Source organism: Oryzias latipes, chromosome 21, assembly GCF_053564925.1.
Source record: "Oryzias latipes strain Hd-rR chromosome 21, Olatipes_Hd-rR_3.1".
Taxonomy (NCBI): Eukaryota; Metazoa; Chordata; class Actinopteri; order Beloniformes; family Adrianichthyidae; genus Oryzias; species Oryzias latipes.
The window spans coordinates 27,515,704-27,626,736 of NC_136257.1; the positions used below are offsets into that span (position 1 = coordinate 27,515,704).

The 111,033-nt window shown below is 40.9% G+C and overlaps 4 protein-coding genes across 9 annotated transcripts; 2 read left to right on the plus strand and 2 right to left on the minus strand.

Moving 5' to 3' along the window:
* The first annotated feature begins 12,367 nt into the window (after positions 1 to 12,367).
* On the plus strand, positions 12,368 to 49,656 carry bcl9 (BCL9 transcription coactivator). Of its 5 annotated transcripts, none has more exons than XM_020713262.3 (11): positions 12,402 to 12,816; positions 15,133 to 15,310; positions 39,362 to 39,832; positions 41,952 to 42,043; positions 42,131 to 42,265; positions 42,469 to 42,576; positions 42,703 to 42,889; positions 44,006 to 44,102; positions 44,207 to 46,373; positions 46,831 to 47,103; positions 47,231 to 49,656. In XM_020713262.3, exons 3-11 carry the CDS (start codon positions 39,546 to 39,548, stop codon positions 48,265 to 48,267), a joined length of 4,383 nt encoding a protein of 1,460 aa, XP_020568921.1. In that variant the 5' UTR covers positions 12,402 to 12,816; positions 15,133 to 15,310; positions 39,362 to 39,545; the 3' UTR covers positions 48,268 to 49,656. The 5 variants fall into 5 exon arrangements, with proteins under 5 accessions (XP_011488173.1, XP_020568921.1, XP_078796121.1 ...); XM_078939996.1 differs by lacking the exon at positions 12,402 to 12,816 and adding an exon at positions 12,837 to 13,198; XM_011489871.4 differs by having other exon boundaries at positions 12,368 to 12,816; positions 41,952 to 42,265.
* Positions 49,657 to 51,102: 1,446 nt separating this feature from the next.
* acp6 (acid phosphatase 6, lysophosphatidic) lies at positions 51,103 to 56,613 on the minus strand. The gene is made up of 11 exons (XM_004081800.3): positions 56,367 to 56,613; positions 55,322 to 55,529; positions 55,102 to 55,230; positions 54,126 to 54,256; positions 53,969 to 54,048; positions 53,788 to 53,875; positions 53,573 to 53,705; positions 53,365 to 53,465; positions 52,722 to 52,814; positions 52,474 to 52,639; positions 51,103 to 52,401 (listed from the first exon to the last, which is right to left on the minus strand). Exons 2-11 carry the CDS (start codon positions 55,520 to 55,522, stop codon positions 52,273 to 52,275), a joined length of 1,251 nt encoding a protein of 416 aa, XP_004081848.1. The 5' UTR covers positions 55,523 to 55,529; positions 56,367 to 56,613; the 3' UTR covers positions 51,103 to 52,272.
* Positions 56,614 to 59,496: 2,883 nt separating this feature from the next.
* gja5a (gap junction protein, alpha 5a) lies at positions 59,497 to 72,055 on the minus strand. Of its 2 annotated transcripts, none has more exons than XM_011489875.4 (2): positions 71,583 to 72,055; positions 59,497 to 62,969 (listed from the first exon to the last, which is right to left on the minus strand). In XM_011489875.4, the coding sequence occupies exon 2, from the start codon at positions 62,942 to 62,944 to the stop codon at positions 61,829 to 61,831; it is 1,116 nt and encodes a 371-aa protein (XP_011488177.1). In that variant the 5' UTR covers positions 62,945 to 62,969; positions 71,583 to 72,055; the 3' UTR covers positions 59,497 to 61,828. The 2 variants fall into 2 exon arrangements, with proteins under 2 accessions (XP_011488177.1, XP_078795909.1); XM_078939783.1 differs by lacking the exon at positions 71,583 to 72,055 and adding an exon at positions 63,275 to 63,381.
* A 27,107-nt stretch (positions 72,056 to 99,162) lies between these two features.
* Positions 99,163 to 103,123, plus strand: LOC101172452 (gap junction alpha-8 protein). The gene is made up of 2 exons (XM_011489876.4): positions 99,163 to 99,524; positions 99,991 to 103,123. The coding sequence occupies exon 2, from the start codon at positions 100,006 to 100,008 to the stop codon at positions 101,290 to 101,292; it is 1,287 nt and encodes a 428-aa protein (XP_011488178.1). The 5' UTR covers positions 99,163 to 99,524; positions 99,991 to 100,005; the 3' UTR covers positions 101,293 to 103,123.
* The last annotated feature ends 7,910 nt before the right edge of the window (positions 103,124 to 111,033 follow it).

Sequence of the window (111,033 nt, forward strand, 5' to 3'; positions counted from 1 at the left end):
TGTTGGGTGAAGGTGGTGTACACCCTAAACAGGTCACCAGTGTATTGGGGCCACACAACCACACACACACACACACACACACACACGTACCTATAGAGGCAATTTAGAATGACCAAATAACCTACGATACTCCATCCATCCATTTTCCCAACCCACTCAATCTGCTTAATTAATGGGGTTGCTGGAGCCTATCTCAGCTACTGTTGGGCGAAGGCGGGTACACCCAGGACGGGTCTCCAGCCCATTGCAGCAACTGCACACCTTCACTTACTTTTCTTGTTTTTTTACTCTAAACAAGCTTTAAAAAAATGGCGTCGTTTTTGACATATGTTGATTCAATCGGGACAGAAAAAATTCCCAACAGTTAAGTTGAGGGACATTTAAACTCAGCAAACTTTAACTTTTTTTAGTTTAGTGACAGTCTCTAACAACAAGGATACTCTCGACTGCTAAAAATAAAAAGTTCCCACCAAAGTGTCCAATCTACTGAGAGTTAACATTAAAAAAAATCCCAGCACTGAAACATTTATCTTTAGGCATTTTCCACCCGTTTTCGCCTTGTTCCCGCTCACAATAAAGACTGTGGTGTACCCTGTCACAATTCCAAACTATTAGGTTTAGATTGCTAAATTGTCTCTCTAATTATATAATTAAATTTGTGCTGACAAACCTAATTGCTGCCTGAATTCTTCTCACGGGCAAAATTCTTTACATAAATGAAGTAGTGCCTTTTCTTTTCCTGCTGCTCCATCTGTGGTCAGGTTTGGGCAACAATGACTGCAGTTTTTAAATTCCCCCTCCAATGAAAATCATGTTTTTTAAGTTTTTGAGAACTTGACATGTACTTGTGGCTTTTTTCTTATGAAAGAGAAGAAATGTAATAAAAAAATCATTTTATTTTTGTATTTCTGAATATTTTTCCTTTTATATCGCTGTCAATCAAAATGTTGCAAAGACGCTCGGTTTGAATTAATGACCTGTTGTGATGTCACAACAGCCCAGCAGCGCATGCGCAGTGCACAAGCTCCCTGATCTGCCTCGTCCAGTTTGCACAAGCTCATGTGCGGGAGAAGAGAAGATGGCACATTGCATAAATTTAAAATTAGTCCCAAATGTGGTCTCTGCATTTGTGTTCTCTCTCTAACCGAGGTTGAAGGCTTGCTGTCCTGCATTAACCAGAGAGGGTAGAAATAAAAACAAGAATAAAATCAGGTGACCTTTTTTATTATTGCCTTGATGAAAATAAGAAAAATGTCATGAGGTTTAGGAGGCCCGAGCAGGCTGGCTCCCCTACCGACAGTGTCTGGCCGCCAGCTCGCCTCCCTGGAGCCGATATAGTGATTGCGTTCGCTCCATCTGCCCTGCGACAGACTGTCCAGGGTGTAACCGCCTTTGCCCAACGGGTACTGTCTCAATCGGGTACCAATCACTGGGTGATTTGGCTCAATCGGGTACCAAATCCTGCCTCGCCACTGAAATTGCACTGCTGCCAGACCTTTGCACCGCACCCGTTGCTCAAATTGCGTTCCAAAACCCATTGACTGTAAAAAAAACAACAGACGAATCGAGGTGTGACGTCACCCATAGAAAATGGGCTCTTACCTCCAGCTCTCGCGAAAGGAGCTAAAATTTCTCACCATTGCTTCCTGATACGGGCGCCGCTACTTTAACAAGTAGCTCAATATTTTAGTCACTCTGGGCTCTGTAGACTAAGTATACACTTTTTTTTTACTTCAGCAATCTTAGGTTTTCCTACGTGAATGCTGTGCTAAGCTATATTTTATAAGATTTAGTCTGGTTCTTCTATTTACGTTCTTCTTTTATAGCTGTACATCTGTTTACTTTTTTTTTAAAAATGCCTCTAACATTTAGTTATAAACTGTTCCGCAGTGATGATGAAAACTTGAAAGACGTGGGTCGTGAACTTTGACTCTTTCAGATTTGTCCCGTTGTTTGCATTTAGAGTATGTTTGCGTTTCTTTTTCCAGTTTTTTGCAGACTCTGCATGTGAACTACTAAGGGAGCTTTGGTAAATGTTCTTGACCTGCAGGGAAATGCATTTACTGTTATAAAAAGATTGCATACGACTCAGTTCCCTGTGGTTATGTCATAACATGTATAATACAAGGCGAGATTCTGTTTGATTATTCAGCAGCTGCTTCATTTAGCAGGAATTCTGTTGATCTGGCTCACTTTGTGCTTTTTATGTTTATTAGCAACGACAAATACGTGAGCATGCGTGCTGTTCGCCGAAGCTTCCTTGCAGCTTGTCTAGTTTCGTAGACAAGCTGCAAGGAAGCTTCGTTCTTTTGGAGAACATTAACTTTAAAAACAGCTGATTGTCTGCATGTGATGCATTTGTGGGACTTCTGTAAATTGCAGCAACTCTTTCTTGACGTGATTTTTGGGTATCTACAACATTGCATCTCCTAAAAATATTCTGATTTAAACTTTATGGCATTTTATTCTTACAGTTGCATTTCAAACTTCTTTGATTTTGGATGCCAAATACAAGCAGTATCTAACTTTTTTCCAGACTAACTCGATAGTATTTGTTGGTTTATGCATAAGATGTCTTGACTAAAAACCCACATTTAAGGAAGCTCTGCTAATTGTATTTTTCTCAGCTACAGAAAAGTAATGCAAAGAAACACTGATTTGTGTGCAAAAAAAGGGACGTTGCCAAAGGTAGCAGTCATACATTTCCAAGGTAATAAGTCGCTTTAATACATCTTAGTTTTTCTTGTTTCCTGGAAACCCAACTGGCTTTTTTCATCTTTTGGTCTGGAGTGATTAAGTGCTCCCATTTGAAACTAAGCTGTTAAATCTCTAAAAGGATTTAATGTTCTTCAACAACTATGCTTTGCACCTCTAAATAGGGCGAGTATCTGCATTTTATGCAGTCGGGAAACATCTGCAAACACCGGTCAAAGAACTTTTCACAATTTTCCCCATTTTCACATGTAGGGTCATCATGTGCTGCCAGTAGTTGTCCCTAATTATACTGAAACTGGATACTTGGTACATAAAAGGAACTACTGTGCCTGTTACTCGCCTATATCTTAAAGACACACTCTGATTGTCTTTTGAGCTCCTTCAAAAGTGTCCCCAGTTGATTTTAGCCTGTGATATAAAAATGTCTAGGACATAGTTTCTGCAGGGCATTTGCCTCTGAGTTGTGGCCAGGACCACTGGGGCTGAGAAACCCCCCCCCCCCCCTCCCTGTTGCAGAGCAGAGTGGACTGTATAAGAGAACTGGACCAAGTGAGTATGACGTCACACATAAAAAAATGGCTTCTGGCTCCAAAGAGATGAAGTCAGTTCAGTCGCCAGGCAGTGATTGGTCCGAGTCGTTCTGAATCTACATTTCCATGGCAACCACTCTTGCCAGTGAAGAGTGAGCTTGTTGGACTTCCACTTGAAACGGGCCTCACAAAATCCGTCAATCAAAGGTGTCGAATGTTGGACGTGAGAACATATACGTTTATTGAGGAATCTGATTGACCAGTTCATAACTTGAATACTTTGCAATAAAAAAAATGTAATAAAAACAATAGGATTAGCAAAAAGGTATCAGAATGGGTTTTTCTGGCAAATATAAAAACTGAATAATGGCTGTTTATTATTCTGTGGAAGTCTGGAGGTTTTGTTTTCTTGGAGTCAGCAGGTACTTCCTGTTTGAAACGCCAGAGGTGAAAGGTCACTCAGTCCAGTTCCTATACAGTTAATAGACCGGAGCAGAGAGTTTTTGGCCTGCCATCATATATTTTCTACATCAAAAATAAGATTTTCTTCAAAATTTCATACTTAAATGGAATTTTGGGCCTACATTTCTTTAAATATGACATCCAGCATCAGAAAGATGACAAAAAAAACACGTTAAAAACACCAAAAACATTCATTTCATTTGAGTGAGTCTTCAACCACATTTCCTCTAAAACCAGGTAACTGAGCTTTTCTTTTCCACTGGATGTTTTGTTGGTTTTCTGCAGCAACGCCATGTCCCAATAGGCTGAAAAATGTCGTTTGAGCTCAAAAGAACTTTTAAAATAAAACCTACACCTGGGGAAAGCTTGTTACAGTCTTCTAAAGTTGTGTGTACATACATGTACAGATGTGTATGATGGTGAAGCATTAAAAAATGTTTTTGTTTTTTTCTGGGGGGAAAAAGGCAAAAATCTAAATTGAATTTCAGATGACTTAAAAACAAGACTTCTCTCATTGTCTTAGGAGGAAAGAAAAGTTGATTTTACAGTTTTTACAGAGGCTCCAAAACTCTCCCCTGCAATGTGGAAAAATCTGAAAAGAACTTGCATCAATTTACCTTTATTTTTACTTTTTTCTTTAAATAAAATATATAATGTTTGATCAATTTCTGTCAAAACATGCAACAATATAAAACAATTTGACTATTAGCTAGGTAAAATTTGCATAAAACATAAAATTCCAGAGGAGAAAGGGACGTTAGGACTCCAAAGTAGTTAATTTTTTCATCAGATTCGGTCAGGACCTGAAGGTTGTGAACTCCCCATCAAAAATGCAATCCTCCAAACAAGCTGCAACTCGGGATTTCCGATTTGACACTCTACCTTAATAAATTTCTTTCAACATTAAAACGCAATTTTCTGCAGATGTTCCAGCCAATACAAACACAATGGCGTGCAATCATAAATCTTTCTTTTTAGGAGGAGACATAATCATTCCCGCTTCTGATTAGTCATTAACAGTCCAGTTAGTGAAATGGTGAGACGCAGGTGGGTGGGCGACTGCTTACATCTCCGGGGTCTGCCTTGACTCTTTAATGATCGGTTAATTAACATTGCTTCAGTCCTCCAGCTTGTTTGCACACACACCTGCCACGGGGAAGAATCCGAAAACACTGCTGCAGGGGACTGTAAACACGGCCGACGGGAACCCTGGAAGCTGGGCGGGAGGACGGAAATGGGAGATGTTGAATATATAATTAAAACCGCCATGTGGAGAAAAGATGGCTTCAGAATGAAAAGCGCAAATAGAAGTGCAAGAATGTCTGAAGAAGAGGTGGACAGAACCGGCAGAGTGGAAGCATCTCAGCCATCATTAGGGGGCCTGGGTGGCAGCGCTCGTCTCTGTTACTCATGGCAACGCTGCATACCATGATAATAGGCTGACTGATGATTGGTCAGGCTGCCACTCTCTGGTTAGTGAACTCACTGCTGTGTGAGTGAGCTCACTGTCTCAGTGGTTAGATAAACCGGCCAGAGCCGCGTTTCTTCTCATCAACGCCATTAAACCTGTTGATGAGGAGAGCCGAGGCTGCTGCAGTCCCCTCCCCACGTCTTCAGTGTTTCTCCCACTCTCAGACTGTTTATCAAAGCAATAAATAATGCAGACGGTAACACGATCACCAGGACTGTTTTGCTGCTTAAACTCACACTGTTAATATTTCCCCGCTGTCGTTTTATTGCACAGGATCCGGATTCTGCTGTCCTGCCTCCAGAGCTCGCTCAGTCACGCCAGACAGTTGCAGTGCCTGAGAGCCAGAGCATCGACCTGAGGAGCCTCGCTCGTGTGAATGTCTAATGCAACCCAGTCTGGGAATACTGCCAGTCTACTGTTACTCCACCAGTGGGGTTTATCATGCACACATGCACACACCCACATGCCTGTACGCGTGCACACAAAGAAAAAGGGTGTGTTTGTGTGTGCTGTGTACGTGTGATACACAGAGAGACAGAGGCACAGCTTTGTGGTGTGTCACTGATCTCTCCAAGCCTGCACAAACATGTCGTAACGCTGCCACGGCCTGCTTGTCAAAAGTCACAAATACGGAGCTTTCATCCCGAGATTTTTGTTTCCTAGCCTCTGAAATGTCACTGCAGAGTGTTCGTAGTCATAAACCGCTTCAGTCTGTCTGCTCTCTACAGTACAAAGAAAAATAGCTTCAAACCAAAGTGCTGTCTTTACCCCCAAACGCATAAAAAAGATACAGGTTAGCAAAGCAAATGTATGAAACATCATTAATGATACATCAAAATATGAGTATTTGTTGGCTTACTGTTTGGATGAACTAAAGATCTTTAAAGACTCACTCCGATAAATTCGGTGGTTTTGATGTTTTTTAACATCTTCTGGTATTTTTCTGATGATGGAGAAAGAAAATTACACTTAAAATTGCATTTCTAAGTATTTCTTTATTAAAATCCTTATGAATCAGGAGCAGACAATATGCAGTTTGAAAAAGATGGTATTTCTGACGTAAAAACACGCAGGCCTGGCCACAAGCTCCCTGCTCTGCTCCATTCTGATGCATCCACATGCAGACAAATGGATCCGTGTACGTCTTCGTTTTCCTCGTCTGAGCTGTAATCTGGATCAAAACTGTATGGCTGGATAGGAACAAAATAGCTCGCCATTTTTGTTGCACCAGTATACTGTTAGGTTGGAAGTATGAGGAGCTGTAAGCTAGTGGGAGAGTGTGTAAACAGAGAACTCTCAGCAATCGGGAGAGGGGTTTGCTCCATGCCAGAGATCCCGCCAACAATTCAGAGGTGAATTACTAATGAGCTACTTCCGCTCTGCAGAAATTAGGTCCTAGAAAACGACATAAGTTTTTACATTTTGGCTCAAAAACGTCATAATCATAATTAAAAGATCACAGGAAACACTTTGAAAATAGCTCGAAAGATGATTAGATTGGGACCTTAAGATCAGAAGGGTGCGCCGTCAAGCTTGAATGTCAAGAAATTTCCAAGAAAAAATCAAATAAGAAACAAGTGTAAAAAGCAAAAAAATATGTGATAGAAACCTAGAAAATTGCAGCTAAGTATATTCTGCTTTTCTGCACAGGAAGTTCCTTTATACCAAAGTACTGTTTATGTTTCTCCAGAGTCAATATTCATAGATCTGGGTAGAAATCATTGCAACCAATGATAGTTTGTGCAAAAAGGCCAAACATTTGTTCATTTCAAGGCTGGAGCGGGCAAAGAAAACAACATTTATATTTCAGAGTTATTTTGCTTTAACACTTCCTTTAGGGGTCAAATCTAAAGTGAGTTAATGTAATTAAAACAAGGAAAACCAATTACAATCAGTTTGATGTGTGGGCACACGGGTCTGGCTGTCCATCTTGGGTCCAAACACATTGCAGTGCTTCTTGTTGTCGCCACTGGCTGTAAACCAGAGTAATAAAAATATTAATGATGCTGGCAGCCATACAGTGTGACTTATTATTTGGGTAAGAATGACCATTCAGTTTTCAGATTTTTACGTTTGTCTCTAAAATCAACAATTTTCTATTTGCTTTTTGGTCCTATTTTGCTTCTTATGTTTTCCCTTTCGTTCAATTGCGATTCTGGGCTGACAGAAATTAGATTCTCACAGTCTGGAAAAAAAAACTGTGCCTCTTAATCGTCTTTCCTATAATAGTTTTTATCACCTTGAGCATAGAATACATTATCCATCTTGACAGATGTGATCAGGAACTACTTGCAGGCAAAGCTATTTATTTGTTGGGTTCCGCCCCCAATTTGCAGCTGGCATAGGGTAGGAGAAATTATAGAGTAGTTGGGCGGCAGAGAGGGGATGAAATGTGTTTGAATGCAGGAGTAAACTTGCTTGGGGGCTTGAATCATAGCAGAGATAAAAACTTACAAACCTACAAACACATACTGCTGCAGAAAAAGTATATACTCCCCTCCTGGTTTTGTTTTTTTTAAGGTGGGGTAAATCTTTCACTAATTATATATCATGAACAAATATCTCAGCAAATAGAAATGTGCAAGTTTTAAGATTAAAGTCGATTGTTTTGTTTTTTTACTTGGATTTAAAAAAAAATATGCACCCACTCCACTCCTTGTTAAATCCCAATCAAACTGTAAATAATAAAATTGCCCTACAAAACCTTTTGATCAAATACTTTGTGGTATACAAATCTAAATGTTGAACTTCCTGAAAGGTGTGTGCCCTGTTTGATTTCGACTAAACCCAACAGACAGAAAAGAAAAAAATAACAAAAAAAAGAGCCCACATTCGAGCATGGTGGTGGTAGGGCAAGTATTTGGAGCTTCTTTGCAGCCTTGACCCTTTAACTCCCTGGATGTCACCGGCGAGACCTAAATAACACGCTCTTTGACGTACCGTACACCTAACACATTACTAACGTAAAGGGTTGCATATCAGCAGCTTTTCTACACAACAGAACCAGTGGATTTAAGTGGACGGCGTGAGCATATTATTGCGGTAAAGTGTTGTATATCAGTGTAAAGCTGCTACTCCACTTCAGAATCTGCTGGAATTGCATTTATTGCATAAACGCTTGAAGAGTTGTGGTAGTGAAAAAATGTAAACACTGAAGGTTGAGCTCTGGTGTTAATGGCCCACTCTGACGAAAATTTAGTTTTTCATGTTTTTAACATGTTCTTGCAGCATTTTTCTGATGACGATGGTCTTATTAGGTAAACTAAGTTCAAAATCTGATTATTTCTTTATTCAAATTGTTGAGAATCAGGAGCAGAAAAAAAAATTGCCAATTGAAAAAAAGCTTATTCGTGATGTCAAAACCACGCTGGGCGGGCCACAACTCCACTCGGAAACGGGGAAGGGAAGGGGGGTGGAGTTGCTCAGCGCCAACAGTCCCGCCTACAACTAAGATAACTTTTTATTTCATTTTAAACTTGTCCTGTCAAGCAACTGAGCAAACAGATGAGAGCTAAAGATTTTACTGTTACAAAGGGCAGTTATGAATCTTCTGAGGAGACTTTCTAACAACCTACTGGCACTCTGCAGAAACTATGTCATAGAAAACAACACTGTTTTTTTTATTTTGGCAAAAATGGTGGAAATGCTTTTAAAATAAATCAAAAGATGATTGGAATGGTTTTTTAAAGGGTTAAGACCAAAGGTTTTGTTGTAACTGATTACACAATAATCCTGTTTTATTTTGAAAAAAAAAAAACTAAAAGGGAAACTTTTGATTTGTAACATTAGGATAACAAATAGGAAATAGATTTGTTATCCTAATAAATAATAAAATAAATTTTGGCTTAGGTTATGTTGAAATTGTGTGACATGTTCTAAAAAGTGTTCCTGTTGGAAATCGTCCAATGTTCCTGAATCAAAACAGCTCTGAAGAAAACAAAGGGGAGTGGGGGGGGGGGTGACTCATTGACACTAAACACAAAACCTTGAAAACAGTTTAGTTTTCTCACGGGGCTTGGCAGGTTAACGTCCCCCCCCCCCCCATTTTATGAAATCATACCTTTAGATGGGTAGATTTTCAGTCATCGTTGTTTATTGTTTTACTGGAAGGGAGTAAATACTTTTTCCACATCACTGAACATGAATGCACACCAACAATAGCCACATTTTTAAGTAAGAAGAATCGGTACAGTGTCTGCACCTTCACACACATTACTTGAATCCGGTGGACCTGAAAAGCACATACAATGTGGAAAAAATACATGTATTTCAGTCTAAGACTCTGCAGGTTGTCCCACTTTGAAATATAAGAAATGTCTGTGATGTTTGTCATAGAAACACTTCAGCTGTGGAAACAGAAGAAAAGAAAAGAATAAAAAAAATGAACATTCTTTGATTTTTTTTTAAAGAATTTATTTGTATAAAGTGCAGAAAATAATTATTTGTTCAATAGCAACATTTCTTCTCAATACTACTCTGGTTGTCAGTGGCAACGGCCAAACTTTTCCTGTACGTCTTCAGCAGGTTTGCACACCATAGTTGCATTTTTGGTCCGTTCTTCCATGCAGATTGTCTCAAGCGCTGTGATGGTTTGGTTCTGTCGCTGGGCAACTCGGACTTTCAACTCCCTCCACAGGTTCTCCATTGGATTGACGTCCAGAGACTGGCATGGCCTCCAGAACCTTGAAATGTCTTTTTTTTGTAGCCACTCCTTTGTTACCTCGTCAACGTATCTAGGATCATCGTCATAGTGGAATATCTGCCATGTTTCATTATTAATGCTTCCACTGATAGAAAGAGGTTTTTCCCCCAAAGCTCACCATACATGGTCCCATTCATGTCAATGGGACCATGTATGGTTGTCCTGTTCCCCACACAAAAAAGCAGCCCCAAATCATGATGTTACCACCTCCATGCTTATCATCCATACTCCCTAAGAGTTCCGTTTTGGTTTCATTCTCCCAATCCTCCTCTAGATCATTCAGATGATGTCTAGAGAACTTAGGATGGGCCTGGACAGTTTCCCCAATGTAGTTCTGGGCCGTTTCCTCACCGCTCTCAAGATCATCTGTACCCCATCAGGGGGGAATCTTGCATGGATCTCCGGGGGAGGGAGATTGTCTGTGGTCTTGTCTTGTATTTCTTCCATTATCTAATAATTTGCTACAACACTTGATCTTTTCTCTCCAATCTGCCCAGTTCTTTTTAGATCGTGTCCCTGGTGTCCTTTGACAGCTCTTTGGTCTTGATCATGGTGGACAGGTTGTAGTCTGCCTGTTCAAGGGTGTGGACAGATGTCTTTCATGCTAATAATCGGTTCAAATAGGTGCTATTATTACCGGTAACAAGTGAAAGATTGAAGATCTTCTCAACCCTTGTGCTGTCTTAGATGACCCCACCCTTACATTGACGTGTTCTCCCTACCATGACAAAGGTGGATAAAGGTGGAAAGATTTCATGTAATCCATGGACACCAGTGAAGATCACAAATCATTGAAGAAAAAAAGGTTCAGAGCACTGTCTAGTGGGTCTGGATGACCCAGCTCCCAAAGGTAAAGTGCCTAGGATAGAACAAGGGTTACAGAAGAAGTAACAGGTCTACAATAACAGAATTCCTCCTTGTTTGAAGGTACAAATACTGTTCTGCCCCGTTATACAGTGACTTTAGCTCAGAATAATGATTAGTCAGATGATTATTCTTTCAGCAAACATTGAAAATGGTTCCACTGAGATATATACCTCAGAATAATTTAACTAAATCCTGCACAAAAACAAGCCCACACTCCAAAAGTGCTTCCCCTAAACAAACTTTAGGACATTAATTAATGAAACACTTTTGAAATATCAAAATATTTCTGTTTCTGTGCAAGATTGAATTTATCTTTGAGCTAATTTATGAATCCTGACAGTTCAGGTCATTACACTGAAGAAGGGAGCTCTCACTGAAATATTTTTCTTTTTGCGACTCTTTCAGCTCTTGTATGACTACAATCGGGACCCCCCCCCCCCCCCCCCCCAACACACACATGTACGCAATCAGGCCAGCTAATAATATGTGCACTTAAACACCAATTTATTCAATCCCCGCTTGTCTTGATTATACATTTGGGTTAGATTTGAAATGTATCTTGATTAAATATTGAGAAGGACCACTTTCACATTGCATGTCCTCAATGTTCCTCATTTCCTTTGAGACTCCTGACAGCCACGCTGTAAGATGTGTGTATTTGTGTGAGTCTGCCCCTTAGATGAATATGATTTTATTTATCAAGTGTCATGTCATTAGCAACTTGACTCATTGGGAGCACAATTAAATCTTCACCAGACAGAGCGACGCCAGATTATAGGAGCAGATTAAAAGGGAAACAATAAAAAGTGCTTTTTACTGTTTGGTTTTCCTGAATATAATAGATTTGTATGCTCTCAAAAAAAGACAAGTCCTAAGTGAAAATTAATCGATTTATTTACAAGTCTTTTAAAAATTATATATATTATCATAACTATTATCTTCTGAAAATATTTTCACCTTGATATATATCAGTCAGATTTTGGGCTAGTTTATATTAATTTTTGAGTTTGATAGTCTTTGTGTGCTTTTCACCTTTCATACTACATTAAGGTCAAACCCTGTGAACTTTCACTTTAGAATGATCTAGGTCAGCTGACAAGCATCTGTAAAACTATATGTCTTTTTTCAATGAACTTCAAGTAAATACAATAGTTTATGAAAGCTATTTTGTTTTAAAATGACTAATAGTACTCTTAGTTTTGAGGGAGAAGAACAGATGTGCTCCAATACAAAAACAAAAAGCTGGGAAAAAAATAGAACCCTTTATTGGAGTAAAAATTAATATAGTTTATTCTAATAGAATATAAAACAACCCTTTTATTCATTTGAAAGTAATACATTTCCTTTTTATTTAAACATTTTAATTTTAACATTTTAATTATATATATATATATATATATATATATATATATATATATATATATATATATATATATATATATATATATATATATATATATATATATATATATATATGGATATTAATAAATATCAAAGTGACGTTTTTTAAAACCAGCCAAAGTTTTGTGCTTTTATTTTTTATAACGCCACGTTATTTTAAAAATGCATACTATTTTGAAAAGATTCCCTAAAATACAATTACGGACGTTAGCTGACGTCATCGCGAAAGAAAACATCCGAACTTTCAAGCCTCGGTCGAACTTATCTCAAGTTTGAATTCGCTTTCACGGGCGCGCAAACCGAAGCAGGCGGTTCCGGACAGGATAGTCCGGGCTCGTTCTGCGTGTTTGTGTTTGTTTCAGACATTGTCGGCGTCACGCAGGGCTGAATAGTTGCTGTTGTCCGACAGGAACGTTCACTGGCACACAGAACTGACCTAGAATTGCTACTTAGAATTGGGCGAAACCATCGCTCAAAAGCGAAGGGGGAAGACGGCAGGAAATTTTGACTGGGATGGAATGGAGTAGGACCACTGGAAAGCTCATGCGAAAAGGGGGGGGAGACATTTTCCTATTTTATCATGTTATCATGATAATGTAGTGATTTGATATGAGTGTGGTTCAAAACCCGCCTTTGACAAAAATGGAAATTAAGGAAAACAAATTCAGGTGAGTGAACCCTTTTACACATCTAGCAGGAAAGTGACGCTACACGGCTCGCCTCCTGGCAACGGGCACACGCGGGTCCTCCTCCCGGGGACATCTCACTCCGGTATCCGTTCTTCTCTACCCCTGTCCCCGAAGACGGGCTAGCGAAACCCGCGTCGCGTCCGGCCTGGTAGACATTGAGAGACACTTGGACGGCAAAAGCAGGTTATTCCGGCGCGGCGGTGGCGGATCATTCACCATGTTTTCAGCACGGCGTAAAACCCGCGGAGAAATATTGGTTTTTACCCCATTATACTGGAGGACCGCCCGTGCTTAGTGAAAATGAAAAAAGGATACAATGCAGCATGCATGGTGTGCATTCTTCGGGAGCGCCACATCGTTGGTATGGTATTCTCTTCATTTCAAACGAGTTTAATGTGATTTGTAAACGTGTACGGAGAGCACAGGCCTCGGCTTATGAGTGTATATCGGCCAGCCCTATCATCTGCTGAGCGATTTGATTGTTACATTGTTACCGGAGCTAGTAGCACAACTTGAAAATGAACGAGCAGGGCCCGGGTCGTCTCACAAGCAGACAAAGCCGCGAGACTCCAACCCCGTTTAGGTTGTGGTTTCGTGTGTTTGCGGACGACGTCGTCGTTCTCGCTGCCACACGGCCGCCGTCCACAGCCTCCCTCTTCGGGGGAAGACTTTGTTTGCGCTGGCCGAGAGGCTCCATGAATGCGAGTGCTGAAGTCCTCCCTTCCCCCCCCCCACCACCAGTTCTCTGGCGAAACAGGAACAACTTCTTTTAGGAAAAAAGAAAAAAAAAAGTTCCTGGAGTTTCAAGCGCCATGGAATTACTTTGTCCGCCAAGGGTTGTCCAGTGAGGCGCTGAGATTTCAGGGGGGGTTGGAAAGAGCACAGTCCCTGCAGTTCTGTCTGTGCCTCCGGATTATTTGCAGAGTTTTAGGTTTGCATATTTTAGGAGGACTTCCTCGAGTTTAGGCCCCGTCTTCAAGCAACTTGTGCCATTGTGCTGTTACCTTGGTAAAAGGAAAAGGAAAAACATGACAAGGCATGTGTTGAGTCATTTAGCAATCTTATTTAACTTGACATTTCAGGAGGGAAATCTACAGGTCCTTGAGTGTAACTCCTTATTTTGGATTTAAACTCCCTTTTATAATTATTATCTATATATTTTCTAAATTTCATGCTTTGAACAAGCAAGTAGGCTCTACAGTGGTTAAAGGATGAGTCAATTTTGCAGGAAAATAACATTTGAGACTAATCTGAGTCCTCCACCCCCCAGTTTTTACCTAAAGCGCTGAACCAGAGTGACTCTCCGCTCTTAGTCAGGAGTTCAGGATCTTGTCCAAAGACGGGAGCAGACATACCAGTTGCTGAGACTAAACTGCAGAAGCTCCTATTGAAGACCCACTCCAAATGAAAATTGGTATTGTTAACACGTTCTTCTAGCATATGGAGGACATATGTAAAGAAAATTAAGATCAAAACTGTTTCTGACTATTTTTATATTCTAATTGTTGTATGTAAATGCCATTGGAAGAAGCTTGTAGTTACGTAGAAGCTCCATGTTCTGCTCCGTTCGGATCCATCCACTTGTAGACGACTGGATCCATGTTCGCCTTAGTTTTTCTCACCTGAGCTGGCATCTGGATCAAAACTGTACGGCTAGATGGCTCCAATGTTGCTCGCCATTTTTGTTCCACCGCTAATGCTATGTTAGCGGTGAAAGGCTGTAAGCTAGCGGTAGCGTGTGTACACAGAGTGATGATGGGAAATGAGGACTACTACAGCTGCTGCTGCTATTCAGAAACTTTGTCCAACAAAAACGCTACAAAAAAAAAAAAAAAATAGCCGTAGAAGAAACTACATAATTATAAGACCACTGGCAACACTTTTACGATGAGTGGATTGGGACCTTTAGAAAATCTTGTCTTTCCGTTGCTAGGCAACACTGCTAACTGCAAAAGTTCTGCTAGCCTATCTACTTTTGAGTGCATGGTGGAGTTTTTTAAATAAAAAAGAAGGTATTTACCACTTGTAATGTGTATTAATAGGAAGGAGAAGCCTGCAAAGGCCTTTTTTATAGAGAATTGTTGTGTGTCCTGTAATGTCTTATGTCTACACTGGTTGATAAGTGAAGTATAAATGAATGTCTGGGCTACTGTAGTTCCCTAATGACCTCAACGGTGCTCTGGTTATGTGTTTACTACATGGCAGTCTTGTCAACACCAGAAATGGAGTGCTTTTCCTTGCCATTTCCTCGTGTTTATTTCACCCAATAAGCAGAGTTGTGTTCCTCTGTTCCAGGTGTGAATGACTTGTGGCTGTAGGTCGTCGTGAGTCGGCCACGTTCTCACACAGCCTCCGTGGCCGGCTGGCTGGCTGGCTGGGGGGACTCGAGTGGAGAGCAGACATCAGTGCCCAGGGGACTTGAGGCCTGGTTCTCCATATGAGGCCCTGCTGAAAGGGCAGGGGGGCTTCTGAGGTAATCTAGCACAATTCTGGCTTCATTCTTCTTTGTTTCTCACATTTCGTTGTACCTGCACGGCTTGTGTGTTTTCTCAGAAGTGTGAATCTGTGGCAGATTCTGTGTAAATGAGCTAGCTCCTTCTTGTTGCCTTGTTTTTTTTTTACCTAGAAGTGAGCATGGGCATATTGGTGGTGACTCAATGTCAAATTTGTAGAATAAATGCTTATAGAAACTGACGTTTGTTCATAAACTGCATGTTGTGTCTGTTGAAATTCTCCCGTTAAGCCTTTTATTCATGCTGAAATGATCAGTTTGTTTTCAAGCTGTTGAGTTTCCTCAGGTAGTTATGAGTGAACCTGGAACATTAAACACTTGTTTTTCAAGTTAAAATCACGGCATCAGTCATAGAAACCAACCGTTTTTTAGGCCAGACTCTTCCCAACAATCTGACATTTATCTATAGTTGTGCCTGATTTTCCACGAGAGGATTTTGACTTGCCAAGCGGCGGTTGATGGTCAGGGAGGTGGTTGGAGCTGAGAAATCTGAGCGCGCCGCTCGCTGCCTTGAGCTACCCCTGCTTGGTCTCACTCTCTGATCTGCACATGCTGGGGATAAAACACGGTCAGGCTGTTCTTCTTGAGAACGCCGTGCACACTGTTTATTTATCTGCTATCTAATCTGAAGCGTGTTAACCAAAAACCACAGTGAGGTGAAGGACGCGCGGAAATGGATATTGATGTAAAACGGCCACGGATTTATTTTTGCTTCTGTGTATTGGCGTCTCCAGTTTCTGTGCATTTGTTTGCTTCATGATGGGTTTTCTAATTAAAACTTTGAAGGCTCGTGTTGCGTGTGACATGGAACGATAGGTGGAGGAGATGTTTTTTTTTTTTCTTGCGCAGTTGGATATGTATGTGGTGGGGGTGGTGGACCCTCCCTGCCTCGTACAGTAGATCAGACCCCTGGGCTTCAGTTTTTCTGTTGCTGGAAATGTTTATTTTCACACTGTGGGATCTTTGTTCTCTCGTAATTGTAGAAGTATTTCTTTTAAGGCAACGTATCAGTTTTCACATTTACCTGGATCTCTTTGCCGCCTATTCACAATTCATAAAGGAATTTAGCTCATCCACTAAATAAACCTTACAGTTGTCAAGCCAACATAGTACAGTAATTATGTGGGATTCCCCCAGAAAAGGTGAACATTTAGTGTGGTTTTTAATGTGAATTTGGCCAATTTTAAGATTAAACGTGCAGTTGTTGGCGTGAAACATGGCTTCAACTTGTTGAGTTGGTGAAGTAGTGGAACAGTTTAGGTGTGTGTCTGTTGCAACAGTTATGATTACAATCTTTCTCAGCATCAAGGAACTGTGCCGTAGCTTCAAATTGTCTTGTACTTTTATACTTTGACTGTTTGCCTTCTTTTAACGAACACGAGAAAAAAATATGATCAAACTTTGAATTTGAAGAGAAATCGAGCCTTTTAAATAAAAAAAAGGTTTTATCTAAAAATATAGTTCATAGAAGCCTTTACAGACCTTACCAAAAGAATAGAATTTAGGGCAAATTAATTGCACAAAATTACCAGTTGGTTGATTGCTCTTTGTCTGTGGTTCTACACATGCTAATACAGTAGGGGGCAATGTTCTGTTTGCTGCGAGACTTGTGTACGCAAACCCAAAAGCCACGATATACGTTTATCGTCTACTCATTGGAAGTGTTTGTATATTCGCTTCCAAGGATGACTTTCAGTATTTCGTCTATAATGCTGCATGGGTTAGGTAGGACTTCATTCCATCCACATAAATTCACACACTATGTAGCAAATATATTGCTCCGCAGTCGCCGTCACAGCATTTCTGTGACGTGAGGCGTGGCTTGCGCTTATAGCACCACTATCTTGTTAGCTAGTTCAGGTGTTGGTGTTACAGTTACTGTGTCCCTTCATTTTTTCGCGGGGTTTATGTTCTAAAATTAACGTTATGGATCCGCAACCTTGTATTACAGATGTTTCAAGGCTGTAAAATCCCTCACTACATACTTGATACACTTTTCTCAGACAGACATGAACATTTTCACATTTTTCTCTCTTGTTAAACCTCTGAAGTTCAAACCCTTGTAGAAAAAAAGTTCAGTATTATAGAATGAAAACAAAGATCTGCTTGTGACTGAAAATGTATGTAAAATCTGTACAGGAGACCCAGCATGGGTATTAGGTGCTATTACTGCCACCACATTGCGAACAAAAGTCACAGTTTCGAGATCCAAATTTCCTAAAATGCAGACAAAGTATTTGGCTTTAAAAACAAAACTTTCACATTTGCAAATAAAAATATTGCATGTATGCTTTCAGAATCTTTTTCTTCACTTTTAAAATACATTTTTGCATTTGTGACATAAAAGGTTTTAGATGCGTTATCCCTCATCTGGCTTTGTCCCTATCTTTGATTTTGTGTTCATGACTTTCAGTTTAGTGCGACACATCTGCCACCAAACAGCCTGCTGATTGGTCTAGGTTCTATCCAGTCAAATTGCTAGATTTATCTAACATGGTGTCTGCTACCGAGACTCGGAGACCGAACCGGCTGTTTGACCCTTGATGTTATGTGTTTATATGCAATTTTGAAAGTTTTTTTTTTTTTTACTGAACATTTGTTTGAAGTTTAGGAAATTTTGATCTCAAACTGTGACTTTTGTTTGCAATGTGGTGGCAAAAATATCACTTCACACACAGAGAAAATTGATTGACAAGTTCTACAGCCAATCAAAACACAGGAGACAATGTTCTGTTAAAAGAAAAAGAATGCAGAATTGCGCAGAGAGAAATCCACGAAAGCTGAACCGCAATAGAGCGAGGGACCACTGTATTGAGACATATTTTACGGCGTCACTGGTGTGCTAGAATTTAGTTCTTGAATCACAAATCTGTTGGAATACCACTAGATGCAAATAATTTTTTAGATGACCGTAGAAGTTGTGGATTAATTTGCAACATTTATACTTTTACATAAACCCACAATTGACAGGAAACAAGCATAAAATGGCAATTTAATATTTTGTTTCAGTTTTTGGACAAGTTCAATTTGATCAAGTCTGTTTATACTGCATCTGATATGAACTTTGATTAATAAATCCAGATTTTAGGATTTAAACTGCTGCTGCCAGATAAATTAGACTAAAGACACTGAATTTAAATAAAAAAATATGATCCCTTGTCAACGTTGTTTAGAAAATGGCAAATAGTTTAGAATATTTTCCTATTGCTTAAAAAATATAATGGTAGTAGTAAGTGGAAGAGAGTTCGTAAGCTACTACTATCATAAGTCTCGGTGGAGTTATGTCAGGTAGTAATCGCAGTGTTTCTAAAGAAGCAGGACTGCTGGAGAGCAGCTGTCGCTCAGCTGATCCTGTAGTGCCTCTTGATACCAGACTTGATACTTTTTTTTCCTGTTGCTATCCCGTGACTGCTGTTGGGAAAATACCAATTCTGTGTTTAAAAAACTAAAAAAACTAATGTGATCTGAATGAGTTTAACACCCATCACTCATACAGATGGCCAGTTTTATTTTATTCAGTCTTGCAACCAACATGTTGATACAAAAACACAGTGGTTGAATTGGGCAACAGTGGTAGAAGTGAAAGGAGCTATAAATAGCTTTTTGTACATAGTCAACATGCTTGCTTTTATTTATTTAATAGCATTAACTGTCAGATTCTTCCGAATCGCCATCATGTTCCAAATGAATGCAGTGCTGCAGTCCATTAATGTGACTGCAGCTTTGGGATGTGGGCCATGATGATAGTGTTTCTTATGTTACCGGGTCCAACCATGTCTCAGGACCACTTCAGAATAATGCTATACCTGAAGGAAAAGCTTTAAAGAAGCTTGAAACAAAACATAACTGTAAAGATTTGTCGTTCTGTGGTATTTTGAGCCCTTTACCTTAACATATTGACATGAGGAACACCTGTAGGACAGTTTGTACACTGTCGATGGCCTTGACTTAGATCATACAGTGGATTAAACCTGCAAAAATAAATAAAGCAGGCACATTTTTAATAGATTACATCTTTAGGTTGTCTTGATATTTTTCAGATGTAGAAGCAGGGTTCATCTTTTTTTTATTTATTTTTATGGATTTTGATGGTGGTTGGAGCACACAGCATGCAGAAAGGGCGGACAAAGAAAACTTGAAAGCCTCAGTGTTGCGTCATAGATCCATACTGTATCCATGGATACAATAATTAAGGCAGAACAAACACTAAGAACGTGTTACCTTGTATGACGGATTTTTTGAAAACGGTTGAACTAAAGAAGCATGAGTATCATAAATGCTTGTTGTACTACCTTCTCTTTAAGCATATATACAGTTTTTTTATGTACAGCTTACATATTTATCTTCAAATAAAATGCAGCACATTTAGGGAGAAGTAAATTATTTTTTTATAACCTAGAGTTACAACCTTTTAAAGTAAATATTTGGCAACATCAGAGCATTCATTTTCTGAAATCCGTATTATTGAAACAGTTGGGATTTAAAACTATTTTGACCTTCATTTTTGTGCTATAATACACACAAAAATACAATAAACATTAAGATTGTGAACATTTGAATATCGAAGTCTGGTTGTTGAAGCAAAGAAGGACAAAAATGTGGAGAAGTAGCATATGGAGACATTTAGGTGTATAATTGCTAACAGTGTGAGAGTGCTTGCAGACATAACCTGTGTTTTGTGATTTTTGTGAAGTGGCAGAAATATCTCCTTTGATTCAACTCCTTCACACTAAGACAGGTTTTCATTCAGCCCATAATTAATTTCCTTTTGTGTGTTTTTTTTAAAGTCACGTCTCTAGCCTGAAAATGCACCAATTTAGTTCAAAAATGGAGGTGCACACATGGTTGAAGGACATGTTTTAAAAAAAAAAGTCAACAGGACTTTTGTGTCTTTATAACCTAGTTTTAAATCTTAGTATCTGAGTGAAAAACATTCTTTTATTTTGAATCTTTGGTATATATACATTTTTTTTTTCATACGTGTAGATTTATTGCAGGTTCTCAAGGATGTTGTGTCCATGTTTCTCTGCTGTGATTGACAGAGAAAAATGCAGTGATGGAAGGGGACCCTTTCAAATAAACTCAGGATTTATTATGAGTAAAATAAAAACGCAGGAAAAAGTACTTCTTCAGCTGACACTGTGTAGTTTTAATTAGCCCAATTTCTTCTAAATAACCAAACGTATGACTCCTATTAACCCTCTTATAGTGGACAGGTCACCAGCAGCACCTAAAGTAACCCACGTTATATGACATAGCGTAACTCTTTGACCTTTTATGCGATCAACGCGAAAATCTGACGCGGAGAAAAGCAGCCTTTTGTATCTGCTTTGCACTGATGTATGTGTTGCGTGTTCACTCTGCATTGATATGCGACAGATTTCGTAAGCACTTCGCTGCTTAAAAGGGTTGCATATCGCTGCGAAGTTGGTTCTCTCCGCGTTAGAATCCAATGGAAACACGGTAATTTCGTTAACGGTTAACGAGTTACAGTAGTCGAAGGAACGTCACCACTGGAGTTAAAGATCTGGTCTTAAAGGCTTAACCCTTGTGCTATCTTGTGGGGTCCAGATGACCACACTCCCAACGTTAACGTGCATCCAAGGCACATTAACGTTGGGAATGGGGTCATCTAGACCCACTAGACAGTGCGCTGAACCTTTTTTCTTCAATGAGTTTTGATCTTCACTGGTATCCATGGATTACATAAGATCCCCTCCACCTTTATCCACCTTTGTCATGGTAGGGATAACACGTCAATGCAAGGGTGGGGTCATCTGGACTCCACAAGATAGAAAAAGGGTTTAAGGGATTTTATTTAACATTTTTAGTTTTGGAAAAGTGAGCGTTAAAGACTTTCTCTTTGCTTTCCAGTTTCATTGAAAGACTTGTAGCAGACTTGCGGCGGCAAGTGACATGAATAACTTTGCTTTCATTTGAAATTAGTTTAGTTATTTATCTCGCGTGTCAGAACTTTATTATAAGGTGACAGTGCAAACGAAAGGATGCCTTGGGCAGCAATATTCTTTATGTGTTCAAGTTCCGCCGCTGAGAGGTGATGGGTGAGATCCTTGGTGCTTTGCAGAGAACTTCCGAATGAGTTTTTAAGAAGTAATCAAGGCTTTGCTGTGTCAAATATTACCTGAATAAAAAACCATTTGTTTTTGTTAATTATATGTCAATTGTATTGGTTTTTGCAGTCAGAAATAACTTAAACACAATTTACAGACAGAAAAAGGAAGACATTGTTTTGATGGAAACAGCATTCCTGAAAGTTCTTTGGTTTTTATGTTTTTATTTAAGATTCTTGGCATCTTAGAATGTTATATCTTGGCCTCTTTTGTTAGTAATTTTCATTAATTTCTCATTAAATGATGCCAATATTTCCCAAAAAAAATCTAGTTTTTGCAAATATTTTTATTGATGCTGGACCATCATCAGCTGTTGAGCATAAAGTAAAACCCTAAGTTGAAGTGAACTGTCTCACGTTTTCTGTGACATACTTCAAGGAAACATGTTTTTGATCAATATGACAGCTACCCTCCCTTCTTAATTCAAGAATATTTATGTAAAAAAGATGATTTATTTTTTAGCTTGGGGACAGCAGAAATGAGGTTAAATTATGCCGAGTACTTCCCCTACTTGAACATTTGGTTGACACATTAATGGCGTTGAGTCCAACAAAGAAATCAGACTTAGTGGAATATTAAATTCCAGACTATTGAATCCTTCCTTAGCAGTTTATGTTTTGTGCTAAATTTATCTTGAAAATTTGGAGTAAAAGTGCAAATGTTGATTGTTTTTGATAAATCCATTGTTTGATGGTGACTGTAGAGTCAAAAGGCTCGACTTTTTTCAATCCCCGTCCTTTCAAGCCTCGTTTTGAGCTTACGAAAGGACGAGTATAACCCAAGTAATAGTTTATGGAAATCATTTTTAATCTAGCATGCTTTTATGTTTCTTCTCTGTTTTTGCGTTATTGTTGTTTGGAATGCTGAAAACAAGCAAATGTTGGTCCAGATTTTTTTAATTGTAGTTTGCTTTGTTGACATTAGTTAACAGAATATAGTAAAAAAAAAAAAACTGAGATGTTGAACATTTTGATCAAGATTCACAATTCAGAACATTATTTCACTGTGTCAGTTGTATTTATTTTTAAAAGAATATGTCTTGTGTGCTGCTGCGTAGCACCCGCTCCCTTCCTACAAGCACTCGGAGGAAAACGGGGTGTAGTGAGCATATTGGCGTTCGTTTTCCATCTCAAAGCAAAAACCGATCGTTGTGAAAGAATTCCCTGGTCTGATTTCACTCTTGGGTCAAATCGTCAGGTTGACATGCCTCTGGGGCCATGTCTCGTCCTTCAGCTTGATTTTTGTCTCATTTTAATTTCCCCCCTTTTTAAAATGGTTACTATGAACAAAAACAAGTTTGCTGCACAAAAATTTCAAAAACTTGTTTTTTAGCCTGTTTTAGGGCTTTTCATTTGTTAAAAATTGTTGCCCCTAAGTTTTTACATCAAGTTCTTCATCTTGTGGTTTTTTGTTTTTATTTTGTCTATTAATACTGATGGAAAACTTTAGTAGACCACTGATTGGATCAGATTTGTCATCACATGTCCCTGACGCTAACATAAGGGCAGCCTTTTACAGAGAGAGAGAAGTGACTAATATTAGCTACTGTTTTATTCTTTTATTTCGGTGTTCGCTTTTCTCTTAAGGTATTTGTGTCCTTCTTGGCTGTTGTGTTGCAGAACAGGAAGTGTTGTTCATTTTGGGCTGCCGTTCATATTTGCCGTTCTAGAGGGTTTTCATGTGACGCCGTGGTTGTGAAAGACGGCCACAGTGGACAAACTCGCCCGTAGCAAAACAAGCAGAACTTGCCCTTCTTGGTTTGTTAAAACAAGATCATTTATTGCCATTCATTAGGTGATCACTAGGGTTGGCTTTAAAAGACTTTATCTAAAATGTAATAGATTTTTATTTAGAATATTTTAATATTGGCTTATAAAATTGCAGATTTGCTGAATTTCTTTTTTCTTCTTCTTCTTTTAGACCAGAAACGGCTTTCAGATAGTTTTCGATAGACGAATTCTTTATATTCTTCATGAACGGTTAAGATTTGTTTAATCCAATTCACTAGTTATGTGAAATATTCTTTTTTTAACCAAACAAATCTTTTTACTTAGAAAGAATACAATGAATAAATTTGTCAACAAATTGTGTAAACTGATAAGTTATGATCCTGTGAATTAAAATCATATTGATTTTGGATTATAAACTCATGTAGCTATAAAATATGAGATGCATAAATACACCTTTATGTGCAACAAGTAGACAGAAATGGCCAACAGAGCACATATTGAAATACTTTTCTGACTTGCCTAGATCAACGATTAATATTTTTTCACACTAAAAGCAAAAAGAACGATAGATTATTTCTGAAGAGCGTAGAGAGTTTGGCCCTAAATATCCGCTGTTACTTATTTATTTCATATATAATGGTTGGTGCAGGCAGGCAAAAAATTTATTTTTCCTGTCTTTGTTTCCTTGCAGGCTTTCATTTACTTCTATTCGCATCTGCCGCTGTTTATGAGCTTTATCAAAACTGCTTAATTCAGAATATCTCTGCAACAAACCGTGGCTTAATATTATTGTAAAAGCAACAATAGAGAGAGACGGCCATGTTACATCAGCTGTAAACGCCTTTCTGTTAGCAAATATACTCCCTGAAAATGGGTTCAGTTTGCTAAACCGATGCTGTTTCTTTGATGTTCACGGCCGTCTGCAAATCTGTGCAGGAATCTGAGACTTTTAAAAAAAATCTATTTGTGCGAATAAGATATCACAAAATATTTATTTTTCCATTAACGTTAAACATGCCCACTATTTTTAGCCTCTAAAACACACTTTGGGGTTTAGTTATTGTTCCGAAAACATGGATAATAAAGCACAAACAATTTGCACGGAGATCCCTGGCTTAGAGTACCATTGTGTGGTTAAAGACCCACCCCAGATGAAAATTGTGTTTTTAACGTGTTGTTGGGGCATTTTTCTGATGATGGAGGGCATACATTAAAAAAACGAGTTTAAAAATTATATTTATTAGTTTTTTTTTAATTCAAATAATTGTGAATCTTGTGCAGATGAAAAAATATCATAAAAAAGAGCTTATTTGTAATGTAGAAAATACACTAGGCAGGCCATAAGCTTCCTGCTCTGCTCCATTTTGATGCATTCACTTGCAGATAAATGGGTCCATGTAGGTCTTAGTCTTCCTGGTCTGAGCTGACATCTGGCTCAAAACTAAACAGCTGGATAGGAACAGTATCACTCGCCATTTGTGTTCCACCGCTGATGTTAGGTTGAGGGTGTGAAGGACTGTAAGCTAGTGGGGGAGCGTGTGACCGGAGATCTCTCAGTAACAGGGAGGGGAGGTGTGGGTTGCTCTGTGCCAGTGGCCCCGCCCACAACTCGGAGGGGAATTTCTAATGAACTACTGGCGCTCTGCAAAAATGATGTCCTGGAAAACGACACAGGTTCTTGGACTTTGGCTAAAAAAGGGTAAAATCATAATTTTAATATCATTGTGAACGCTTTAAAAATGTCTCCAAAGATGATCCGAGTCTTTAAGACTGTAAAGAATTGGAATGCTTGTTGATTTAGGTGTTTACTTTGCTCTTTTGGGATTTTTTAAATAACTGATTTTAGTGTTTTTTTATCAGCGGGCTACTTTTGCCAACTTTATGTTGCCATAAACAGCAACGCATGTCAGACAATATTAGCAGTTAAGCAATCATGCATGTCTCTGTGTGCACGTGTACATTGCAGCATGACTGTATATTTAATTGGGCACTTCTTAGCTGGTGTGTTTAAAATTCCATTGAAATGACACAGCAAATGAGGGTTAATTCATGGAAACAATCTGGCTTATATTCACAGCTCATTTTGTGGCATGAAGAGGAAGTGCAACACTGTTTATTGAAAAACCATGTTTTTGTGCTGCTTGGATTTATGTATCTTTTTTATTTTTTTTTAGCCAAGCATTGCTTTTCTGTGTTTAATTTCAAACCTCAGTTTCCTCTCCGTCTTGTTGATTTGAATGAGCAGAACAATCTGATGTTTGCTTTTGTTTGCCTGATTGTTCTTCGTTGTGAGTCTAAATATAGCCATTAAGAAAGGGCTGCAAATGTCTTTACTTTACCTCAACGCTTAGCAAGACTTCTAAAAACAGGCAAGCGACGGGATTTCCCACAAATCTGTGGAAGACGTCCTCCCAGCATGAGCGAGGGAGGAATGCGTCTTGAGAGTAGGAGGGAGGGTCGCCCGGATGGATGGAGGGAGGGAGATGTGGACCAAAGAGCATGGTGGAGGGAAAGGAGGAAAGAGGGGTCTCCACGAGGGCAGCAGAGTTTCTTTTAAACAAGGGCTGTTTCTGTCTGACTTCTCACTGGAGCTACAAACAGGAGAGAGCCTCTGTTGGAAAAACAAACCCATATGAGTGCATTTTACTCATTACTGCGAGCAGCATCGCTGCCACAGCTGTTCCAGTGCCGGATCTTAACAAAGCACAGTGCTTCTGCTTAATTGGGTACTTTTAGAGGAGTTAAATCTGCTTCAAACTTTTGAGAACACACATGTCTGACAGGAGAAAAGGAACTATGAATGAGAAAAATGGCCAGGTAAAGCATATTGACTCATAAACACCTGTACCTGTCGGCTTTTCCTTTCATATCAGAAACATCAGCGTAAACGTATGGGCCTGAATATTTACTGGTTAATCATACTTGTTGCTATATTGTGTATTTTTTCTGGCATTGACTGGATATAAGAACTGGACCAAGTGACCTCCCTCCCTTGGCGGTCCAAAAAGGAAGTACCTGCTGGTTCCAAGAAGATGTAATCTCATAGACTTCTATAGAGAAATAAACACCTATATCTCAGTCATTCTATTTGTCAGGATAATCATTGTTTTATTTTTTTTTTACATATTTTTTTCTTAATGTTTTTTTTTCCTGTAGTGCAGGTTTTCATGTTACAAACTGGCCAATCAGATGCCTCGATTAAAAGTAAGCAGTGCCTGCTGTCCCCCACTTTGAACGGTAGAAGCATTTGATTGACATATTTTGCGTAGCCTGCTTTAAAGTGGTAGGGATGTGAACTTTCAACAAACTCTCTCCTGATTGGTGAGAATGGTTGCTATATAAACGAATCGGACCGATCATTGCTTAGTGAGGATTTCTGACCCCAACAGGGCAACCTCTGTATCACAAAACACAGTGACTTAATTTTGTTCGAGCCGGAAGCCATTTTCCTTGAGTGATGTCACACTCACTCGCTCCAGGTCTCATATTCAGTCAATGTTCACAGGAGGTCATGTGTCACGTGTTGTGCTGTCTCTTGAGATAGTCTTAGATTTCCACCAATTATCAGGACAATTAGCCTCGCTTGACAAGTAAATATTTTTTAGAATTTTTCTTAATTGACCTATAAGCTGGCTGTGTTTCGTTCTGAGCCTACATGATCAGAGCAGAACAATTTCTGCTCCAATCTAATTTTCTTAAATGTAAATTTATGTTTTCAGATTTCCATTTTTAAAGCAAACATTTTTTGGTCATAAATATAAAACTGAAGAAAGAAAATTATAAATCCTTACATTAAAAAAGTATATATACTAATTGTTTTTGTCAGTCACATCAGCATAAATTGTGCAGCAGCATTGGTAGCCATGAAGAAGTGATCACTTGTGGACAAGCTACTCCTTTTTAGCCCGAGATGTGGAGACGGACAGCAGATGGACAGAGATGGAACTGTAGGGTGAAGTGATTGAGCTGGAGTTCAGAGCGAGCCAGAGTGCTGAGTGGCTGTCCTGCTGCTAGAGCTGGCCGCCACACACATGGCACGGTGCCCAGGCTACGCTAGCAGATGTGTCTGTAGTGACTCAGCTGTGTGTGCGCTGGTGTCCACTCCACGCCTGGGACATAGACACCCACCCGCACCGCTCTGTGAAGAGGACGGTTTGTGTAACGACTCTCCCCTTCTACTGGTAAATCTGTGTCACAACCACTTCCTGTCGTGTTTTCATTGTCGTCTCCGTTCTTTTGAAGGACGCGCCGTGATTTCTTGACAGCCTGCTCTGAGATGACACACTGTGACATTACACACATGTCCCCTCCATGGGGATAAGGGGGTGTCATCTTGGAGGCTGGGTTTCTAAAATAAATTCAATAATGATCTTTGTATATCTATATCGGTTCATCAAATCCATGAATCAACTTTTTATTGAAGCAAAATTAGGCAAAACATATGTTTTTATTATTATATTATTGTAGCGATTCATTTTAACAATTAGATTCATAAAATAATTTCTGGTTGCTGATGTGATTTATAGTCCATTGCTTCATCTTGAACCATCTGATTGACTGACCCAAAATTTCTACCAGCGGGACTCTGAGATAAATACCTGGTACTGAACAGTGCAGGAGAATATTTTTTGTACTTCTTGCCAGATAATCAAGTGTAAATCAAATAACAAACAAGTAAAAAAGAACTAATGGTAAATCCATTTACATTTGAGTTTCCTAAAGTTCAGCCCACTGTTGTTTTTCCACATCGAAACAATCCAAAGGGAACATTATTAAAACATTCAACCACACTGTATGGTCACATGACTTTGCTAAATTCAATGTTTCCACATATTGGACTGGAATCATGTCTTTATCATTTTTTGATCAAGCCATCACATGTGTGCTGTCCGGGGTGATGGTCGTTTTTACGTTATAGTAAAATAAACCTTCTGTACCTAAGTCCAAATGGTATTTTCCAGGATCGATACGTTCAATTTATTTCATTTTGAAACCATTTTTAATGGTATGGTTTTATTCGATGAACAGCTTGTCTCAGACAGATCAATCTGGTTGGATTGTAGGAATATAAAGCGATTCATCGATTAAGTTGGTTAATAGTTGCACCCAAAGTTTTTATCACTTGTACTGTGAAAAATGTGTTTTATTTTATAACCAAATAACAATTGGTTTTGAGTGTCATTTGGAATAATAGGTATTTGATTCAATCATAAACTTGTGAATGAAACTGAATATATTCAGTATTTTGGCAGGGATTCAGGTTCTCAGCAGGGGACAGCAATGTGGAAAAATCATAAAGTCGGTTACTGGGAAGATGGTAAGACCAAGACATGGCTTATTTATCTCTGGGAAAAGTAAAACAGTTGAAAGAAGGGTTTTCCCACACCATTTTAATACTTCAGTGGGCAGATAATTCTGGCATCCCACTCAGATATTTTTGTCTTACAATCCATAGTAGGCAACTATACCCATGTTGGGCTGTGCGTAGAGCTGTAGTTCAGCTTCTCCGCGCTTTGTCTAACATTCACACTGACCAGCTCAGTGGCCTTGTTACAGTGTCCGCCCTGTAACTGGAAGGTCGTGGGTTCAAACCCAGGCCGAGTCATACCAAAGACTTTAAAAATGGGATCCAGTCGGCATTAAGTGGTTGGATTGGGGGATTAAGCCACCAAATGGTTCCAGAGTGCGGCTGTGTCTGCAGCTCACCGCTCCCCCAGGGGATGGGTCAAATGCCGAGAACAAATTTCGCAGACCTAGGTGTGTGACAGATGGTGGGTCTTTAACTTGGGACTTTAACTCTTTACATCGGCCCATTCCTTCCTGATGCACACGGTATCCTGCATGGGAGAGGTGTCTCATGAATGCTACTCCACTTACAATTGCTAAACAGATTTAGTGGCATAGACTCTTTTGCCAACTTCAGATTTGTGTATATTTATAGCAGCAATGCATTAACCCTTAAAATCAACAGTGATGGTTTTCTGAATGAGGCCAGGGCTGGCTCCTCAGGTACAAAGTGTTGATACTCCTATCAGTTCATAACCATAATTGTCAAACAGATGTAGCAGTTAAATACTCGCCTACAGTCTGTTCTGCTCAGCAGCTGCACAGCTCAGACAAATGGGGCATTCAGTTTCTTCTAATGGAATATAAATAAGTCACAAATATAATCTGGTTATGTCAGAAAGCCTGATAATGAATGGGAATAGTCAGACCACAATGAAGGCAATCTGACTCGATCAGACTTCAGTGTTTGTGAGTTTCTCTACAGTAAAAGATGAAAGTTTTTGATTTTTTTTTTTTTTCACCAACCAAACAATGAAATTTCTGTGCTTCAGATGTTACAGTATGTGAGCTCTTAAAACTTTTTGTTTTTGCTTATTATTATTACATTATTATTATTATTAATTAAGCATCTTTCCTGAATGGCAGCCAAATATCCAGGCGAATTCTATTTATGCCTGCCTTTATGGCACAACATGAATACAGCATTACGTTTGAGTTCAAGATTGTCTTTATTCCCTCACTACACCCAAAACCCAGTGCCCTGGAAATTTCCCACCAGTCTAAAAATAAAAAGTAAAAATTTGCGTGTGCATCGATACTTACCAGATTAGCAAATACAGACCACAATGCATTCTGTTTAAACGGTTTGTAATATATTTCTTTATAAATTAATCAAGTTTTCATCTACAGAACTCTAAATTTTTTATTACTTTTTGTAAACTTTTCATTTTTAATTGTTTTTTACTTTGGAAATATGTAACGTAATTTATAGCATTAAAAAAAAGTAGGGAGCAAGTGTCTAAATTATGTTAAAATCCAGGGCATCTTGTTTGTAATGCAAGGAAGATATAGTTGATGTTGGGAGATTGTTTGTGTATTTGTTTGTTTGTTTGTTTGTTTATTCAGAAGAGCTCCGCAAAAGCATCGATAATCATGATTCCATGTCTGGGTTCATGAGATCATTCATTCTTCTTTTTCTTTTTTTTTTGCGTGATCGTTACCTTCTATACTGCAGGAGCTGCATCTGAATGAAAGCCCTGTAACCTACTGTATCTGTTTGTGGTCATTGTCCCTTATTGTTGTAATCATCTGTTTATTAGCTGCTCGTTGTTCTAAATATATATATATATATACAACAGAATACTTTGTTTATGTTGTCTCTCAAGTGATGACAATGGTACTACATACGAAGCCCAGCCCAGTTGACACGGCAACATGGTCGATGTCTTGGACGCTCAGTTCCTATGTTTGTGTACTCGCTGCTGCAACAGCAGATGCGGTATGTCAAATGTTTCAAGTCTGGCATCACAGGTCTATCTATAGTGTCACTGCGTTCCTGTCATTCTGCGTCCAGAAAAAACCATTAGTTCTCTGTCGGGTGTGGCTCTTTGGAACTTACCTCAGTAGGTGAGTGTGGAGGTATTTCCTCTGCTGAGATGAAGGTATGAATCATGACAAGGAGTTTCCTGAATTCACTGCATTCAAGATGACTGTTGTTGGGCTTTTTTCCACTTCTAGTTCTTCTTTAGTAAGAAGGAAATTGTGTTAATGATCTTTGTGTTTTAAAAAAATTAAAACCTGTGGCTATCCTACCAAATAAAAACTGTTTTGGTAAAGATTGGATCCATTACATCAAATATACTTTTCTATCATAAAGAAAGTTATTTTTCCAGGTACACTGGATATAAATATTTTTGGTAAATATTATGTTTGTAAACTCATTGGTTTTATTTGAACCTAAGAGATTCATGTTCATTTAAAGATTTCTTTCCCCTATGTTTGTCTTTGTTGTTGTTGTCTCTGAGTAGTTTAAATGTCGGGCACAAAAAATGAGATTCTTCAAGTAAACATAATCTTTTTAAAATCATTTCTTGGTTGGTAACATGAGTGAATATGAATCTGTTTGGGGATGGAAAAGCTTTCTCTATTACTGAGGGTTTGTTGGTTCAATGCCGACGGCAGAGCTTTCTGAGAGAAAACTGACGAGAGAGAAATAATACTTTGATTCAGCCCTAAACAAATAATGGGCTGAAGCCGTTCTTGAGATGGAGGCCGAGCAGATGCAGGGTTGGGGAGCTGGAGAGGCAGAGAGAGCAATACTCCATTGTGACTGAACTGCAAAATGGGATTTGCATAAATAAGGCTGAACCATCAGCAGGCCCTTTACAGCCACCAGCGGCGCTGAGATGAGGGAAGCGCGGTGGTGTGTATTTGTGTGCACTTGCAGTTGGAGGTTCTTTTTCCCTTTTTTAAATATGTCTATTGTTGGGTTTAAGTCACTTGACTGGTTTGACACTGAGGTCAGGGTTTTTTTTTAAAAGTTATTTCTGCTGATCCGTCACTTCAACTTCTGCGTAGACAGGTGGATGTTCCAATACTATAAAGTCAACTTAGATTTCAAAGTTTGGGAAAACTACTTTCCAGTTTGACAGCGGTTCACATAGGGATGAAATGAAGCCCTGAAGTCTATTACCACCTGCAGGCCAAAGCGCAAACATAATTCCAGTTTCTGCATCTTTTTAATATTTGTATTGCAAACAAAAAGAGAGATGGATAGAAGAAGAGCAATTTCTGGACTATTTCTGGCTATTTCTGGCAGCTTTGACAATGACTGATCAAACAGACATTTTGCTTTTAAAGGTTTCTGACTGGTAGGACCTGCATATGTCCAGGTGATGGGCTTAGCAAATGCATGCTTAAAAATTGAGTCACTTATTCAAAATAAATTTAAATACATTTTTGCCAAATGACAAACCGTTCAAACGGAATGCTTTATGGTATATTTCCTTATCTGATTCTCTTAATGCTGAGTATCAACCAAGTGCGTGTGACATCACGCATAGAAAAGGGATTTACCTCTGGCCCCAACCAAATCAAGTCAATTCAGTCGCCATTTTTTTGCAAAATGGGACACCATGTTGGAATCAGATGTCATCAGTAATAGGTGATTGGTCCAATTAAGTCTCAGTCTGTGTTTCTATGGTAACTACTCTCGCCAGTCAAGAGTAAGTTTGTTGGAAACAACCCTTAGACTTTACTGCCGGCTACACAAAATCTGTCAAACATTTCAAACGCTCGACACGGGGGTCAGCAGGCACCACATACTTTCATAGATGCTTCTGATTGGACAGTTTATAACGGGAATAACTTGCCCTACAAAATATATGGTAAAAAATTAGGATGTTTAAAAAATATAGCAGAGCAAGAATGGTTATTCTGACAAATATAATAACTAAGTACCAGTTTATTATTTCTCAACAGAAGTCTTTGGGATTTTGGCTTCTTGGAGCCAGTGAGTACTCCCTGTTTGGCACACGAGGTGGGAGTGGTCGCCCAGTCCAGTCCTCTTATACAGTCAATGTAATTAACGTAGACAAAATATTTGTCATAGACCCATATGCACTTTTCAGTGAAATATTATTCCGAATGTAAAACTGTCAAAGTGTTCAACATATCGCCGCATTTGTGTTTGTTTTATGAAATGCAACTGAACCTTTTATTTTTAATAGGAGTCGAGGTAAAAGCTCAAAAAAAGGCTAAAGTAGGCAGTTGCTGGTAGACCCTGGTGTCAGTGGATTCCTTGTTACAGCTGCGTCAGCAAGCTTGTTAATTAGTATCTCATTAGTGTGCATCTGGAGCAAACATGTGATTGACAGTTCATGCTGTTTGAGTCGTCATGTGTGTTCATCCTCACACCAGGCGCATTTGTGCCAGCTTTGGAAACTCACTTGGACACCTATTCAAACTAGTGGTGACGACGATTCCTATCAATTTAACTGGATTCTGTTGGTCAAATTCATGTGGGAGGGCTATAAAAGAACATATGTGCATTATTACGCATATGGCCTATATATTGGAATATGCAGGCCAGCAAAGAAGAGGACAAAGTGACAAATGGTCAGTCTGTTGCAGTGTAGGATTTAGCGAAAATGTCTGAAGTGTCTTGATCAATATTTTTTTCTGTAAATGAAAGAAATGACCACATTTTTCTCCCTGGAAGGAGGAGACTTTATCTGATCGTTTTAGTAACTTTCCATGACCAAACATAATGAGTCCTTTTTATAATGTTGGGTGTGTCTAAAAGGTAAACATTGTTCTTGAGTCATTTAGACCCTTGAATTTTACCCATTCAAGTCAACACTAACGCATTTAATACAGAGTCGAAATTAACTTTACATTCTTTTTAAAGGCTGAGAGTGAATATTATATTATTTTTGCTTTGTTTTATGTGTCATTTTTTTGTATCAGGCCTAAAAAAACTGAAATTAAATATTTCAAACTTGTGTAAACTTAGTGGCCTCAAAGTAGCAACCATACTATAGGCTCCTGAGAGTCTTTTCTATAGTAGACATTGGTTTTTAGGTTGTCATTTTAACTGATTTGAACTATCCTAACATTTTTAAGAACATGACATGTATTTTTTTTTGATAAGTCAGAGGAACTTTGGTGTCTTCCTGGTGAGACAAGATGGAGACATTGATGATTTTTGTTTTTCCCTCTTGATTTTTTAGAAAGGTAAAAAAATGATTGTTTGGTTTAGAAACCTTATAATCGCATATCATTTATTATTTTTATTTCTAAAGATTATTTTATTTAATTTGTGTTTTAAAAAAATCAAACTTGAGTCAATCCTCATTTAGAAAATGGAAAATGTTTCAATTTTCCTGTAAATATTTTGTATTTTTCCAGGAAATTGCTTTGTAATTGGTTTTAATATTGGAATGAATAATCATACCAATGAAAGTCTAACCTTTTTTTCTTTTAATGTACTGTCTATGTCACAAGTGTTGTTTATAAATAACCATAATCAGTTTAAATGAAAAATCAGAAAACTAATGGAGGTTTAATTAGATCACATTGAATTGTAACTACAATGTAATCATGAAGCTGTGAGTTCAAACCTAAACAACTGAATCTTTTGGCAGTGGTACGGGAACTTTAAATGGCTTAGTGTAAATTCAGACTTCAACTGCAACATATAAATAAGAGGATAACTTCTTGTTAATATTGTAGGTGAGGATTGGAGTAAAGTTGCTGGAGAAATTACACCTGTGACGGCATTACAGGGTAGAGAGCCTTGATAGACCTGAAATGTTTGGTCACTTGTCAACGTCCAAACCAGGAATGAAGAAGCGCTGCAGGGGAATGCCAACTGTAGGTACAGATCACTCACTGCAGAGAGGGAAGATAACCCCTCACAGAAAAGAGATGGGTCTGACTGCCCCAACTTAAAGATGTAGGAGGACTTCGGTTAAAGCAGCAGTGTTTTGTGCTTTCTGTCTCCCAAGTGTGACTTGTATCTAGCTGGAGGCTTTCTAACTTCTCATATTAGAAGAATGAACTGACTCTTCAATTCAGTCTGCCGTTTGTCTTGTGACAAAATCTTTTGTTCTGTGGCTCGTTCATTTCATAGAGTAAAGAAGATCTTTGCCTCTCGCGCAACATCAGGAAAAACCACCATATATATCCCATGTTTTCATAATGTTTGTGAAAACGCGATATAAATTACTATGGCTGAATATTCCCATAACAATGATTATATTATATAAAAAAATATTTTAATAACCTTCCCAATCTACCATTTGGTTCCAAAACCTTTAACAAATCAGTAGACTCTCAACTGACTTCTCAGTCCTAAGAAAGTTCTCTTTTATCTTGATGTCTCTGTTTCTTCCAGTCGGATTTATGTCTTCGCCGTTTTATAGCCAATGACCTCCTCATGGCAGCTGACCCTGCTTTATTCACCATCCTCCTTGATCTTTGACACACTTTCCTACACTGTGCAACTCCATAAACTCTCCTCTATAAGCCACTCCACCCCCTCAGATCCCAGCCCTCTCTTGTTGCATCTGGTATGCCTCAGAGCTCCGTCCTGGGGTCTTTACTTTTCAATATTTACCTCCTCTCCTTTGGTAATATCTGCCACTAATACAATTTAAATTTTCATTGCAATACTGATGACACCCTGCTCTATTTATCCAATAAAACTAACTTCACAACCCTTACTACTTTTTTTATCCCTGTTCTTTTTGAATTAAAATCCTAGTTCACTTTCAGATTCCTTGAACTAAATGGTGACAAAAGAGATATTCTTAGTAAAACAGCATTTCTATCCAAAATTAACAGTTTCTAATTTTCCACCTCCATATGTGAAGTGAATGAGTGTCATTCTGTACTCTATCATTCCACTCATATCAACTAACTACCTCACTCAGTCACATATTTTCATCTACGTACCATCAGTCCCCCTACTACGTCTTATCTGTTCCACCACCTCTTTACCTTCTGCATTGATTTTATGTAATTTTCTTCTCTATGGGCTCCCTCATAAAATACACTTCAGGTTGTTTAAAACTCAGCTGTTGGCATGATCACTAAAACTCCCTCTTATGCTGCGTTCAATTTCAATGTTTATTCACAGTACAGATTCAATCTGAGGTCCTGCAATTTGAGCGTCAGGCACAGCACATTAGTCTGAAAGCAGCACAACTTGGGCATTGTGGCGCGTCCAGAGTTAAAAGAAAATCTGAACTTGGAAGATTGGTCTTATCAACCAATCAGGAATTCAGTTTTGGCCTGTGATGTGTTCAGCAGGTGGAGTCTAAAATCACCACGGGGGAGAAGCTGATCGGCCGAGTTCTGAACTTTGAGATATTTTTATTATTTGCATAAAGACAATAACAAAAAGATTCCTTACTTTTATTGTTTTTCGTGGTTTATTTTTTTTCCCCCCATGGAATAATGCGGGGCAACAAGTTGTCAAATAGTGCCACATCTCCGGCACGTCTAAATAGTGGCGGCCGACGGAAATTTGACGCGCGAATCGCGTTCGGTGTGAACACAGCATTACCACTACATCACCCCTATCCTTCAGGAAATATAACATATAACATATAAATATGTTTTAAAAATCCTTCGCTACCCCACCCCACCCTAAAATCTTCACATCTCAATTCCCTCTCGTTCCCGTCTTCCTCCATCCAATTCACATTTCCTACTGTTCGGCTCTCTATCATGGATAGGGTGGACCATTCTGGTACTCTGCCCCCCAAACTCAGGAACCCTCACGGCCCCTACATGTCTAACAAAAGCTTCCGTTCCCTTTTTTAAAACAAGTCTAACAACTCACCAGTTTAAATGAGCCTATGTGTTGAATTTTTACTGTTTATTTTTATTTATTTATTTAACAATTAGTATTTCTTGCTGTTTTATCATACCTTTTCTTCTTTTTATTCTGTATTTGATTTGATTTGTACAGTGTCCTTGGGTTGAATGAATCATCATGATCAAAATCGTATATTAGCTTTAAGACTTCAGAAAGTAAACTACTCAAAACACCATTTAAAAAACAAACAAATGACAAATTCTGTTAAACTAAATGTTTTAGTTCATTTGCAGCAGTGATGTTACATAATTCATATTTAGATACTTAAATAACTGTAGACACATTGAGCAGCCTAATTACTGCTAAAACAAGAGAATCATGAATATAGTTTGACTGATACGAGAAGAGTACGGTACATTCATCTTCTTGCTTGACTTAAACAATCACTTTTCCTACAATACACCAGTATGTCCTGTGACCTGACATTTGCAGGTAACAGGAGGCCACCTGTTATTAGAAAGCAGGTCGTGTACAATAGCAATGCTGCACTAAAGTGAATTGTGTTATAGAAACAAAACATAAAAAGCATTTGTGTGTCTTATCTCAGCTTCCTGTATCCTCTGTTTAGTTTTGCAGCATGCACTCTCCACTTCATCCTTCATGCAAACACGGCCTCTGCATCTCCTCTGCCCCATTGTCCCAGTCCTCCCTGTTGAGCTCTTCCCCAGTCTGTCAGGCCTTGGACGCAGCAGGACACATTGTTTATGGTGTAGAAGTCAGTGAAGATGCTCTCATGATGCTGAATGATGGCTAATTAATGACACTCCTAGGCCCATCTGGACAGCGGGCCCACGACAGTATGTTTACACATGCTTGACACTGCTGCTGTGAATTACACAATGCTGTGTGCTACAGAGCTACTGTACTTTAGTAAGCCAAAACACAATCAAATTTCGAATTAAAATTCTTTTTTAGCTTGCAAACCTTCACTATGAATGTTGGCCTTACTGTCTTTGAGTTTGTAGATGAAGATGTTTTTGGTTGTCTGTCTTCATTTGTCCAAAACACAGAACTCACCATATGGATTTTCCTGCTTTTTATTTTGTGTATCTATCTTTTTGACACTACTGAATATAATTATATAAGCTCCTTTTTTGCTACTGTTTATGACTTGTCACATTGTTTGGCTCTTTTTTCCCCCAAACTCTACAGGAACAAAACTGTAGAAAGAATGTAGAAGCCCTTAATGGGAGTCGAATGAGTATTTAGTCCTTTAGGTCATTGTTTTGTTAGGGCCACATCGTTAATCCCACACTCTAGTATTATATCCAGCTGTTATCTAATATTATGACCATCATTTTATAAATATCTACCAATGTACTGAGGTCTTCTAATCAGCCCCCTCCAGTCTTGGCTAGCAAATACGTTCTCTCCTCTATAATTGATTAGTTAAAATCACATCAGTGCCTCTACCAGTCTGCATGATGGACTGATTCCTAACAACAGCTTGAATTTGTTTTTGTAGAACATGAATTGACTCATATCTGATTGTAATTGAGTCAAAAATGCACAATGTTTATTGCTAGTTTTCAAAAGGATTTTTCTTTATAAAAGGAGTTTTTATTAGTAGGAAGGGGGATCTTATTCCCAAAGGTTTGTGCTTTCAAGCACAACCTTGCTGTTGTGTCAAACTCAAATCTTCAGAAGTAGGTAAACTGTTGTCCTCGAACAGCAAAATCAGTGCACAAAAACGCCTATAAGTCATGTGATCTCAGTTGGTGGTGTCTTGAGTTGATGTCACTGACGTACGACTCGCATTTACCGGGGAACATCCGATTTGTCTGCTTACATGGCACACGCAAATGCACGTATCCGATTCATATCAGATTTATTTCCACATATGAATGAGGCCTGAATCTGATTTGGAAAAAAAAAAAAAACTGAATCCATGCGCTTTTTTCCTGCTTACACTTTCATCGGTCATGTCCGATCTGTGCCACATGAGAGGAAAAGATCGGAATTGGGTCACTTGAACCATGCAGTGTAAATGGGGCCTGAGAGAATGAGTGTGGTAATGCGGATTTCTTGTCCATTATCTCCTTATGCCGCTGTTTAAAAAAAGACTTGTTGGTTGCCAAAAGACCCAGGTGTAGTTTGGAGGATTGTTGGTTTTGGCTTCTAAATTTGCACTTTGCCCTAATAAATAAAAACATTAATTATTGATGATTTTAACAGAAAATTTATTGTGATTTCATGACTTGATATAGACTGTTCCTGTTTATAACTTTTAAATGAACATTTGTATTCCTTTATGTATTATGGACGTCCAATGTTGTGGGTTCGATTCCCGCCTTGCCCGCCCATGTGTAGGAGTGTTCATGGGCGAGACACTGAACGCCACCTTGCCTCTGGTGGAAGGTTGGCGCCAGTGTTCGGCAGCGGAGCCGCCATCAGTGTGTGAATGTGTGAATGGGTCTGTGACTGTAAAGCGCTTTGGGCCTTCGAAGATTACATTGGCCATCATTTATTTAAAGGAAATCGTGAATCGGTTATATTTTAAGTGTGGATGCACTATGATAATCCATTTTTCTGTTCTTTAACAACCAAGTATTCTGTGTAGTTTAACCTGTAATATTATTGTGTTAAAAGTATAAGCTATTTTCCTAACTAAGACTTACGCAGCGTTGTGTTGTATGGAAAGCAAGATTTTTTTGTCTTTAAAATGTGTTAAAATACTTTTTGGAAATCCAAATGTTTCTGCTGATTGGCTCCTGTCAGGGGCAACAACAAGTGGTTGGGTCAGTTAAGGTGACGTAGTTCTGATATTTATTAGTAACACTGGGGGCTTCCCACTTAAATGTCAAAGTTACCTCAGGAGAGGCTGTCTGGTGTAATCGGCTACTACATCTTCTATTAACTCATTTGATAATTGGAATACACGTTTTTCCATCTTTCACTCATACAACAAAAAGTGATCCTGTTATTCGGGATGTTTTTTATGACCAGGATTCTGTTTTTTTCTCTCCTTTTTTCTCAACAGTGTGCCTGAGGGCCGTTGAAAGCCCCCTTGGGGGAGTTTCATAAACGCACAAAGAAAAAGGAAACCCTTTTGGACTATTGTTTTTGTTTTTACACACACTCTTTCTCACACACACATACACACACACACACACACACTTGCACCTACACACCCACCCACACCCACAGACAAGGACATAGAGAGAATGTTGGAGGTCCAAGAGGAGAGGCCAGCGGCGGCAGGTACAGCAGCGACACACTTCAGCAAGAAGGAGCGAGGGAAGAAAGAGCGAGAGGAGGCCAAGGACGGTCGGGGGAACCTATCGAACATCGGGAATCCTGTTCCTCCTTCCAGGAACGTACGTTCAAAGGGGCCACTCACACACACAGGCAGCCCCCACCAGCTCATCACTCCTCCCTGTTCTGTAGTCCTGGGAACCCCATCAATGCACTCCAATAGGCTAAAGAACTCCCCGTCCGCCAACACACAAAGGTGAGTGGACTTTTTCTAAGCCTAAAGGTCAGTTAAATCCATTGACTGTATATGAGAACTGGACTGAGTGACTTCTCCCTCCCCCTGGGATTTCAAACAGGAAGTACCTGCTGGTTCCAAGAAGAAAAAATTCCATAGATTTATAGACAAATAAACAGCTCTTACTCAGTCACTATACATGTCAGAATAACCATTTTTGCCCTGCGACCCTTTTTTTTAAACATGCTTTTGATAATCTTGTTTTTTTTAAATTATTTTTTTTCTGTAGTGCAAGTTGTTCAAGTTATAAACTGGCCGATCAGATACCTCAATAAAAATAGGTGGTGCCTGCTAGCCCCAAGTCGAACCTTTTTAACGTTTGATTGATTTCTTTCAAGTAGTAGATGTGTAGACTTCCAAACCAGCTCACTACTTATTGGCAAGAGTGGTTGTCATAGAAATGTTGACTCGGACCGACTCAGTGCTTACTGACGACGCCTGGCGCCAACATGGAGGTATCCATATCATGAAAAAATGGTGACTTAATTGACATCATTTCGTGGGAGCCAGAAGTAAGCCATTTTCTATGGGTGACGTCCCACTCATTTGGGCCAGTTCTCGTGTACAGTCAATGGTTGGATCGCACAATAATGGAAATGGACAAATATTTAGCCTAGTCTTAGCTGCTACACACATTATGTTTCAATTAAGGTTTTTAATGAACATTTAAAGGGTAAACTTAGGGTTGTTTAACATACAATCGGATTAATATTTGTTCTTGTTAATGACAGTGTCACAATGGTATTTAACATCATGGTTATACTTGGTATTTATTGAATTTGTACATTTGTTTCTAGTAATTAAAAAAGTCTGGAACTGGAGCGTTGACTAATTGAAGGTGCTACTGATTATTCGGAGTTGCTAATAATAGTTTGCCTGGAAACTCAGGGCCGTTGTAAACGGCTTCAAAATCCAACTAAATCAAGCAGTAAAATGTCCAGAGTGTGTGGACTGTATAAGGAATATAAAAGGTGGTTTCTTTTACGTGAAACACAAATGACAGAAAATCAGCCAATAGGCTCAGTTTCTGCAGAAAGGATCCAATTTTTCAAAAAGCTTCTACGTTTTTAAAGGAGAATTCTCTTTAACTATGTGTGCAGCTAATATCATATTTATCTGATGGTTTTGGGAACAGAAAAGCTTTACATTGGCATACAGTCGTCCCTAATTCATCACAGAAGTTACAGAGATTTGTGTAAATCTAGCTAGCTGAACATATTCCATATAGGCCATATGGAGGAGGCTGAGTTCTGCATCTTAAAGGGTTGCAGAGTATGTCAATCTGCTAAAAAGTATTTCAGGCAAAATGGCAATAAAAAAATGAGGGAACAGTGAGACTGCAGAAGTTCAACTATGAAATTGCAAGGGGTCACTGTAGATAAAAACAAAGGTTGTTGCTAGCTGCCTAGAATCTATAGTAAAACCAGCTTCACTGATCAAATGTACAAGTCCCGCCCCCCCACATCCACACACACTGTTGAGAGGTTTGGAGGTGTATTTTTAATGTCTTTTAGCAAATCCAAACTGAACATCTTTGTTCCATTTCTGTTCAGTCTTGATGGGTTGCTGCTCTTGGGTCAGGGAGTACACTGGCCTTGGAAGTTGTCTTTGCTGACTCATGGTTTTCGAGTCACTGGAAACAGCTGAATTCCCTGCCAGAGTCATGGCTTTGCCTCTTCTTTTTCTTTTTCTGTATTTTTGTTTGAGCGAGTGTTCCAGATTTTAGCTGTACTCTTTGGCTCTGATTGCATTTACTTCATGGCTCTTTACAAGTTTATGTGTGTTTTGAAGAGGAGAGACGAAGCAGGAGATTGGGGTGTGGTGGGATTCTTTTTTTTTTCTTTTTTCAGTTGGATGTGTCCTGGTTTCCTGGTGTAATAACAGCAGGCATTTGCATGATTTTGATATTTTTATTTCTAATGTTGGCTTAATGGACAAAAATCAAACGTTTTCTTTTCAGAAGATGAACAAAACGAACAATAAGAACCTAACAATGTTCAGCTGTTTAGCTATTCATGCTCCACTTCTCTTTGCTGTTTTGCCTTTCGCAGATTAAAAAACAGATTTTCTTTTCTTTCAGCCCTAAACCGAAGACGGAGGCCATGGTACGATCACCTCCTGTCATGTCCCCTTCCACTGCCGCCCAGATGGACTCTAAAATACCCAATCAGGGTAAACCGGGGAGCACGGGCAACCAATCACAACCCTCTCCCTGTGACCCCAAGACCCTGGGTGCTAAAGGGGGTCAAAATGTTGCAGGTGGAATGGGGCTGAAGAACGGCCAGGGCCTGACATCAGGTCCAAGCTCCAAGGTGAAAGTCAAACGAGAGAGGAGCACCTCTGTGGAGTCGTTCGAGCAGCCGGACAGCGGCACACCCACTAGTGAGGAAAAAGGTGGGAAAGCACCACAGAGTTCTCCACTCTTGCAAATTGCATTGAAATGCTTTACAGAAGAGCTTGTTTTTAAGAAAAACTAGGATAAATATGTGATAGACGGACTTTACAGTCCCTTATCACTGCTTACCCTAATAACTCCTGTGTGTGTGTGTGTGTGTGTGTGTGTGTGTGTGTGTGTGTGTGTGTGTGTGTGTGTACAGATGGTAGCAGGGTGAAGAGGATGTGTGTGGCAGAGAGACGGCAGCCATACAGCGGAGCTGACTGGTGCTCTGGAGGAGAAAGCGATGAAGATGACAAAGGATTCTTCAGTAAGTGTCTTAAAATGTGCATCCAAGCAGGCAGGGCTTTGCCTCTCGTTTCTCACCTAAATGCTACGACTCCATTTCCCATGAAGCTCTGCTCTTCTTTAAGCCAAAGTCTCTCCTTCTTTTTAGACTGTAATTCCAGTGATCTGAAGCCCCAGGACTCTGTCACACATTCTACCTCCAATGCTGGACTCAGTCGATCCTCCACGCCTTCCCACAATACACTGGGAGGCCAAGGCTCCACAACAGAATCTGCTAGTGGACAGAAATCGGGCTCAAAACTTGTTTATGTTTTCACCACGGAAATGGCAAACAAGTAAGGAGCAGTGAAAGTGTCATTCTGTATTTGTACTGTATCGGGACAGAGTTAAAAAGAAACAGATTTCTGTGACTTATTCTGTGAAGGTACGTTAATGTTTCAAAGAAACTCATGAAGCCGTCTTTTAATGTAAAGTGAACATTCCTCAATTTTGTGGCTTTGGCATTGGAATCTTTTTTTTTTTGTAAATGTATTTTATTTCCTTTAGGTATACTTGAACAACAAATCAGTAGTTCAAAAGTTTATTTGATTTGACTTGTCATTAATATTTTTGAAGTGATGCAGCCTGGTAAAAGCTGCCATGATTTCTGATTTAAAGGTTTCTATTTTGTATATTACACCATGGCATGAGTGTACTTAAACACGATTAACAAGAAGACCATGGAGGCTGCATGGGTGAATGCTGCCTAACTTACTTCTCCTGGACTTGATGTTGAAGTAAAAACAGTTTTAGGGCCTCTGAACATTTTTTCTTGAAGAGAAGCCTTTGTTGTTCACACAGTCCATCAGACGGGACTTGCTAATTGCACCTGTGGACATGGGTTTTGGACAGGTTTCTTGTTTAGCAGCCCCCGCTGCTATAGGGTTGCTCTGGAGTTCTGCCAAATTATTTTTCTCAGAGAAAGTAAAAAGTATCTTTTTTTTTTTTTGGTTTGTTTATCTTTAATTTTCCTAAAATAAACTACAACTAGTCTTTGCCGTACCTTGCTAGGAAAAGGTACCATTTTTAACCACACCAAACACTGTAAGTCACTAGTTTGCAATGTACCATTTTATCCAGGACTCCAGTTATTTAGCATCACCTTGAACCAAAAGATGATAACTTAAATTTATTAAAATAAAAAAACCAAAATATTTTTAAACATATTTAATGGGCTTGTAGACTCCAGCTCATTTTCTCACCAATTCTCAACCACGTTTGTTTCTATTAGAGGTATACTTTTGTGTTGGGGTTGTGCCGTTTTGTAAATTGTCGATGAAATTGATTAATGCTTAGATTAAGTGTGCAGATGTCTGACATTTCTTCCAAAGCCCTTTTTTTTATTCATAAGTCCTACTGTCTCTACAACAAACAACATTGCTCCTGACGCCTGTCTGTCCTTCTGTCCCCAGGGCAGCTGATGCAGTTCTAACTGGCCATACAGAAAACATCATTGCCTTCCACATGAAAAACATCTCCAACAGCAAGGACAAAGCTCACCTCATTTTGGTAAAGATGCATGCGAGCAGGATTTATGTAACACTAATGCATGCATGTGCCAACAGAGTACCATCATGAGAGTCTCATACGGCATTTTTGTTTCCTTTTTATAGAACAATGCAACTGGCACACTACGAAATGATTCCAAGCCTCCACAGCAACCTCCGTCCCATACACAAGACCCAAGCCACCAGCCTGGGTCCAAACCGTCCTTATCTGGAATGGCAGAGACGGCAACAACCCAGTCTTCAAATCAGGGGAACCAAACCAGTGTTCTTTCGCAGGAAGGGTCATCGTCATCGGGCATGGAATCTAAAAATATCCAAGGCAGTAGCCCCAGTAACACAACGGCCTTGGCTGAACAGGCCCCCATCCCCCAGTCTGAGGCAGGCCTCAACCCTCCGACATCAGAAGGGGGGCAGGGTGGGGGTTCTGGTGGAGCGGGTCTGACTCCCCAACAGCAACAGCATCAGCTGGCCCAAGAGCTTCTAAACATGGAAGCTAACACAGAGGGTCTGTCCCAAGAACAACTGGAGCATCGCCAGCGATCCCTACAAACATTACGAGATATTCAGCGCATGCTGTTCCCCGATGACCGTGATGCCCCACCGCCTGGGCCCCCACAGCCACACGGCGGGCCCCATGATGGCGGCCCTGACGCACCCCGTAGATCTGAGCAGGGTCCCCTACAGGCTATGATAGCTCAGTCTCAGAGCCTTGGACCACCAGGTGGACCTGGAGGACCTCGTCCACAAGGTCCACCCTTCGGCCCGCCTCATGGTCCAAGGGACATGCCTCCATTTCCACAAGATGAAATGGGTCCACACATGGGGGGTCCAGGCAGCTGTGGAGAAGGAGATCAGATGACTCCTGAACAGGTGGCCTGGTTGAAATTACAACAGGAATTTTATGAGGAGAAGAGGAAGAAACAAGAAATGCAACACCGGCCACTTCCTCCTGACATGATGATGCACCCTCACGGTCCACGTGCTATGATGCGAGGCCCCCCACCTCCCTACCAAATGGGCCCGGGAGAAATGTGGGGAGGTCCAGGTGGTCCAGGTCCAGATCATTACCCAGAGCGAATGGGCATGGGCCCTGGTCCAAGAGTTATGCCCCCACATATGCAGAGGATGCCTGGCTTCTCTGGCATTATGAATCCTGAGATGGAAGGCCCCCCAAGGCCAGGAATGGGCTGGCCTGATGATATGCCTCCCAGGATGGGTGAAGGACGAGGCTTCCCAGGAGGACCCGGGGGAATGTTTCCTGGTCCAGGTGCTCGCAGTGAACGTTTTCCAAACCCTCAGTCAGTCCAAGAAGCAATGTTTCACCAAGGAATGGGGGGAGAGAAAGGCATTCCACCTGGAATGATGATGGATGTGCAGAGAATGATGGGACACCAAAGAGGTGGAATGGAGCCTGGCAATGGCATGGGAATGTTTCCTCGAATACCTGGTGATGGCCCTATAAGCCCATCATCAAGGCTCCAAGGAATAGGGAGCAGAGAAATGGGCCCTGACTTTGCCATGGGGCCTGGCCCTGGGCCTCACATGCACCCCTCTAAACTACGAGACCCCCCAATGAATATGAGTCCAGATGAAATGATGAGAATGAGAGGTGGTGGAGGACCTCCTATTGATAACATGGGTCCGCAAGGCAGACCTATGCAGGTTCCTCCATTTGCTGAGCAGACGCCGTCGGGAGACTTTCCAATGGGACCCGGTCGGCCCTTCCCAGGGGGTCCTGGGGGGATGAGGGGTCCCCATGCAGACCAAGCGTTCGGCCCAGAGCACAGATCTACACCAACAGGAGGTAATGGTCGTATTAACCACCTCCCCTCTGCTGGTGGTTCTGCACAAGGCCAGAGAGGCCGCAAGCCAGCAGACCTGAATGTCCAAGCAGGAGGGGGGAATTCTCCTAGCGTTAATCCACTCAAGTCTCCGCCCCTGAGGCAAGTTCAGTCTCCAATGATGGGCTCTCCCTCTGGAAACCTTAAATCGCCTCAAACACCATCCCAGCTAGCTGGCATGCTCACCGGTCCTGCAGGCTCCGCTGCTCCTCCAGCACCTCCAACATCTGCACCAATGAAGTCTCCCCACTCTATGATGGGATCAGCAGGTGCCTCTCCTGTTCACATGAGGTCCCCCTCTCTTCCAAACCCCTCTCCAGGATGGGCTTCCTCTCCCAAACCACCCATGCAGAGCCCTGGGGTGCCCCCTCAGGGTGGCAAACCTCCACTCAGTATCACTTCACCAAACATGATGGGAGGCATGGAGCAAGGTAAGTATTGCCTATTTGATTGTTTCTCACTGTAATCAATGGATTTTTCTTTGTTTTTACTTTTAACTTCTTCCAAGGAGACTGTATGGAATTTACAGATTTTCTTTGTAGTCACATTTTTAAACAATTTGATTTGAACAACTGACTAATTGTAAAAAACGAAAAAACAAAAGATAAAAATCAAAGATGGTTACGTGGTGCATTACTCATTCATCACATCTGTATGAGGGGTGGGGTTGGGTTGGTTATGGTCAAGTGGCTCCCTCTTGTGGTCACAAAACCGAGCAACCATGAAATCTTATTTTTTAGACTTTCATTTTTTGGACCTTTAGATATGGATATATGTTTTTACTTTCTATGGTTTGGTGTTATAAAACCACCCTTAATACGCCACCTTTATTCTCTGTGGTTCTTTCATGTTTTTCACTTTCTTTTTTTCCCTTAAATCTATCTCTAGGTGGAAATGGTCCCCCATCAGGTCCTCCTCCATCAGGTCCTGCACCTGGCTCTATGTCACTGCCGGGCGGTGTCCAGTCGGGAAGTCCGTATACCATACCCCCAGAACCAACTCTGTCCCAGAACCCTCTGTCAATCATGATGTCACGCATGTCCAAGTTTGCAATGCCGAGTTCCACCCCGCTTTACCACGATGCCATAAAAACCGTTGCCAGCTCAGATGATGACTCTCCTCCAGCTCGTTCTCCCAACCTGCCTTCAGTAAACAATAATGGTAAGACGGCTGACATGAAAAACTGTACTTAATAATTTTGACGCTGAAGTTTCACCAACTGTCACTAGATTTCAGGCAGTTTATACTCAAAAGTTTGATACTAATTCTATTTTATTTTTTATTATAGGTATGGCAATGAATCACCAAGGAAATCCCCGTATGATGGGGCCTGGAAATGTTGGACCTATGTCTGCCCTCAGCCCCATAGGTATTAATGCTGTGGGATCGCAGCCTCTGTCCCATGGCATGCCCCACCAGATGCCTTCTCCCAATGCTCCTAACATGGGTCCCGGCATGATGTCTCACGGCATGATGATGCCACCAAATCCCCAGGACCCTGGTATGGGTAACCCTCAAATGATGCCCCAGGGACGGATGGGCTACGTTCATCAGAGGCAGGGATACCCCCTCACTCAGTCCCCTTCACAGCAAGGCCCCTTTTCCCCACACAATGGGCCCGGTCCCCAAGGCTTTCCTGGCCATCCTATGGGTTTCCAGGGCGAGGGGGGACCTATGGGTGGAAGGCTTGGAAACATGCCCCATGGAGGAGGGGGCGATGGAGGCATGTGTAAGCCCAACACTCCTGGTGGTCCAGAGTTCAACAACATGCAGGGTGGATTCAGTGATGCAGATCTGCATGAGGTGATGCGGCCGGGAGCTTCTGGCATTCCTGAGTTTGATCTCTCTAGGATAATCCCATCAGAGAAACCCAGCCAGACTCTGTCTTACTTCCCGCGAGGTGGAGGAGACAACCCCGGGGGGAAGCCACCACACCCCTCTGGCTTCCCCATGCAGGGGATGATGGGTGATGGCCCTCCGAGGATGGGTATGCCAATGCAAGGGATGGGGGGGATGTCAGGGGGCCCCGGTGGAGGAATGGGTCCCCAAGATATGCCAATGGGCAACCCAAGCCACAACTCTATGCGGCCGCCATTCATGGGCCAAGGCATGATGGGTCCCCAGCATCGGATGATGTCTCCTGGGGGCCCAGGAGGGATGATGCAAGGGAGACAAATGCCTCATCCAGGCCCTGGCAACTCACCTAACATGATGATGTCACTTCAGGGCATGGGGGGCCCTCCTCAGCAGACAATGATGATGGGGGGTCAGATGCGGCCACGTGACATGGACATGGGGTTCAGTCCGGGCCCCGGAATGTTCTAATCCATTAGGAACCTTGTAATTAGAATGTTCTTGGACTAAACACAAGGATGGATTTCCGATCATGGAGGACAAGCAAGTGTTATGAAAGCGAATGAACTCCAATAAGTGAGCTAAAACACAAACGTGCACCCATGAAATGAACAGAACGGGGGCTCAGCGGACATCTGGTAATGTCACATGAAAACTGTTTCAGCCGAGACTCAGATGGGCCCTGTTTGGAGTAATTTTGTCACAAGAACATTAAATTTTTACTCAAGAACTGCAGAATGTATGGGATTGTTGTGCATCACAGAACTGTTCATGTGTTTTTTTTTTGTTTTGTTGATTATCTGACTATAAAGATGACTTCCACATCAAAGAGGAATCAACCTAACTAAAAGTCAGCGTGGAGATGCTACAGTATGTCTACTTTTTTCAAATTAAAGAGAGAAAAAACAAAACAATTTTGTCATGAAAGTGATGTGGAACAAGAGAAAGGAAGGAGAATTTGAGTTTAGTGAGGACTTCAGTGGAAATCCATCATGTCTCTGGCTCCATAGTTTTGACTGTTTCTGTACAGTGTATACGTGAGAGTGTGTTTGTGTGTGACGCCTGGAGTGTGTGGGATGTATGTTTGTGTCTGTATGTATAGGCATTCTATCAGTGACCTCTCAGCTCCTCTTACCCATCTTTCATTGGGGGAGGAAGGCCCCCTGAAATACTGTACTGTTTACCATTGGTGGGCTATTCAAATTTTAGTCTATTTTAATTTTCTTTGTAACTCCAGTGTATATCAAACCAAACTATGACCTCATTAAGATAATAGTATTATTAAAAAAAAGCACAAACATGGACCATCTGCAGAAAGCGTCTTTTTTCTCTATTTTTACCACGAGAGCAACACTCGGTGTGAAGATCCTGGCAGCTTTGCGGCACCACGATCACCTCCAGTCCATTTCAAGTCGCGGACGACGCCCAGCTCTGCTCAGTTTCAGGACTCGCCTTCCCCAAGCGTGAATAACATTGCTAATACCCAGATGTGCTTATGTGTGTTCTTGTTCCTGTTGTGTTTCCTGTTTTGTTTTGACTCTTGTTGACTCTGGGTAATAATCATTCCCACAGCAATAATCCCCCAGTGGTCGGCAGATTGGGACAGGAGTGGCTAATGCAAGCGCAGGTTTGCCAGGTATTCTAGAAATAGAGGTAGGTAGATCTACGTTTAGTGAGGCGAGTGCGGTGTCCGGAGTGAGACAAAGAAATGTAAACACGTACTGCTTACCATCCAGTTGACTTCCTCTCTTTTCTCTATTGTATAAGCTTGTCATGTGTTTCTCCATTGGCTTTGGTGCAGAATAGCCTACCAGGGCTGTGGTGATGGACTACAAATAAAAGATATTGTTTTGGTATATACATGTTGTCTATGGCGTGTGTGTGCATGCGTTTCTATCCATGTGGATCCTGGTTATGTGGATTATGGGCCGTCTTTAGGTTCATTTTAGGGTCAAAACAGTTTTTTGTTTTTACCTGTGATCCCAGCTAAATAATTTGATGGATAACTCAAAGACACACAAAGTACACAATGCTTAAAGTATTTTCTCATCTGCCTCTACAGACTGATCGACTAAAGTGACAACCAGGGCTGAGACCAGTACCGATTATTAATGATCAAGAAAACTGATAACAGATTTTTGGAGCCGATATTCATTTGTGGTAAAAGTGAACGTATTGGCATCAAAATTTAGAGTAATACCAACAGTTAACTTTGCTTATTATAAAAAAGCAAATGAGGAGGGGTGGGCTATAGGTGTACCTGTGCACAGAGCAGCTGAGGTGCTTGCTTTTCCCCCTCAATACGAGGACGGATGTTTCACAGGACTGGTGCATTAGAAACCAGGGTTTGGTTTCCAGGGGGCGCAATAAGTTTCTTTAGGTGTGAGTCCTCGGGCAAGACCCCTCACGCTACTGCCTAACTATAAAGCCACAAGGGGGGCCCCAAGTCAGGGTCTCCCTGTGCCGGTCCCAGCCCGGGTAAAATACAGGGTTATGTCAGGAGGGGCATCTCGCGTGAAACTCTCTCAACCTCACCTGTGCAAATCAGTCAAAGCTGATTCATTGTGATGACCCCTGAAGGGATATGCCGAAAGGTCAACATCAAGGAGGTCAGATGTTCATGTTTCAATGCGCAATTAATCGTGCTAAAAGACAATTCTGTTAACGCCTTAAAGTGATTGCCCTTGTTGCTAGTAGTGTAACATGGTGATGTGGGCAGACATTGCTGGACAGGGCAGTATGGCTCCATCTGAGCCGAATTGATCAGTTCTATATTGGCCCATCAGATTAAAAAATGCAGATGCTGCTACTCTAATTTGTCACTGCTTACCTGTCGAGTTCTTGACACCAAACTGGATTATCATAGTAGTAGTAGTTGGTTGAACCAAGTCCAGATGACAACCTTTAAACCTACTACTATGATGGAGTCTACCTGGATGAATGAGAGTCTTCATAGACAAACTGGATTATCTCTAACCTTATGTTGTGCACTGGTGTGCAGTCCTTTAGCCCTTGTGCTATCTTAGGTGACCCCACCCTTACATTGACGTGTTCTCCCTACCATGACAAAGGTGGAAAGATTTCATGTAATCCATGGACACCAGTGAAGATCACAAATCATTGAAGAAAAAAGGTACAGCCACTGTCTAGTGGGTCTAGATGACCCTACTCCCAATGTTAAAGTGCCTAGGATAGCACAAGGGTTAAAGCAACTAAAAAAACGAGACTATTAAAAATACAACAATCACTGATTCTGATTTCTTTATTGTGCTTTTCCTTAGTGTGAGAAGAGTGAAGAAACAAACATTTTTCCAGTGTAAACCTCATCTTTTTATTTTCAAATTCATGTCAGAAACACACAAAAAGGCATCATCAGAAACCTGCAGCAGAACCACTACAGCTTTAGAACCGAGTGGGTTCTGCAGAATCTGGAAACATTCAATAGCAAAGACACTTTTCAGTTCATAGAGACCTCTGCTGATAAATGCAAGCTGAAGGCTCAACATTTGACATTCCCAGAAGGAATTAAGCTGAACTTGGTCGAGTTTAACCGTAAAATAATTGCAACAGCAATTGGAAATATATTTTTAATTTTAATTTAAAACCTATATGACAGAATGTATAGGTAATACTTTCTCATAAAGCTAAATTAACACTGTGGGAAACAGTCAATTTGTGGTTTGTGTGACTGAAAATTAAATTTGTAGACTTCAAAACACTTGAAAGTAAACTTAAGTCAATCCTCTTCATAAAAACAAAATGTGAAATGTTCTTTCAAAATAAAAGACTTGCATAAAGTAGGTTAAATATGATTTCAAAGTCTGTGGATCATTATAAGGGGATGTTTTAGAACCCATGAAGTTAAATAAAGGCCACAAACCCAAAGGCTTAACATCATTATATGCAGAATGAAAGAAAAATTCAGATTGAAACTGGCAAAGGCTCATAAATCCACTGTAAAAGTTCCTTTGCAAGGATATTCTACTAACTAGAACAACCAGTGAGAGCACAGTCTTAATCAGCTAATCTTACGGGCAAAAGAGTTCCTCTTATATATGTTTATGTATTAAAAAGCAACTTTGCATCTTTGTAAGCTTTTGTATTGCAAACAGTAAAAACATGGTTTCCCTCTGTCTGTTCCCTTATTCTGAAAAGAACATGTGTGTTTTAAACACACACATCCCGAAGTGTTGCTGTTGCTATAAAGTCATTGAAACGTCCTGAAAAATGGGTCCAATAAGTAATCCTTAACTAATCCAAACGGTAAATACATTCCTGCCCAAATGATTTGCAGTAAGGCAAAAATAAAAAATGCACAGCAAAACTATTCTGCATGCAGAATTCTGAAACGTTTGATTCATTTTGCTGTCTAGGACTTCATTTTATGGCTCGTATGGATAAATCCGACTGCGAGGTCAACGGCTGAACAGAGGATGTGATAAAAAGAGGCGTGTGGTGTGAACGGCGGCTGAGCGTTCAGGGTCCAGGTTCTGTGCGCTCACAGAGTGAATGGTAGCGTTCTGAGCTCAGCGAGCACGCCGACATGGCCTGTTTGAACTCCTGCAGGGGGCAGTAGACGCCACTGCAACCGGGTATCAGTTGATCCTAAAAGACAGAGAAAAATAAACCATTTTTAGAAAATGACTTTAGAAATAAAAACGCTCTGCCACGTCTTACCTCGCCCATGTATGAGACTTTAACAAACGGCTCGTTGGTCTGCTGGCTTTGGTGCAGCTCCACCGTGATGTCGGCGCCGTAGGGCGGCCACTTCTTGTCAAAAATGCCCAAAGCCATGAGGCAGGGGATCAGGGTGGTGTCGTGAGCAGAGTACAGGAACAGCTTCCTGTTTGAGGCAGCAGGTCGCCGGTGAACGTTTAGAAAAAAATCCCGTTTAAAAGCTGAAGTGCAGCTTCTGATGGCTTCACCTGTTTGGCTCAGAGGAGCCCCCCTGCAGGTTCTCCTCCATGTTGTCCAACAGTGTGTGCAGGAGGGGCCCCACACTCAGCTGCAGGTTCTCCCTGCATGAAGCAATCAACCAGTGTAAAAAGAACACGGACGCTGTTAGTTTAAGTCCCACTGCAATTAGAATGGGAGCTATTTTAAAGTGTTCCAGAGGTCTTTTCACTTTCCTTGTGCTGTTTTTAGCCCCAAATAAAAAAAAAAACCTGTATTGTAGTTCATTCTCTTCTAAGTTGTGCGTTAGCGTGGAGAAAACCCTTTCATTCCCTGTTGATGAGAGCTCTCTGTTTACACGCTCTCCCGCTAGCTTACAGCCCATTGCACCTCCAACTTAACATTACCAATACAACAATGTTCCACCAGTACAGTTTGGAGCCAAATGAGCTCAGACGAGGAAAACAAAGACAAACATGGATCTAGAGCAGGGTGCGTTCTTTGACGTCACAGAAAAGATCTTTTTCAAACTCCGCCCCTAATTCACACTGATTTGCATAAAGAAAAACGATTTTCTTAATATTTGTCCTCAATCGTGAGAAAAATGCCGCAGAATAATGTGAAAAACAGGATTTTCTCTGGAGTGGGACTTTAAAGTTTGAGCTTCCCTCTGACCTGTTGCTGGGTTGGAAGACGTGGAGCATCATGTCCACAGCTCTCTGTTCCACCGTGTCCCTCCAGGGTTCCAGCGCGGGGGGGGAGGGAAGACCATGCGTCTGTTGGTGTGAAGAATGTCGTTTTGTGAGAAACAAACCAACAATCGGATCCGCCGACTCTTCTTGTGTGGTTGAGTTTGTTGAACAGAATACATAAAAAAAACGACCTCTCTGGCAACCATGTCGTCCCTGATGAGGATGAAGTCGACACGGTGGTGGGCGGCGATCCCCAGCGCGCTGTGGATCCTCTGCAGGTCTGCGGCGATATCCGGCAGGGTGGACGACTCGGCCCAGCGATGGCTGAGAAAGCAAAGTAGATCACGTCCGCTCTTGGAGATCACGTTGTTCTGGTTTTCCAGGTCATGAACTCAAAGATGTGTACCTGCAACGGGCTTTGAGCAGCTTACAGCCGTGGTAGTTTGGGTAGAGAATTTCAGATTCAGCCGGCGTGGTCAAGATCGGCACGGTTTCTACATCCGGTGAGAAGAAGAGGAAAAATTTTTGATCCTCTCCAATGGCGAATAACCCTAAAGTGAATTAGCAAACACTGATATCTGCTCCACCTTTTTGTTTTTGTTGAAACAACCCAGCAATCAGGCACCTGGCGGATTCAATGGTCCTCACAATATTAGTAGAGCGTACGCTAAAGAAGGAGTTAGGAAAGACAAAATAAACCCAAAACCCAGATAACAGCAGCAATCATGGTGACGAAACACTTACTAAACCTCTGCAGGAGTAAAGCTGGAGTTCAGAAACGAACGCTCCTCAACGTATCGCCTCCTTAACCTGCTTCCCAGATCGTACAGCTGCTGCATGCCCAGCGTGGTCAGCTGACCGGGGAACGTGCCACCCTGCCAACACCACACAATAAAACAGATACGACAACACTGGAAAGCACGTTTCCACGGATACGGTTGATGGCGTAAGACCACCCTATCAGAAGGGGAGGAGTATTACAAACTGGAGAATAAAAGACCAAACTAAGCTACATCTGTAAGAGAAATACTGACTTCTTAGATGAGAGTCATGAGGCCTAAAGTAAAACACCAGAAATAAAACTTCAAATAATAATTTACAACTTTTTTTTTTTACTAAAGTTTTTTTTAAATTCTGCAGTTTCATTGGAAATTCCCTCAAAAAAGGATTTTTATGTTTTTTAGAGCATAAATATTTGAACAACTAAAAATCTCGGAAACAGTAATTAGTTCATTAGATTTTTTTTTCACATAAACTTTACAAAACTACTGTATTTAAAAAAAATCCCTGTTTGGACAATAATCTGATTGAAACACTGACATTTGTCCAGCAGTCCACCTTAAGATGACTCAGACCCCAAACTTTTATTAAAAGCTCACTGTAAACTTCTAAATTGAAATAATCTGAACAAGAAATAAACAGTTTTCTTCCTCAAAAGTACAAACCACAGAAATTATTGTTTTGTAAAAAGAAAACTCCCGGAAACTTTTTTCCTTTTTTTAATTTATAGTCGACATTTTAGAAACGAGCCTGAAAGTTTCACAGAGGAATGAAGCAACCTCATGTTTACAACGGTTTATAACAGCATTTAGCCAATCACAATTAAGAAATTGTACCAGTTTTTAGAAAATGTTGGGGGGCACACATTATTGACTTAATGACAGGAGCTTGCTGGCTGCATTTAGCCCCTCAGGCCGGACTTTGGCCTGTGTCTACTCACAGTGAGAATGTTTTTTCTGTAGTTGTCTTCTATTGGAGCTGGAGGCCTGGGTCCACCCTGAAGATCCGTCACCACGTAGTCGATGTGGGTGTGCGGTGGAGGATCCAAGAGCGCTGGAACCCACCGAGCCTTTGATGGGTAAACACAGAAACTTTGCTCAAAAGCCAGAACTCTACAAAGATAGTATGATGTGTAGAGAAGCAAAGCAGCTGAAAAAAACCTCCATCACGTCCGGGATTGTCTTGAGTGGCGTTCGAGCCCCGTGCCGGAACACCACCTGGACCAGCCTGAGCTCGTATGGATGACCCGCAGACGGGGAATTGGAAGCATCTGGTTGGGTTTTCTTCTGGGACCAGAGAACTGAACCAAAAGCAACCGACACCGAACCCAACAGACCCGCTTTCCTCAAAAAGCCCGTCATGGCTCACCTGTTAAAATAATTTACAAAAACCAAACTTGATCATTTTTCCCCCCATTATTTTGACATTCTCAGGGCAAAAAAACTAACAAAACAAAACTCCATAAACTGATTTATTTGGCCTGAATTAGAAAATAAGCCGCATTGGTTGCAGTGAGCTGACCTTTGACCTTCCCCCCCAAATGTGAACAGGTAGAAGGTGCAGTAAAAACAACAAAATAAAAGCTTTTATCGTGTTTGCACAAAGCCACAGCCGACTGAAGCCAGCTGCAGCCAAACCTTCTGTTAGAGACGACAAACCTTCAACAGCAAAAACACTAAACAGCAAATTCAACATCTACAACAAAAAACTGAAAACTATGAGGTCTGACAACTACCAAACATGGACAGGTCAGGTGGTAATCCAGTTTATTACAGGCTGTAAGTCAATTACAGCATCACAACAGCTGTTTACTAGTTCAAATAGGAAGAAAAAAATAAAAGAAAGAGTCAGGATCAACAATATCTGGATTTATCCACGGTTATTTCAATTATTTGATTTTTTTAGGAGTTGCTAATATTTTTTAAAGTTATTATTGACAAAAAAATTAAGTCCAGCAACAAAAAAGCCCGTCTTAAGTCCAGCATAGAAAAAAAATATCGTCTTGCATAAGAACTAAAAAAAAATAAAATAATCCTCAGACATTGGTTAGCAAAGGGAAAAAAAGCATCATGACCCAGCTAACTAACTGCTGGTGCAGTTAGCTAACTCCAACAGACTAAATATAACTTGTATCTCTTTAGAGTCAAATCAGCAAACTTTGTCACAGGAAAAACGATTAAAGCCGCTTCCGTTGTCCTTACTTACTTTTTTAGACAGGGGATAAAACCGGTATTTGACAGAATATCCCGCTTCACGTTGGTCTTTCGCCTGTTACCGGCTCGGGGTTTTTGGTTCAAGAGCAGTTGGGAACTGTAGGCACAAACGTGACGTCTTACAGTAACAGTAGGAGTGACATGTAAAAATTAAACTACACATCCCACTACCCACTTTTTTTTTTATAACTACAGCTTCTTCCTGTTAAGATTAATGGTAAAGTCTATGCAGTTCAGTAAACTGTCATCCTCTACCGGAGGAAATAAGTACTGCATGTCAAAGTTGACCAACATTCAAAAATGCTGTATTTTTTCCCTTTATTTTGTTATTATTGTTTTATATTCAGATTTTTTTAAACCTTTATTAACGGTATATTTTTTCTCCGTGTTTTTTATCAATCCACCCTAACTATAGTAAACAAAATTTATTGAAATTTTATCTATCAATCCCATTATTTTGTCATAATCAGGTCAAACGTGTTTATTGGCAATCAATTTTTTCAACTCATTCTTTATAGTGAGTCCTTTATTTCAGTAAATAAATGATCTTATTAGTTGGAATGTACCACTTTAAAATGTTCTCATATACTTAATATTATAGAACAAATTTCTTTTTGATCTATAAAAAATTATCCTGGAAATGTTTTTAAAAAAACACGTGTTAAAAAAAAGTTGATTATGTGTTTAGCCATAACCATTACCTTTTTCAATTCTGAAGTTATTCAAATAATAAATGCAAATTGATCAATGGGGCTCAATAAAGCAGGAATTCTGGGTTCAAAGATAGACAATATTTCCAAAAGTATTTGCTCACCCATCCAAATGATCAGAATCAGGTGTCCGAATCACAGGTGAATAAGTTTAAGCACTCAGGTAAGCAGACTGTTCTCACACACATTTGTTGTGAAAGAATGAGCTGCTCTCAGGAGCTCAGTGACTTCCGGGATGGAACGGTCTTAGGATGCCACCGGTGTGACAAATCTAGGGGTGAAATGTCCTCGATCCTAAATATAATAAATGTATTCCGCAGCTCGATCAAAATGGAAGAGTTTGGGAACAACAGCAACGCAGCCATGAAGTGGTTGGCCATGTAAACTGATGGAGAGGGGTCAGCGGATGCTGAAGCGCACATTGCAAAAAGGTCACTGACTTTCTGCACAGTCAATTGCTATAGAGCTCCAAATTTCATTTGACCCCAAGATTAGCCCAAATACAGAAGGCAGAGAGCTTCATGGAATGGATCTCCTTGGCTGAGCAGCTGCATCCAAGCCACACATCACCAAGTGCAATGCAAAGTGTCGGATACAGTAGAGTACCAAGCCACCACTGGACTCTAGAGCAGTGGAGACGCCCTTCCAATCTAATGGACGAGTCTGGGTTTGGAGGTTGCGAGGAGAATGGTAAATGGACTGCAGTGTGCTGACTGTGAAATTTGGTGGAAGAGGAATTATGGTGTGGGGTTGTTTTCCAGGACTTGGGCTTGGCCCATTTACTCCTGTGTGTGCACATCACAGACAACCTCTCCTGGTCGGAGAACATCGCATCACTGGTTGGGAAATCACAGCAGCGTCTCCACTTCCTCCCCTGAAGTCCTTCCCCCCCATCACGCACACTTTCTACAGAGGCGCCGTGGAGAGCATCCTCACCAGCTGCATCACGGTGTGGTATGGCGCCTGCAACGCGTCCTGCCGGAAGTCCCTCCAACGCATCGTGAGGGCATCTGAGAGGATCGTCGGTGCCCCCCTTCCCTCCCTCCAGGACATCTACAACACCCACCTCACCCGGAAAGCCCTCTGCATTGCAGATGACCCCACCCATCCATCCATCCCACAGCTCCTTCAGTCTGCTGCCATCCGGGAGGAGACTACGCAGTCTTCAGGCCAGGACCAGCAGACTAAGAGGCTGTCAGGAAGCTGAACTCTCTCCCAGCCCTGCCTCCACTCCCCCCTTTTTGCCCCGTTGCCCTCCTGCTCTGCTGATCCCTGACATACTCACGTCACCTACCTCACCAGCACTAACTGCACCTTCCACCAGTCCTCCAGTGCTGTAAAATATTTTAGTTAAACAAGTAACTATACTTCAGTTACTTTATTCTCTCCTCTCATTTTTACATTATTTTTTCTACTATTTATTGCCTCAACTATTTATAGTTTGTTTTATAGTTGTCTCCCCGTTTAAAACTGAAGCTGAAGAGAAAACGGAATTTCAATTTCTATGTATGTGTAAACATTGTAGATTTTGACAATAAAGTTACTTTGACTTTGACTTTGAAGAACTCTGAATATTTCAGGATACCAAAACGTTTTGGACAATTCCATGCTCCCAACCTTGTGGGAACAGTTTGGAGCGGGCCTCTTCCTCTTCCAACATGACTGTGACACAGAGCAAGATCCATAAAGACATGGATAACAGAGCCTGGTGTGGATGAGCGTGACTGGGCCTGCACCCCATTGAACACCTTTGGGATGAATTAAAGCGGAGAGCCAGGCCTTCTCCACCAACATCAGTCTGTGACATCACCAATGTGCTTTTGGACGGTCAAAAATTCTTATAAACACACTTCTCCAACATCAATATTGGACTCTGAGTTAAGAATGGGACGGCACTTCAGTTCATATGTGAGTCAAGGCAAGTAAGTGAATACTTTTGGTAATATATTTTAAATCTGTTCAGTGAGACACAACCACATTTTCTTCTTTTTCAATGAAAATGAGCTCTATCAGATGTCAGAGATAAAGACATTTTGTCTTGGTTTAGTGTTAAGGCCTGTTTAATCAGATCAAATGTTAATACCTTTTATCTACAAAGTTGATCTATTTTTCAATCAGACCACAATAATATCCTCCCTTAAAGCTTATTAAATGGAAATTGGAAGATTGGAAATCAAGCAGATCTGAAAACGTGATGTCAGAGCATTCAAAACAGATTTTCACACATAAATATGAGTAAACTTTAAATAATATGATATCCCTTCAGAGCTGTTTTCAGCATACAGTCACCTGAAGTTTCTGGAAGGATCTGAACATGCAAGCTGAAGTCCTCAAATCCAAGAATCCGGGAACTGGAGACCATTTTCCACCAGGAATGGGATGAATTCCTCAGAGGCAAAGTTATGCTTCATATGTTATTTATGAGACGTGTGAACGTGTAATGAAGGCAGTAAATACATATCATATCGATAAAATATAAATGAATCAAACATTCAGGTCCAATTTAAAGCAAACTATTTTCATTATTTTTCAATTTTTGCTCAACTGTTGGATTGTTGGATGCAACTGTGATTTTGAGTGGTCTTTCTATTCCCATCCAACTGTACTGATTTGCTTTTAAAAAAAGGAATCTGGGCAAGAGAACCTTTCAGAGTTTCCAGTTTGTGAAAGCTCAAGCTGGAAACCAGCAGCTCTCAGCCTCCTGGCAGAAACACCAGACTGTCTTTGTTTGTGTAAACATTCACGATCTGGAGCTTTCAGGCCCAGCCTGGTCAAAAGAAGATGAACACATTTACATCTTCAGCTTCTACTGCATTTTTAAATCAATTATTTTTTTTTTTTATTAAACCTGTTGGTCATTATTTGTAATTTTTTCAAGCAGCAAAATATTAGAAAAATTAAGGACAAAAATCCCGTGTGTGCATTAGATGGTTTATTGTTTTGCTGTGGATTATTGACATTTATTGCATGTAAATGGATGAGCAAAAGAACCAAAAAACTGCTCTGTTTGTGACACTTTAAAGCTTCACTTGTGCTCTTTTCATTTTGCAATGAATCTGCAAATGTTAGGAACTGCACACGAAACACAAACACAAGCTGAATATATTTACACAATCTCAGAGGTTGAGCGAATGTGAAGACATTACCGCCATCTAGTGGAGAAATAGCGCATTATCTTTTCCCCCAGCAGGACCCAAGCCGTTTTCCTTTGACTGCTTCAAAAACAAAAACAGATGATGTTTCCTCATGAGTGATAAATGCATTTTAATACACTGCATGTTTTTATTTTCAAGTTGCATTTTAGGACTTTCAAGTATAGTGCAGTCGGATTAAAATAAGAAGTAACCAAAGACATTAATGTCAATGAGCAATAAATTCTTTTTAGCATTTGATAAGGCACCGTTGACCGCAAATAGGAAGAATTCATCACAGTTTGACATAGCAGTTTCATTTTTGAGCTTATCACACATTCTGTGGTTTTGGAGGTTTGAAAAAAAGTCTTACACAATCACCCTTTTCCTTATTTTCAGTATAAAATGTGCAATAGTTCGACGTCTTACCCTGTTGTCCTTATTCTGTTTTATTTATTTATTCATTTTTTTGCAGGTTTGCCTTTTTAAAACTAAAAGCCTCTAAGAGCGGTCACACATAAACTTCAAAAAGTTCCTTTTACATGTCTCACTGCTCCTTTACATGATCATTTAAGCTATTAACACACCATGTGATGCATTTCTGCTCGTTTTGGGGGCAAAGGGCAGTTGAACGTAGACCAGCCCTCCGCCTTCTTCTGGGGCTGCAGAGACAACTAGTTGGTGCGGATCAGGTGGAGCTTGTGAAGCAGGAAAAACCCTCATGTACCGTACTTGACTTCGCCAGAACAATGGTCACAAATACCGCTGAATAGACTGCATGATTGTCACATATGGTGTCAGAAGTGGGGTAAAATGGCCAGCTGTGGGCCTGGAAAGCGAAGAAGCGGACTTTGTTCCAGGAAGAAATTGGTGGAACTGCTACTGCTTTTGTCCAGGGTGTAACCTCAGAATCCACTCAACTCGTCGTCTTCATCGCTGGAGGGAGTGGGACGCCCAAAGCCCCACACTCGTCTCATAAGGTGGGGCAGGTGGGGAGCTTCAGACCATGATAAAACTTTCTAAAGGCACAGGAGCCAAGAGAGGATGGAGGTCTGCAGAAACATCTGAGGATGTCCCATCAACCCTAAACGGGACGCACCGACAATGTCCCAGCAAGCGGGGATGATCACTCCAAGCCAAATGAGTGCTGGCAGTGTCAAAAGACTGCTACCTACCCCAGCCTCAAAAGCTACCCCAAAAGGTCCAGCCATTACCCCAGTCTTCAGACAATGACAAGAGGTTTAGCCAGACGGAAGATTTCACTCTGAGCCCCAAAATTCTGTCTTTTCAAGTGGACAAGAACATTGAGAACCATTGAGAGCCATTGAGAGCCAGTAAACTCTTAAGAAAGGCCTACACAGCTATGGATGAGGACAAAGCAGACCTTAAAGCTTCTCTGTTGGAAAAGTCTGACCTGTCTGTGCCACGATTATCAGTCAAATGCTGGCTTTTTGTTAGCTGGCAGTAGAATACCGACTCAGACTTGCTTTATTCTTCAGTGGAAAGCATCACTTGGTCAGTCTCAGTCTGTGCAGCATTAGTCAGCTTCAGTCTTCCCTCTCCTTGTTCTGTGTCTTTAAAAGTCGAGTCCACAAAGCTGCTAACCACTGAATCTATACGGCCAGGTCATCCTGGCGAGCCCGACTGCTGGTTCTGCTGCTCCTGCTCAGGCGCCGCTTGTCCTTCACGTAGCCCGCCTGCAGCAGAGACACCGGCGAGCATCTGTTGGGCAGCTCTGCCTCTCCCTGCTCGTATCTTATCCTCAAAAAGTCCATTCTGTCCTGCTGGTTGTCACAGCCGTGGTTCTGCTCGGTGGCCAGGTTGACCGAGTTCTGCTGCAGCGCCACCCTGGTGTTAAAGGGAGGAGAGAGCATGGACGGCATGGGGTTCATGGAGCCTGAGGCGGACCGGCACTGGGCGAAGTCTGGAGGCGGAGTGCAGGGCGCAGACTCCATGGGTGCCGACACGGCCACGGTCACAGCTCTGCGGTTGGTCCTGCGCACACACCCCTTCATGCTCCTCCAGCCCAGGTGGTAGAGCTCCAACACAGAGAGCAGGAGAGACACTCCGGCCACCACCAGCATGAAGACGATGAAGACGTTCTTCTCTGTGGGCCGGGACATGTAGCAATTGACGGGATTGGGGCAGGGCCAGGTCTTGCAGAGATACAGCGCCTTGAGGAACACCCCGTACATGAGGTACTGAACTACAGTGAAGGTCACCTCCATCACTGTCCGGAGCAGGATGCTCAGCATGTAAGTCTGGAGCAGCGCTCCCTTTAGACGAACCCGACCCATCCGATCAGAGGTGAGCTCCTTTCCGCTCTCCTTCTGCTGGTAGTACTCCTTCTCCTCCTGAGAGTCTCTCCCACCCTCTCCTTTAGCCTCCCTCTCCTCCTGCTCCTTCCTCCTCTGCTTCTCCTCCCTGCGGACCGTGTGCAGGGCATGTCCCACGTAGATGAGGGACGGCGTGGAGACGAACACGATCTGCAGCACCCAGTAGCGGATGTGGGCGATGGGGAAGGCGCTGTCGTAGCACACGTTGGTGCAGCCGGGTTGCTGCGTGTCGCAGAGGAAGTCGCTCTGCTCATCCCCCCAGGAAGACTCCGCCGCCGTTCCCAACACCAGGATGCGAAAGATGAAGAGGATGGTGAGCCAGACCTTCCCCACCGAGGTTGAGTGTTCCTGGACTTCCTCTAGGAAATTCCCCAGGAGACTCCAGTCCCCCATCCCTGTTGCGGGTCCAAACGTAGACCTGAGAAGGGAGGATGGAGAGCAGAGAGATCCATCCGAGGATAGAAAGAGCAGGACGAGAAAGAGAAACAGTCAGTGATGGACAGCTGCAGATTCTCTGCGTTCCTGTTGCATGTGGTAAACCTGCTGTGTGAAATCACAAGCACAAATTCAGATCCCGAATTGCTTGAAAACCAGAAACCGATGCAAGAAAGATCTGATTTTCTCATGAGAAATAGGACCAAGAAAATGGTGAGAAGATTCGTTTTTAAAAGTAAATACAATTAAGGCCCCCACTCTCGCTGCCCCCCATCATCTCCTTTATACCTGCCCTCAACGGCTGAGCGGCTGCGCCAGGCCCTTCACTCTCCATCTCTACCTCTTCCAGTCCAGTCAGAGCTGCACGTGTCAAATTCATGAACATTTTTTTCAAAATGGTGGCTTTTCTGTTGGTTTAATCTCCATAGCAACCATTTTGGTTTTTGGTTGTCTGGGGGGGACGTACAGGTCTGCCATTTCTATAAAAATCTGCCAAAGTAATCTTTTGGAACTCCTTGGCAATGTTTTTTTGTTAGCCACGCCCATGTTCCTAGTCATATCATATGTCGTTCCTATGTCATATCATATGTTTTATCGTCTAGTTCAGATTGAGCAAAGGATTCATGTGTTACATTTTCACAATATTCTAGAAACAAATGTGGGAGCACTAAAGGAACGCCACTTTTGCGAGCTCGCCATGCTAACGCCACGCAAAATCTACAATTTGTAAATCCATCATATCCCCCCCCCCCCCCCCCCCCCCAAGTGGCTTCCCATTGATGTTTGAGGAGTTAGAAGGTGAAAGGTTAAAATCTTTAGGAGTTTAAATTTCTAGCTATACGAAAAGTCAAATCATATTGGAAAATTTAAGATGGTAGGCTGTTCCAGAGGTCAAAGGTCAACAAAACTTCAGTTGTAGTTATGGACTTGTCCTGGTGGTATGTGTGTAAAATCTTTTGTAAATTGCTGGAACAAAAGTTTATTTTCCCATATCCTGGGAAAATATGAAAATCTCTAAATTGCCACAAAACTGTGGAGGCCAAGCAGTAGGTCCTGTGGCCATCCCATAATAATTTAAAAACCTCCTTTGGATATTCCCAACACATGTTTGATTTTTAGTTTTTTTTGTTTTGTTTTTCGAGCGCCTTGAGAGATTTTGACCCAAATTGTTAAAAATGGTTTCTCCCACTGTGATGTCATAATTTTTGGGAAGGGGGGGGGGTCTTTCTTGATGCCCGGAATTTATTTTCACCAGAGACTAGGAGCATTTACATGTTTTTGAAACTTACAGAAACGCATCATTCATTTTCACGTCCTCTTGGGAAAACTCAAAACTTCCAAAGCATCTCCAACATTTTTGGGATTCACCAACCGGATCTTCTCATTCCCAGAGTTCCTCTCTTCCCCTCAAGTGTCAGTTCTGTCCGATCCCAAACATGGGAATGACAGTCTCCGCTGAGAATGACCCTATAAGGCAGCTCGCCAGACACCTTTATGGGCGCCATAAATGACCCTCATCATCACGGCAGTTAGGAAACCTGCTGGTGCTGTTTGGGGGTGGGGGTGGGGGGGATCTTATTTGCTGCAGAGACTTTCAGCTTCCAGCAGCTGGGATGCAAAGGACATGTAAAGAGGAAAAGTTCTGAAGCTGCTAATAGGAAAGATTTGAGAATGTATACATTTGTGAAAAGCACTGATGGTGCTCAAAGTAGGAATATTATATACAACATGAGCTCCATGGTTACGGTTGTAGTAAAAAAAAAAAACAGGAGCAGTACTTTTAACCACATCTGACTAAATTAACTTACCACAGAAAGGCAAAACTTTACTTTGAAAAGTTTACATGACTCCACCTTGTTCTTTTGGTCCTCATGACCACGACTTTGTCTCCTGTCTGCTCGCCCCCTTTTTATTTACTTAAAAAAAAAAAAAACATCCCAAAGACAAAATCTGAACAACAAAGTCTATCACCATCAGGGATGATTTATTACACTAAATGTGAAAACTTGTCTGGCTTGTTTTTGATTGATTTGGTTTATTTTAAGCTATTTTCAGCAATAAAAACAAAGGAGAAGGACAATAAAGATAAAAATGAACTGATATTTCACATCAAAATGATACATTCAGTGGACACATTGAATCGACCGAATATTACTTTTGTCAAATAGAGTTTAAAAATCGAGCGGGAATAGGCAAACTTATACAATCCCACTTTAGTAATGTTTCTTTTTTCCGTTATTTAATTATGTTTTTGAGTAACTTTGCGTGCAAATGTCCAGAATAAGAAGATGCATTTAAGAAAAGTCCCCAGGATGGAAACGGCAACTTTCAAACTACTTTTAAATATGTTTTGTTGTTTTTTTAAATATAAGAAACTATGTTTGATGGCTATACAAATTATATAAATCTGAATGACACCATCAGAATCTACAGTGGGGCAAACGAGCATTTTTGAATCACAGATTCTGCAAGTTCAAAGGATAAGAGAGGCCTGTAATGTTCATCATAGAAGCAATTCAACTGTAAGAGGCAGAAGGTGAAAAGGTGAAAAGAATCCAGGAAATCACATTATCTGATTTTTAAAGAGTGATGATCAAGAGGTGGCGTAGGAGAAGGTCATGTGGTCAGATCAAACCGGAATGGAACTCTTTGGTGTAAATACCATTTGGTGGAGTAAGAACACTGAGTTACATCCCAAGAACATCATACTGAATGGGAAGCATGGGGGCGGAAGTATCATGCTTTGGAGCTGCTTTTCTGCAAAGGGAAGAGGACGACTGATTCGTATGGCGGTAAAGATGGATGGGACTATGTTGTCGGCATCTGTCAGTGACAACATTGAGGATGAAACATGGTGGGATCTCCCGGCACGACAATGTTTCCAAACGTATCGCCCGAGCAACAGAGGCGTGTCTACATTTAAAAATGCCTTTCATGGTTCTGGAGTGGCTGAGCCAGTCTGTGGACCTTCATCCAAGCCAGAATCCCTGCAAGTAGCCAGAATCAAACATTGGACTGGAACGATGGCTTGATCATTTTTTGCTGCCATTGTGTTTGTGTGTGTTGTCGGCTGTGATGCACTCTGTTGTTTTTATGTTAATTAAACCTACCATAGTCCAGTTATTCCATTTTGAACGATTTTATATTGGTATAGGTCATTTTGAGTAACATGTCAGACAGAATGATCTCGTTGGATCGCAGGAATATAAATTGATTTACCAACCAACAGTTAAAGCCCTATTAAGAATGAAACTGGAATAAACAAACCAAAGTTACATTAGTATAAACAACAGAATTATCTAGGTGGTGAGAAACTTTTCTTCAGGCAGACTGAGGAGACGTCGCGGCCTCTGACTCCTGTCATGCAGCCCGTTTCTGCTCTCAGAGGAAACAATTTCAAACAATATGATTTCCGGAGGGCAAAAGGAACAACGGATTCAAAGAGGCGGGGCAGATAAGGGCAGAGGTGAGAGTCGGCCTCCTGCAATAAAAGACTTTATACGATCCATCAAACTTGTGCTTCTGGTGATAATCAAGGATTTAGTGTGATGGACTGATTCCCTGTTGAGCGGCCCTCCCTGTCTGCACACCGTCATGAGTGTCGGGCTTGTTTATAATCTTAGTGGTGGGGGTCATAGGAGGTAATGGACAGCCGAGTTGTCAGGTGTTCTGAGAGAGAATGGCATAAATGGGACATTTGGCCCCTCTGAGTGACTCTATGTAAGGATGGATGTGTGCATGTGTGTGTGTTCTGCAGTGAGTGTGGGAAAGCATTGTCACTTTGTTGAATCCCAGCAGGCTGACGGTGGTTCCTGTGACTCACTGAAGACACAACAGGAGGAAAATGTGGTTTTCCTCTTTGTATTTTTTTGTTTTTGGGTCGGTACCACAACTCCCTCCGTCTGGGGAACGCTGACCATTTTTATGGATTATAAATTCACAATTTAACACGATTTGATTGGATCTTGATTTATTTATAAAAACTAAATTTTTTTGGAAAATTACTTTTAACAAATAAAATTATGAAGTTTCACAATAAAACTAAATAAAACAGTTTTTGTCCAGGAAACAAATAAAAGAAACTACTTAACAGTAAAAATGATCAATAGATTTGATCAAATCAAATCAATCTTTATTTATATTGCACTTATCCTGCGTAACACAAAGTGCTGTACACCAAAATCATGAATCTTTGAAGTGCAGAACGATTTAAATATGTTTGTCCCTATTTAAACTCAATGAACAATTTCCACCTGGTTATTTAATTAAATGGATAAAACAACTAGTTAGTTTCTGCTTAATTCAGTTATTTTTAGGTTGTTGACAAAATAACCTAGATGATTTAAATTGCCTGCATCTTTTTTTTACACACAACATATTTATCTCAAAAGCCAGCAGGAGGTTACGTATTGAGGCTCCATATTTGGGGTGTTCCTTCCATCATTAGTGAATGTTTAGACTATCATATGTGAGGAAAAAACAAACTCACTTTGTGCCGTGCATCCGGGACGATCATGCTTCAGAATGTCCATGAAAAACATCCTTGAATTGATTAAACATCAAATTATTTCCTGAAAAAGCCAGAAACTGAACAAGTTCTTCTCCATATTTTGCTTAATTAAGTCATATCTGTTATAGAAAGATATCAGAACAAAACATAAGGATGACATAAGACGCTCTCTGGCTTTGAATAGAAACAATTTGAATGATTATTAATGGCTATTTTTTGTTTTGGTTGATTTGTATCAGATAGTTTATATTTCTCTGTTGTGTTTCTACATTTATACCATGTCAGAAAGAAAAATGATGGTTAAATGTTTAAATTCCTGGTTTATTGTTCTTTCTTTTTATAATTTAATTTGGATTCTACACTAATGTTGTCATGTTCACACTTAGTAAAACGGGAAAAAAGATGAAGGCTCATTAAAGTCATGGTGATTGAAAACTTGGTTTTCCTGGATTTTAAGTCCAGCGGGAGGCTCTTATTGGACACACCGTGCACTTTATTTTGAAAGGAACTTGTGTTTGCTGCTGTAAAATGTCAAAGAAGTTCAAATGACCACATACGCAAAAATATAGCACTATTGTCATTAAATATTTAAAGGGTATGTTTTGTAAATTAATTACTTACTGAACACAAAAAAGTGAACTTTTCTAAATGGTGTAGTGGGAATTTACGGCTCTTGTGGGGTTTTGGTTAATTTGGTCTTTTAGCGATGAAGGTTGCAGACCCCTGAGCTACTTGATTGCACTTTAAGGGGGCCTTGACGACTATTTCTAAAATACAATAGTTTAAAATTTACCCAAAAAATGTACGTTACGACACATTTACCTTAACCCTTATGTGTTGTTCGGGTCTGTGGGACCCGTTTTCATTTTTTATCAAAAGAAAAATGATACAATTAATTAATTTTTCAAACTCAGACTCACTGGCCTTGGCTCATTTTCTGTGAAGAACAGATATCAGAATACATTTTTAATGACCACACACCGTCTACCCCCCCAACACATTTCTATTACATATAAGATGTTCGGGTCCACTGGACCCAGGGCTAATAGAAGTGTGGAAATTGATGTTTTATGTACCTACACTCTGTCCTCCACCTGTCTGGGCCTGCTGTGTGTGTGTGGGTGTGTGTGTAGGTGTGTGTGTGTGTGACCAGTGAGAAAGAGAGAGAGAGAGAGTGACAGAGAGAGAAAGTTTCACTGTAAATGTGAGTTCTGTTTCTGCACCTGCGGTTCCCGCACAAGGTTGCAACATTGTTAGAATAATTCAAGCATCAACTCTGTTTGCTCTCGTTCTCCCGCACATTTGACCATTTGACTTTCTTGCGGGAATCCTTAATATCTCGCTCTTTATCTGCTACAAATTGGAGGCGGGACACGTTAAAAATAGCTTTGCCAGTGTGGTTTCTTATCAAAACTGATCAAAATGGCCAAAAGACTTTCTGCGCAGAGGGCCTTGGAATTGATTTTAGAAGAGAGAGACGTTTTTGATGATGATGTAGAGGGAGAAAGGTGCTACATAAGTATAAGCAATTTACAATTTACCATTTAGATTGAGCATCAGCCAGTTCCAAAACGAAGCCATCAGCACCCAGCCACAGGACCAGGCCGTCAGCAGCCAGGACCATGTGTTGTACAGGCTAGTGGCTAGAAGGCCATGTGTTCAATGGGGCTGATGTGTTGTCTAGACTAATAGGTTTACTCTATGTGTTCAGCTTGTGTTGTGCAGCTGAATGGGTTCAGTTTCTGTGTTCAAATAAATAAAAGTCAGTAGTTTTGAAAACCCCTTGCTTCACTTGAAAATTTGTTTCCACTCATATCTTGATTTTAATTGATTTTCTTTATCACGTTTTAAATAATGAGTTATGAATGTGATCTAACAAAGGTAAAGGGCAAATATTAACCAAATATACTGATTGTAATTGGATGAGGTAAACATCTGTCGAGTATTTTAACATCAAAGTGTTTGATTGTGAGGCATTAAAAACCACAACATGCAACGGGTCCACCAGACCCACGAACACTGGCTGAGTAACAACAATATGAACACCACACAAGGGTTAAACAAACATTGCCTCCTCCTTGACTTCACTCTCTTCAGCAGTGTCTATTTACAATAAACTCTTTATATTAAGACTTCTTTTGTTATTTTACATTGTTAAATTGTTACATATGGCTGAAGGTGAACCGTCAATGTTTGCAGTTAAAGGATAAATAAGGCATGATTGTCACATAGCTGTTTCATCCTCTTTTTTTCAGCAAACAAAAACTTTATTATTAGACTTTTTTCATCCCAGGGTTTTATTGTTTTATTTAGCCAACTTTTAATAACCCTGCATTTATTTTCCGGTGTTTTATTATTGTTTTAATGACCTTTTTGTCTGTGTTATAGTTTACCTCGATGTAGAGGAGGGTGTTTGAAGAGCAGTTACTTTAAACACGGCTGCAGAACTACATGTGGTCCAGCTCACATTCCTCCTATAAGACTAGAAATGCCAACGATTTCTGTTTAGCTTTGTTGGTGCAGCGACTGTGTGACGCACAAAAACATGAACAATTCACGCTCATGTGAGTCACCTGTTGCCACGCTGTGCGGGGCAACGCTGCAGTCCGAGCTGCCATTAATCAGTCAGACCAGCAGAAGCCAGCGGGCCGATTCTCTGCCTGCTGCCTTACATGGTTGTCTGGCTCTTTATCTGTCCACAGAATTACACAGCCTAACAGCGCCGCTATGATCTATGGCTGAGCTGCTCATGAAATACACTGCAGCACTGACTCAACTGTTGGGTGTTTTTCAGTAGGAAATCTGGACAAACTTGTTGGCAGTTCTTAAGCGCTTCTGGAGTTTTTGGCACATTTCCCTCCACTTTAAATCTAGATTTAATCCAAGTGTTTGGTGTATGCTTGCATCCTTTGGAGAAGCTAGTAAAAAAATGGATAAAACATCACCTGTTGTTTCGCTTGTGATCATTTCTTCTGATAAAAATGTTTGGCATGACAGGAAATCTGCTGAATTCAGTTGAACAATAAAAAAGAGGTTTGAGATCCTAAATGATGTTTTTCAGTTTTGCCTAAAATCAAACAAACTTAGAAAACTATTGCTCTAATAATAGACATTTAATTGTATTAAAACTTTTAAAAACTGTTATTTGGGGATGTAAAAATAACATAATGAATGTTGATGAGATCAAATCAACTTGAATGTGTTAAACTTTGTATTTGTGCACAAAAATGCCCAATCAAATGTATAGATATAGATTCACACACATGTAAACATCCCACTGATCCATCATAGAATCAGTTTTAAGTGCTTATTCACAGAAACACAAGAGAAATATTGTATTTTTTATGCTTCCACAATGTTCTTTATTTAATATTTAACTTTAAATTTGTGTTAAATTAACAAATCTTAAACTAATGAATTTATAAATTTTTTAAACTCTTTTTTTTCTTATGATTTAAAATTGAGCACCAATTCTGAAAAACACTCATGAAGATTTGTCATTCTAGTGGCATAAATGTGTCATAGATGTTTTCATTTTGCACAAATTTGTACTCAAATAAACTTGACCTTTTTTTTTTTACTGTAATTTAAAATACAACCAAGTCAACCAACAAAGTTAGTTCTATTATTTCCTTTAGAGGTACGTAGGTCATTCAGTTGCTTTTTGAGATCATAAAGATTTTAGACAAATGTGTTTTTTTCTCCTGCTGTCATATTAAATCAAAAATGTAAAGATTTCTGCTGTAAGAGATCATTTTAGACTGATGTTTTGCTTTAACAAGTTTCATTTTGTGTTCTGCAGCATATCCCTTTTTAACTTTTAGTTTTGATGAATACTTTTGGTCTCAAATTTAGAAATAAGACTGACTCCTTGTTCTTGGTTTGACTGTTTGTATTCAGTTTTAAGGAAAAAAAAGACCAACTGAGGGAAAACCTCCTGACTGCTGACTTTTCTATGGAGGACTCTTAAACACCTCAGGCCTTCAACTCCACCATTTGTCCTCCCACACAGAAAGAATCATTGTGAACCTTCACTTTTAGGATTGTCCTGCTGCTGTCTTCATCTAAGTTGTGGATTTTTCTTACCTGTCTGCTGCCTGGAAGGTGGGTTCTGGTCAGATACCGGTCCTTTTCAGAGACGATCAGAATTCCTCAAGTTTCGGTGAAGTGTGGCAGGTGATGATGAAGAGTGAAAAACAACAATGGCTCCGTCTTAAGAACATTAGCAGGAGCTGGTTGGCATCTGAGCCTTGTCTGGTCCCGGCACGGAGCTATTTGTTCATCCAGGAGGGCACAGGAATAATAGCAGGGGCATCATGAGTGAGTTTTTTTCCCCCAACGGACCTCCCTTCTCTCTGTTCCTCCACCTCCATCACCTCCTCTTCCCCTCTATCCCCACTCCCCCTTTCTTCTCACATCCCTGGTGCTCTATTTTTTGCTGGGAAGCAATTCTCCTGTAGTGGGAGGGGAAGTGGAATTGTTTTCCGAGATCAATGGCAATTCCGCTTGGAGTAAACTTCCAGAGGGCTTCTGAGTGGCGGGATGTCCTTTAGGTTTCCAGCTGCATTCGAAGTTTGGTGTTAAAGCTGGGAAGCGTGATAACTTTGAAAAATACGAGCAAAAGATGACAGTAATTGTTGATTTAAGCTGTTTTCATTTCTATCCGCTTCTGTTCATCTCACTTCTCAAATTCCTGTTCTGGAAACTATATCCTGAAGTTTGGGGGTCCCGTTTCAGCTCGTTTTTTGTGTTTGTCATTCATTTGGACTCTCAGTCCAGGACTAAAGGTCCACAGTCTGGCTGCAGAGAGATGTCACATTAAATGACGGTTGTCTTTTGGCATTAATTCCTCCTTGCTCATGGCCATTGTGCATTCAGATGGATGTAATTATTTGGTTAGGGGAGGCACATGCACGTTATAAATAGAGGAAGAATTAGATATAAGCCTCATTTTTTTCCATCGTAGTATCTTCTTTTTTTGCAGTTTGTAAAACCTTGTTGTCTCTATGCAATATAAAATGCAAAAAACATGTAAAAAAATAAAAGATATTTATAAGCAGTTTACTGGGATACAACTTAAAGATCTGCCGAAGCTGTTTGGGAAGAGGATCTAGTCTCATTTTTACATCCCAATATTTCCTTTTTTTGCACTTTGCAAACAAACACTTATTTAGACAACTAGGTTTGTAGAATGCAAAAAGAAAGATTTACTTTAAATTTAAAGGAATACACCCCAAAACCCAAGAGTTTCTGTCTGCTTGGAAGATATGTTGAAGGTGGCTGGGAAAAAATTATTGACTCACTTTTGCACCCTGATATCTTCTTTTTTATGCACTTTCCAAACAACTGCTGGAACCTGGACAACCAGGTTTGCAAAGTGCAAAAAAATAAAATAACCCACTACATTTGCGGGGTTAAACCTTCAAACACACTGGATTTGATCTGAAAGATCTTTTGGGAAGAAGACCTTCCTCATTTTTGCATCCTATTATGCTGTGTTTTTTTTTCGCAGTTTGTGCAAAGTGCAGAAAGATTGCAGTAACTTTACAGGCCTAAACCTATAAACACATCAATGTCTACCTGAAAGATCTGTTGATGCTTTTTGGGAAGGAAATCTTAATGCTTTAATGCCTGTAGCATCATTTCTAACTCCAACTGAAACTGAAGATAACTAAGTCAGATTTGCATCTATGAGGGGTTTAGCTTCTGAGTTTTGACTTTATTCTAGTCAGAGCTTGACATCCTTTTTACTCCCTTCTCCTCTTCCTGTGAATTTCACAGCCTAATCAGAGATCTAAACATCTAGATTCCTCCTTTCAACCGCTGAACACGGAAAAGAGAAAATCCTTTCAAGGATAAAAATAGATTAGAAAAGCCAAATGAGAAAGGACCTTAGGACAAAATGGTTTGACCAGGAGCAACACAACTTTTGTCCTTAAAGACAGGCAGTGTGTATTTATAAATAAGTCCACTGCCTTACAGCAAAGTTTGTTTCCATGTGCATCATACTGATAGAATACAATAAACTCCTTCAGTGAAGGCGTTTTACTGATTTGTCACAATGAGGTTGGAAAACTGTGCGACAGGAAGATTAAGCGCAGCAGAGCGACACAACAACTGTGTGTATTTTTGTGGACGTCTGTGCACTTGGGGTATGTTCACTTGAGTGTCTGATGGAAAAAGTCCACACTGCCAGGATGCATTAATTTAACTCCCCCCAGAGGCCTGCCGGCCTGACCCCTGCCTGCCATTCTTCCTGTGACACAACCCCCCCCCCCCCTTTTATAAAAAAAACAAAACAATGAACGTTTGGTCCAAAAAGGGTCAAAACAACTTTTACAGTTTACAGTGATGATGTTTAACCCTTTGACTTACCAAAACTCTTTGCTCACGCCGTCAACGTGAATCATCTGACTCTAACACCGAGAAAAGCGGCTTTTCACATCGACTTTGCACCGACATGCAACACGTTTCTATCGTAAAGTGTTGCATATCGGTGCAAACCTGCTTGTCTCCGTGACCGAATCAGCTGATTTATGTTGATTGCATAAGCAATTCATTACTGCAGTGTAAGCTATCAGCACAAGGCTGCTTTTCCCTGCTTTAAAATCCGCTGGAATGACGTCAGTTGTCTAAACCTTTTGAAGAATTATGGTAAAGAACGTCAACACTGGAGCTAAAGTTCTGGTGTTTAAGCATTAAAGGCACATCCTCCTGACTACCAGCAATGCAAATGTATCCGCCTGAATATCTCCTGATCACTGCATACTATTGGAGGGCTCTCAGATGTCTATGTAAACATGCGTGAATGAACGTTTCAAAACTCTTGCGTTCACACGTAGCTACTTATGTTTCTATGACCAATTGAAGGCTTGTTGCCACTTAACCCTTGTGCTATCCTAGGCACTTTACCATTGGGAGTTGGGTCATCTAGACCCCACTAGACAGTGCACTGAACCTTTTTTCTTCAATGATTTGTGATCTTCACTGGTGTTCATGGATTACATGAAATCTTTCCACCTTTATCCACCTTTGTCATGGTAGGGAGAACACGTCAATCTAAGGGTGGGGTCATAGGATAGCACAAGGGTTAAATCAATGAACTTTGACCATTCAGGGACTCTGAATACAGTAGTGACAATTAAAAAGCGTCCCTTTTAATTCACAGAAGTGCCAACCGTTTGAAAATTTATCATGGAGGAGAAATGAATAATTGCAGTTTGTGTTTGGCCTGAATTACTTGAAACCAAGTCTTTCATGTAGTGGACTAAAGCTATGAAAGAACATGCCTGGACCGAGAATTGCACCTTTTTCAACAAGCCTCTTCTAACTGTTGATGGCGGACATGCGCTAGTAAACAATAGAAAAAGAAGAAGAACAAGAAGCCCCTCCCTGCTTGTTCAGTGTGAACACCATGGGCATCCTTAAACGCGTGTTAAAATACCCGGTGTGTACACAGCATAAGAAAATTTCCTTTGAGATAACTAAACAGATTGAAGCCATGGCCAGCCTGATCTATCCTCACTTTCTTCTCATTTTGTCTTTACAGGAGACTGTGGTTATTAATAACCGATCTGTTAACACACGCAGCACAGAGAGCATGTGTTTACCAGCAGAGAATAGTTGGCCATTGTCTCTCTGTGCATTATAGGGTCACAAAGTTTGAACCGACAGCTGAGGGACCGAAAGAGACGTCACAGAATACGTTCAGTGAAATGTTGTGTATTTATACTCACTTTGATTCTCATAAGTTAAACAGCTGTTTGTCTGAACTAAACTTAGATAGAGATTAAAAAAAAATCTTCTCTTTAGTTTTTTTAAACTAAAGTTCTCACGTTTCTCTTTTTTAATTGTTACACTAGTCTTCTTTATGGTTTTTCATTGGAATTTTTTGGATTCACTTTTTTGTTGAGTAATATTGAAAATGTTTTTACCTTTTAATTCTAATAAAATGACTCAACACCAAAATAACCAAATCTAATCTAATCTAATAAGATCTGATAAAGGATTTTTTTTGTTAATTCTAGAGATTTAGATGCCCAACTATTTAAAAGAAGAATTAAAAAAGCAATTCCGTGAGGACAAAGATTCAAATCTAGGGAGAAATAAACATTTTCACACGCGACGACCTGCATTCTCTTAAAAAATTATACTTTTTCCACAATAAAAATTATGATGGAATTATTTTAGCTTATTTTGTGACTTCAAACCACATTTTATGAGCATGCAAACACAGGGGGCGGAGCTAAAACCCTTTATATGGGGGACGGTGAGGGGGCAGTAGACTTTGAAAGGGTGGCAAAAAACGAGAGTGGAAGGCAATTACAAATAAAAGAATCCACAATATGTATTTTACAGTTTTATTATTAATGTTTTTATTTAATCAAAAAACATATAACTTTAGCTATTTTTGCCATGCTTTAAGAAGCCTGTGTTTATACATCCTTAATCTTGTCAGTAATGATGCCAATATTGACTTAAAAATTGATTGATTGACAAGTGTGGGGCAGAGTGTTTTTCTGGGGAGGACAGGTGCCCCTCTGTAGCTCCGCCCCTGTGTAAACATGAAAAATAAAAGAACATAAAGTTTAAAAAAGGGAAAGTTGTCATTTTATAATGATAAAGTCGTGCTTTTTTTTAAGAAATAACATTGTACTTTCATGAAAAGAGGTTTTACATTTCATAGTAAAGCAGATTCAGTGAGATTAATAAGATCTAATCTATTATTTTAAGGTCAGCAGCATTACAGAAATAAGGAGCAGAGGATACTAAAATATGAAATAGAAAGTTTTTACATTTACAAGACATTATGCGATCAGAACACACTGTATCATACTAATTTATGAATCTGTAAGGGGTAGTAATAAATACTATTTTCTTCCTCCCATCCTTTTTTCAAGCTGTTGTTATTTAAAAAAAAGTCTAAATATTATGTGAATTGGAAGATAATTACATTTATATATGAGGTAAATTGTACGTATGTTTGCATGTATGTGAATATATAAGTGTGTACTTATACCTACTAAATGTGGTTGTTTGCTACATTATGCTCAATACATGCTTTAATAACATCCCTTTTATTCAAGAATGTATTTCATGTAGTTAAATTTACTTTGATTGCCCAAATGACATTGTAGTTTAATCTTTTTTTTTCTTAGTGATGTTTATAATGATTAGTTGATTAGTTATCAATGAAAGCTCTCACTTTCCCAGAACTCCTTTCCCGCAGTTTGAACCAATGAAAGAAATCTTTTAGAGTCTGACATTTCTTTTAAAGTTTAGTGGGTCGTCAGAGTTTGTCAAAACACAAACAAAAAAACAGACGGCTGAGAGACGAGCCATGAATTGTTCTCACTTGCAAAGGAGGAAGTGGAAGGTCAGCTTCCTCTGTGTGTAACACTGCTGGATGGAGAGGAGGACCGATGTACACACAATAGAGCGAAGAGGGAGGAGGCTGGAAGGAGGCATTAATTGAGGAAGGATGTGAGGGTTAATGTGAGGACCTGGAAGAAAGTTATTGAAGTTTAAGACAAGTGTTGTGGAGTTCACACGGCACTGTAGAGGAAAAGTTTGTGGACTCCTGTCGGTGGGTTTTCCTTGTCTTTGTGTGTTGCCACCTAAATCACACAACCTTCTACAATCTATGTTAAATTTATCCTTTCCTGCAGCAAACTTGGGCTCCAATTCATCATCAGATGTCAGAATGTATCAGATCTGAGGAAATTAACCAATAAAACTGTTTCTGTACAAAAAATTAGTAAACAAAAATACACAAACTGAGAGAAAAACCCCTAAAGAAAACTGGATAAAAGGGATGAAGCCATTAAAAAATGCAAAAGCATACATATATATATATATATATATATATATATATATATATATATATATATATATATATATATATATATATATATATATATATACACACACACGTATGTATATATACTGTATCTATCTATCTGTCTTTATATATATATATATATATATATATATATATATATATATAGAGAGAGAGAGAGAGAGAGAGAGAGAGAGAGAGAGAGAGAGAGAGAGAGAGAGAGAGAGAGAGAGAGAAACCACCCACGGAGGGTGAGAGGGGCGTTTTTTAAATTTTTTTTATAATATATATATATATATATATAGTATATATATATACGCCCCTCTCACCCTGGTTTTCTCCTCCAAGCTCGGGTCCTCTACCAGAGGCCTGGGAGCTTGAGGGTCCTGCGCAGTATCTTAGCTGTTCCTAGCACTGGGCTCTTCTGGACTGAGAGGTCTGAGGTCTTTCCAGGCATCTGTTGTAGCCACTCCTCCAGCTTGGGGGTTACTGCCCCGAGTGCTCCAATTACCACAGGCACCACTGTCACCTTCACTTTCCAGGCTTTCTCCAGTTCTTCTCTGAGTCCCTGGTATTTCTCCAGTTTCTCATGTTCCTTCTTCCTGATGTTCCCATGTGGCTTGGCACTGCCACATCCACCACAACGGCTTTCCTCTGTTCTTTATCCACCATTACAATGTCTGGTTGGTTCGCCATTACCATTCTATCAGTCTGGATCTGGAAGTCCCACAGGATCTTTGCCCTTTCATTCTCTACCACCTTCGGAGGTGTTTCCCATTTTGACCTTGGGGTTTCCAGTCCATATACTGCATACATGTTCCTGTATATAATTCCAGCACTTGATTGTGGCGCTCCATGTATGCTTTCCCTGCCAGCATCTTCCACCCTGCAGTTATGTGCTGGATTGTTTCAGGCACCTCTTTGCACAGCCTACACCTTGGGTCTTGTCTGGTGTGGTAGATCTGAGCCTCTATCGCTCTGGCGCTCAGGGCTTGTTCCTGAGCTGCCAGGATGAGTCCTTCAGTGCTGTCCTGTAGGCCATCCCTTTTTAGCCATTGATAGGACTTCTTGATATCAGCCACTTCAGTTATGGTCTGGTGGTACATCCCATGCAAGGGTTTGTCCTCCCATGAAGATCTGTCCTCCAGCACTGTATCCTCTGCTCTCCATTGCCTGAGACATTCACTGAGCACACTGTCAGTTGGCACCTTGAGCTTGATGTATTCATGCATCTTGGATGTTTCATCCTGGATAGTGGCTTCTACGCTCACTAGTCCTCGGCCTCCTTCCTTGCGGCTAGCATACAGTCTCAGGGTGCTGGATTTGGGATGGAACCCTCCATGCATGGTGAGGAGCTTTTGTGTTTTAACATCCGTGGTCTGTATCTCTTCCTTTGGCCATCTTATTATTCCTGCAGGGTATCTGATAACTGGCAGTGCGTAGCTATTGCCCGGGTCTTATTTTTGCCATTGAGCTGGCTTCTCAGGATTTGCCTTACTCGTTGGAGGTATTTAGCTGTCGCAGCTTTCCTTGTTGCCTGCTCCAGGTTGCCATTTGCCTGCGGAATTCCAAGGTACTTGTAACTGTCCTCGATGTCTGCTATTGTTCCTTCTGGGAGTGAGACCCCTCCTGTCTGGACTACCTTTCCTCTCTTTGTCACCATCCGGCTACATTTCTCGAGCCCGAATGACATCCCAATGTCAGTACTGTAGATCCTGGTGGTGTGAATCAGGGAGTCAATGTCACGCTCGCTCTTAGCATTTAGCTTGATGTCATCCTTATAGAGGAGGTGACTGATGTTGGCCCCATTTCTGAGTCGGTATCCATAGCCAGTCTCGTTGATTATTTGGCTGAGGGGGTTCAGACCTATGCAGATCAGCAGTGGGGACAGAGCATCACCTTGGTATATCTCACATTTCATGGACACTTGTGCAAGTGGCTTCCCATTGGCTTCAAGGGTGGTTTTCCACAGCTTCATTGAGTTTCCTATGAAGGCTCTTAGAGTCCTGTTGATGTTGTGCAGCTCCAAGCATTCAGTGATCCACGTGTGTGTCAGTGAGTCATAGGCTTTCTTGTAATCAATCCAGGCTGTGCAGAGGTTGGTGTGTCGTGACCTGCAGTCTTGAGTGACTTTTCTGTCAACCAGGAGTTGGTGTTGGCTCCTCTGGAGTCTTTACCAATGCCCTTCTGTGTGTTGCTCATGTATTCATCCATGTGCCTATTTATCTTGGTTGTAATCATGCCTGACATGAGCTTCCATGTTGTGGACAGACAGGTTATTGGCCGATAGTTGGATGGGACTGCACCCTTTGAGGGATCCTTCTGGATTAGGATCGTTCCCTTCCGTTAGCCATTCGGGGTGAGTCCCATCTCTTAGCAGCTGGTTCATTTGTGATGCCAGGTGCTCGTGGAGTGCTGTGAGTTCATCTATCTATCTATCTATCTATCTATCTATCTATCTATCTATCTATCTATCTATCTATCTATCTATCTATCTATCTATCTATCTATCTATCTATCTATCTATCTATCTATCTATCTATCTATCTATCTATCTATCTATCTATCTATCTATCTATCTATCTATCTATCTATCTATCTATCTATCTATCTATCTATCTATCTATCTATCTATCTATTTCCACATTGAGAGATGGAATCTGAAGAAACATTCAGAAATCCTGTTGTATGATTTTTTTAAACAATTTATTTGTGTATTACTGTGACAGATATATAAATGCAAAAAATTAACGTAAATTACTTAAACTATTCTCTTTTTTAGCTGTTTACCTTCAAACAGCTAATATAAATTTTATTTATTTTTGTTTATATTTTTTATACCCTAGTATAAAAAAAGGTAAACAGCTAAAAAAGAGAATAGTTTAAGTATTTACGTTAATTTTTTGCATGTGACTTACGTATACGCGAGCATTTTAAGTACATCTGTACTTAAAGGGTTGACTAAGGTTTCACAGCTTCCAAAGCATTGGAGAAAACTGTGGGTGTGCACATCATTCAGGGCAGGAAGAGCTGTCTAAAAAGCAGGAGGTAGATTTCAAAGCAGGTTAACACCCTCTGTGTCTGCTGGGGGAACAGGCGGTCAGACAGGATGATTTCATGCCTACAGTTCAATCAGACGCCCAACACAATGTTATCTGCAGATAGGAGTGCTGGCACACACGGTCAGCCTTCCACCTCGTACGTTCAGCTGGCTTTTTCATACGGTTTCCTCACTTGAATGCAAACCAAAATCTCAAACAGTAGGAAAATCATAAAACTCTCTGATAAAATGTAAAAGACACTTTTGCCAGCCTAGTTCTGTCAGTGTAAGTGTTTGTGCTGTTAATATTGTTTGCATTTATTAGGTTGTCCAGTAGAGAGAATGCAGCAGCAGATCCTGATCATGTTTTTTGAGATGCACAGATGCCTTTATTTGTAATCTCAAAAAACAGGTTAAGGTTTATCTGTTCTCACATGCACTGTTTTTACTCTTGCAACATTGTGTTGAGTTTCCTGAAGCCCTCTCAAATCTTGATAACCTTGCTTGGATCAGGGTGGAGTAGGAACCCCAGACCTTCACTGAAGGGCTTTTGTTTTCTTCTGTTCAACAACAAATAAACCAATAAAAGCTCATAGAATAAAAAATAACAATACTGACAATTCAGAGCCCACATGTGTCTTCTGATTTCAAAAATGCGTAGAATGGAGGCAAATATCTGATCAAAATATTATTTTTAAATGTCCCTTTTTATGAAGATCTGGAATAACAGTAGAAATGATACAGAAAAAATATGACTGCAAAAAAAAGTGCAACTTCCCATTTCAAATGCGAATGGATTTTTTAAAATAGACAACATAAAAAATGTTTCTATGTTAATTATCAAACTTTTAAATAGAAAAATAAATAAATTATTAAATGGGAATATTTTCTAAGATGTTTATTATTAAAAAATTATTTCTGATATCTGTAACTTGGTTCATCTGAGACAAGGACTCTGACTTTGATCAAATAAAAAAAAAGTAATAAAAAAGTAAATATGAATAAATTAAAAATCCTTGAAGACATAAGAAACAGTCTTTTCTAATCCTTTCAATAAGCACTCCCATTTGTTCCCTGAAATGTGATTTATTTTTAAACTTCCTGTTGATCATGTATTTTAAAAATTTCTTGAATATTGCATTTTTTTAAATGAAAATACACAGTTCATGTTAAAACTTGATCTGTTCCTAAATTCTGAAATAATGACCTGCTTACTGACATGATTAACATGTTCTTCATCTTTGTCATGTGATTTATTGATACTTATGGATTTTTTTAATTACTTAAATCTGTGCTGGTAAAGTATAAATAACTGATCAGAGGTTAAGAACAAGATAATGATAATTTAGGTAAGAAAAAAACAAGATAAGCATAGGAGAGGTGGGATTATATAAATTGGCTTCTTCCCATTCCATCTCTGTATAAATATACACAGAGATAAATGTTTCTGTTGTTTGTCTTGTTTTGTATTATTTTTGCTTTAAACAAATGATTTCCAAATATACAGTGGTTATAATTGGATATAAAGAGGTTATAGTGCTTATAGAGATGTTATTTGAATGTAACGGAAACTTAATATGGTGCATTCAGTAGTAAAATGTATTCTGTTAAATAAATGTTAGTTTTGAATTATTTTAGCAGAATGTTTTGTTTGTTCCACATCTTCATTTAAATAATAGGCTTAAACTGATACCAGTGTTCATCATGAAAACAACTTCAATTTATCATTCTGGCAGAATCTCTCAGGGCTGCAAAAGCTTGTTACTAGAGACACATGACTATTAATAAATGATGATATAGTGACAATAATCCCTAACATGCAAATCCTAAACATCAGGTTTTATTTCACACCTCAAATCACACAATTCACTGTTGCTTCTCATTTCATTCTCTTTCTGACTCGCATAAAAGACATTAAGAACGGTTCAGTAACTGCTGACAATTAATTGGTCATTTTTATGTCAATATGTCAGTGTTTAGAAAGTAAATGCATAAAAGGTTTGTCGCTTAAACTTTAGCTTAAGCTAAAATTAGAGACAACTTGGCACATTTCTTTTTGAAATAATTTAGAATTTCTGATATCAACAAATCTCAGACTGTGATACACCAGTCAGGCCACAGGGGGGCAGTACAACAAGCTACCAAGTATCATTTTTTTTTTGTCTCAATGGACCTCATGGGCTGCCAACACATCAGCACTGGTCAAAAAGGTGCAGCAGCGGCTTCCCGTCCTTCAGCCTACCCCCATTTCCAGTCATCCCTTTGTTTACACTCTCTACCGCTAGCTCACAGCCCCTGACGATCACAACATAACATTACTGGTGCAACAAAAATGGCGAGCAATATGTTGCTATCCGGTCGTACCGTTTTGATCTGGTCACCAGTTCAGAAAAGGAAGACATGGATGTGGATGCATTGGAATGGAGCAGGGAGCTTGTGACCCGCCAATTTTAGCACCTACGTTACTGCCACAAGCTTTATTCAACAGCATTCTTTGTATGATTCCCAACAGTTTGAATAAAGAAACACTCAGAAATGCAATTTTAAGCTTAATTTCCTTTCTGTATGTTCTCCATCACGAGAAAAATGCCACAATAACATAATAAAAACACCACATTTTCGTTGAAGTGGGTCTTCAACGGTCAAAACCTGATCTCTTGGTTTATATAGGAATGCACAGGATCAAAGACAAGCCAGCAGACATTTGAACATCAGAGTGAGGCAGCAAGGATGTGACTCTCCATGCAGACGGTGGGATGTGGTGCGAGCTGCTGCCCCAACAGCACAAGGAAGGGGAAGCCTTAAGCACAAATGCAGGTAGTGAGTCCAAACAGTCCGGTCTTCTCACCATTTAAACACACAGCTCTCTTTTGTAATCTTTGCAACAATCGCTCTGTATTTAGCAAACTGTCGCACAATAACTGGTAAAAACAATTTACAGACCAACAAACTGGAATTGAGAGCATCAATTCTTCCTTCAAGATGACGCATTTTTACTTCAGGCGCTCTAATTTCTATGCTTGTGAGAATTTTGGTTTGCGAGTTCCCGTTGTAAAGCTGTGTCTCCACTCTCTGAATGACCCCGTCCCGCAAGGGCATCGTCTGTGTGAGCAGCAGAGCTCATGAAGGACAGCGGCCTGGTCCAAACCCAATAAATCTGACCTCCCAAACACAAAGGTGGCAACAACTCAGCCCTCAGAAACACAATGCTATGGCCAGAGACCAGAAGGGACACAAGTTATGAGAACTGTGTGTTAATGTTAATGCGAAAAGGCTTTGCATGCTCCATAATCATATATGAACTTAAATTTAAGCATGGAATTATTCGCATTGTGCAGCTTGATTGAAATTATTGTTATTTTTCCGTCTTATCAACAGCTTCCGGAGCAAGTGAGCTCTGAGTGTGTATGGAGGGGACGTCAGACTCTTTTGTGAAGTGCTTGGCAGTTTCTCACCACTTCAGGAAACAAACAGTTTGGTTCTCAAAGGAAATAAGAAACGACTTTAGAGGAATGTTCACGCTCAAAGGTGAGAAGAATTTCCTTAAACAAACGAGGGAGAAATATGTAGGCAAACGTCCATATGCAGCATAAGTCACGCCAAACTGTTGACTCCACGGCAAAAAAAAAAAAAAAAACTGCAGAGGCAGTGGGTCAGCAAGACACAAAGAGAAACGATGAAACTCACAGATATTGAGACACATATGCATGGATGTGTTTGCATAGTAAACAAAAATGATGTTTTGAAACTCCTGTGTGCCTGTCTTTAAGCATAAGCCTTAAGCCATTCAGGTCTCAGTGTGGTGCTGGGTCACAGGGCACTGCACCGCCCCCAGGTCATGCTATATCTGGGAAGGGCATCGCTGATACGTCTCTTTAGACCTGCAGTGAATGTGGCCTCTGTGTAGAGAGCACACAGCCAAAATTCATGTGCAAAGTTCATTTCATAGAAGATTAGAAGAAAAACCTAATCATGAAAACTAGATAATTAAGCATAGTTAAGTAGAATTGCATAGTTGGTACAGTAAAGATCTCATTTTTTTGTGCACAGATTGAATTGGACTGAATGCACTTCTTTGAGAAGTATAACATATACTTGATGTTTGGGGAGAAACGGGTACTTTTTATTCTCATTGCCAAAAAATAATGCAATTGATTATTTTTTGGCATTATCAAGGTGGTTAGCAATATTCTTAACAGTTGTAAAAATAATGACTACCGGTACATGACTTATCTTTAACTGAAGGTTTTTAAGTACAATCATTTTAGTGAAACTATCCTCCGTCTCATAGCACAAAAGCGGAAGCCATTGTCTTTTTATATAATTTGTCCATCAAATTGGTCCATTTGATGGCTGCATGGTGGTGTGGTGGTCAGCACTCCATATGTGGGTTTTCTCCAGGCCCTCTAGTTTCCTCTCATTCTCCGAAATCAGGCTTCATGGCTTAGAAATACGAGCAGGAGTGAATGTGTGTGTGTGTGTTTGAGGTTGTATGTGCCTGCAACACTGGCGACCTGTTAGGGGTGTATTCCACCTTCTCCCAACAGTTGCTGTGAGGGCTCCAGCAACGCTACGAGCCCAAAAAGGATACAAAAAGTTCAGAAAATAGATAGATGAACGGATGCATCTGTTAGAACATTTTCTACTATAAATGTGGTTGTTTATCAATCTATTCATTTTCTGAACCTGCTTTAGTCCCATTTGGTGGTCATATGGTTGGTTGGTGGAGCCAACCCAGAAACTGTTGGGTAAAGGTGGGGTACACACTGACCTGCACAGTCTGCCAGTTTATTACGGGGCAACAGAAACAAACAACCACACACACACACACACACACACCTAAAGGAAAATTTAGAGACACCAAGATACATCAGAAGTCAAAGCACCTGGAGAAAACCACACAGAAAGAACCCATCTGAGATTTGAACCCCAAAAATTAAGACAATAATAAATAAAGCCTTGATTTTAAAATCAAGGCTTTATTTATTATGCAATAAAGTAACCTTTGTGCTATCCTAGGCACTTTAACATTGGGAGTTGTATCATCTAGACCCACTAGACAGTGCGTTAAAACTTTTTTCTTCTATGATTTGTGATCTTCACTGGTGTCCATGGATTACATGAAATCTTTCCACCTTTATCCACCTTTGTCATGGTAGGGAGAACACGTCAATGTAAAGGCCCGTACACACCGGGACGAATATTCGCCAGGCGTTATTTGCCAGCGTTTTTCGCCACGTTTTTTGTGTTCACACCCAGGCGATTTTCGCTGACGATGAGCCGAGCGAACATGCAATTTCATTCCCTGACATTAGATGGCGCTTAATGTAAACAGAAATACTCCTGTACACAAGGTGGCGCTGCGCAACTTTACGCTTCTTAAAGTCGCTTTTCCCTCAGAAGAAGAGAGCAAGTATTTACGCGCTTGTCAGAATCATACAAAGAAAACATGAATATTTCAAGCACCAGTAGCTCCAACTGGTGCTTGGTTCGGGGATATTTTAGAATGTCCGTCATTATTTCTTCGCGGCTGTGTAGATGCTACTTGGTGTCTATCTTCTTCGCTGGTATATGTGCTCAGCAAGGCAGTTTTGTGTCTGAGCGCCCCCAAGTTGTGTTTTACTGTAACTTCAGAAGCTCCAGACACGTGTGCAAAAGCGCCATTCTCATTGGTCGAATAGATTTCGACGCGACGCGTCAAAAAAAAAAAACGAACCCGAGGCGTTTTTTTTTTTGACGTTGTGACGCGTGGCGTTTTTTCGCGTCGGTGTGCACACTCTTATTGGTGCACTTTGTTTAGTCACGAGGCGTTAAACGTCGGCGAAAATCGCGCGCGAAATTCTTTCCGGTGTGTACGGGCCTTAAGGGTGGGGTCATCTAAGATAGCACAAGGGTTAAAACAATTGACCATGTCAATAGTGGGTATTTAGCCATCATTTATTGCAATGACAGCTTAACAATGTGTCTAGTGCTCCTTTCTTGCCTCACGATGCTATTCAGAGGCATTGTGTTCCACTCTTCCACAAGTGCTACATGCTGTTCTGCCAGGTGACTTGGAGGTGGGGGTACCATCATTCAGTCTCTGCTTCTGCTGGTCCCACACATGCTCCATGGGGCTCAGGTCAGTTGGCCGTTCCACATGAGGCACTCTGACTTCCTGTAGTCCTGCTGTAACAATTCTGGCACCATGTGGTGGAGCATTATCATCCATGAACAGAACACTGGGGGTGTGCTGGTGGAGTTGGGGGAATGTTCTGTGATGTTTCTGAGGAAAGAACAATGCAGTAACTGAACCATATACAATAATCAAATCAGTTTTATTCTGACTGTTGATACTTGCCCAGACTGTTGGTCCTCGTCCACCAAAGACAACCCTGTGTCACGGTCCCTGTCAGCTCACCTCCCCCTCCCTCAGCTCCTGCACCTGCTCTGCTGATTGGAACCAGCTGACCTTCATCTCCTCATCACCCTGCCAGCCTTCTTAAGGGATCTTCTCATCAGAATTCAGCGCCAGTTCGTTATACTCACTCCGGTGCTTATGTCTGGCCTTTTAGTATCTACCTTCTAAGCTAAGTTATTTGACTCACCACGCTCTGCATTATCCTTCAGGTTCCCTCACCACTGGTCTCACTGGTTTCATCATCCTGAGCTCTCCACCGCGCCCCTCGCTGGTCCCGCCGTCCTCGGCATCCACGTCCTGCCTCAAGCTGGTCCCGCCGTCCTCGGCGTCCACGTCCTGCCTCAAGCTGGTCCCGCCGTCCTCGGCGTCCACGTCCTGCCTCAAGCTGGTTCCGCCGTCCTCGGCGTCCACGTCCTGCCCCAAGCTGGTTCCGCCGTCCTCGGCGTCCACGCCTCGCCTTACGCCCGTCCCAAGAACTATAAGTCTCCATCCGAAGAGGATTCGACCACAAAACTTTGTAAAAATAAACCTCTTCTAACCCACATCTCGGATTGTGAGTTACTTCCGGGTTTCAGCGTCTGGGTCAGTCACGTCTACGACGTCAGCCATGACAGAACGAACTGGCCATTACACAGACCCAGCTGACCCGGAAGGACTCCGCCTCGCCGTCTCACAACAAGGTGTAGCCCTCGGACGTCAAGCTGAATCACTCAACCAGATGGCCACGGCGCAGCAAGATCTTTTTCGCCGTCTGGACAGCATCTCCCAAGCGCTGGTTGAGCTAACTAGCCAACAAACGGCTAACACTAGTTCCAACTCCACAGCTTCCGCTGCCAGTAGCTCTAACCCAGCCACCACTGCATGGACTCAGGAGAATTTCCGGCTACAACCCGAACCGTTCCAAGGAGACGTGAGTTCATGTGGTGGTTTTTTGCTACAATGTCAACTGATTTTCCAGCAGGCCCCGCGGTATTACCACGCAGACCACTGTAGAATTACTGTCGTTGTTAACTCTCTACGTGGCAAAGCCCTTCAGTGGGCCCAGGCGTATCTTTCAGCTAACCCCATCTTCCAGGAACCTTTTGAACGCTTCATTGGGGAGTTTCGTCTGGTCTTCGACCAACCCCGCAAAGCAGAGGAAGCCACTCGCCGCCTTCTGGGCCTAAGACAACGCAACAGATCTGTAAGTGAACATCTGATCGACTTTCGCATACTAGCGGTTGAGGCTGGTTGGCCGGACATTGCCCTCAAAGGCGTTTTCTACCAATCGTTAAGTGATCACATCAAAGACCATCTATGTTCTCAGCCCGAAGCTACCACTTTTGAGGAGCTCGTCTCCGCCGCCCTACGTTCGGATGTGCGGCTCCGAGAACGTCAGAACGAACGCACACGTTCTGTCGGAAGAACCATCGCTGACTCTGTTCCTCAGTTTCCCGTGTCAAAGCCGCCACCCTCCCTTTTGCGAGAAAACACCAGCCGACCCCCGGAGGAACCGATGCAGATCGGCCATTCCAAACTCACTCCTGAGGAACGGCGCAGACGCATGGAGGAGGGTACCTGCTTCTACTGCGGACGATCAGGTCACCACGTACAGCAATGCACACTACGTTTAAACTCGAGAGCCCCCCGCTAGAAGACAGGCCGCGGGAGGCTGTCCCTACGGACTCTCAGGGAAATAATTTCCTTTATGTTCCTGTCAAAATTAGTCATCACTCTCGTAACCATGATTGTCGGGCTCTTATCGATTCTGGAGCCGAACAGAGCTTCATGGACTGTAGTTTGGTGTCCAAGCTCGACCTCCCCATTGAACCACTAGATCATCCCGTTAAAGCTGCTGGCCTGGGTGGCCAACTACTAACACGCATTACTCACCGTACCAAACCCGTGCACCTGATCACCTCGGGCAACCACCATGAAGTCACTCAGTTTTATATCACTAAATCTCTTCAGTCTCCTGTAATTCTAGGATTCCCCTGGTTGCGCCGTCATAATCCTCAGTTCGACTGGGTTAATCTCCACATCACTAACTGGAGCCCCCACTGTCTCGCCAACTGCCTCCGCTCCGCCATCCCTCCTGTCTCCCCCGATAACGAGCACACTCCGGAGGAGACCGACCTCTCAAAGGTACCCCATTGTCATCACGACCTTAAGAATGTTTTCAGCAAGCACAAAGCCGATGCGCTGCCCTCACACCGTCCCTACGACTGCTCCATAGAGCTCTTAAACGGCGCTACTCTTCCTAAGGGCCGGTTATTTAACCTGTCCGGTCCTGAAAAGCTCTCCATGGAGAAATACATTCACGAGTCTCTCGCCTCCGGCCACATTCCCCCCTCCTCGTCTCCTGTAAGGGCCGGATTTTTCTTCGTCCAAAAGAAAGACAAATCTCTGCGTCCTTGCATCAATTACCGTGAGTTGAACCAGATCACTGTCAAAAATAAATACTCTCTGCCCCTCATCAGCTCCGCCTTAGACTCGGTACAGGAAGCGCGCATATTTTCTAAATTAGACCTCCGGAACGCTTATCATTTGGTTCGCATGAAGGAGGGGGACGAGTGGAAGACTGCGTTCAGCACACCCTTGGGGCATTTTGAGTACCTGGTGATGCCCTTTGGGCTCACTAACGCCCCAGCAGTCTTTCAGCATCTCGTTAACGACGTCCTTCGCGACTTCCTAAATAGGTTTGTTTTTGTCTACCTGGACGACATTCTTATTTACTCGCCCAATCCGGAAATCCATACTTTTCATGTTCGTCAGGTCCTCGAACGCCTCCTGGAGAACCAGCTATTTGTTAAAGCCGAGAAATGTGAGTTTCATGTCACTTCCGTCTCCTTTCTCGGTTTCATCATTGAAGCCGGCAACATCCGACCCGATCCTGTCAAAGTCTCCGCAGTCGTTAACTGGGAGACTCCCAGCTCACGCAAGCAATTACAGCGTTTTCTTGGTTTCGCCAACTTTTACCGCAGATTCATACGAAACTACAGTAGTCTCGCCGCACCACTTACCAGACTCACCTCGGTGAATCAACCGTTTGTTTGGGGGCCCGAGGCTCATAACGCCTTTAATAAACTTAAAACCATGTTCGTCACCGCACCCATCCTAATACAACCCGATCCGCAACGCCAATTCATCGTGGAAGTCGATGCCTCTGACTCCGGGGTCGGAGCCGTCCTGTCCCAACGCGAGGAACACTCTGGTAAACTCAAGCCGTGTGCCTTCTTTTCGCGGAAGTTGTCCCCCGCGGAACAAAATTACGATGTCGGTAATCGCGAGCTCCTTGCCATCAAGCTCGCCTTAGAAGAGTGGCGTCATTGGTTAGAAGGTTCTGAGCACCCTTTTATCGTATGGACCGATCATAAAAACCTCGCATATCTCCGCGCTGCTAAACGCCTTAACTCCCGTCAGGCCCGTTGGTGCCTCTTTTTCGACCGCTTCTCCTTCACCATTACTTATCGACCCGGTAGTCGCAATATTAAACCTGACGCACTCTCACGTATGTTTAGTGCCCACGACCATCAGGAAGCAGCCCCCATCATTCCGCCCACATACGTTATCGGCAATCTCACTTGGGACATTGAGACTCGGGTCCAGCAGGCCCAGGATGAGGAGCCTGACCATCCTCCTCCTCCCGATAACACTCTCTACGTCCCCTCCTCTCTCCGCTCCGACGTCCTGGTGTGGGGGCACACTTCCCGGGTGTCTTGCCACGGAGGGGTCCACCGGACTCTCAATCTTCTGAGACGCAGGTTTTTTTGGCCTACTATGGTGCAAGACGTCAGGAGGTTCGTCGCCGCCTGTGCGGTATGTGCCCGATCCAAGTCCTCTAACTCACCTCCTGCTGGTCTCCTTCACCCCCTGCCCGTCGCCGAACGCCCTTGGTCCCACCTGGCCCTGGACTTCGTCACCGGGTTGCCTCCGTCGCAAGGTAACACGGTTATATTAACCATTGTGGACAGATTTTCCAAAGCCGCCCAATTCATTCCCCTGCCGAAGCTCCCCACGGTCGCTGAGATGGCTGAGGTCCTAGTCCACCAAGTCTTCCGTCACCATGGGATACCCAAGGACATTGTCTCCGACCGGGGTCCCCAGTTTGTCTCCCAGGTTTGGCGGTCCTTCTGCTCTGCTCTGGGAGCCACCGTTAGCCTGACTTCGGGATACCACCCCCAGTCTAATGGACAAGCGGAGCGGGCTAACCAGGAGTTGGAGGCCGCTCTCCGTTGTCTCTCGGCCCAGAATCCCTCCAGTTGGTCCAAGTTTCTCGTCTGGATAGAATACGCTCACAACAACCACCCTTCTGCCGCCACCGGTATGTCCCCTTTTGAAGCTTCTCTTGGTTATTCTCCCCCTCTGTTTCCCTCTCATGAATTGGATTTAGCCGTGCCCTCTGTACAACACCACCTGCGACGTGTCCAACGCATTTGGCGCCAGGCTCGGGCTGCTCTCCAGCGCTCTCGGGACAGTAACTGTCGCATGGCCAATCGGCGCAGGAGAGAGGGTCCCACTTACCAACCCGGGCAAAAGGTGTGGCTATCGTCCAAAAACATACCTCTGCAGGCGACCTCCCGCAAGCTTGCACCTCGCTACATCGGACCTTACACCATTGACCGGGTCATCAGTCCGACCTGCGTCAGGCTGCGACTCCCGGCGGCTCTGAGGGTACACCCCTCTTTCCACATCTCCAACATCAAGCCCCTCCAGGAAAGTCCCCTTTGCCCGCCGTCCGCTTCCCCGCCACCCGCCCGGCTCATCGACAGCGCCCCTGCCTTTACGGTCAGTCGGGTTCTGGACGTTCGCCGCCGGGGTCGTGGTCACCAGTACCTGGTGGACTGGGAGGGTTACGGTCCGGAGGAGCGTTCTTGGATCTCCCGCTCCATGATTCTGGACCGTTCCCTCCTGAACGATTTCTTCAGGGCTCACCCTGATCGCCGTCCTGGACCGCCTGGAGGCGGTCGTTGAGGGGGGGGTACTGTCACGGTGCCTGTCAGCTCACCTCCCCCTCCCTCAGTTCCTGCACCTGCTCTGCTGATTGGAACCAGCTGACCTTCATCTCCTCATCACCCTGCCAGCCTTCTTAAGGGATCTTCTCATCAGAATTCAGCGCCAGTTCGTTATACTCACTCCGGTGCTTATGTCTGGCCTTTTAGTATCTACCTTCCAAGCTAAGTTATTTGACTCACCACGCTCTGCATTATCCTTCAGGTTCCCTCACCACTGGTCTCGCTGGTTTCATCATCCTGAGCTCTCCACCGCGCCCCTCGCTGGTCCCGCCGTCCTCGGCATCCACGTCCTGCCTCAAGCTGGTCCCGCCGTCCTCGGCGTCCACGTCCTGCCTCAAGCTGGTCCCGCCGTCCTCGGCGTCCACGTCCTGCCTCAAGCTGGTTCCGCCGTCCTCGGCATCCACGTCCTGCCCCAAGCTGGTTCCGCCGTCCTCGGCGTCCACGCCTCGCCTTACGCCCGTCCCAAGAACTATAAGTCTCCATCCGAAGAGGATTCGACCACAAAACTTTGTAAAAATAAACCTCTTCTAACCCACATCTCGGATCGTGAGTTACTTCCGGGTTTCAGCGTCTGGGTCAGTCACGTCTACGACGTCAGCCATGACACCCTGGCCTTATTGCCCACCTCGCCTTCTCCATTAAGACCATCATTTCTGTGCAGCATGACCCGACAGTCATCTGTGAACAGGACAGTAGACCACTACTGTATTGTCCATTGTCCACTGCAAACGTTCACGGCGGTGTCTTGGTGGAGTCACTTGCAATAGTCGTCTGGTATTTTTGTCATAGTAGTGGAGTCGGTTGTGAATAGTTTGTCTGGAAACCCTTGTACCCCCTCCTATCTGGTAAACGGACCTGCAGCTGTGTGGCATTAGCTAAGCCATATGAGTGCAGAGGTCCTTATGTTCTGGTCTTGGTTGTGGTCTGTAACTCCTGAAACTCTGTCAGTATTTCTGTGTCTTGATGGAAGTCTGCTGATGACACGTTCACCTGGAGCATCTGACTGCCTACTACCAACCCAAAGGTGCGCTAAGTCCAAGTGGAGCTGTTCGCCCGTTAAGGGACGACGTGTGTTCATGGCAGTTTGAATGATGAACTCTGAATGAATTAGGCTGAATTAGAATTCTTCCCCTAACCTTACGGCTTCTCCATACCCCTCCAATTGTGAGGGGCATTTGGAGGGGTGGGGTTGTCCAAAATAGCTTTTTTAAGGGCTAACACTTTTTCGGCCATTATCCCTTATGTAATAACTTTTTGTTTTGGAGTGACCTTTTTTAAAACAACAAAACCAAGTTTTTTAACATACAAATGATAAGAAGTCCAAAAAACAAGGCTTTTATACACGTGTATTTTTTAAGTCTCCTTCATTTTGGGACTTTATCTCAAATCTCATTTCAGAAACAATCTATATGTACAGTTGGCCTGATTGCATGGAGTGTTGAAAATCTGTCCGTCTCTGCAGTTCTTGTTGCTGGTTAACTCCCACACTAAGTGACGACAGACAAGTTGTAAGCAGCAGCAAGAACACGTGACCCTACAAGAAAACATTTTCCTCTTTGCCATTTTTTTTTACCTTTATACAGCTTTTCATGCTTGTTAGTCTGTTAAAGGAGAAAGACAACATTTAAGGTCAACTAAATCAGTTTTTTTCTAGGGGAGTGGTCGGAGATGTTCATTGTGTGAAAGTATAGAGAAGGCCAAATCAAACCAGCCTCCTTGCCAACATAATTTGAGGCCCATAATGGTTATTGTTAGATGAAAGCTTAAAGTACATGACACCGATAAGGACATCACTAAAGTGATGCTTAAATTACTTAAGGTCTCTCAAATTTAACAGGAAGCGAGTGGCACCATCGCGGCATAGGCAGATCCCTGTACGATATGTTTGTTAGCGTGTTAGCATTCTGATGAAGTTGGTGCTCTGCTTCGGAGGTCTAATCTGACCTCACGCCTCAGTGCTCATGCTCAATAGGGTCCGCACCCTGCATCATGACATCATGTCTTTGTGTGAAATCCCTGTGCCATTCACGGGCCTGCCGTGGGGCTTAGCGTGCAGGCGTCTACTACATCAACACGCAACTCTTTAAAGGGAGTACCGGGTCCCCCTGCTCAGTAGATATATCCTGAAACCTTCACAGAAGGCGAGGGCCTGAGCAGGTCTCCCACCATCCTGCTTCGTGGGCTCAAGTTACTCAGACAAGCAAACTTTCAGGGCATTTTTAGAACATGAGATATCTCCAATAATCGACACTAGTGGGATCTTTGCAGCTAACATTAACATGATGTTTGCAGGATGTTGTGTAAACCAAAAAAGTTTTATTTGCATGAATCAAGTTTACAAACAAATCAACAATCAACAAAATAAAAGACAAATAAAATACATTCCTGATGGTTTTAAAAAGAGTTTAGGACAAAAAAAAAATCTTAAATTGTAATTCTCTTTCTTTAACCCTTGTGCTATCTCAGATGACCCCCACCCTTGCATTGACGTGTTCTCCCTACCATGACAAAGGTGGATAAAGGTGGAAAGATTTCATGTAATCATGGACACCAGTGAGGTTAACAAATCATTGAAGAAAAAAGGTTCAGAGCACTGTCTAGTGGGTCTAGATGACCCAACTCCCAACGTTAAAGTGCCTAGGATAGCACAAGGGTTGAATTAGTTTTTTCATCTTATAATTAATGGCATTCACAGCAGAACCTTAAAACCCATTGAACTTAAAGAACAAATCAGAAAATCAATCATCCCCGATCTATTCATTTTAAGAAACGTACGCAGTACTTGCACACTCGCATCCCATAAACATTGTTAGCGTCCTGCCGCTCTTCATCTGCCAAACTTTCATTACATTCCAGTGAGTATGTTTTTAACCCAACCAGTGCAGTGAGAGCAAAAATACCTACTTAAAGGGCATAAACACCACTTGTGGGACCTTAATGCATTATAATCCAATATACATTCTGTTTTAAATCATATTGTGTTCAACAAGTTTAGCCCTGTTCGTGCAGGTTCCTACACTTTTGTTTGGTATGTTTGATGTGGTACATTTTATTTTTCATGTATTAAACCTAAAGTAAATGAAGTTTTGTGTGGGACTGCGGTAGAAATTTGAACACTGGTAACAAGAACTGCAATAGGAAATCCATACACTTTTTACTAAATAAACATTTTCTATGCTGTACTCAAGAAAAGCTGAAGTTGGGAGAAAATTGTATATTTATAAACACATTGCATAAGCTTTTGTAAAACACAATACATTGTTTGAATTAAAGATTTAATCTGTGCTCTCAAATACTTTTTTTCATATTTAAGTTATTATAAGTTAGTTATATTTATATTAGTTACATTATATTATTTTTCTTTTGGTATATAAATCTATCCTTAAAAAGCAAAAAAAGGAAGATTATAGTTACAAAATTAGTCAATGTTTCTGCATATATTTCCTTTTTTTACCTTAGCTAATCTTAGTTCAGTTCAGGTTTTATTTTTCCCACTCAAAACAGCCTTTAGTCTTAATCGTTGTCAGCTGTTTCTGTTTTAGCTAATTGCCTCCCTGTCTATTTAAGGCCATGGGTGTCTTTTGTTCAGGCTCTCAGTCTTGCTATCCTGTTTGTAAGAGTTGGATCAGGATTAAATGTTGTCATGGTTTTTGATCGCCGTTTGCGTTTATCCTCCGCCTTCCACTTTACTGACACATCTGAACACAACTTTTTGGCTATAGATTTTTGTCTCCTTTACATGTAAATTAGTTTCACTCTGGCTTTACGACAGTATCTTGGGAATTCAGAACCAGTTGTTGACATTGGCGATGCGGTGCTCAAAAGGAAAATTAATTGTGCAACATAAAATAAACTCTAAATGTCTCTTAATGTCAAGTCATTGTTCTGTCACTTCCTCTCATTTGGTACTTCTGTGTTTTATCAAAAGAACAAGTCTTGATAAAACACCAGTGACAATTTTGTTAAAATAAACGAATTTGAAAAGAACTTAAAAAATAAAATGTTATTGGGAGAGAACGGGCATAACGTGTTTTCTCAGGAGGAAGTCTGCAGACTGGCAACTCTTGTGTTCGGTGTGTCGGGAAAAGAAACGTCCTTTTAAATTTTTATTTTAAAATCAAGGCATTTCATTCTTTATGACCAAGCAAATCTTAAAATTGCTTTTGGGAAATTTTTTATTGACTATATTGAATTGGGAGTTCTTGGTTTCAAAACTGGAGAACAAAATGAGCTGCATACTTAAACAATGGCTCTTTGTGTGAAATAATCCAAAACTGTAATTATATTTGTGTTATGATAAAGCCCCAGTACAGAGTTACTGATTGGTCCCCAACAACAACAAAAATTTGAAAATATGGCATATAAAAAAATAGTAAATGAATGTCCTCATCCTTTTATTTATGAAGTTATTCTGAGAGGGTCAATGCTGAATCAGCAAACCTCATCAGAGATGGATTACTGATAAATTTGACTTCTTGACTAATGTACAATAAACCGCTGGTGTTGGTGTGAAGATGTAGGATTTTAGCTCTGTTTTTTTTAGTTCAGTTTCTGACAGTTCTGTTCTGTTCACACCTGGTTTGTGGTTTTAATCATCAAGCTACTTCTGTTCTTCAGTGGTTTTGGTTTCTCATAGTTGCATCTGTGATGAATGTTGTCAGTTGGCTTGATTCTTGTTCAGCAAAAGCTTTTAATTTGGTAAGAAAAAGGAAGCAGAAATAACACCTTTTAAGTTGGAGACAAACCGCTTTGTTTTATATTGTTTTATAATTTTTCTTTCACTTAACACACTTTGTTACCTATAGTGAAAATTCAACATTAATTCTTTGTTGAAAGCTGTCTAAAATGATTCTAAAGTATTACTGTATCAAACATTTAAAAACAGAAAAGTGATGTTTTGCTTTTGTACACATGTATGAAAAAAAAAATACAAATTAAACTGTTTATTGTAAAATGAATGGTGGCTGTGACTTATAAATGAAAGGGAAGAACAACTTTTAATAAAAATTGTGTTTTGAATAATATTTGTAGAAAAAAAACTGACAAATAAAAAAAACATACTGACAGAGTATTGTAGCAAATCTTTACCAGCTAAGAATGTAAAATGTATGCAGCCATTTAAAAGTAAAAGTAGAGGATTTAAGGTTTGAAAAATGTTTTCAGGTCTTCTGAGTCTACATTTCTGCAGAAACATTTGGATGGGCAGGCAAGAACTGGACAAACATAAAATGTTGGGCACAGCTCATCAGCAGCGGGTGGTGGTAGTGTCATAGTGTGGGAGATTTAAAGGAAAAAATGTAAACGTGGAACGTTCAGTTTATTTACTATAAGCCTCTAGATGTTTTCTAAGGAAAATCTTTCAAAGGTGTAAATGAGTTCAAATTCATGAGTCAGCTGGACCAGGAAAATCAAATCCAAGAATTGGTGGTGATGCAGAAACATTATCTGGCAGCTTTAATGTTGCAGCTAATTAATCAAGCATCTAGTGGTTGATTCATCAATTATTTAATCCCACTTAATTAATATTGCACATATTTCCTTAATGTATATTGACCTTAATGCTCCTGTGAGGCTGTGGATATTAGTTAATTCACAAATGTAGGTTAGTAAAGAGCAATCAGACCACAAAAAGACTAAAAACTGTTTCTATCCTGCAACCATCACCACACTCAACAAACATAAATACACACACAAGATGGCTGCTGAAACTGACAATGTGTAATAAGTGGAGTAGTATGAGAAGAGTACTCTTTATTTTCTTTCAATGCTGTGTTAAACTTGCCTTAAATTGATTTATAATATTGTTTGTGTTGTTGACTTTCTGAATAATGCGACTAAATGACACTTCCTGGAATTGCTGTGCATGTTAAATGGCACAATGACAGTAAGAGTTTGTCTATTCTTCTAGGACTTTAACTGGATCCTGAAGTGAGGAGAAAGCCCTGGAGTGATGTAATATAACTTTGTTTTTGGAAGAACAAAAACTGCTGCTTTTTGGTCCATTTGTTAGACTACGCAGCAATGTCTGATCAATCCAAGCATAAAGAGAAACACATTAATCCAGATGACGGGTCATAAAAGCATGAATAACGCGCTAAAAATCCTTCTTTTCCTCCACTCAGAAGTCTTAAGGACTTAAATTTGTGATCAAAGACAGACGTCTCCCTGGACTTGTAGCATCTCTGCTTTGGGGGTCTGTTTTTCCTTGACATGTGTAGAATGCAGTGAAGGCTGGTAAAAAAAAAACATGAAAAATGTTTTCCATTTTAAAAATGACAGACGGGTTGAGCAGAAGGCAAATGTCTGTTGTGAATCTTTGTGTTCAGGGTGATGATCTCACAACTATTCTTGCATATGCTCATAGTAATAAAAAAAAATCAGCACTGCAAAAAAATTAAACAAGGTGACACATAACCTGGTAATTAAAGTTGTGAGGTTTTATTTCTGAAGACCCAAGTAAAATGTAACTGGGAGAAAAAAAAGTCCTTCTCAAAAAACTTAGTGATCCACTCTGATCTTCTTTTGATCTATTTTAAATGTTTATTTAAGATTATGCAATAGAGCATAGCAGGGAGCTATGCTCACAGTACGTCTTTTTTTTAAATGTATGTTTTTCATCTGCTCCTGATTCCCAATGATTTGGATTAAAAAAAAATTCTAATATGCAATTTTGAGCCTCATTTTCGTTATGTCCTCCATCAGAAGAATATTAAAAGAAAAAAACATAATAAATGTTGTTTTTATCATAGTTTGTCTCTAAAAAAATACAAAGTAAACAATGTGTAAATAACTGGTGCTGCATAATAATGTGTAAATAACTGGTGCAAGTTGACTTTTTTTTCTCAATTTTAAGTGAAAAAAAATCTGCCAACATATCAGTTGAAATTTTTTTTGATAAGATTTGTTTAAACTTGTTTTAATTCGCTTAAAATAACATACAAGAAACAAGATATTCAAATGTATTGTCTTAAAACAACTTACTGGTGAGTTTTATCTCGTATCAAATGTCATAAGATATTTTAAACAAGACCAACAAAAAAAATTTGAGATTTAGAGTCTTTGGTGTGTAGGAAAAAAAATTAGAATCATGATTACGTTATTTTGTAGGATAAGATTATGGTAATTTTTGTAAAAACTTATAAAGTCATTTAAAAAAAAGTTTGAACTAACTTTAAAATCTGGGAGTGAACGATGAATTTGTTCCAGATTTATCAATTAAATAACAAAAAAAGGAGAAAACCCCCTTTTTTTTGTATATCTTGGTTGCTTCAAACTTTAAAAATGAAATTAAACCATTTCCCCTAAGTGTTTTTTACTGCCGGAAAAAGGACAGAAACTCTCCGTCACCCTGGCCTGGGCTGACAGTTTGTCCCTGACTCGGTCTAACCTCTGTCAGGCCATCACAGCCTGCATACATGGAAGGAAGCTGCAGACCAGAACCCTAAGTCCTGGTTCCTGCAGTCTCCATATTGGTGTGAGAGCCCGAGGCCTGCTCCCATACGTCCCCATTCTGGCTTTGATCCTATTGTCTCCTGCGTCACCACGCGTCGCCCGGCAAATAAAGGCCGTCTGGCTCCAAGCTTAAATATTGCAGCAAACTAAAAACCAACCATCAGACCCGATTCATTCACATCTGCTCAGTGGGGCGACAAGGACAGGGCTTTAGGTGGGAAAGAGGGCACAAAAAAGTTCACTATTCCCTGCTGGGTGCCAAGAGAACGGGACAGGACTCAACTTCGCCGGAGCCGCAGCTGTGGCAAGTTGCCCATTGCATTATTTTGTTTAATCAACATTATACATTAAATAAGATTTAGAAACTAAGTGAATGCTCATTTTACCTACCATAAGATTAAAACTTTGTTTTTTTTAAAGTAATTTTTGCAGGTTTTTATGATTTTGAGCTAAAGTAGCTGGAAATACTGATAAGTGGAAACTTAAACTTTGTTATTTTGATTAAAAATCTTTTTCCATATCGCACAGAAACATGCCGGACTGTGGATTTAATAGCAACCATCTCTGTAGTTTCCTGTTGTTCAGATTTTTGAACAGAAGCTGCAATTATTCCTGCGTCCAAACTAGATTAGAATTTTTTTTATAAAAGTTCTTTGCTGCTTTGCTTACTTTCGGTCCTCTCTTTCCCATCCCCCTGTTCTTTCCTACCCCACCCTCCCTGTCCAACTGCACCCTTTGCGGCCCTCCCTACCCCACCCTTCATTCTGCAGCGCTACGGACCGATCATGGGTGACTGGAGCTTTCTGGGTAACATTTTAGAGGAAGTTAACGAGCACTCTACGGTGATTGGCCGGGTGTGGCTCACGGTGCTGTTCATCTTCCGCATCCTGATCCTGGGCACGGCAGCGGAGTTCGTTTGGGGCGACGAACAGTCTGATTATGTTTGCAACACGCAGCAGCCTGGATGCGAGAACGTGTGCTACGACGAGGCCTTCCCCATCTCCCACATCCGCCTGTGGGTGCTGCAGATCATCTTCGTGTCCACGCCGTCTCTGGTGTACGTGGGGCACGCCGTGCACCACGTCCACATGGAGGAGAAGCGTAAGGAGCGTGAGGAGGCCGAGCTCAGCAGGCAACAGGAACTAAGCGAGGAGCGTCTCCCTCTGGCTCCTGACCAGGGAAGCGTCCGCACCACAAAGGAGACCAGCACCAAGGGGAGCAAAAAGTTCCGGCTGGAGGGCACCCTGCTGAGGACCTACATCTGCCACATTATCTTCAAGACACTGTTCGAGGTGGGCTTCGTGGTGGGCCAGTACTTCCTGTACGGCTTCCGAATCCTCCCTCTGTATAAATGCAGCCGGTGGCCCTGCCCCAACACGGTGGACTGCTTTGTGTCCCGCCCGACGGAGAAGACTGTCTTCATCATCTTCATGCTGGCTGTGGCCTGCGTCTCACTCTTCCTCAACTTTGTGGAGATCAGCCACTTGGGCCTGAAGAAAATCCGCTTCGTCTTTCGTAAGCCGGCTCCAGCTCCGTCTGCAGCCCAGGGTGAGGGGATGGCGCCCCTGCCCCCGCAAGGAAAGAGTCTGCCCCCTCTGGGGGTGTCCTCCCTGCAGAGGGCAAAAGGCTACAAGTTGTTGGAGGAGGAGAAGGCTCCCCCCATGTGTCACCTCTACCCTCTAGCTGAGGTGGGGATGGAGGCCGGCAGAGGGGCGTCGCCCTTCCACGGGCTGGAGGAGAAAGGTGAGGAGGTGCTGCCCATGGAGGACATCACAAAGGTGTATGACGAGACTCTGCCCTCCTACGCCCAGACCACGGCGACAGTGGGGGTAACGTTACACGAGGACGAGGTAGAGGAGGAGCAGGTGCAGCCACCAGAAGCAGAAGCTGAGAAGGTGGAGGAGATGGCAGATGAAGATGAGGAGGAGGAGGTGGAGGAAGCGGAGAACGGAGAGGACGCGGCTCCAGCTGAGGCAGGCCTGGAGGCGACGGATACAATAGACGACAGCAGACCGCTGAGTCGACTGAGCAAAGCCAGCAGCAGGGCCAGGTCAGACGACCTCACCATATGAAGCACACAGAAGAGAGCACACACTCAATGCACACACTTGGAAAGGTAGAGCAGATGAGAGGAAATTCTACTAAATGCCAAAAAAAAAAATTTAGATTTACAAATGAAAGAGGAGCTGAGAGGTGGCAGGATTAGTTTGTTTTTTATTAAGTTGTTTTTACCTTCAATAATGTAAAAGAGGAGACAGATGGGAGGTGTGGGGGGTGCTTTTACTTGATGAAAATCAATTTTTAGACATCTTTTCTATTGAGAGTTATACTGATATGCAATGGACGAGTAGACGTTTGTATACATGAGGTTTAAGCAGATGGGGGAGGGTTATAGGCCTACTGGTGTGCCTGTTTAAAAAAACAATGACTTCAGTGTAGTTGGGCACCAACGTTTATTCCCATCGGTAAGATGCTGCAGTTGCAGCATGAGGCTGCAGCAGCTGAGACTCCGAAACAGAACACACACACACATCTGCAGGTACTGTAAGAAGAGAAGGAAAGTCCATTTTCAGGTTGAGTGTACCTCATTTGCACATTCAGAGGCTTCAACTCTGCAAAAGCCTCTAACCCCGACGACACCTCATCTGTGCATCCATCTCCACGCATTCTTTCAAGTATGGAGAGCCGTGCATGAGCTTCTCTCCTTTTCATGTTTATATACCAGGTGACAAAGTTAAAAAAAAGAAAAAAGACCACTTGTAACATGTCTTTTTTTTTTCAATGTGATTTTTTTTCCTGCTATTGGTATGCATCCTTTTAAGAAACATGTTAATGTGGCATCAGCTGTCCATAGAAGAGCGCAGGGCCCGATCAGAGAACAGACTATAGCAGTGACCTCAGGCCAAAGCCTCTCCTTTCGTGCTGTACAAACAGGCGTCCGGGCGATAAAGATCACGCACAGTCAGCACAACGCATTGTTGGAGCCGAGACAATAAAAGAAACGGCGCTCGTGGATGAAAACACAAGCATCCTTGATTTGCCTGTGGAAAAAAAAGAAGAAAAAAATCTAAAAAATAAAAGTATTTCTACTTGATTTTACAACCATGTAGATTCTCACAGCTAAACAAATGTAAGAGTAAGAGCTCAGTCTCACTGTGGAAAAACCCCTGTCACATGCTTGATCATTGTGTGCAGGTTAAACTCTAATATTTCACTCCAAAGTGTTTTATTTGATGCTCAGCAAAAATCTGCATTTTTTTGTCTTTTTTCAAATTCCAACTGAATATGTAATATAAAGTGGATTCTCCTACTTTGTAAATTCCTGTTCCTTATTTGTAAATGTGAGTTTTCAAATGTTGTACGATCATTGGAAGTCACAACGCTCTGGGACCTAAGTGAACTTAATGTTTCTTCAGTTTTTCTTTGCCAGAATAGCTTTTGTTTCACACATTCATAGCGGTAAAATGTTACCTCCATAAAGGCAGAACTGCATTTTATTTTTCAACATGCAGGAAGCTGAATGTTTGAGACACACTAACTGTTGATTTTTTTGGGGGGGCTTTTGGGTCAAAAAAGCTCTGGAGAAACTGAGCAACAAAAAGCAACTTTGCAACCCTGAGAAGGCCTTCGTCTCCCATAATCCCCTGCAGCATCTCCATGTACTGATCAAAGCATTTGATGGATCTTTTGTACAACATAATGATGGTATTGTATGATATAATTTTTCTTTTTGTGTGTTTTTAAGACTGTTGCATTGGCTGTATGTCTGTGAGACGTGATTAATATTTGGGGAAGAAAAAAATCCTTTTTACTAACTTGTAGTCTTCTTTGCTGATAGATGAGTGGCAGCATCTTCTACTGGAATGTGAACCAAGAAATTAAAAGTCAAACGTGGTCAAGAAATATTGTGTCAAGTTTTCGTGCACTCCGACATTAAAAACACTGTTTTCCCCCACTGACATCTGTAAAGCATCAAAATATTATAGAGAAATGTTGAATTTTTTCACAAAGTTAGAACCACCTTAAAGATTAAGAAAACTACAGTTAAATTCATATTAAATAATAATAAAACATCTGATTTTGGAAGTTTGTTTAATATAATAAATATGGCAAAAGCTTTTTTTTTTTTAAATTTACTTAAATCCAACTTTAAATGCAAGGATTATTAGCCGATTTGTTTGTTTTTAATTAGGCTTTTTTCAGAACAAGTGTTCTGTAACCCCGGAGAACCCAGGAGCCTTTTTAAAGTCGATTTGACTTTTTTTTTTTTTCTTGTCTTTTATTCATTTTGGATAGCAGCAATTAACAGTGAACCCAAAAAATTAATAAGGAAAAAGAAATAAATACAATTAAAAAATAAACCCTATAAAAATAAATAAAATACATAAATATGCAAATGACCTTTAATAGTAATCACATTTTTTCAATCATCTAATAGTTTCACAAATACGATGTAAAATAGACTGGAATTGGTTTTATACAAAAAAGAAAAACAAGAACTTGGTTCAAGAAATAAAACAAAGTATTTAAAATGCATAATACATATTGTGTTTGTTAGGTTGTGTTTTTATTGTAGTTTTTTGATAGCCATTTTCCTCTGAGAATAAACAAGACCTTTTAGATTCTGCCTACAATTCTGACATTATTAAAGCAGTAAGATGCATCTGTAAGATAATGACCACTGTATATCAGTTTACTATATATCAGATTTTGAAAACTATGTAAAAAGAAAAACACACACAAGAGGAGTGGGATAATTTAGTGTTCCTTCTCCCTTTCAAGCAAAAAATCAAACCACTTGATTTTATTTGAGTTCAATTTTTATTTAATGAATCTATGTGGACTGTAAGCATTACTGCAAAAAAATCAATACATGATTGTATACACTGTCATAATCTTCTATTCATTAATTTTTTCTATATATTCTGATGAATGTGTAACTTCGGAAATGGGTCATCTGACCTGCCTTTTAAAAAAATAGTTTCTATGAGTAATGCTTGAAATAAACTAATACATTAGATTTAGAAATTTGAGTGGAAAAAATATAATCACTACTGGGATTAAAAGAACCTCTTGAACTTTTCCATTGTGGAGTAAGTGATGGTTAACTGATCTCTTTCTGATGGTTTAGTGTTGCAGCAACTCCAGAGAGAGAAAGAGAGAAAAATAAATGCAATTTGTTCCTAGATAAACATACAGACAGAATTGATCAGAATTAGAGCAGAAGCTTTTCTTATTGAAGCCTGCTGCCGAAAATAAATGTTTTCTTTGTAAAATCAATTTAAAGAGTAAATGGAAATTGAATTTTTTTAAATATAGACATTTTTTTTATAAAGCTGTGCAGTTGTGGTGTCATATTTTCCAAACATATTTTTATATATTTGTTAATAATGTCATTGTTTTACAGTTTACTCTGTGCAGCCATGGGTTTGGGGTCTTACAACACCAAACGTCTTTTCACCTTAGAGGAGCTAAAAGACATCCTCCTGGACCGTCAACAACACCATCCTGGGCCCACACTTCACATTTATGTGACCATTTGGGACAATGTTGCCTTCCACAGAACAAACCAAATCAGAGAGTGGTTCACCACCAACAGTTACCACCTTTTGTCTGCCACCCTTCTCCCTCTTTCCTAAAAAAAAGGGCAAGACATTTTCTGGGCCTGACAAAATCCAAAAAGAACAAGAATTCAGCGAGTAAAGCTGCCTAAAACAAGGACTCTGGATAACAGCAAAGGCCAAAACAAAAACCCTTGACGTCTAATTCTCTAGATTTTATGTGCTGTTAAAATAGTTTAGAGATTGTTTCATGTTTTAACTAAGTTTTAAAAATTTTTTTGTTATTTTAGCTGTTAAATTTTTTCTTTTTTTTCTTCATCGATATTTATTTAATAATAGTTAAAGTAAATTTGTAAATGATATGACAAATAAAAAAGATGTTATCATAAAAAATATGTAAGAAATGTGAATACTAAAAAAAAAAAAAAAAAATATTTGTTAGAAATGATTTTTTGAAGAAGGTTCCAGCTCAGCTTTGGTCCAAGACTGTTTCATTGCAGCCCAGCTGTTAAAACAAGTCCTGGATAGTTTTCAGCTGCATTCCTTCACCCCCCACTCCTCAATATAAGAAATAAAAAGGTGACGGGCACGCCTACGGATTTAACAATCCAAAGTTCCTTCAACAATTCGGCCACTGACTGCCAGTTCTGGACCTCCAAACCCAAAAAGAATATCTTTACTCTCTCTGGAACAATCCCCAAAATGAGCTTCAAAAACAGGGGCAGCACGTTGGTCTGTTGGTTGACATGGTTGGCTGACAGAACCACATCTGTGTGGGTTTCCTCAGAGCGCTTCGGTTCCCCCCCACTTTTACAACTGTATTAGTAAATATTTTGTGACCTTTATAGCAAGAATAAATCAATAATAAAAATAAAACCATTCAATTTGATCCAATAAAATAAAAAATCAGTCACCAAATTTATAGGGAAATAAGTCAAAAAAATCCTGGCAGTCCTGTGGGTTTTCTCCGAGTCCTTCGGTTTCCCCACAGTCATTTTTAGTAGTTGGCTGACTGATGAATTCTCCTCCCTGAATTGCCACCTTATCGTGGTGGAGGGGTTTGCGTGCCCGTATGACCACAGGAGTTGTGTTGCTGGAAGCATTTGCCCTGTTGGGCTGTTTCATGGTAAACTGCTCCTGTGGGACAGGCCAGACTAAGGGCGATTCAAACAAAAAAAACATTTTATTACAGGATACAATTATTCCTCTCAAGATTTACCCGGGCCTCAGCCTGGAGCCAGAACTCGAAGAGGGACTCATGAACTAGTTTGTAATGGCTGTTGCTTCCACCATGTTTTCTTTTGGGCTCAGGCCAAATGAGCTGCATGGCTACATCCTTGAATCTGTTTGTAACTTTGATGGACAGAACTGCTTTGGGCAGCCAGACACAGAGGTTTGACTTCAGCAGCCTCAGAATGACATCTAGACTTTTATGGAGAGAGTGGTGTCGGGAGAGTGGGTCCTTTTCACAGCTGGAACAAACTCAGACTAGGAGCTCTGCAGCTTTTCTAAATGGTTCAGTTTGAATTTTCACCATTTCAGTCTGGACTCAGGGGAGGAAGTGAAGGGGGGCTGAGACAGTCCAGTAAGCTGAAACTTCGTTGAAGCACAAGGCTATCCTAGGTTCCTTTAATGCTTGGTCAAAAACAAAAGGACACTGATGCTATGCCTGCTTTAGCAGGTTAGGGTTCGATTCCCTGCGGTGCTCTGCAAAATATTTGGACTCTTATACATGAAAAGACGAGGATTGCAACCATAAAGCTGGATCATTTTGGACAATGTTGCCCTTCACAGAACAAACCAAATCAGAGAGTGGTTCACCACCAACAGTAACCACTTTTTAAACGTCTGTCTGCCACCCTTCTCCCCTTTCCTGAACCCCATAGAGGAGTTCTTCTCATCTTGAAGATGGAAGGTTTATGACAGACACCCACACACTAGAGAGAACCTCCTAAGGGCAATGGAGCTGGTTTCTGTTGACATCCCAGTGGAAGCCTTCCAAGGATGAATTCGTCATTCCAGGGCGTTTTTTCCCCGCGGTGCCTGGCAAGAGACAATATAGCCTGCGATGTGGATGAGGTGATGTGGCCCAATGCAACTCAGCGCCATTATGCCATACATCATTGTGGTGTAAATACTGTAAATGAAATAACTTCACACTCAATCATGTTTTTAAGAGTACTGTTGTGTGCATTAGATTCTGTATTGCATTGAGTTGTGTTACAGTAGTGTACATGCAGAATTAAGATTTTACTCTTCATATGAAACTCACAAATCTAAATGTCTAATCCTCTGCAGAGAGGATTAGTTTCTAAAAATATGCATTGGCAGTTGTGAAAAAAACCTTCTCACAAATGGAGCATTCTGTTTTCCATTGTTTTCCATTGTTTTACTGTAGTGTGTAATGATGTGTATAGTGTTTACAGTTTTGAAAGCTTTGAGCTGCTCTTTTGCTGTGAAGTTTTGAAGTGAGAAGGTGTGGTTGTGTTTATGTAGCTTTAGAAAAGGGTGTTGTGTTTAGACATTGGGGAACATGGAGAACACGTTTGTGAAATGTGTTTTTTGCAATTGTAAAAAACTGTAATCTCTCTCTGTGTTGTGTTGAGATGACAGGTATTCTGCATCATTGCTCTCACCTTTGTGACTGCCTTTTTAGCAGGCTCCACCCAGAAAATCACTGCCAGATTTAAAAATCTAGTTTACTCTGAAGTTTGTCATCATCAGTATCAGATGGCTCTTCAAAATGTATATTTGATTTTTTTGACTGGAAATGGAACAGACAATATAGACTATGGAGAATTACTACTGACTATTTTCAAAAAGAAAGATGCTGTGACTCAAATAAGAAAATGTGATGAGATCTAACATCCAGCAGGGGTCAGTGTTGCACATCAAACATTTCCCAGACGTGGTTGGGATTTCTGGCTCCAACCTGACAGTGACTTCCACAATGATCGCAAATATATTAAAAGGGAAAACTAAATACAAAGTCTTTAAATTATGACATTTTTTCTTATAACCACAGCTTGCTGCAGTACAGGAAAACAGCCTGTACTCTGATTTGCAAGAATCCTTTTGATTTCTTCAGTATTTTTTTTTTTTTTTTTTTTTGCAGACAAATGAAAACAAAATTAGAATTCTCATTCAAGTGCAGTGTACTGTACATGCTGAGTCATCTATGAAGAATCTAAAAGTTTTTTGTGGGAGTTAAAACAAGATTAGCTTTCTGATAAATAGGTAACACAGACCACTGAAGTGTATCTCCATGCATCAGAAGACAACAATAATCCTGTCTGGAGTCTACTTGATCCTTAAGGAAGCACACTGAGTCACCAAACTAAAAACATTGAAATGCTTTGATAACATGACTGTATATTGTAATTTTATCATATTTTATTGAATCAGATGGGAATTTCAGCCTCATTAATCCTTGTTCTTCTATCTTGATGTAAAAGTGGAACTTGAATCTCATGACAAGACTTGCTGAGGCCGAGTCGTGCCTTTTAATTGCCAGCAGACTAGACCACTGTAATATCCTGCAGGCTACTAATCTTGAATAAACTGTTCGAAAGCTGCAGCTTTATCACAGCACTACTGTCATCGTACCAGAACCAGAACTGACCACATCACTCCTAGTATTAAGTTAAATATAGATTTATTTTAAAGTGCTGCTGTTAGTTTATCACATATCATATCATATAACGTGGGACACAAATTCCTGTCAGATGAATTGGTGGGACACAAACGCAGCAGAATTTGGACATCTGCAGGAACCAATCAGCTGGTAGAACCCAAAAGAACCAAACAGGGTGAAGCTGCTTTCAGCTTTCACCTGCTGGACTCAGATGTTCTCCTGTGGTTTCTAGTCTAAATGTGAAACTTGTCTGCAGGCTTTGGTTAAAATCCTGCAGTTACAGCTTCATTCAATTACTTTAAGGAGTTTTAATTACATTTTAGCTTTTCCTCACCGTAACAAGGTTACAGTAAAAACAAAAACGAAACAAAAGAAAAAGCTATAATAAAGATAAATAATGAATGGACTGAGCAGAAGTTAAAGACCCACTTCAATGTGGTGTTTTTGGCATTTTATTGTGACAATTTTCTAATGATGGAGGACATATAATAAGAAAACAAAGGTTAAAATTGCATTTCTGACTATTTCTTGCCATTAGAGCCTACAGCAGTGACTAAGGGGCTACAATCAGTGGGCCACAATCCAGCGTAAAACGCTGCGCTGCATTTTGTTACATCTATCAGCAGACAAATAGATTCATAAACATCCTGGTGTTCCTTGTCTGAGCTGGCATCTGTCTGGCTGGATAGCTCTGATATTGCTCTGCATTTTTGTTGCACCACTAATATTAGGTTGGGGTTCGGAAGGGCTGTATGTTAAAAAGAGAGTGTACACAAAGGGATGATGGGAAGTGGGAGTAAGCTTACTCTGCATGAACAGCCCCACCCAAACTCAGAGGCACATTTCTGACTAACTGCTGTTGCTGCTATGCTAAAGGGGATTTACCTTAATTAATTTTAGATTTAGAGATAAACCAACATTTCTCAAACATAAGCAAGAATGAAGAAAGGAGACGGACTCAGTTGGTAGCTTTTACCGGAGAGCCAGACGGACAATTCACCCAAGCAATTCACACTGTCTGCTCTCCGCATTTATTGAAAATAGGGCATTTTACGTCTCCTGGTCTTGTCTGCTTGTTTTGTGTGTGTATGTACATGTGTTTAAATTCCAGCTCCTGCGGAAGTCCAGCTCCGGCACAGCTGCTGACTCCGCCCCTTCTGCAGAGCTGATCGAGGCTGCTAAATTACCTGGCTTGGAGGGAAGCTTTAAAATCCTCTGCTCCAGTGGCGGCTGCATTCCTGAGTGGGAATTTGTTTTCGAGCCTGCCCCTGCTGTCTGCCTGGTCTTAGATCGAGAAAGCCTCTGGTTTCCGTCTGACTTTGATTCTGGTTTTGTCCTTTTGTTAGATTTACTCTCGTGGTCTTTTGTTTGCATTTTGAGTAATTTGGGGTTTTGTATTTCTGTCTTAGTTGACTTGCTATAAAGCCTGAGAATTTAAGTTATACCATTATTTATTCCCCCTTTGGTGTTTTGTTGGATATTTTCCTTTGGTTCCCTTTGATTTTTTCACCAAATCAACGGCTGTGTGGCCAACCTTAACCCCGCCCGGTTATCATCTTTTTCTTTATGTTGCACATTTCTCCTTCCTCCCTGAAGGGCGACGTAAAAAGGCAATCCCTGGTTACATCATGCATTGCAATTCTAAGGGAGGAGGAACACATAATCACAATGCAAAGATGAAAAACTTCCTGACCTGCATAGCATGTTTGGCAATACTAACGGCCCCTATGAGGAGTGCTCTGCCGCTGAGCCAATTGCACGGGGAACACTTCCTGTTTGTCAGAGGTCACTCACCTTCTACGGCTGCTGCAAGCAGAAGTATCCTTTTTGCTTTCCTGGAGACAAGTCTTTTGCAAGCAACGGTTGGATAAACACACATAGCACCAAGTATGATCACACAAAGTTCAAAAGGTCATTGGTCTAATGATCTAGGTTAGAGTGATAAGCAAAGCAAACATAACGATACGTGTAATAAAACAGTTTCAATAAATATAGAAATCCCTACAAAAGCAGCAAAAATGGAGGAACGTCGTGGTCACGAGTACTGCTGGTTTTTACAGCTGAAGTACATTTTTCCAGAATGACAGAAAAACATGCAAAAGTGAAGTCATGCGACCCATTTGTTGGCTTTTGTTTTTACCAGTTTATTGAAATATATATAAAATATATACAATAAAAAAATGTTCAAACATCTACAGTACAATTAGATTATTTATTGAAAAGATGAACTGAATTATTGTGTATTATACTTTTGTGCTGCTTTTTAGTCAATTACACTTTTTAGTGGGTTGTTGGACAGTCGGTCCAGTTTAATTTTATTTTCTGCGTGAAAAGTAAAAATAAAAATAAAAATGCTGTAAAATATTTATCATTTAAATTTAGCACTTTACGGTTGTTAAGTTCCCCTCACAGGACTGTAGGTTTGTTGAATTCTGCTTTGAAGCTGCTATACATCGAGGTGAAGGTGGGCTTTCTCACTGGTTTACGTTTTATGTTTGCACAAACTGAGTTTAGGAAATTTAAGCAGTAGAATCAAAGTCTTTCATTCAGCTGAAAGTGGGACACTCTTTTGTTTAACCAAAGGCTGGTTCCAACGAGAGACAAACACGACTTCCTGG

Bases quoted from the DNA above. Each gene is read 5' to 3' on its own strand.
- gja5a (XM_011489875.4), bottom strand. From the start codon at position 62,944: ATGGGGGACTGGAGTCTCCTGGGGAATTTCCTAGAGGAAGTCCAGGAA.
- acp6 (XM_004081800.3), bottom strand. From the start codon at position 55,522: ATGACGGGCTTTTTGAGGAAAGCGGGTCTGTTGGGTTCGGTGTCGGTT. The intron at 55,231-55,321 runs GTTTTTTTCAGC...TACCCATCAAAG, and splicing joins CAATCCCGGACGTGATGGAG to GCTCGGTGGGTTCCAGCGCT. The intron at 52,640-52,721 runs GTGAAGCCATCA...TGCCTCAAACAG, and splicing joins GGCTCCTCTGAGCCAAACAG to GAAGCTGTTCCTGTACTCTG.
- bcl9 (XM_011489871.4), top strand. From the start codon at position 39,546: ATGTTGGAGGTCCAAGAGGAGAGGCCAGCGGCGGCAGGTACAGCAGCG. The intron at 42,266-42,468 runs GTGGGAAAGCAC...GTGTGTGTACAG, and splicing joins ACCCACTAGTGAGGAAAAAG to ATGGTAGCAGGGTGAAGAGG. The intron at 47,104-47,230 runs GTAAGACGGCTG...TTTTTATTATAG, and splicing joins GCCTTCAGTAAACAATAATG to GTATGGCAATGAATCACCAA.
- LOC101172452 (XM_011489876.4), top strand. From the start codon at position 100,006: ATGGGTGACTGGAGCTTTCTGGGTAACATTTTAGAGGAAGTTAACGAG.